This window comes from Lampris incognitus, chromosome 1 (assembly GCF_029633865.1).
Source record: "Lampris incognitus isolate fLamInc1 chromosome 1, fLamInc1.hap2, whole genome shotgun sequence".
In the NCBI taxonomy this organism is placed as follows: Eukaryota; Metazoa; Chordata; class Actinopteri; order Lampriformes; family Lampridae; genus Lampris; species Lampris incognitus.
The window spans coordinates 122,390,926-122,531,578 of record NC_079211.1 but is presented as its reverse complement, the minus strand read 5'-3'; the positions used below and the strand labels follow the sequence as shown (position 1 = coordinate 122,531,578).

Here is a 140,653-nt window from a genome sequence, read left to right as displayed (position 1 = left end):
ACTGACATATGGCTTTTTTAGTTTTTCCTTGTCAGATTGAAATTTGAGATCCTCAAAAACTCCTCTTAAACACACCAAAACAAAACGTTTGTACTTGTAGACATTTTAATTTTAGGATCTATCTACAATTGAATCATCTTCATACTTGTAAAACTGGATTGTCGTGTTGGCAGTACCGTGAGCCACAACCCTGACAATCTGTTCCAAGGTATGCTGGTTGAGAAGACAGGAGGGCTGGTGGGACAACAGGAGAACAGAACAAAGAGATGTGGTGGCCCCGCAGGCCAAACTGGCTCATTCACATTCCTCTCCACTGCCTGGCAAACCCCGGCCATGCATTCTCAACACATTTTTTTGAACGTGCATGGCCCAGTTTACATCCATGGATAACTGAAAAGGGATGACAGCTACAATATGCCACGGTCAAAACGCAAAAGAGACGGGATGAAAGGACACTGTGGCAAATGGGTCACATGAAAGAAGTCCCTGTGGACATGTACAAAGATCATCCACTGTATCTACTGTAAGATGGCAGCAGAGACGGAGCATAGTTGAAAGTTTCTCAACAAAGAAAAAAGCAAGCTCTGTTTAGGGTCCTGGGAGAAGCAATAGGGATTTTCACAATTTCACTTTCTCATCCCCTGTCCATCCTCCTATTTACAAGTGTAGTGGTTATGGGGCTACATAATTCCCCTTATTGAGCTAGTAGGAACGTTAGTTTACAGCAGCTGTTTCCTCGGTTCGGGTTTACAGTGACACCCTTCCGCTGCGCGGGTTTTTTGTTGTTGTAATGGTGGAAGGAATAAATGGTGCACGTTGTGTAGCCGAAAGAGAAAGTTGTCACGACTCCTGCTTGAGCTCCTCTACACTGGTGACCCCGACGTTTGTCTTTTGGTAGTTATCAGAGACAATCTTTCGAACGAACATGGTTGACGAAATCAACGCGGTTTCTCTCAAATTGCCAGAGTTCTGGGAGTCATCGGCAACGACATGGTTTGCCCAGGCGGAAGCGCAGTTTGCGATCCGCAAGATAACGGATGATGCTACTAAATACTACTACGTGGTATTTGCGCTCGGATGTTCGACTGCAACTAGAGTGGTGAGTCTCCTTACAAATCCTCCGGCGGCAGACAAATACAAGGGTCTCAAAGATCACCTCTTGAAGATTTTTGAACTTTCCGACGCCGAGAGGGCCCACCGTCTCTTTTCTCTGCAAGGCTTGGGTGACAGCAGGTCACCCGAGCTCATGGACAAAATGCTGAATCTGCTGGGACCGGCGCACACACCTGATTTCTTCTTTGTACAACTATTTCTGCGACAACTGCCTGCTCAGCTGACAAGTTCTTCCTGGCCAGCCAACAGCAGCACTGCGCGTCCGCGCTCACCCCTGCCCACCCCCACACGCCACCACCTGGTGACTCCATGGTGGTCGCCGCGGCAACCCCCGGTCGGCGACAGGAGCCCGGCCTGTGCTTTTACCATGCAAAGTTAGGGGCCAAGGCGAAAAAGTGCACCTCCCCATGCAATTTCAGAAACGCCAAGGCCGGCGCTCACTAGTGGCCATGGGCGTCGGCGTGGAGGACAACAGGCTACTTTTCCTGCGAGACTCCATCTCGGGGCGGCGTTTCCTATGCGACACTGGGGCGCAGAGGAGTGTCGTACCTGCATCGAGTGTGGACGCCCTGTCGGGCGCTCACGGCCCTCCCATGGAAGCTGCTAACGGCAGCTCTATCCGTACGTACGGCACGAGGCACATTGACATGTGTTTTAACGGACAGCGGTTCAGCTGGGATTTTGTCACCGCCGACGTGGCATTTCCCCTCCTCGGTGCAGATTTTCTTTGTGCTCATGGGCTGCTGGTGGACGTCAGGAATCGACGCCTGATTGACGCCATCACCTTCGCTTCACACGCGTGTGCACTCAGCGATACAGGCTCCGTCAGGCTGTCCAGCATGCTCTCCAATGAAGACGTGTTTCTCCATCTTCTCTCCGAGTTCCCTGACCTCACTCAGCCCACATTCTCGTCATCTACGACCAAACATGGGGTTGAGCACCATATCGTCACCACCGGCCCGCCGGTGCACGCCCGAGCTCGGCGCCTCGACCCGACCAAGCTCTCTGTCGCCAAGGCGGAGTTTGAGAACATGGAGCGCCTCGGCATCATCCGTCGCTCCAGCAGCCCGTGGGCTTCACCCCTCCACATAGTGCCTAAGCCTGGCGGTGGGTGGCGTCCATGTGGTGACTACCGTCGGCTCAATGACGCAACAACACCGGACCGCTACCCGGTCCCTCACATCCAAGATTTCTCCGCCCACCTGGCTGGGAAAGTGATCTTTTCCAAGGTGGACCTCGTCCGTGGATACCACCAGGTGCCCGTCCATCCCGCTGATGTCCCCAAAACGGCTGTGACAACTCCGTTCGGACTGTTCGAGTTCCTGCGCATGCCATTTGGGCTTAAGAACGCCGCACAGTCCTTCCAACGCCTCATGGACTCAGTGTTGCGGGACCTGCCTTTCCTCTTTGTGTACCTGGATGACATCCTGGTCGCTACCACCTCCGTGTCCGAACACTTGTCCCACCTCAGAGCCCTTTTCGAGAGACTCAGCCTGCACGGGTTGATAGTTAACCCGGCCAAATGCCAGTTTGGTCTGAGCACCATCGACTTCCTGGGCCACCGGGTCACCAAGGACGGGGCAGCCCCCCTTCCATCTAAGGTGGAGGCCGTCGCAGACTTTCCACACGGCCCAGTCCCTCCGGGAGTTCATTGGCATGGTGTCCTTCTACCACCGGTTTATCCCCCGGGCTGCCGATCTCCTCCGCCCCCTATATGAGGCTCTGAAGGGCACAGCCCCCAAACACGCTGTGGACTGGTCTGCAGAGAGGGACACGGCTTTTAAGGATGTGAAGGCTGCCCTGGCTGACGCGGCGATGCTGGCACACCCTGTGTCTGGAGCGCCCATTGCCATCACGACAGATGCTTCGGACTACGCTGTCGGTGCGGTTTACGAGCAGTGGGTGAGCGGTGCGTGGCAGCCGCTTGCCTTCTTCAGCCGGCAGTTGAACCTGAGAGAGTGCAAATACAGCACCTTTGATCGTGAGCTGCTTGGCCTTTTCCTCGCTGTTAGGCACTTTCGTTTCCTACTGGAGGGCTGTCAGTTCACGGCTTTCGTCGATCACAAACCGCTGGTGTTCGCGATGGCCAAGGTGGCAGAGCCATGGTCAGCCCGCCAGCAGCGACAGTTGGCCTACATCTCAGAGTTTACCACCAACGTGAGGCATGTCGCTGGGAAGTGCAACCCGGTCACTGACTGTCTCTCCCGGGCCATCGCTGGTGCCACCCATTTGGGACTCGACTACAGCCAGATGGTGGCTGACCAGGCCGCCGACCCAGGAGTGCAGGCATGCAGGACCGCCGACACAGGGCTGCAGTTGGAGGATGTGGCTTTCGACGACGCCGGCGCCACGCTCCTGTGCGACGTCTCTACGGGTCAGCCCCGACCAGTCGTTCCGACTGCTTGGAGGCGACGTGTCTTCGACGCAGTCCATGGGCTGTCTCACCCTGGCAGAAAGCCTTCACAGAGGTTGGTGGCGGCAAAGTTTGTCTGGGATGGACTCAAAAAGGATGTGAGGGACTGGGCTGACACCTGTGTAGAGTGCCAACGCTCCAAAGTGCTCCGGCACGTCAAAGCGCCCCTGATACCTTTCACGGTACCTGAGAGGAGGTTCGACCACGTGAATGTGGACCTGGTAGGCCCCCTACCCCCCTCCCGTGGTTTCACATACCTGCTCACCATGGTCGACAGGACCACGCGATGGCCAGAGGCCGTCCCGCTTTCGTCCACGACAGCGCCCGAGGTTGCCCGAGCGTTCATCGGAACCTGGGTCGCCCGCTTTGGCACCCCATCTGACCTCTCCTTGGACAGAGGGCCGCAATTCACGTCAGTGCTCTAGGAGGAGATCGCCGCGGGTTTAGGGGTGAGGCTCCATCGCACCACAGCATATCACCCTCAGGCGAATGGATTGGTCGAGAGGTTCCATCGCTCGATGAAGGCCGCATTGCGGGCTACCCTCAAGGACGACCGCTGGGTCGACAAACTGCCTTGGGTCATGCTTGGGCTCAGGACGGCTCCCAAGGAGGACCTCCAGTCCTCATCCGCCGAACTGGTCTACGGACAGCCACTTCAGGTCCCGGGGGATTTCCTTCCCACCGCCACAGCTCCCTGGTCCGCCAGATGCCAACGGACTGGGCTGCAGGAGGAAGCCAGAGCTTTTGCACCGGTCCCCACTTCTCAGCCTGGCGGCTCTCAGTCCTATGTCCCCACGGAGCTGTGGTCGGCGGAGTATGTTTTCATCCGTCACGACGCGCACCGCGGTCCCCTGCAGCCACCCTACAACGGCCCATTTCGGGTACGGGACACTGGAGATGAGCACTTTGTGGTGGAGGTTGGCAGCAGGCTGGAGCGGGTTTCTGTGGACCGCCTCAAGCCTGCTCACCTGGACTTAGACCGCCCTGTTGGTCGTATGGGCGTCCGGGTAGCGTAGCGGTCCGTTCCGTTGCCTACCAACACGGGGCCAGCCGTCTATACCGGTAATGCGCTGAATAGCCAATCAGATGAGCCTGGGGGCGTGCCAGTACGTTTGGAGGGGGAAAAAATGAAGAAGCCCATGAAGTTGTCGTGTCGAATCCCGGTCTTAACCTTGGTCACTCACGACTATATCAACGATGTTTGAGTTATCATTTCGATAATAATATTTTTATATGTGCGACTTTGTTTAAAATTATTTTATTTGTTCAGATTATTCCATTTTAAAAATGGAAGTGACTCAGTTATGCATGTCACATAGTCAAGTAAAGCAAGACATTAAAGGAACAGTTCACTTATAAAATTAACTTTATGGTGTGGTGACCCACATCTATATAACAAGAGACATTCACCTAAGAGGACGGTGTACCTTTAAGGGAAGAGGCGAGGGGTCAGATAATGCACTTTCGCTTCCGGTTCTAGGTAGAGTGTCGTTGTCTAATGTATGACATGCTAAGTTGGAGCTAGTAAACTACCTCGACTACGTCTACTCTCACGTCTCCTGCCTCGTTGTTTTCTAACTCCACATTGGTGACCCCGACGTGATCGAACTACTAATACGAGTATGTCTGACAACGAAGACGCCGGGAATAATGCTGCCGCGGTACCCGCTCCCGACGCCGGTGTTAACAACATGGCTATTGCTAACGCTAGCATTTGCGCCGCTACTGTGAAGCTGCCCGACTTTTGGCAGCATAATCCACGGCCGTGGTTTCAACATGTGGAAGCCCAGTTCCAGCTGAGAGGGATAACGCAGGATGCAACGCAGTACTTCCACGTAGTGGCGGCGTTAGACGCATCGACAACGGCGCGAGCAATGACACTGTTGGAAGCTCCGCCAGCTGCTGGCAAGTACGATGCCATAAAGACATTCCTCCTGAAACTATTTGAACTGTCGGAGCTGGAGAAGGCAGACTGTTTACTGTCCCTGAATGGCCTCGGCGACGGCAAACCGTCTGAGTTAATGGAAAAAATGCTGTCTGTGCTGGGATCGGCTGATCCGGCCTTTCTTTTCACACACATTTTTCTGAGGCAGCTCCCCGCACCTGTACGCACAGCACTGGCCAGTTCTCCTCTCGCCGCCTCCAAGGACTACCGTTCTCTGGCTGCTGAAGCAGACAGGGTTTTCCTGGCCAACCGGCAACAGTTTGTGCATGCCCTGCTACCCCACAAGACCGCCCCACCACCACCTGTGTACGACTATATGGACACCGCGGCTGCGGTGACAGCCCGCCGCCAACCTGACGACGGGCTCTGTTATTACCATGCCAGGTTTTGGGCAAAAGCAAAACATTGTCGCAAACCCTGCAGTTACAGGGTTCAGGGAAACGCCAAGGCCGGCGCTCGTTAACGGTTATGGGCGCCGGCCGTGACTACAAGCTGCTGTTCATCAGAGACTCCTTGTCGGGCCGGCGGCTGCTGGTTGACTCTGGCGCTCAGCGCAGCATACTACCAGCACAAGCTGTGGACACGATGACCGACAGTCACGGCCCCCAGATGGACGCCGCCAACGGCGCGTCCATTCGGACGTATGGTATCAGACATGTGGACGTGTGTTTTGGCGGCCGACGTTTCGGCTGGGACTTTGTGATGGCTGCTGTATCCACCCCGCTCCTAGGTGCGGATTTCCTCTGTGCTTTCAACCTGCTGGTGGATGTTAAAAACTGTCGCGTGATTGATGCCGTCTCTTTTGCGTCATACCCCTGCACGCTTGGGGGGGCTGGAGCGCTGTGCCTCGCTAACACACTCTCCACCGGGGATCCATACCAACGCCTGCTCGCAAATTTCCCCGAGCTCACCACACCCACCTTCTCCTCGGCGGTGGCCAAGCACGGCGTGGAACATCATATCACCACAGTGGGCCCCCCAGTTTACGCCCGGGCCCGACGCCTCGACTCGGCCGAGCTCGCAATAGCCAGGGAGGAGTTTTCGACTATGGAGCGCCTCGGCATTGTCCGCTGTTCTGACAGCCCGTGGGCTTCCCCTCTTCACATGGTTACTAAGGCCGACGGGGGTTGGCGCCCGTGCGGGGACTACCGTCGCCTAAACAATGCCACGACCCCCGACCGGTACCCCATACCGCACATACAAGATTTCTCTACCCACCTGGCGGGCACTGCCATCTATTCCAAAATCGACTTAGTGCGAGGGTATCACCAAGTGCCGGTCCACCCACTGGATGTCCCAAAAACGGCTGTCATCACACCCTTTGGGCTCTTTGAGTTCTTACGTATGCCTTTCGGCCTTAAAGGGGCGGCGCAGACGTTTCAACGCCTTATGGATTCTGTGCTCCGCGACATGCCATTTTTGTTTGTGTACTTAGATGACATCCTCGTGGCCAGCGCGTTGGCGGAGGAACACATGACGCACCTCAGACAGCTGTTCGACAGGCTCAGCGAACACGGCCTCATCATCAACCCAGCTAAGTGTCAGTTCGGGGAGTCGTCCATCACCTTCCTCGGGCACCACATCACTCCACAGGGGGCCGTTCCCCTCCCTGCCAGGGTTGAGGCTGTCACCATGTTCCCCCGCCCCCGCACTGTACAGTCGCTGCAGGAATTCCTGGGCATGGTGAACGTTTATAACCGTTTCCTGCCTAGTGCTGCCCACATCATGCGTCCCCTGTATGAGGCCCTGCGGGGTAAGAATTCTAAGGACGAGCTGGACTGGTCTTCGGGGATGGATGAGGCTTTTGTGGCCGCCAAGACCGCGCTGGCCAACGCTGCGCTGCTAGCTCACCCGTCGCCTGCCGCCCCCATAGCCCTTACAACGGATGCCTCCGACTACGCCGTGGGGGCCGTGTGTGAGCAGTGGGTGGGGGGGGGGGCTGGCAGCCGTTGGCGTTCTTCAGTAAACAACTCCGTGTGAGCGAGCGCAAATACAGCACCTTTGATAGGGAACTACTGGGTCTCTTCCTCGCAACCAGACACTTTAGGTTCCTATTGGAGGGCCGACAGTTCACCGCTTTCGTGGACCACAAACCGCTGACGTTCTGTATGGCCAAAACCTCAGAACCGTGGTCTGGGCGTCAGCAGCGCCATCTCGCGGCGGTTTCCGAGTTTACCACGGACATACAACACGTGTCGGGCAAGGATAACTTCGTCGCCGACTGCCTTTCACGGGCGGTTGTTAACGCCGTTCACTTGGGACTCGACTACGCCGCTATGGCAGCGGACCAAGCCAAGGACGCGACCGTTCAAGCTACCGGTCGACCCCTACGGCGCTACGGCTGGAGGACGTGACGTTCGACGCGGCCAACACCACCCTCCTCTGTGACATCTCCACCGGTCAACCGCGCCCCCTGGTGCCTACTTCCTGGCGGCGCCGAGTTTTCGACACCGTCCACGGCCTTTCCCACCCGGGAGTGAAGGCCTCGACCAAGCTGGTGAGCGTCAAGTTCGTTTGGCCTGGGCTCCGTAAGGATGTTAGAGCCTGGGCCGGCTTGTGTGTGGCGTGCCAACGCGCCAAGGTGCACCGCCATATCAAGGCCCCTTTGGCGCCGTTTGTGGTTCCAGAGAGGCGGTTTCACCACGTCAATGTTGACCTGGTGGGTCCCCTGCCCCCCTCCCGTGGTTATACGTTCCTCCTCACTATTGTGGACAGGGCCACCAGGTGGCCAGAGGCTATTCCCTTGTCCTCCACGATGGCAGCAGAGGTAGCACGGGCGTTCATTGGCTGCTGGGTGGCCCGTTTCGGCACGCCTGGTGACATCACGAGCGACCGGGGCTCCCAGTTTACCTCGGAGCTCTGGACGGCGGTCGCTGAGCACCTGGGGATGAAGATCCACCGCACTACGGCGTACAACCCGCAGAGCAACGGACTTTGTGAGCGGTTCCATCAGGACATGAAAGCCGCTCTGCGGGCAAGCCTCACTGGCTGCGAATGGATGGACCGGCTCCCGTGGGTCATGCTCGGCCTGCATTCGGCCCCGAAGGAAGACCTCAAGACCTCCTCCGCTGAGCTGGTGTATGGCCAGCCCGTGCGGGTTCCGGGGGAGTTTCTTCCGGATGCTACGGCTCCCTGGTCGGCCGCCTCTCACCTCAGTGCGTCCCGGAGCGCTGCCGGTGCCTTCGCTCCCGTTCCAATGTGTCAACGCTGCCTCCCCCGGTCCTACGTCCCCAAGGATCTGCCATCGGCGAGGTACGTCTTCATTAGGCACGACAGCCATCGGTCCCCGCTGCAGCCCCCATACGACGGGCCCTTCCGCGTCTTGGAGGCAGGGGATAAGAACTTTGTGGTGGACATGGGGGGCAGGCCGGAGCGGGTCGCTATAGACCGTCTCAAGCCCGCTCAGAGCCAATGCAATTGGCCCTACCCCCGCGGCGGGGACGCCCTCCTAGGTCGGCCCCGGCACCTGCCTCTGTCTTGCTTCGGCCCCGCCTATGGCCCGGGTTTCGGCCCCATCTGTTTCCCCTCCTGTGAAGCGCAGCCGTTATGGCCACAGGGTCCGCCCCCCGACTCGTCACCTGTTTTCCCTGTGACTTTGCACTATGTCATTGACTGTTCTGTTGTAGAGTCTATTTTTATGTTCATGACTTGCACTTTTGCTGTTTTGCATTGTTTTGTGTAGGTGAATTCTGGGGGGGCCTGTGTGGTGACCCACATCTATATAACGAGAGACATTCACCTAAGAGGACGGTGTACCTTTAAGGGAAGAGGCGAGGGGTCAGATAATGCACTTCCGCTTCCGGTTCTAGGTAGAGTGTCGTTGTCGAATGTATGACATGCTAAGTTGGAGCTAGTAAACTACCTCGACTACGTCTACTCTCACGTCTCCTGTCTCGTTGTTTTCTAACTCCACAATGGCATTGTTTACTCTCTCCCCCCCATGTCAGTTGAACCCCAATTGAAGTTTTTTTTAATCCATATAATATTCTTATATTAGGCTATTGGGGTGCAACATTGAATCGGTAAAGACAAAATGTTTCTAACTCTGTGAATAATCTATGGATTTAAAAACTTAAATTGGAGTTTGACTGACATGGGGAGAGAAAGTAAACAATGCCATAAAGTGAGTTTTATAAGTGAACTGTTCCTTTAAAAGAACGCAAGAAGACAGATTGAATATTTAGGAGATTGTACTGCCTCTTTCATTTGTCCAAATGACAGTGAACAAGAAACAATGGGAAAAGTAAAATTGTGCCTTTACAATTTTAAAATTGTACTATTACCTTTAGTGTTCCTCCTTGTGATTGCTATTCTCCTGTGTTTATCCCCTGTGCCTCTTCTTACCCGTGCTCTCCTCTGTCCCAGGATCATCGCCTCACTGCCTGCTGTTTTCCACTACCCAGCATTCACCCACACCCACCACCGGACTGCAGCCAGGCCACAGCTCCCCACTACCCTTGGATTCACAATAACCATACCCATATTTGGGTTTAGCCCTTCATCTGTCTCTGCCTCCCTGAGTTCTGCATTTGGGTCCAAATTAACACCAGCCGAACATAATTGAGATTAACACACAATCTTTTTTTGGTTATTTATTGCCATAATTAATTAAGGCTTGTAGAAAAAACACACATTAAAAGGTAAATATTCGTAAAAGTTTTTTTAACAATAGTAATTAAGATAAAATAATATTTTACATACAAACACATAACCCTCTCAGCTCCCAGCTGTTTATTTACAGCTGAGCAGCTTTGAACATTGTCTATACACTATTTACAATGTTGTTCCTAACATTGTCTATTTGCAATATGATTGATTGATTTGATTTTTTTTTACATTTTTCATTCGATGTCATGCATCATGAAATTGCCCAGCCCATGTGGGCTTATAAGACGCCATTATTTTTTAAACAATATAAAATGAAAAGGTATAAACAATCCAGTATACTGACACTAATTACAAATAATAACTAGACATTCACTGACATTAATTACAAACAAGCTCCATGTGCCAAAATAGCCAAAAATTTCAACTTTTTCCCGCATAAAACGGGAAAATGTTAAGATATTTTTACAAATTTTGTCTGGCCCCAAGTACTAACCATATAAGTGTGCTAATAAAATTTAAAAGAAATCGGTAAAGAAATGTGACTGGTAGAGCGTTCACAAGCAAGTGTCTGTGGTGGCAGCGGACGCTGTTACACTAAAACTGCCCCTTCTCCTCAGCCCACTGCTTCTTTTCTGCCTTGTAGAAGGCTGACTGTCGAAATTTCCCCCAAGTCATTTCAGTGTTCAGTCCATCTGCCCTGTACAGGGACAGCACCTTGGCAGGACAGTAAATGTACTTGCCCACAACACCCCGGAACCAATGGTGGACATGTGGGCTTTTTGGCCCCTGCTTTAGGGGCTTGTGGCAGATGTGCAGAGCCGACCGGTGGGCTGCGGGTTTCTGCCTTCCATTTCACCCGCAGCTCAGCCAACCTCCGTGCCTCTGCTGACCTGAGCTTGGCTGCCTCAAGCTCTCTGGTAAAGAACGGCGTTTCGGCAAAGCCCACAAATGGCATTCTGGGGTCAGTGAGGCCTTCTGCTGCATACAGCTGGTGGACTCTTACCGAGCAGTAGAAGTACTTTACCTTCCCAGACTGGTCAAAAAAGTGGATGGAGGAACCGTCTCCCCGGAACCGTGACTTCGGCTGGCCACAAGCAAGACAGCTCCTCGTCTTCTTTTTTCCCCAGCTGCTGCTGCTGTTGTTGCAGTGCCATCTGTTTCTGGACGATGTCCCACACCACGTCCTCGATGGTTGGCTTTGTCAGAGGGGACTCCTGGGGATTGCTCGTAGGTGGATTTACCGCAGCAGGTGGCAGCATCACCACTGACACACTCTTGGTCTCACTCTCTGCTCTAAGGTGTTGCCACAGCTGCTACGTCTCCAGGAGTTTCTCGGGGCTGGTGTTCAGGGCTGTGCTGGTGTTGGTCTGCTTTGCCCAATGCTTCACATACCGTGAAATGTGCTGCTTTGTTGTGGGATGCAACAGGCTGTTGGGATCACAGGAAGCAGCCAGCACCTAGCCAGCATACTCCCTGTCCACCCGCTGCAGGAAGTCCTTCGACCCTTGGTGGATTGCTATGAGGCTGTCTATGACCTTCCTCATGGCATCTGTCCATTGGGTATGGTCCAAGACATACAGAAGCCCGCCTGCCTTAATGGACGTTGTGCGAGTGGCATGCGGAGAGGCTATGAAGGGCAGTGCAGGTGTCATTGGCAGATCTGAAAACAAGCAGAAATAAGAAATAATAAAGATTAAATATGGCTCTTTCCAGGATAAGTAACATTACAGAGTTTGGTTAATACCATATCCAATAAATATTTGACAATAAGTAAACATACAGCTATTAAATTGTAGATGGCCTTCTTGTACAGCACTTTTATCCGAATCATGATCTTGAGTATGCATCTCATTCACCTATTACTAGCAGATGTGTAAAATGAGTTATATTGACTTGATTGCTGGATTGGCAGGAGTGTGGCCTGGGGCAAGGCTGGAGAAGTCTCACCAAAGATGTCATCCTGCAACTGAGGAAGCACATGCATTTCAATTAAACTTATTGCTCAAACTGCAGGTGTAAACTGTGTAAGTTTGAAAGCGAGAATTACTGAGTGCTATCAATGCAACTTACGTTCTCTTTGGGTGTAATGAAGAGCTGGTCAGCGACCTGCTGTACAGCCTCCTCTTCATCAGCCCTCTGGGACCTGTTCTTGAACCAGTTCAGAGGCGCAGGGCGACAGCCTGGCTCTACATATTGCAGGCCAAATCTCTCCCCTGTGTCTCTGTGGCTCAACTGCAGTGCAGGGTATTTGGCATGGCCCATCACCCTCTCCGACGCCACGTTCAACTACATGATGAGCAACTCGTCCTCCTCCATTACTGTGAAATGAAACAAAGATGTCATTACATATACATTACATACATACTTTTTATCTATATATTTATTTATCTATCTATTTATTTATATTATTTTATTTTTATGTTATTCTTATTGTCTTTATCCCATGTTCTGTGCTGAAATGTGAAAGCACTTAGAGTTGCATTCTCTGTATGAAAGGTGTTATATAAATAAAGCTTTATTATTATTATTATTATTATTATTATTATTACAAATACCATGGTTAAAGAAAGCAAACCAATAATTGTTCATATTTTGTTTATGTTATTAACTTACCTGGAAGATCAGAGGCAGGAGTCAAGGTGGCTGTTGGGGTTGGGGCTGCCATGACAGGTGCCAGTGGAGCTGGGGAAGTCTTTTCAGATGGCTATGCTGCTTTAACAGGTACTGCTGTAGCTAATGCATTTTGCTGTTTAGCACACACTGTTTTTGCATGATAAATGCAGCACAGCCATCGGCCCTGCTTTCCAAAACTTCCAACCAGGTGTTCTTGGCTCGGGCTCCAAAGCCCACAAGTCTCTCATCCTCTGAGGACACAACAGGTGCAGGTGTTTGTTTGCTTAGGTAGTCCAGGAGGTCATTGATGTCCTGAAAGCCCCTGGAGTACTGGATAAAGGACACTAAGCTGTCCTTACTGTTGCCCTCTGCATGGAAGTGCCCTGATTGTATCTCCTGGTCTACCTTGTTGATGAGGTACAAGACCTAGCCTACGTCATTTTCCAGCAGCCAGCGGAAGAACTTCCCCTTGTATTTTCCAAACTGGAGGATGTATTCTCCCATTACCTCCTGCCAGTCTGAAACATCCCCCCTCCTGTAAGACCACAGTGTGGGCGTTGGCCTTCACCACATCTTTCCTCTGAGGTGCAGACTTGTCCTGCAGGGACGGGTTGCTCTTCAGGCATTTGGCTGCATCAGAGGGGTCCTGCCGTAAATGGCCTGATGGGCCTCTTCTGAAGGCCACCTTGACCTTACCCGGGAAGAAGGCTATCTTCTTCATGGTGCTGACTCTGTACAACATAAGACAAATAATGCCATGTAATAATCCCAAAGCAGGAGACACACATTTGCTCTAATTTATAGATAGATAGTAGCTATACTCTTTTGATGGTCACTACCTCACACCTGTTGCTGCCCTCCTACTTCACAGACAGTAGATTTGACTTTGATGTGTGGGAGATGCAAGGTGGAATAACCCCAAGATTATTAAAAGTAATTAGACCTATGTCTGACTTTCTGTCTATATGGAGGGATCCGACGACGACTTTATAGTTCAGTGTCTTTATTTCAACGGTGACGGTTACAATCATACAGTAGCTAGCTCCGCAGTAGTGACTCGTCTGAGTGCTAAACATAGACTGACGATTATGTGGTTCCCCTGCGTCCTCATGCGTCGGATGGACTAATCAGCTTGCAGCTAACTTAACAGCCAATAGGAGTGCTTGTATCACATCAACCCTATAGCCAAACGGTCTATTATATTCTAGAGAATATTACATCCCCCTTCTTAAGAAACTGAAATCAAACATTAGACTCCCAACATTAGTAGCACATGTCCTATATCCAAAATATGAACAATCAGGACGAAAGAAAACACATTTTATAGTAATCACTGATAGAGTCAATACTCTTAATAAAACAGGTAATATCATTCATTCAATATTACTGTATGCATATTAAACTACAGTAAGTAATCAAACACTTAAGAGGTAATACAAATCACAAGAACATTTTACAATATTTTTTTTTTTTTTTAGATAAGGGCAGCGATCCGCCTACACCCTTGTACATTACATGTCCAGAACCTCTCTGGGCTTCACTGCTCGTCCATACCTTGTCTGGTAGGGGACAGTCTCTGAGGCTGTCTCAGCCGCTGCATGTAAGACGTGTGGTGTGAATTGTGAGTTGACCGTAGTTCTCATCAGTGCCTGTGTTGGTGTGAGTGTCAGTGTGTGTTTCTTTTGTGTCCAGGAGGTGATGTCTGTTTCGTCTGTACTCCTGTACTTCAGCTGTGCGGACGTGGTAGGATCTGTTGGTATCCGCTGGCTGGATGACAACTGCTGGTTTCCAACAGCCGTGCTCCTGGAGTCTGATGTGTTGTCCTTTGTGCAGCTGTGACATCGGCTTCGCTGACCTGTCATAGTACCTTTTCTGCTGCAGCTGACGTTGGACTCTCCTGGCGTGCGTGTCTCTGTGACTGACGACCTTGGGCTGAAGCTGCTGGTGTGTGTTGGGTAGAATTGAGCGTAGACGACGACTCATGAGCAGCTGGGCTGGTGATCTGAAGTTGTCGACAGGTGTGTTCCGATACTCAAGCAGACTCAGGTAGGGGTCTCTCTGGTCAGCCTTGGCCTTTTCCATCAGCAACTTGGTGATCTGTACTGCTTTTTCAGCGAGGCCGTTGCTTTGGGGATAATGCGGACTGGTAGTCGTGTGGGTGAACTCCCAATTCTTCGCGAAGGTCTCAAACTCCATACTTGAGTACTGAGGTCCATTATCCGAAATAACAGTCTCAGGTACGCCGTGTCTGACGAAGGTTGCCTTCAGCTTGTGTATCACAGCTGAGGATGTTGTGCTGTGTAGCTTGTCGAGTTCGAAGTATCTGCTGTAATAGTCCACTGTGACGATGTAATTGTCATGATTCCAGGTGAACAAAGTCAGTAGCGACTACTTGCCATGGCCTGTCCGGGATCTTGTGGCTGATCATGGGCTCTTTAGTGTTTGACGGTCTGTAGGTGAGACAGGTGGGGCATTGTCCAACCATCTCCTCGATCTGCTTGTTCATACCAGGCCAGAACACTATGTCACGGGCTCTCTGCTTGCATTTCTCCATGCCCCTGTGTCCTGTGTGTATCCAGGATAACATCTCTGCACGGAGCGAGGTAGGTATGATGATTTTCTCGCCTTTAAACAAAATGTTATTCATCTCTGACAATTCATCTCGGTGGTTCCAGTATTCTGCAACTCTCTGAGGGCATCTTCTCCTCTCCTCAGGCCATCCTTCTCTGATTGTCTCTCTCAGCATTGTGAGCTGTGTGTCTGCGGCAGTCGCAGCTCTGATCTCTGTCAGTTTCGTGTCACTGACCGGCAGGCCACTGTACACTGTATGTACCTGCATGTCCATGCCTTCTCTGAGGCTGTCATCTTGGTCTGTGAGTGACTTGCGGGACAGCGTGTCTGCCACGGGGATCTCCTTGCCTGGTCTGTGCACGACGGTGGTCATATCGCTGTAGCTGGAGGATCATCCGCTGTAGTCTCGGAGGTGCTGCTGCTAGTGGTTTTCTCATAATGGACTCAAGCGGTTTGTGGTCACTCTCCACGATGACATGACGACTATAGATGTATTGGGGAAAACGCTTGCTTCTGAACAGAATAGCATATAGCTCTTTCTCTATTTGTGCGTAATTGACTTCACTGTCATTTAGCGATTTGGATGCATATCCGATGGGCTTTTCTTCCTGTAGCAGGACTGCACCTAGTCCGTACTTTGATGCGTCGACTTGTAGTCTGAGCTCTTTACCAGGGTCATAGTAGGCTAAGACTGGTCCTGGTTCGCGTGTGATCACTTCTTTCATCTTCCTGAAAGCTTCGTCATGTTGCGCATCCCATCTGAATTCACTTGACTCCTTCAGCAGGTGACGCATGGGTGCGTTGATGTCTGAGAGCATCGGGGCAAACTTGGACAGATAGTTAACCATACCGAGGATTGTCTCCAACTCACCCTTGTCCTTGGGTGGCCCCATGTCTCTCACAGCTGCAATCTTGGCTGGGTCAGGCTTGACTCCATCCTTTGTGATGCGATGCCCAAAATAGCTGACCCCGGTGGCGCAGATCATGCTCTTCTCCGGGTTGAGTTTCACTCCTCGCTCTCTGGAGCGCTGCAACATGGCTCGGAGGTTGCTGTCGTGCTCCTCCTTGCTCTTTCCATATACGAGGACATCATCCGTTAAGGCTGTGACTCCTTGTAGACCTTCGTGGGTCTCATCAACCTTCCGTTGAAACTCGTCCTGGGCGGAGATCAACCCAAAGGGTAGACGAAGGAAACGGTATCTTCCGAACACCGTGTTGAATGTTGTCAACTTGGACGACTCTTCTGTGAGTTTTATTGCCCAGTACCCTGAGCGAGCATCCATGACACTAAAATAGCAGGCCCCTGCCAGTTTGGAGGTGATGTCGTCGAGGGTAGGTAGAGGATAATGTGGTCGTTTCACAGCCTCGTTCAGGTCCTTCGGGTCGAGGCACACTCTGAGCTTTCCTGTGCGTGGCTTTTCTGCTGCCACCATTGAGTTGACCCATTCAGTCGGTTCGGTGACTTTCACAATAATCTGTTGCTTCTCCATGTTCTGTAGCTCCTGTTTGAGACGGTCGCGTAAGGCTACTGGAACGCGCCTCGGTGGGTGGACCACAGCTGTTACATTTGGGTCAACGTGGATTATGCATTCACCAGGAAATAGTCCTATTCCTTTGAAAACATCTGAGTACTCCTCAATGAGTGACACCTCGGGTGTGTTGGATACAGACAGTATGAGCTTGATTAGTCCAAAGTCTAGGCATGCTTTTAATCCTAGCACAGGTGGTGCCTGTTTGTCAACAACGTAGAACTTCAACATTGACTGGGTGCCTTTGTACTGGCAATTCAGGTCACATTTACCTTGAATGACGAGCCGCTCACCACCATAGCCATATAGTGGGCGAGTGGAGGGCTGCAATGCACTCTGTATTCCCAGTCTTCTGAAAGCTTGTGTGGGAATATAAGCTGAGGACCCAGTGTCTACTTTAAAACTGACTGTGTTTTTGTTTGGAACTACTTGCATATCAGCGAAAACTTGACCCATATTTTTACTGTCTTTACCTTGTGTCAATGCGTCGATGAACAGTTCTTCATTGTCTGAGCATCTGTCAGGCTCATTTTCCTCCACAGTGTGTTATGCCTTTTCCTGGTCTGGAGAGACACACTTTAGCGAAATCGTTCCATTTGTTGCAGCTTTTGCATTGCTTGCCTTTTGCTGGGCAGGTTTCGTTTCCACTGTGAGTCTTGTTCCCACAGTATTTGCATCCTTTACTGCGGTTGCTGTCTCCCTCTCTCCATGAGGCATTGTCTGACGCTGCGCGCCCTTTTGTGTCATCCTCGCGCCTTTTCCAGTGCTTTGTGGAGTTAGAAAACAACGACAGGAGACGTGAGAGTAGACGTAGTCGAGGTAGTTTACTAGCTCCAACTTTGCATGTCATACATTCGACAACGACACTGAACTGTGAACCAGAAGCGGAAGTGCATTATCTGACCCCTCGCCTCTTCCCTTAAAGGTACACCGTCCTCTTAGGTGAATGTCTCTAGTTATATAGATGTGGGTCACCACACAGGCCCCCCCCCAGAATTCACCTACACAAAACAATGCAAAACAGCAAAAGCGCAAGTCATGAACATAAAAATAGACTCTACAACAGAACAGTCAATGACATAGTGCAAAGTCACGGGGAAAACAGGTGACGAGTCGGGGGGCGGACCCTGCGGCCATAACGGCTGCGCTTCACAGGAGGGGAAACAGCAGCCATCACAAAGTCCCAGCCGAAACGTCGGCCGCCAAAACACACGTCCACATGTCTGATACCATACGTCCGAATGGACGTGCCGTTGGCGGCGTCCATCTGGGGGCCGTGACTGTCGGTCATCGTGTCCACAGCTTGTGCTGGTAGTATGCTGCGCTGAGCGCCAGAGTCAACCAGCAGCCGCCGGCCCGACAAGGAGTCTCTGATGAACAACAGCTTGCAGTCACGGCCGGCGCCCATAGCCGTTAACGAGCGCCGGCCTTGGCGTTTCCCTGAACCCTGTAACTGCAGGGTTTGCGGCAATGTTTTGCTTTTGCCCCAAACCTGGCATGGTAATAACAGAGCCCATCGTCAGGTTGGCGGCGGGCTGTCACCGCAGCCGCGGTGTCCATATAGTCGTACACAGGTGGTGGTGGGGCGGTCTGGTGGGGTAGCAGGGCATGCACAAACTATTGCCGGTTGGCCAGGAAAACCCTGTCTGCTTCAGCAGCCAGAGAACGGTAGTCCTTGGAGGCGGCGAGAGGAGAACTGGCCAGTGCTGTGCGTACAGGTGCGGGGAGCTGCCTCAGAAAAATGTGTGTGAAAAGAAAGGCCGGATCAGCCGATCCCAGCACAGACAGCATTTTTTCCATTAACTCAGACGGTTTGCCGTCGCCGAGGCCATTCGGGGACAGTAAACGGTCTGCCTTCTCCAGCTCCGACAGTTCAAATAGTTTCAGGAGGAATGTCTTTATGGCATCGTACTTGCCAGCAGCTGGCGGAGCTTCCAACAGTGTCATTGCTCGCGCCGTTGTCGATGCGTCTAACGCCGCCACTACGTGGAAGTACTGCGTTGCATCCTGCGTTATCCCTCTCAGCTGGAACTGAGCTTCCACATGTTGAAACCACGGCCGTGGATTATGCTGCCAAAAGTCGGGTAGCTTCACAGTAGCGGTGTAAATGCTAGCGTTAGCAATAGCCATGTTGTTAGCACCGGCGTCGTCGTTGTCAGATATACTCGTATTAGTAGTTTTATCACGTCGGGGTCACCAATGTGGAGTTAGAAAACAACGAGACAGGAGACGTGAGAGTAGACGTAGTCGAGGTAGTTTACTAGCTCCAACTTTGCATGTCATACATTCGACAACGACACTGAACTGTGAACCGGAAGCGGAAGTGCATTATCTGACCCCTCGCCTCTTCCCTTAAAGGTACACCGTCCTCTTAGGTGAATGTCTCTAGTTATATAGATGTGGGTCACCACAGCTTCTTCTTTGTTGCATTCCGACCGATTGCATGCACAGCCTGTTCGCGCGTGCCCGTGCTGGTGCTAGCAATGGTTTTGAGCTGTGCTTGTCATCGTTCATGAGACCTAGCAACGTCTATTGCTTTTTCCAATGTTAGCTCGGAACGGTCTCTGATCTCCTCTTCACTCTCTCTATAATTACAGTCCTTCACAAGCAGTCTCAAATCTGTCACAAACTGTTCGAAAGGCTCGCTAGCTGCCTGTGCCATTCCATGGAACTTATAGCGCGCGAAGATCACGTTTGCTTTGGGTTTTACATACCGTTCAAAACGACCGTAGTATGTTTCCAACAACTTTCCTTCCACTTCTGAGAGCGTCCATGTATTGTAAATGTCCCGTCCATTTTCTCCTACCCAAATCAGTAGGTAACTGCATTTTTCTTCCTTCGATTTCCTCTTTAAAGGTCCAGAAAACATCAACTCGACGTGCAGTTTAAACTTGCGCCATGCTTCGGGCAGACTGCCAGCTTCCCAGTCCATGCGGGGTGCAGGAACTCCAGCGACGTCCATTCTGACTTTTCTGTTTCTTCTTTCTTCTCCTTTTCACGCTTTTACTCTGACACCATGTCTGACTTTCTGTCTATATGGAGGGATCCGACGATGACTTTATAGTTCAGTGTCTTTATTTCAACGGTGACGGTTACAATCATACAGTAGCTAGCTCCGCAGTAATGACTCGTCTGAGTGCTAAACATAGACTGACGATTATGTGGTTCCCCTGCGTCCTCATGCGTCAGATGGACCAATCAGCTTGCAGCTAACTTAACAGCCAATAGGAGTGCTGTATCACATCAACCTTATAGCCAAACGGGCTATCTAGAGAATATTACAACCTACACTAAGATAAAACTAACGACAAAAAGCCGACACGATTTCAAGTTACGTTATGTTGGACTGCAACTCACTCTACCAACTCATCTTCATCTATGTGAGAGCGTAGTCCTGCGTGTTTGTTGATAAAGCAATAGGAGAAGATGTTCGGTCTCAAAACCATCCGTTTTATTGAGCAGCAAATGGATAAAGCATACAGAGCTCTGGGTCTAGATCTTCCTATCCCTGACAAACAACAGATTGTGTCAGTTCACGAAGTCTGACTCTCCTTTCCCTGACCCAGTCTTTATACAATACAAAGTGTTGACTGAACATGAATGTGTGGTCTTCTTTGTGATTGGTCCGTTCATCTGACTCCATTTCCACCTCACTGATATCCGGACTCCAGGTAATCTTCTACATCTGCTGTGACCTCCTTTGTTGCAGCTGCCGTCGTAAAATCCTGTTCCTATTTCTGAAACCACAAATCACAGCACATCTTGTCTCTACTCCCCCTTGGCCACAACACCCTTATTGTTCCCTTTCCTATTCAAAGCCGCTAACCTTATCTAAGGTCAGCGACCCTCACTCCTTTACCTTCCATGGAGATAGACACACTCTCCTTCTTGGGACATCTTATCCTTTTATTGCCCCCCACTTATTTTCCTATAATTTACTCTGCATTCCTCTGTCTGCTAACATACTCAATACTTTTCCACTGCCACTATAGCCCCTTATGTCCTTGTAACAAGCCCTGTTCCTCATGCATATGATTTCCCAATGATTAATATATCCTTATATCCCTTATTCCAATTAATACGTTGTAATCATCATTATTAAACATCACACCATTACATTTATCTACAAGTCCCCCTTTTGGTCTCATGAAAATGAGACCAACCAACCAATCGGATTCAAACATCACATTCAGTCTCTGTGTTACTGCCCAGTTCTTCACACACTCCGTCCTCCATCAGAGCCACCGTCTCCGTCTCGACTTGAGCCCTCTGATAGGTCGATGGGGGACTCTTCTTTTCGATGGCAGTGACAATCAACCTTTCAAACAGAGATCTGATACAGGGGATACAACAGCATCCACACAACACAAGTGCAGTCATCATGCCTACCAGGGACAGAAACACAGACACTATCACACCTTTCCACTTCCCAAACCACTGTTCAAAAATTCCTCCCAGTGGGTTGTTTAACCTGCTCTGGCCTTCCCTCTTTGTTCTGTTGTGGTGTTGGTTTTGATCTGTGTGTCTATCTCTGATGGCTGATTCCCACATCAATATTGGAGTAACTATTACTATAGAAATGATCCCGCACGCTCCCAACCACCACCATTTGGCTTGGTGGGGTTTTTTCGTTCCCTCAAACATCTTAATCAACATATATCAAAAATTCTTAGCAAGCAAAACCTTCTTGGGTTCTGGTTATCAGTTCCTTGTATCCTAGAAAAACCTTTTCTGGGAGAGTTTTTGACCTTCTATAGTAACATCAGAACATTCTTTCCGCACCTTGCAAAATTCTTCATTCCAATCTTGAGTATATTGTGGCTTGCCTGAGTATATGCAAAGCCGGTTACTATAAATCTTATCCAAAAGTGATAGCTATAATAACTGTCGCCACAGATAGTGGCTCATGTCTTTACACTTATTCAGAGTCAACTGTTGTGTTTCTTATCTGTTCCAGTGTCCTAGCGGGTATATCCGCTGCTGCACACTGGCTCCAGTGGTACCAGCTGTCTCCTTTGCCCTGTAGTCAGACCACGTGTGATGTCCTCTCAACCACCTTGTAGGGCCCTATCCACCTTGGCTCTGACCACTTCCTCTTGATCACCTTCAGCAGAACCCAGTCTGTGGTGGGCGGTGTCTGTCCCTCTAGGTTCCCCTCTGCTGCTGCAACCTGTTTTGAGAAAGCTGACACTAAAGCTGTTAGTTGGTCATATTAAGGTTTGTACTTCAGCGGATCTCTTTCCTTTTTTGTGGTTGGGATTCCAGCTCCTGGTCCCGGGAACTGCTGCCCTGTTGTCAACTCATATGGAGTGAAACCTGTGATGGAGTTTACTGAGCTCCTAATTGACATTAGAGCTAGGGGTAGGGCATCCACCCAACTCATTTTTGTTTGAGCACACACTTTTCCTATTTTTCCTTTAATGGACTGATTCATTCTCTCCACCTTTCCCTGTGATTGGGGGTGATACACTGTTCCAAACGCATGTTTCAGTCCTAGGGCCACTTCTACTGCCTGCAGGTCTTTGTTCTTAAAATGTGTGCCATTATCTGACCTGATTCTTTTTGGAAACCCATGCGTTGGTATGTATTGGTTGATGAGGAATTTGATTACTGTTTTGGCATCTTCCTTTTTAGCAGGTACTGCTTCTGGCCAGCCGGTGTATGCATCCATGGCGACCAAGAGGTACCTATACCCATTTACCCTTTCCAACATGTCAGTGTAATCAATTAGGATTTCTTGACCTGCATTTTTGGCAAAGGAAATTTTCCCTCGTGTGGCTTTACTGTAGCCCTGATATTGTATTCTGCACATATTTTACATTCCCTGATATGGTTCACAATCATTGCGGGCAAAAATGGATGCCACCAATGGGTCAGATGTCTCTGCATCTGTGCCTTTCCACAATGTGTTAGCCCGTGTGCCTCCTGTAACACGGAAGCCGTCCACCCTGGGGGTAACACAGGTCGGCCGTCCGGCGACCTCCACACTCCTTCGGATTCCGTTGCCCCTCTCTCTTTCCAAACTGTGAACTCTTGAGGAGAGGCTTTCTGTTGTTCCTTTATTAACATATTTACATCGCAGGCAGGTAGTAAATCATACACCGTTTTTCCCACCTGCATCATCATGTATTGGGCTGTGTAACCTGCTGCCCTTTTAGCTGCAGAGTCTGCCTCCTGATTTCCTTTGCTATCATTGTTTCAGTTTTGTCGTGACCTCTGCACTTTATCACTGCTACCTCTGTTGGTTTCATTAGGGCTTCTACAAGTCTCTTGATGTCTTTCTCATGTTTGATTGGGGTTTTTGCTGCTGTCAAAAATCCTGCTCTGATCCACTGACTGAGCTCTACCTGTATTGCTCCTACCACGTATGCCGAGTCTGTGTAGATATTTACTTTTTTCCCTTCTGCCCATTCTAATGCGGCTATCATTCCCTGTAATTCAGCTAGCTGCGCTGATTCTTTTCCTATTACTCCCCCTGTCACTATCTCCTCAAACCCTTCATCTGTTTGTCTTACCACTGCATATGCTGCCTTCAGTCCCTCCGTGGGATGTTTGTAGCAACAGCCATCTGTGAACAACACTTCTTCTGGGTCAGCTAAGGGTTTTGCCCGTAAATCTGCTCTGACCTTAACATCTTTCTGTACTCTTTCTTCACACACATGTGGCTCACCTTCCCCCATGTTAACTGCCATGTTGAGTCCATCGTGTGTGAACGTTATGTGTGGTGCATTGAGGATTTTCCCAACCTTGTCTGTCTTAATGATGTCATGGTGAATGCTGCTGAGTTCACATAGGCCACTATGCTGTGTGTTGTCAGGACTGTTAGAGCATGTCCCATGACTATGTGTGCTACTTGTTGCAGAATTTTTGCTACCCCTGCTGCATGTCTTGTGCATGGTGGATGTCTATTTTCTGTTGGATCGAGTGTCACACTTGCATACATCATCACCTGCCTACCTCCCCCTTTTTTCTGAAAAAGAACACCATTTACTGTATGTGATTTTTCTGAAACATCCAGATAGAATGGCTCTTTGTAGTCAGGCACTGCTAAATCAGCAGCGTTTGTGAGAGCCTGTTTGAGGGAAATGAAGTTATTCTCTGCTTCAGTGGTCCATTGTAAGCATGCGGGCAAATTTCTCATCCCCTGCTCATTGACCATGGCCCTTAAGGGGTGCGTGAGTTCCCCATATGATGCTATGTACTGTCTGCTATAACCCGTCAACCCCAGGAATGAGAGCATGTCTTTCACTGTGACTGGTTTAGGATGGTGTAGAATTGAGGATCTATGGGCTGGGGACACACCTGTTCCTCTACTAGAGATAATTCTCCCCAGGAACAAGACCATCTGTCTGCAGCACTGGAGCTTGGTTTTTGAAACTTTGAACCCAATATGATACAGCTGAGTTAATAGGGATTTGGTGGCTGCTAGGCAGGAGACATGATCTGGAGCTGCCAGAAGGATGTCATCCACATACTGAATAAACACCACCCCATTTGGGAGGGTGAGATCAGTGAGCTGCTGTTTCAGAACCTGATTGAACACCCCAGGAGACAAGATGAAACCCTGGGGAACCCTCGTATACCTTAGCTGTTGGCCTTTATAGGTAAACGAGAAGATGTCTCTCACATGGTCAGCTAGTGGTAGGCAGAAAAATGCATTGGCCAGATCAATACAGGAAAACCATTTGTGTTCTGGGGACAGTGCAGACATAGCAGTATATGGATTTGGTACTGGGACTGTAGGAGTTGACACAATACTATTGACCCGTCTAAGGTCATGAGCCATTCTATATTTCCCTGTATTTTGCTTCTCCACTGGTAAAATAGGTGTGTTCCAGCCAGATTCTGAGGGCTCCAACACCCCCACTGCCAACAGTCCCTCAATAGTATCTGTGATCCCTGCTTCTGCCTCAGGTTTGTGGGAGTACTGTTTCTGCCAGATCGGAGTGTGATCTGTCAATTCAAAAGAGATTGAATCAACATTCTTGCAGTGGCCTACATAAGTTGGGCCTGCTGACCATAACGCCTCAGGGAGAGTGTCTATCATGCTTGCGGCATCAGAGTGATCAGCCTTCTCTCTGCCATGAAATCTCTCTATTTGTCTATGTTCTAACAGCACTTTGTCAGCCGTCTTGTGCATGATCCTGTAAGCCTTTTCGGATGGGGAGTACTGTAATTCAGGGAGTTGGGTCCAAACCCAGTCTGTCAGTGCCATCAGACGCTTGCACATCGGCCCAAGATCTCTAGCCTGGTGTTTAACATGCACTGCTAAGGTGATATGGGGCACCGCCTCTTCAGACATCTCATACCACTCAATTTGTTCTGGTGTCAATTCAACAGCAGCTGCCACACCTTCATTCCCCACTAAAATACAACTAGACAATACTTCCCACTGTGTCCCTTCAATGTCATTGTAAAAAGTTTGCTGATAAATTTCATCCCCGTCCCTATCATAGTACAGAGTAACATGGAGGGGGTCGGTTGGAGGGGAGTAGGGATGTAACATTTGGACCCACGGCCGCCACTGATAATACAGAGTCTGTACGCCTTTGCTTTGCTTGCTTCCCGGTTCTAGGAGTCCCCAGTATATATCTGCCCAGAGTCCTTCAGCCGCGGGTGAAACATCAGCTGACAACAACATTTGAGAGCTGGACTGGATCATTGACAGAGAACAGTTCACAGAATACCCATTGGGAAAAGTCACTACCAGTCCCTCTGGCCCACACATGACTGATGCCCCGCACCTCACCAACATATCCCGTCCCATCAAATTGACTGGGCACGCTGGTGATGAAATGTATCGATGTAAAAAAGTCTGTCCTGCCACCGTGGTAGTCAGAGGTGTCGTCAACGGCAGATTGTCCGGTTTACCCGAGAACCCTACTAGCTGGACGCTGGAGGATGAAAGGTTGGACCGAGACATGGCGCACGTGATAGTGGAAAACCTTGCACCTGTGTCAACTAGGAAATGCAGATCCATGTCCATTATCCTTATTTGCAGGTAGGGTTCTGCCAGCCCCACCTGCCCTTGAGTTCCCGGGCCCCTTCAATACTCATCCCCCTGACCACCCTGCATGGTCTGGGGACATTGTCCCTGTGGTGGAGCTGCTGCTGCATGAGGGGCTTGATGAAGTGGAACCATAACTGGAGACTGACCTTGGACCGGGGGCTGCACATAACCATCCCTGTTGTTGACTGGACCTTGACCTCCCCTGGGTCCCCACAGCATGGGACACTCCCTGCTCCAGTGTCCAAGCTGGCCACATCCAAAGCATGTAAGTGGCATACCTCTGGGTCCTCTGCGACCCCTCCCTCTACCTCTCATACCTCCTGTTACTCTGACAGGCCTGCCCCCATAAGGGGAACTAGACACCCATTCAGGCACTGGGTACAAATTTGGGTTGTAGTTTTGTGGTGGCGGCTGTTGAACCATCTGATTGGCTACCTTTTGGTTTGTCTTTTTAGCATCATTTACCTTTTTCCTTTCCTCATCCAATTGGAGCTTTAGGAGCTGCACCTGGACTGACTCTGTGCTCTGTCTATCCTCATCCTGTGTAGCCTTGTGTCTTTTCATATGATGAATCAGATGTTTTTCCCATTGCTCAGTAGAGCAGCCTGGGATGTCTGGATTGCCCTCCATGGCATCTTGTACTGTTTTGGGCATTCCAGCCATAACAACTTTTCTAAACAGTGTGGTCTGTAACTGTCCTGAACCTGGATGGCTTCCTGCGGTGTCTGTCCATATGCCTTTGCATCTGCCTAAAAATGCTGACATGTCTTCTCCGTCTTTCATGGAAAAGGTCAGTGAATGCATTGCTTCGGGAGGAATGGGGAATTTATCCCTCATTGCCCTTCCCACAGCTGTGGCTTCACTGGTGAATGGTTCTGAATCTGGTATATGACTAGTGCCTGCCGCAGCCTCAATCTGCTGTATTTCCCACATAGCTAATTGTTTTCCCAATAATGCTGTCCAATCTCCCATAGCTAATTTATATCCCAATGTGTGTTGGCAAAATTTCTCCATACAGGGCCCTCCTCCCTCAGTGGGAGGGGGCATTTTATCCAGGATGCAATTCATGTCTGTGAATGAGAATGGTTGATACACATTCCCCGTTTGGGGTCCTTTATATATCAGTGGCAGTTGATGATATCTAGCGGGTGGTCATATCTGTTCTCTGTCCCTAAGCCGGTGTCTATGCCTGTGGTCAGCATGGGGTGCTATATGAGTCTGGTTGTGCCTGGTTAGTGCCCCTGTAATTGTGACCTGGTATGTGTCTTCGTCTTCCTCATTACTCTTCACACCCCCTGCCTCTGTACCTGCCTCCAATCTCTCCTCGGGACCTTATGCCCTAATTACTTCCTCTCTTATCTCTCTGAGCTGTCTCTCCTGGAACCCATCCATTGTTTCAACCCCCTGACTGTATCCTCCCCTGTCCTGCTTCTCCCCCGTTTGGGGTGGAGGATGTTTCTGACAATGTCGTGGGTGAGCTTCTTGCCTGATTTATCTCTTCCTGTCCGCTCATCTGCTCATGTATTTTCCTATTCACTTCTCTGGCTTCCTGCACCCTGCGCTCTGCCTCCCTCACCAGGTCCTCCACCTCTAATATTCTCCTTGTTACTACTTCCTCTAATGTCTCCCTAATCTCTCTGTACTCCTCCTTTCCTATTGCTGTCATTTTCATTACTCCTTCTTCCACACGCACGAGTGGCATTTGTGGTGTGGGATAAGGAGGGGGTTGTATTCCGGGTATTTTGGGATATATTGGCGCCGATGCTTCTGTTTTTTCATTTCCTTTATCTTTTTCTTTGGTTATTTCTGAGTGTTTTTGATTCATTTCTGCTGCCATGCAAGCTAAGGTCATGTTGTGTAAGTGGGCTCTTCTCTGCTCATTTTCCTCTCTGTCTTTCTTCCATTTTCTTTTGACTACCATGGAAACTTTTTCCGCCTTCCAGGGTTCATCTGCTTTCTTTTTAGCTTGTTTTTCTGCCTTCCCTAGGTATAATTTCAATCTCTTCCTTTCCTCCTCTTTGGGGACCTTACCCTATGTTTGTAAGTCTTTCCATATACTGTCATACACCCCAATCTTGGTGTCTCGCTTGTTCTTAAGGAGCCCTGCAAAAATTTGACTCTTGGTTCTTTCCCATTGTTGCTTAACGATCAACATAACATTGGGAGGGCAACCTCCGTATTCTTCACACTCCCTGTCAGATTCCCCTTCCATTGTGTTTTATCTGTCCCCACTCAGTAGCCAGCTGGTTTGTATGACACTTGCGTTCCGAGCAACCAACCCAATCAGAGAAGAGTTCAGTAGCCAGTCAGTTTGTATGGCACATACGTCCCGAGCAACTGACCCAATCAGTGAGTTTTATCGGGCAGTTTACGTTGACACCAGTTAGGTTTCCACTGCTGATTCTTTCTCACGGAGACATTCCCTCCTTCCTCTCTGAGACACTACTGAGTTTCTACCACCCTTATGCACAGTTTTATCAGACAACACACTTTTTAATCATACAAAATATCAAACATCCACACTTGCCGTTAAAACACAGCACATATTATAAACCAGAGAGTGCTGCTTTTATGGGAACCTCCTTTTTTTTGCGTTTTTTTTTCTTCCCAAGGGTCTCTAAACCTACTCACTCAGGGCCTCTAACCCCTTATACGGACAATGCGCTGCTTTTATGAGGACTCTAACCTCATAGGTCTTTAAACCCGTCCGTATTTCCCACGTGCATGCGCTGCTTTTATGGGATTTCTTAACCCATGGGTCTTTAAACCCGCACGTCTTCTTTTCAGTACTGTTGTTGCTTTCAAGTGCCTCTAACCCCCGGGACTTTAAACCCGTGCACAATTTATTTCAATGCTTTATTCATCTACTTTAACTAGGACACTTGCCGTATAATGACAACACACAATTTGGTATAGCCAATAACAGAACTTCGATAAAACAGGCGTCTGTTAACCTTAGTTTTTTTCAGCGGCCGCTTGTTGTTGCCATCACACTGCAGTTATCCGTTGTCTTTTACTTCTGTGGTCAATCCGTCACTTCTCCGTCTTTATCGTCGGGGTCACCAAATTGTTTGACTGCAGCTCACTCTACCAACTCATCTTCATCTATGTGAGAGCGTAGTCCTGCGTGTTTGTTGATAAAGCAATAGGAGAAGATGTTCGGTCTCAAAACCATCCGTTTTATTGAGCAGTAAATGGATAAAGCATACAGAGCTCTGGGTCTAGATCTTCCTATCCCTGACAAACAACAGATTGTGTCAGTTCACGAAGTCTGACTCTCTCTCCTTTCCCTGACCCAGTCTTTATACAATACAAAGTGTTGACTGAACATGAATGTGTGGTCTTCTTTGTGATTGGTCCGTTCATCTGACTCCATTTCCACCTCACTGATATGTGGACTCCAGGTAATCTTCTTCTACATCTGCTGTGACCTCCTTGTTGCAGCTGCCGTCGTAAAATCCTGTTCCTATTTCTGAAACCACAAATCAAAGCACATCTTGTCTCTACTCCCCCTTGGCCACAACACCCTTATTGTTCCCTTTCCTATTCAGAGCCGCTAACCTTATCTAAGGTCAGCGACCCTCACTCATTTACCTTCCATGGAGATAGACACACTCTCCTTCTTGGGACATCGTATCCTTTTATTGCCCCCCACTTCTTTTCCTATAATTTACTCTGCATTCCTCTGTCTGCTAACATACTCAATACTTTTCCACTGCCACTATAGCCCCTTATGTCCTTGTAACAAGCCCTGTTCCTCATGCATATGATTTCCCAATGATTAATATATCCTTATATCCCTTATTCCAATTAATACGTTGTAATCATCATTATCAAACATCACACCATTACATTTATCTACAGTTACCTTGTGTTCTTTATTGTCACAATCAAACATCTAACCACGAATGAACATGTTTGTGTTGATTCCTTTGGGAAAACAGGTGCAAACTTTCCATTGGTATATTAGATACTAGCTAACGTTAGCGACTGTGTAACGTTAATTTAAATAGCCAGTTATGACACGAAACACATACTTTGGTCGACAGTAATACTGACAACAAACTTACATAACGTTAGTTAGCTAAATATCAATTAAGTTAAGGTTACAGGATAAAATAACGTCATTCGCTAACTTCAGAGTTAAAGTTAACTGTGCTAGCTAACGTTAGTCAGTCAGTTGACGTAACGTTATAACGTTACATTAACTATATATTAATAACTTTATTCCTCACCGTTGCTAATGCGGACAACAAAATAATAAATTAACGTGAACTTACCAAAAATGTCCAAAAGTACGGTAGCGAATTCAGGGGACAACGCAACCACAGGAACTGCCGGGGCCGGGAAGCGAACCCGTATCGCCCGCACCGCAGGAGACATCGCTAACCGTTCGACTATAGGGTCAGACCCGCGGCTCAGCGGCTAGCGTATCTACTTATCCATGCACGTTACAGTACGTTGGTCTTGTCGCTGTGTTCACTGTAGCTACTTCACTTGACTGATCGGAACAGCGCCCCCAAAATCTCCTTAGTGGTCAAAACTGAAACTGATCAGTAAGGTTAAGGTTTACCATAGAGAATGAATGAGAAAATTTAAGAGAGTTAAGCTTAACCATAGCAGGCTCGAATCCCCGTGTTACCTCCTGCTTGGTCGGGCGTCCCCGATCGCAGGTTCGAATCCCCGTGTTACCTCCTGCTTGGTCGGGCGTCCCCACAGACACAATTGGCTGTGTCATTGGGTGGGAAGCCAGATGTGGGTATGTGTCCTGGTCGCTGCACTAGTGCCTCCTCTGGTCGGTCGAGGCGCCTGTTCGGGGCGGGGGGGGGACTGGGGGGAATCGCGTGATTCTCCAACGCACTACTACGTCCCTGACAAAACTCCTCAGTGTCAGGTGAAAAGAAGCGACTGGCGACTCATCATGTATCGGAAGAGGCATGTGGTAGTCTGCAGCCCTCCCTGGCTCAGCAGAGGGGGTGGAGCAACGATCGGGAAGGCTCGGAAGAGTGGGGTAATTGGCCGGGTACAATTGACCTTTCTCAAAATCCCGCCCCCCTTAGTTACTGTTGCTATGCCCGTCAAGCATTTCAGAACTATCCAGGAAGTAGCCGGAAAACACCAAAACATGAAGGAAGAAATCAGCGCATTGTGTAGGTAAAAGTAACAGTAATACTACGTTAGCCGTATTAGCCATCAATAATAGCTAGTAGCAAGCTTAGCTTGGAGCAGACAGGTATTTTTGTTGATTTTGGATGGATTAAGCTGGCCATGGGGTCTGCTATACTGCGAAATCTATTGCCGACATTGCGCTTCTTGCGTTCTGGGTTTTGGGAAGGGAAAGAAAATTACACCCCCCCAAACTTTTCAGATATCTAGTATCTGATTTGCAGATCCCATAGACACACCGTTTCAGCATTTTGTTGTGTTTTTGAAAGCTTGACGGACCGTTGCTAAGGTAGGATTGGACAAGCACCGTTCTGGGGCGGTATTTTGCGAAAGGTAAATTGGGGAGAAAATGGGTGGGGGATTACATTTTATTGCAAATGAAATCAAGCATATTTGACAATTTCGCTCTTACTCACCTTTAAATACATAATGTCAGCTATAAAACGGCACTAAGGGTACATATGCTTCCATTGTGGTTTTTGAAATGTAGCTGAACTGCATTTTTCAAGGTCACTTGCCAGACTGCAGCAGAGGCCCATATAAACTTTTAACAGAAATTTGTCATCTCATTCTTTTTTTTTTTTGTCAAAATTGTTACAGTGTATATTTGCTGTAGTGTCCACTCGGCAGAGTTGTGGACTCGAGTCACATGACTTGGACTCGAGTGCGACTCGAGTCACAAATTTGATGACTTGCGACTTGACTTGCCAAAATGAAAATTACTTGAGACTTGACTTGAGACTTGACATCTATGACTTGGACTTGGACTTGAGCTGGATGAGATTGAGAGAGAATTGTTTGAGTGTTTTCTCAATGTTTATGCGGGATGCACCACTCTCGTATTTTATTTATTTTATTTTGTAATCGTTCTTCATTTCCAGCGCGCACACAATTACCTATGCACAGGCATCGCGTAGGGCCAATCAAACGTTTAGATGGGCGGGAAAACAAAAATACTCAAATCTAATTGGAGGTACCATCATGCTACTCAAAAACTAACGTCAGCTCTACTCAACATGAGCGCGGAGAGTTTGCAGTCGTGGCAAGTGCAGCTGCTGCTGGAACGATTCCAAAAATATTGATTTACGGCTATAAGACCTTCGAAGTTGTTGGGAAGAAAATGACTGCTGTTTGTAAAACATGTGCAGCGAAATTATCAGATGGGATTTCAACAACGTCAAACTTTGTGCGTCATCTGAAAAGCCACAAAGAGAAGTAAGTTTGTTTGCTAGCCTACAGGTACAGTAGCGTGTGAGTGGTCAGACACACACAGACACAATCTGCCCGTTAGGAATACGCCAGCCAGGCTATATCGCCCAAACATCGTCCCAATCTCGTCTCAAAAATACAATTGAACGTACTGTTCTGTTTCAGAACACCTAACAGCGAATATTCAATTATGTTGGCCCAGTAGGCAAACGATGTCTGGGCGATGTAGCAGTCACCGGAATGAATTAGCATACCCCCTGTTGCCCCCTGATAATTAGCCTATCAAACACTGTTTCAGTGCTTGGTTTCACGTATCATACTATAATATAGTATGATATAGTTTTAAATATGCGTAATATAATGCGGTTCTCGAGAAAATCAGCCCATTCCGAGCGGGCACTGAGCTAGTGGTATTCAATCGTGATTATGTTTACACTGTTTTTAATTGAGCATTTAGACTTGATGCTCCGAATTATGTGCTACCGACGACTCCTGCCGAGGGACTACAGATGCAAATTAGCTTATAGCTAATTCTGGTGCAATATAGTTATTGTGTATTGTCCCTGTCAAATAAACAAATAAATAAAAAATATTAAAGTATCTCCATGATTCAAATTAATCTAGTTATATACGGTCTTTGGAAAGATTTTTCTCCATTGAATTATAAACATTTATAAATACATTTACTTGTTTCATGAAACCAAAATTAATACCTGTAATTTCCTATATTACAGCACTTTTTGTATGGCACAATGACAATTGAAATAATGCTCAGAGCATGACACACAGTGCACTGCACCCAATATGAAACATAGCCTACTAAGCATAGGCTAAGATTAGAGCCATGGGGTAGTAGGTTATTTCACAAAGCTGGCTAACTAGGTAAGCCTCACTTCTGCGCAGAGTGAACCCCGGAACAGCTCTTTTTACTTCAATCCATGTTCCAGATCTGAAAGGTTTCCAGGGTTTACTTTGCGCAGATGTCAGGCATACTCAGTTAGCCTGCTTTGTGAAATACTCCCTTGTGTCTAGTCCAGTGGTTCTAAAACCTCCATGGCTGTGACCAAAAACGCACCCCTATATATTTTAATGTACACTTATTAAGTACACATCGTCACGTACATCGGTACTTAATAAGTGTACATAAGTAGGGTGCGCCTTTCGTCACACACAGCCCATGTATTTATTGAATTACACCAACAGCACCCCTGATTCCACTAATCTAGGGAGTCAAATAATTAAAGGTAGGGAAGGCTGTTAGATGACTAGACTAATACTTTATGTCTATCTCTGCGCAGATGAAGTGGATTATTAAACCGTTATAAAGAATCGTACTGAGTACCGAACTTCTGCTGGAGGGAAAAAATGCAGCCTTCGTTTATTCGGTCGTTTTGGGAGAAAAATAAAAATGAACAGCGTCTCAGTGACGTAATCAATCCGCGCATGCAAGCGCAACACCGCCCACTTGTGGACAAACAAAGTCGTAAACAAAATAATAGTACACAGTAACACATAGTCATACAAATACACTGGTGTCATATCTCAACACTCCCACTTATGAATCATGAGCTTACTGTATACCTTTTCATATTCATAGAACAAAATAAAAAAAAAACTTGGTATAACCCATACCACTCACATTTCACACACCAAACATTGCCTTAGCAAATGTCTTCAGTTTTACCTTGGATTCGGGCTTCGTCATTACATCCGCAACCATTTCGTCTGTAGGGCAATACACCAATGACATCCTTTCCTTTGACTCCTTGGAGTACACACAATGGTCTGATTGGTTTTGTGTAAAACCATCACCTGTCAAACACTCGTGTAACAGTAAGTTCCAATTGCAGCCAGACTGCTTGAGGCCGTAGATTGACTTCTCTAGTTTACACACTAGTTTTTCTCCCTTCTCAATATAACCCTCAGGTTGTTCCATGTATATGTCATAGTCTATGGGGGCATGAAGATAGGCCGTCTTTACATCCATCTGGTGTAAAATCAAGTCATATTGAGCCGCCTTCTGTAGAGGCACTCGAACACTTGTTAGGTTGGCTGTTGGCGAAAATGTCTCCCCATAATCCACCCCAGCTCTCTGGCTATATCCCTTTGCTACAAATCTAGCCTTGTACTTGTCGTGTCCGTCTATATCTGTCTTTATCGCATACACCCACCTTCCTCCCACTGTTTTCTTGCCCTCTGGCAATTTCGTAAGGGTGAATGTTTTGTTGTCTCTTAGAGACTCCATTTCCTCGTCCATTGCCCTGGACCACTTTTCTGATTCTTGCGATTCCATTGCCTCTTTAAAGGTCAGAGGGACACCGCACACTGCCCTGTAGGCATAATCTATAGTAGTGAGTGAGCTGTCATCACTGTCGCCCTGACTATAGTTAATCAGGTATCTCGGAGGGTTGCGTTCCCTTTGAGGGTACCTCCCACTGGCTGAGGCTTGTGACGTCACCCTTGGGTGCTCCTTGTCATCATCCTCGGGTGCTGACTGTGTACCGTCAGTCTGTACATTTTTCTGTACTCTAGGCTGAGTTGCAGCTGTCTCAACAGACTTTCTCTCTCTTACCCAGTCTTCTGGGTGCAGACCTGGTGTCTGAGTCTCATTTTCACTAGTTGCCTTGTAAACAAACTTAACTAGTCTGTGTTTCTGTACTTTCTCTTGGTCAGGGTAGTAGACTAGGTAGGCCGGGCTGTTCTTGTCGTGTCCTACAAAACGCCCCCTCTCACATCTAGAATCTAACTTTCCCTTGTCCTGCTGGTAAGCATAGCATTCTGTCCCGAACTTTTGCATTCTAGCCATGTTGCACTTTTTTTCCTGTCATTGCCGTGTATGGCGTAGTGCCTGTGTGCTTGTTGAAGCATCTGTTTCTGATTTGGGCTGCCTCCTGTACAGCATAATGCCAGAGGCTCTTTGGTAGACCACTATCTATTAGCATACACCTTGCCATCTCGAATAGTGTGCGTCCTTCTCTCTCTGCAACGCCATTTTGATGGGGAGAGTATGGGCAGGACGTCTCATGTCTTATTTTGTTCCGTCTCAACAGGGTTTGAAACTCCTTGCCTGTAAACTCAGTTCCATTATCCGACCTTATGCATTTCACTGTCCCATAGGGAGCTACATCTGCCAGAAATTTCTCAGTCGCTTGCACTGTGTCACTCTTTGTTTTTAAGAAATAAACACACACAGCCCCTGTGCACACATCTGTAAATGATTGCATGTACCTGAAACCATTAATGGACTCGTTTGCCACAGGACCGGCTAAATCAGTGTTTACCAACTCCAGTGGTGTCTTGGCTTTGTCTGTAGATTTCCTGTTCCTGTTTTGGGTAAACTTCCCTTCTATGCATACTGCACACTCTTTGTCAGGTTTGCACACTTTACCCTTTATATGCATACCATCAGTGATATCCTGTAGCTTTATGATATCGCCATAGTTGCAGTGGCCCATTATCTCATGCCAAGTTTCTATATCATGGCTCACATGGCACTTTTCAACAACACATTCAGTTTGCAAATAGTAAATTTTCCCCTGTACAAAAATGTCAAACCTGGTACCATCCGGTAACATCAGGGCATCTCTGCCCTCTTTGAAGAACACACTGGCTCCGTGTGCTGTCGCAGACTTCACAGAGAAGAGCTCTTGGGGATACGATGGAATATATAGTGCGTTCCGCAGTGTCACTCTACACCGTCGCCCCTCACTGTCGAGCAGACATACCGTAGCATCTCCCCTGCCCTGCACCACACCAAAGGTGTGCTTACCGTCCGCCAGCTCCATGCAGTGTTTCTCTGGCTCGAACGAGCTGTCAAAGCTCTTGAACTTCTTCTTATCATTGACTATGTGGGAAGAAGTCCCACAGTCCACAATCAATCCTGGTTTGAACTGTTGCCATCGTCCTGGTCCTGCTGAGCTGGTCTCTCCAGCCTGCACTCTGAAGATGTAGTTCTCTTCTTCCGCAGCATTCCCCGGTCCCTGACCTCGACCTGCTCCGTGACCACCACCGCCGCCGCCACCTTGCTCGCGTGCACACCTGGCTCCATCAGCGCGGTCCTTCTTCTTGCACACTTTGTCCGTGTGACCCTTGACCCGGCAGAAGCTGCACCACACGCTGCGTGAACAGTCCGATTTCCGAAGGCCTTTGTCACCGCATCGCCAGCACACCGTTTGTTCATCATCTCCCTCACAGCGTTTGACTGGCTTTTTCTTAGGCGCTGCGTGGGCCTCCATCACCCTCTCGGACGTCTCGTCCGATGCTGTAGCATTAGCTACATCTTCAGCCGCCTCAAAGTTTCTCAATTTGGCCTTAAATTGTCCCAATGTCAACTCACTGTCGCCATGTGTCACCATTAGAGCGAATGGCTTATATCTCTCGGATAACCCCCCCATCACCGTGGCCATCATTAGTCCCTCACTCGGTGCTTCTCCCGCCCCTTTGAGAGCCGTAATGATTTGTTCAGCTCGGATCATGTATTTGGTTATCGTCTCATTATCAGCTTTCTTTAGACCAGTCAATGTTACATACAGAGTGACAATCCGGGGTCTGCCCTTACCAATGTAATGTTCCCGCAACACCCGTAGACTCTCTCTACCTTTGTTCGTCGTTTCTCTGAAGATCAGTCCCAAGCTTGTGTTGTCCAATAAAGGCGCCAATGCGCAGTAGGCGTCCGCGTTCCGCTCCTCGTCTAGGGCCTGCTCTTCCGCTGTCAAAGGTCCCACGGGCTCGGTAAGGATGGTGGTTTTCAGCCCCACACCATGCATGCAACAGAGCATTCGCTCTTCCCACAGTTCATACTCATCGGCCTGTCCGTTGAATGTGGGCCACCTGCTCTTCTTCCGCTCCATCTCCCTAGGTAGCGTTAGCTTAGCGTTCCGTTAGCTTCCCGATAGCCTCTCTCGATGCTAACTAGCTTCACACTTGCTAACTTACTACTCCGTGCTAACCTGCGCGCATCCCGCCATCCGAGGTTATCACACTTCGTGTACTTCTTTTATCAAACTACTAAATAATCCAACGTTATCTGGGCCCATAACCTGTTAGAAGACTAGACTAATACTTTATGTCTATCTCTGCGCAGATGAAGTGGATTATTAAACCGTTATAAAGAATCGTACTGACTACCGAACTTCTGCTGGAGGGAAAAAATGCAGCCTTCGTTTATTCGGTCGTTTTGGGAGAAAAAGAAAAACGAACAGCGTTGTAATGATCTGTGCCCTCTGGCTATGTTAACTTATAACATTAATAAAGCAAGGACGACTTCTCTCGTGCTGGGTGTTTATTCACCGACCGGATTCCGACTGACGTTGTTACGTACATCACGTGACTTTGTTGTGGCGCTACGGAAAGCCGTAAGGGACATTAGCAAATCAAATATTACTAGCAAATATTAAATCTCCCTTTTTCTGAAAAGTGCTCCTTTCTCTGCAGAGATACAGACCACGTTGAGCACGTTTATAAGCGAATACAATCTTAATAAGAAAGAATATGAAAGTGGAACTCTTATATAACTGGACTGCAACAAAGTAGTGTAAAAAATTTCCTTCACTGTCTAAATGTGACACCGTCATAACATTTCATCTTTTTTTTTCTTCATTTCATTACTGGTAACTGCAAGCAGCAGGTAGGTACACAAGGTAAGTGAACGCTGTAAATATTTCTTTTCAAAACATAGCAGGTATAGTACAGGTTGGTGTAAAATTCTCTCTTTTTTTAACATTCATAAGTCAAGGATTTGTCTTGGTTTGATCGTGCGACCTGACCTCGTGGTGTAACCAGGCTGTGTGTCTGGTTGTCGCTGATTGTTCGTGTCTGGAGGTTCAGCATGCTCTTGCTGATGGGCTTGTGTGTTGTTGTTAGCGCTGGTAACAGTCTGCTGTGAAGTGTGTGTGTGTGTAGTGTGAGTGTTCACTCTGCTTTGTCGCAGGTGTTGACGGTTGCGTTGGTAGATCTGACCTTCTTTGGTTTGGATGTGGTAGCTCCTGTCTGTGTTCGCTGGTCTTTCCACAGTTGCAGGTCTCCAGGATCCATCCTCGTGCCGGAAGCGGATTGGTGTGCCTGCGGGCAGGTGGGGCAGAGGTTTGGCTGTTCGGTTGTAGTATGCCTGCTGGCGCTGTTGACATACCTCTCTCCTTTTGTGAACATCCTCCTGACTGGCGATCTGTGGCTGCAGGTGTTTTGCTGTTGATGGGAGAATGGACCGCAGCCTCCGACTCATCAGTAGCTGTGCCGGTGATTTCAGGTTGTCCACCGGTGTGTTGCGATACTCCAGTAAGCTCATGTAGGGGTCTTTGTTCTCGGCTTTGGCTTTGTCCAGGATGCGTTTGGCCGTCTGGACAGTCTTTTCGGAGAGGCCGTTGCTCTGTGGGTAGTGGGGGCTTGTGGTGGTGTCCTCCAGCGTGGGGAGGGGGTAGTGAGGTCGTTGTATCACTTTGTTAAGAGCTCTGGGGTCTAAACACACTCTAAGTTAGCCTGTCTTTGGCTTCTCAACAATGACGAGTGCGTTCACCCATTCTGTGGGTTCTGTTACCTTACAGATTATGCCGCCTTTCTCCATGCTGTCAAGCTCGTCCCTCAGTTTGCTGCGTAGGGCGATGGGGATTCTGCGTGGCGGGCAGACGACCGGCGTTGCATCTGGTGTGACGCGGAAGGTGCACTCGCCTGGGAACTCTCCTATTCCCTGGAAAACATCTGCATACTCATCCATTATGCTCTGTGATGTGACATTGTTTTCCTCGCTCACAGCCATCACTATTTTTACCAAGTTTAGGTCACGGCATGTTTTCATTGCCATGACTGGTGGGGCGTTTGTGTCAATGACGTAAAAGTCCAGCATCATTGCATTGTCTCTGTACTTAAATTTGAGTTTGCATGTGCCTTTCACGCTCAGCGCGCCTCCTCCATATTCAGTGAGTCTGTGTATTGCTGGTTTCAGTGTCACATTTTTGAACAGCGCCTGGAACAGGTTGGTGGGAATAGTATTGACCTGTGCCCCAGTGTCTAGTTTAAACTTTACCCTCTGTGGAGGTGTGCCAATTCCAACCTCTACGTAAGCCTGCTCGTTGCTTTTTCCGTTGTTCTCTATTGAGATGCAGTCTATGTACAGCTGTCTGTTCTCCCACAGCGGTGCTCTCCACTGTAATGTTGTCGAAGTACAGTTCTTCCTGCTCTCTGTCAGTGGTGTACTCTTCTGGGTTCTCTCCGACGGCATGTACTGTGCCGCGGTAGTACTTTGTCTGTCCCTGGGAGCTAGACTTGCATACTTTAGCAAAATGATTGAGCTTCTTGCATTTAATGCATTGTTTACCCTTAGCTGGGCAAGTGGCTTTAGCGCCGTGTAGCCCTCCACAATAGCTACACGCCCTAGCGGCGGTGCTAACGTTACCTTCCCTTTGTCTGAAGTTAGCGTTAGCTGCTTTGGGTGCGTTCGGTTTGTAAGTCTTTCTGCCTATTGCGTGCACCGTTTCATGTGTGCTGCCCTGGCCCATAGACTTTAGCTGTTGCTTTGTTAGATCGTGTGAGCGGGCTACATCTATGGCTTTTTCTAGCGTTAGCTCAGCTCCCTGGCTAAGTAGCTTTTCTCTCACTCTGGGTGAGTTGGTGGCAAACACGATGCGGTCCCTGACCATCTCGTCGGCATTTGGGTAGCCACAGTCTTTGACTAGGAGCTTTAGCTCAGTTACAAATCGTTCGAAGGATTCACTCTCTCCCTGCATCTTTTCATGAAATTTATATCTGGCATAAATCGGGTTTGCTTTGGGGGTGATGTACTCAGTGTACTTATCGTAGTACGTTTCTAGCTTCTTGGCTTGTTCTCCGCTGAGTGTCCAAGTGTTGTGCACATCGCGCCCTTTTTCCCCTATCCAGAGCAGGAGGTAGCTGCATTTCTCCTCTTCGTTCTTCCCGCGCAGGGGGCCCTTGAACATTAGCTCCGTTGTTTGTCGAAATCGTCTCCATGCTTCAGGTAAGTTCGCCGATTCCCAGTCCATCCGTGGAGCTGGAACGCCGTACGAATCCATATTGGGTATTTAAACTCCGCTACTCTGACACCATGTAATGATCTGTGCCCTCTGGCTATGTTAACTTATAACATTAATAAAGCAAGGACGACTTCTCTCGTGCTGGGTGTTTATTCACCGACCGGATTCCGACTGACGTTGTTACGTACATCACGTGACTTTGTTGTGGCGCTACGGAAAGCCGTAAGGGACATTAGCAAAACAAATATTACTAGCAAATATTACAAGCGTCTCAGTGACGTAATCAATCCGCGCATGCAAGCGCAACACCGCCCACTTGTGGACAAACAAAGTCGTAAACAAAATAATAGTACACAGTAACACATAGTCATACAAATACACTGGTGTCATATCTCAGCAAAGGCGATTTTTTTCAGAAGCACTTTTTGTTATATTTTTTGCAATTCTCTACATCCCGACAGCAATCAATAGATAAAATGCGCTGACACTAAATTAAAAAAATAAAAAGAGTAATCTGTGGAAGTCGCAGGGCCGTTATAAACCCATCCAATCATTTTAAGGTGTCCGGTTAAAATGATTGGATGGCCTACCTGCCTGTCAACCTATCTACCTCCAGCAGTAGGCTAGTCAGGCAGTGCGTGTTTGCGTGTTTTGGAGGAGTGGCTTTGGAGGGAGGCGATAAAGTCCTAGCCAACTTGATATTTTGCAAGTGCAATGAATTGTAGGTCGAACTAGACAAGCAGAGAGAGTGTTTGTTTATTGTGTATTGGAATGATCAATATGTTTTGTATTGTTATTAAGAGTTGTGTGCTCATTTGTGATTTAGAGTGTGCCTTTTATTATTTCTTAAATGGAAAACAAAATCCAAATTTGAACACAATAAAATAACAATTATTTCTAACATTATCTGTGGTTTATTTATGTACTATTGTAATGAAACAATTTAATATTACCTGAATTAAAAAAATGTGTTAAATTGGTATAAAACACCCTACATTTGAGACTTGATGACTTGACACCTGAAATTAGGGACTTGTGACTCGACTTGACCTGAGCTCGGTGACTTGGGACTTGACTTGAGACTTGCCCTTCATGACTTGGAACTTGACTTGAGACTCGAAGGTTAAGACTTGAGACTTACTTATGACTTGCATAACAGTGACTTGGTCACAACTCTGCCACTCGGTGCATGTTGAACAATGTGAAGAGTCATTAGTCTCTGCATCAGTGAATCTCTTTGTGTGCACTTCATATTAACGTTGCAATCAAAATAGCTCATTAATGCTTTGTTGGTAGGAAAAGGGCTCTTGTCCTATGGTTGTTTTTCAAAAATTTCTAAACAAAGAGATAAAGCTGTACTGAATATTCTGTAACAAGTTCAGTTCAAAATTTGACAGTCTCTATGGGGTTTATGAATGTTATAAAATTCAAAAAGGAGTACGATAGATTAAAAAAAAAGACGAAATGGTCTTGGTATTACAAAACAGGAACTCCTCCGTATGCAGTCTCCAAAATAAAAGTAAAGAGGTGAGAAGATCTTTGCTTCTCACCAGAAGTGATGGGATTTTCTTCTTTTAAGTGCCCTATGCAATTACAGTGAACCCAACAACGTCCTTGGACAATGTTATTACCACTCATCATTATGTGCAAAAGACTTCATAATTTAACAAACTGTTAATTTTCTGCTGCTGAGTCACAACATTTTGAAAATAGATGATTTTGGTTGCTAAACAAAAAGGATGAATTTGAGGTGGCATATTTATCTACAGAGTTGACAATTCTGCCTCAAAGCAAGAGAGTTTGGTCATGATGTGTGATTTAATTTTTTCCTTTTATCATTTAAGGGTGTAATGCATGAGTGGGGTTATTAACCCATTCCCCTGTTCGATTGAAAGGACACTGGCCACCGATACTGCGAATTTTTTCGCAAATATCGGTTCTTGTCCGCAGCAGCCAACGTATCGACATAGTTAGCCATTTAAACCATGTTCAAACTTGCCGGCTTCTATCCCCCTCTAGCTCCCCCCGCTCTAACGTTCGAACGCGGAAGTGCAGTGGTCTATTGTACCAATCCCTCTGTGTTTGTATGGGTTTCTGTCAAGTACCACTCTTTCCTCCCACGATCCAAAAACATGCATGTTAGCTGAACTGGCGACTTGAAAATCGTCTATAGGTACGAATGGTGTGAGGATATGAGCCCCCACGATGGACTGGTGATCTGTCCAGGGCGTCTCCCAGACTTTTACCCAATAACCAGACCCCAGAGACATTGAATTGGATAAGGCAGGTTTAACAAACACATAAATTGATATTTATTGTGTACAGTATCTCCCCAGGAACTGGGGGATCATCTTAGACCTGAATGTTTTGAATCACATGAATTTTGATATATTTGCAGAATCTGCAGAATCATCACTTGACAAGGTATAAGACCTATCACACCACGGTGCTTTCTGTACAAGCTTAGGTCTCGCCAAGTATAAAATACCTACATGTTAATTTACATGTTTTATTAACAAATAATGTGAATTCCCAAGCAACCCAATAAAAGAACACCAGCAGATCTACAGCACCTTGCCCGGAAAAGGGAAACCGGGGCCCCCTCCTGGAGCCAGACATCAGAAAGGAGCCCTCTGACAAGCGTCTGGTGGCCGAGCCTTGGCCCATGGGGCCTGGTCGGGCCCAGCCCGAAAAAACAACATGGAGCCACCACCCCGTGGATCCATCACATACGGGGATGAACATTGGGATCACAGACTGGTCCTCGGGACGTGGAATGTCACCTCTCTGACAGGGAAGGAGCCTAAGCTGGTGTGGGAGGTGGAGCGGTACCAACTAGATATAGTTGGGCTCACCTCCACATATACATAGCATGGGCTCTGGTACTAAATTCCTGGAGAAGGGCTGGACTCTTTACTTTTCCGGAGTTAGCCAAGGTGACAGGCGCCGGGCGGGTGTGGGGATACTCACAAGCCCCCGGTTGAGCGCCACCATGTTGGAGTTCTCCCCCGGGGAATGAGAGGGTCATCTCTATACGACTGTGAGTTGCTGGGGGGGAAGACTCTGACTGTTGTTTGTACTTATGCACCGAATCGCAGTTTGGAGTATCCGGCCTTCTTGGAGTCTCTGGGTGGCGCTGGATAGGGTTCCGCCTGGGGACTTTATAGTCCTGCTGGGGGACTTCAGCGCTCACGCGGGCAACGATGGAGAAACCCAGAGGGGCGTGATTGGGAGGAACGGCCTCCCTGATCAGAACCTGAGCAGTGACTTGTTATTGGACTTCTGTGCAAGTCATGGATTGGCCATAACAAACACCATGTTCGAACATAAGGCAGTTCATAAGTGTACTTGGTACCAGAACACCTTAGGCTGAAGAATCGATGAGACTTTATGGTTGTATCATCAGATCTGCAGCTGTACATTTTTGGACACTAGGGTGAAGAGAGGAGCAGAGCTGTCAACTGATCATCACCTGGTGGTGAGTTGGATCAGTTGGCGGGGAAGGTTACCGGACAGACCTGGCAAACCCAAATGTGTAGTGACGGTGAACTGGGAATGTCTGGCGGAGGCCCCTGTCTGTGAGGTCTTCAAATCCCACCTCTGGAAGAAGTTCTTGTGTATCCCGAGGGAGGCTGGGGACATGGAGTCTGAGTGGGCCATGTTCAAAGCCTCTATTGCAGATGTGGGAGGCAGGAGCTGTGGCCATAAGGTCATCAGTGCCTGTCGAGGTGGCAACCTAAGAAGCCGCTGATGGACACTGGTGGTGAGGGAAGCTGTCAGGCTAAAGAAGGAGGCCTTTCGGGTTTGGTTGGCCCAGGGGTCTCCTGAAGCAGCAGACAGGTACCGGGAGGTCATAAGGGTTGCGGCTCCGGTGGTCACGGAAGCAAAAACTCGGGTGTGTGAGTTTTGGTGTGGCTATGGAAGAGGACTTTCGGTTGGCCTCAAGGAACCTCTGGCAAACCATTCGACGACTCAGGAAGGGGACTTCTGGCTCACTTGGCTGACTTCTGCCTCAGTGTAGCTCTTCCATTCCACATGAGCTACTGTCTCTTGCAGGATCGAATGGAAGTTTGGACATGTATTCTGTAACATTTCCCTATTTATGCTAGCACTGAGCCGCAGTGGAAGTATCTTCTTTTTAATGGCTGTTGTCATGGACAGGTATATGCACGTGGGGCATCCACACCATCCAATAAACAATTTGAGTCTCTCTAAAGCCGTGTGTGGTGCTGGTGTTTTGTGGTTGGTCACAGTACCAATGATGGCTCTTCTCGCTAAACTATGACAGAACACAAACTACTGCGAAAGCTTCATGATCAACACTGAGCTGTATCGCAATGTGAACTGGCATAAATTCACGTTCGTCTTCTTCTATCTGTCTGGTATCTATAATTTTTTTACTGCACAATCCACATAATTGGCCAGCTGAGAAAGAGACAGTTGGCCCAACAGGCCGAGATCAATAAGGCTCTGTGCTTCATCACGGTGGTGGCGGTCCATCTCATTGTCTGTTTCCTCCCAAGTAACACGGTACAGCTACTGACCTAGGTCAAGACCTAAAAGTTGGCCTCCGTGGTTCCTTTTTTTTTAGTTTTCCCCCTTTTTCTCCCCAATTGTATCCGGCCAATTACCCCACTTTCCAGAGCTGTCCTGATCTCTGCTCCACCCACTCTGCTGATCCGGGGAGGGCTGCAGACTACCACATGCCTCCTCCGGTACATGTTGAGTCACCAGCTGCTTCTTTTCACTTGACAGTGAGGGAGAACATAGCACGTGGGAGGATCACGCTATTCCCCCCCCCCCGAACAGGCGCCCTGACTGACCAGAGGAAGCGCTAGTGCAGCGACCAGGACACATACCCACATCCGGTTTCCCACCCGCAGACACGGCCAATTGTGTTTGTAGGGACGCCCGACCAATCCGGAGGTAACACAGGAATTCGAACCGGTGATCCCCGTGTTGGTAGGCAATGGAATAGACCACCATGCCACACCTCTGTGGTTCCTGAGTCTCGGGTTTGTGATGCCCCGGAGGACCTGAATAGTGTTTTACATCACCATTAACCTGACCTATCTTAACAGCATGCTGGATCCTGTGGTGTACTACTTTTTCAGTCCTGTCTTCAAGAATGTCTGCAGGAAAGCTCTTCAGACGGAACAAATACAGGGTACCTGTGACACAGCTGAGAAGAAAACTTAAGAACTGGACTCTCCGTCCATCAGCCAACTGTGACAGTCAAGGCTGGGTCAACAAGAATGTCACACACTGAGATGAGAGCTACAATTGGAAGCGCCCACATTTCATAGCCAAGATATTATTCATTTTTATCAGCTTACTGTTTTTGGTTGTTGCAGTTGTTCCTGATACTGCCGCCCTCCCACTCCCCTTCTATCTTCCCTACTGTGCTCTGTCTATGGACACCTTGCATAAAACCTACACTACCCTGTAAATAACTTTTTCTGTAAATAACTTCTTAAAATTCTCATTTAACTTTTTGTAAATACAGCTCCTGCCACCCAATCCCGAGCATCAGGGCTGCCACATGGTCTCATGTTCAACTCTGAACCGGTGGTGATTGCACCTTACTTTTATTTTATTGTGTGTGTGTGTGCGCGTACGTGCGTGTATGTATATATATATACGTATATATATATACTTTTTTAACTGCTTTACATATTTACTGTTAATCTTTCCCTCTTGCACCGGCATACCAAGACAAATTCCTTGTACGCTTTAGTATGTGGCAATAAATACAAATTGATTTTGATTAAATGTTAAAAACCAGACTAGCAACAGACATTCACTGTTTTTATACTATTGCCCCAGATACATTACATTTTGATGTTCCTTGCATTTACAAAATGTTTACTGTCTTCGGAGTACATTGATATACTTTTGCTTAAAGTTGTCTTGATGGTATTACCTCAAAATACAAGTTTCCAGTGATATAAACAGAACTGTACTGACACCAGTGTGTTCTGCTGCAGAAAGATTTTATTTGGTGCACAACAAGAACAAAAGTTTTGCATCCCTGACATGGAGTCATGGTATATTTCTCATTTTATACTAAAATACTACCCTAAATACATGACAACCAGCTACATTGACATAGTAATACAATATATTAAACTGGGCATGATTGAAAGCTGTTCTTCCCATTGCTATACATTGGACCTAAAACAGCCACCAGCATGCATTAACAGAAACTCTCAGACAACTCTGAAATAACACCCTTATTTGTCCACATCCATGCTGATATAATCAAGTAAAGTCACACCCATTTACTCTGTACACAGAGGGAAATTGTGCATGACAGTGACAAAAGCCGCCTAATGCTGTCTTCTTCGTATTCTGCTCATTTTCAGACTGCTTCCTTCTATGGTGGCGAATAAAAAGGTGGTTTCTACGATACAAGTTTTTTTAAATTTTAATTTAAAACAAATAAGGTTGTCACAATGATGGACACCTGTGTTGTTGATGGAGACCTTTCAAAACTGCTGCCTCCAATACTGTTGACCGAGTTTATTCTGGGTGTTCTCGGTAATGGTCTTGCTCTCTGGACCATCTGTTTTCACCTGCAGCCCTGGAAGAGCAGCATGGTCTTTCTCTTCAACCTGGCCCTCGCCGACCTCCTGCTTAATGTGGCTTTGCCATTCCGTGCAAGTTACTACCTATCTGGGATTAACTGGAAGCTTGGGGATACTTTGTGTAACTTTTCACTCTTTTCCTTGGCTATGAATCGTGGGGGGAGTGTTTTCTTCCTGATGGCTATAGCGATGGACCGGTATATGCGTGTGGTGCACCCCTACCATCCCATGAACTACATGAGCCTTTCTAAGGCCACTTATTGTTCTGCTGGATTGTGGATGTTAACTATGTTTTTGAACATCCCCCTACTGACCCACTCTCACTGCTTCAAGTCTGGGAACTCAATCAAATGTGAAAGTTTCACTCATAAGGAAAGGCTGCACAGCACTGTGTTTTCCTGGAATTCCTCGTCTCTCTTGGAATAATCCTTTTTTGTACCAGGCAGATTTCCCGCCACCTGCAGGTGAGAGGACTGGTCAAGGAGGCCAAGATCCGTCGAGTGCAGAGGTTTCTTGGCATGGTTACCATTATGTTCATCATCTGTTTTCTCCCTAGCAACATCACTTGGCTAGCTATATTGCTGAGGGGTGTGGGGGAGATTACCATCACCAATCACAGAGAATGTGAGATCCAAAAGGCCCTGGAGACTGCCTTCCATGTTACCATCAGCCTGACCTACCTCAATAGCATGTTGGATCCTATAGTCCAGCGTTTCTCAAACCTCTCCTGGCGGACCACTTGTCTTGCATGTTTTAGATCTCTCCCTGCTCCAACACAGCTGATTCAAATGATCAACTGTTATGAGCGCTCGAAGCTGCCTAATAACAAAACTGATCATTTAAATCAGCTGTGTTGGAGCAGGGAGAGATCTAAAACATGCAGGACAAGTGGTCTGCCAGGAGAGGTTTGAGAAACGCTGCTATAGTCTATCATTTCTTCAGCCCTTCATTAAAGAGAATCCACAAGAATGTCTTCAAGCTTTGCCTGAGTAAAAAACGGTGCTGTGAAGAAATACTGTGGTCTATAAATACACCAACCCTTGTCAGTTGCATCCACAAACCATAAAAAAAGTGTAACCCACATGATTACATGTACCCTGTGACGTATGTAAGTTCCACGAGTAGCCTCTAGGAGGCACACGAGCTACAGAGTTTAAACCATGCAAACAACCGTCGACAATAGAGAAGAGAAATACGGATATTTAGAAATACGGACAACTTTGACTATGGATACCTGAATTATTGATATTTGAACTACGGATATTTGAGTTACAGGACATTTGAACTACGACAAAAAAGATCCCTCCCACGAAGCTTCCTTGACAGATGATCTCCCGTTGAAGGAAGAAGGAAGACTCTTTTCTCTTGTGTTTTGTACGCTGCTGGAATCCTGACTGGTTTTTTTAGTACCCCGAACAACCCCCCTTGCGACACCCTTTTGGAACCCTTGGATACCCACTTTGGATTGCCCCCATCATCGCCCTGGATTTGGATTCATCATCATCGCCTCTACATTAACTTGCCCCTGTGATTGTGGTAGGATCTGGACATTGCACCTTGCACAGATTGGAAGACTGAATCATTCCCCCTTTTCTTTTCTTTATTATTTTCTTTGAGTGCACTCATACTTTATTTTGGATTATTTTCTTTAATTTGTTAATGTAGAATATGGCTGCATAAGTAATATATTAGAAGGGTATAAAATAGAATATAGATAGATATAGACAATAAATAGAATATTAGGAAGAACTTTTAAAAAGTATAATAGAGTAAAATATATATATATATATAACAAATCTAATTTAGTATTGATATTGAAATAACTTTACTTTGAACTGTTGAAATAAATTGTTTTTTTTATTGTAAACTATACCCACGAGTGTGTGTGTTGTCTTTGGGGTGAGTACTAGAATCCGGTCTAGAAAAAAACCTACACCAATCTCCACTGAACTTAGACATTAGACTGTAAACTGTCCCTGCGCAAGCATAGGCCCATTCCCCTGTCGTGCAGGTTACAGAAAGTTGGCGAGCCAGCCAGGAGATTGGTTAATTAGCGTTTCAGGCCATATACTACCCCACTGACCACACCTCTTTATAAAATACTTGATTATATTTTTTTTATTTTGAAAATAACACAGTCAATATGGATCTTTGCAATCAGTATAAAGTCCATGGACAAAACTGCTTATTAGTTGAAGGTGTCAATGAAATGAGCTCTGCCGAAACGATAATAAGCTTCTTCGAACAACATGGGAAGATCTCATCCTGCATCAGAGTTGTGGATGAGCCCAACCAACCTAATGGTAGGGTAATAATAGAATTTGAGTGTGAAAAGTCAATCACCAGGATAACCCCAGATACCCTTGGCCTTATACCTAGCCCTGTTGATCCAACTACTCTATGGAATGTCAGAACAATTAGACAAATATGTCAAGAGGAAATAGGCAAAGACTTAGCCCAGCAATATCTCGAAGAACTCAGCGCTATTGGTGGTAGTGCCATGTCAGGCTATGCCTCCATCTTAGAAAATGAACTGAGGCGCATTCGGTCTACAGCATCACAGAAAACTGACAACACGTCTTTACCGGAACACAGCCCTATGCAAGACACTAAGCCTAGCATTGATGTTGAGCACACGCCTAGCATGACCCAAGAATGTAACAGACGGCCATCTATATCTGACATTCACCGTGCTCCAACCACACACTCATCCATGCGTAATTCAATGAGCCTTGAAGAAGACATCATTAATCCCCCGAGCATCCAGAACGTAGTAGTAGAACATGTTATTAAGAATGAGTCAACACAACCATACAGTAGCCCAAGTAAAATTCGAACCTTCTCAGGTAGGCTTCCAAAGCCAAATGGGGAAGCAGATTATGAAGCTTGGAGAACTCAAGTTGAGCTGCTTCTAAGTGACACCTATGTCACCGATTCACAAAAAATCAGAAAGGTTCTAGAGAGTTTGGTTGGTCCAGCTTCTGACATGGTGAAACCACTTGGTGTCAATGCAAACCCTGTTGCATACGTAAACCACATCGAATCAGCCTTTGGAGTCATAGAAGATGGAGAAGAGCTTTTTGCTGCATTCTTGAGTGCAAACCAGAATTCTGGAGAGAAGCCATCTGATTATTTATTCAGACTTCAGACCCTCCTCACTAAAGTCATCTCTAGAGGGGGAGCTTCACTTGTAGATTCAGAAAAACACTTAATAAGACAGTTCTGCAGAGGATGCTGGGACCACTCGTTGATTTTAGGTCTTCAGCTTGAACAGAAAAAAAATAGCCCACCCTCATTTCCTGAATTGCTTCATCAGCTTAGGACAGAAGAAGGCCGTCGTTCAGCTAAACTAGATAGGATGAAGAAACATCTAGGGAGCTCAAAAGCTTCAGTGCATGCCCACACTGTTTATGGAATCGAAGCCCCAGCCTAAAACAAAAAAGAAGACACACAGAAACTCCGCGATGAGGTAGCTGAGTTAAAGAAACAAATTGCAACCCTGTCCATCAAGGAAGAACCACAGCCAAACAGAACTCAGATTGAAACCAGCTGCATGGTCATGAATGCCTCCACACCTCGAAATTACACGCCTCGTTTTCCCAAGCCATGGTTCTGCTTTAAATGTGGTGGAGATGGTCACATTGCTGCCCACTGTGTGAGTGCCCCCAACCCCGCTCTTGTCCATCAAAAGAACACCAAGCTGAGACAAAAACGTGAAGCTCACAGGAATACGCATACCCTCACCTCCATGCCTTTAAACTAGTAGCAGCTCCTGTTTCGGGACGTTCAGGAGCTAAGTACCAGCATAAGAGTCCCAAACCCATTAATGATATTATGAATAGAACCCAGACAAGAAAAAATAGATACAGACAAAGATACCAAAATAGCCAATCCCTTCCCTGTGAACTTGTAGGGCCACGGTGCACTGCATCTGTCTCCATTGAAGGAATAGAATGTGAATCAATCCTTGACACCGGTTCCCAAGTAACAACCATTTCAGAGACATTCTACTTGAACCACTTATCGTTCCTCCCCATCCAGCCCATTCAGACTCTTTTCCAGATAGAAGGTGCAGGTGGCCAACATGTTCCTTACCAGGGTTATATCCAAGCCCTCATCTCCTTCCCCAGCAGCATCACTGGCGTAGCTGAACAGGTCTCTTCATTAGTTCTCATTGTGCCAAATTGCCATTTTATCACTCAGATTCCCCTATTGATTGGAACCAATGTCCTTGACAGATTATATGAAGGTGGCATAGAAAAGCATGGAAGAGAATTCTTACAAAGGCCCAATATCAATAGTGACTGTATCTTGCTGTTCCAGCATGTTGCCCTAAGTCATCAGGAAGAGATTTCAGCCAATCATGTTAAGTTGCATGGACGCCATCCTGTCACCATTCCACCAGGAAGAAAAGTGTCTGTCTTTGGAGATCTCAGAGTGAAGAAACATTTCCCACGTTCCCCTTTCTTGGTCGAATCCCCTGAAACCGTTTCCTTACCTGGTGGAGTGTTCGTTGAAAATTCCTTGATAGAAACTCCACTTCGATCTTTAAACAAGATTCCTGTCATTCTCAGAAATGTGACTGATCGTAGTGTCACACTGCATCCAAGGCAGGTGATAGCTGAAATGATGGTAGCACAGTATGTGATGCCGTCTGAATCCCCAAATATGACTGTGCCTGACATCCCTCAGTCTCAGAGTAACACCACCAACTTTGATTTGGAAGATTCCCCCATTCCAGAAGAGTGGAAAAAACGGATCACACACCAGCTGAACAGCATGCCAGAGGTGTTTGCTGTTGATGACTTGTCTCATGGTCATACAACTGCAGTAAAACATCGCATCCGACTCCAGGATGAGGCCCCTTTTAGAGAGCGACCGAGACCCATTCATCCCTCTGACAGAGAAGCTGTCAAACAACACCTAAGAGAGCTGCTAGACACTGGAATTATTCGCGAGTCAGAGTCTCCATTTGCTTCCCCCATTGTAGTTGTCAAGAAGAAGAATGGTGCAATAAGACTCTGCATAGATTTCAGGAAGCTGAACATGAGAACGATCAAAGATGCCTATGCTCTCCCCAACATCGAAGACACCTTCTCTGCTCTTAGTGGAGCCAAATGGTTTTCTGTCATGGATCTGAAGTCAGGCTACTATCAAGTAGAAGTTGCAGAGGAAGATAAGCACAAGACCGCTTTTGTCTGCCCTCTAGGCTTCTATGAGTTTAATCGTATGCCCCAAGGTGTGACAAATGCACCAAGCATCTTTCAGAGACTGATGGAGAAATGTGTTGGAGACCTGCATCTCAATGAAGTACTAGTATTTCTGGATGACCTGATTGTCTTCTCTGACACACTAGAAGAGCACGAGGCCAGATTGATGAAAGTGTTGAACCGGCTCAAAGACTATGGCCTAAAGTTGTCCCCTGAAAAATGCCATTTTTTCCAGACTTCTGTTAAATACCTTGGCCATGTTGTAGATGCCAATGGAGTCCACACAGATCCAAGCAAAGTCTCTGCTTTGAGAGAATGGCCTCAACCCACCAACAGAAAAGAGCTCAAATGCTTCCTAGGGTTTGCTGGATATTACCGACGTTTTGTGGAAGGGTACTCTAAAATAGCAAAGCCATTGAATGCTCTAACTGCTGGCTATGTTGCTCCAAGGAAAAGAGGGAAGATTTACAAGAAGGACAGGGTCAAGACTTCCATCAATCCCACATTACCTTTTGGAAATGAGTGGACTGAAGAGTGTGACGTTGCTTTTAGAACTCTCATAGATAAACTGACTTCGGCCCCTGTTCTTGCCTTCGCCAATCCCAATCTTCCTTACGTCCTGCATACTGATGCCAGCCGCGATGGTCTCGGTGCTGCGCTCTATCAGGAACACGATGGGAAGCTGAGGGTTGTAGCTTATGCCAGCAGAGGACTATCCAGAAGTGAACAAAACTATCCTGCCCACAAGCAAGAGTACCTCGCCTTGAAATGGGCCATCTGTGAGAAATTCCATGATTACCTCTATGGAACAGAATTTCAGGTTTTAACAGACAATAACCCCCTAACTTATGTGTTGACCACAGCAAAGCTTGATGCAGCAGGACATCGCTGGTTAGCCGCTCTGTCAACCTACAGATTCACCATAAAGTATAGGGCTGGGATCAGCAATCAAGATGCCGATGGGTTGTCCAGAAGACCCCAGAGTCCGTCAGAAGAAGATGAGGAGTTCAAGCAGGAGAAAGCGAGGATAGAAGAGCTGAAGCAAAGGGTTTTGGATGGAGAAAGCAAAACTGTTTCTGGTGACATGCTGTCTGCTTTATGTCAACGCCACTCTGTGACCACTTTGGCTGACTATTTGCAGCCAGAACTCCCCATTCTTGCTGAATCCTTAGCTTTAGATGCTTCTGCCATCCCTGATGACTTTGTGTTCTCTGGACAAGGCACCCTCCCTGGAATGACTCACAATGACTGGTATCAGTCTCAAAGACAGGATCCATCTATCAGACGTGTGACTAGTTTCATTCAAGGAAACCGAAAACCCACTTTTCAAGAGATGTCCTCTGAACTGTCAGAAGTCAAGCTGCTCCTTAGAGAATGGAATAGACTAGAGCTTATAGATGGAGTACTGTTCAGGAAATGTCTTGATCGTGGGAATCAGATCTATCAGCTGGTGCTGCCTAGTAGCCACAGAGAAAGAGCATTGCAAGGCCTTCATGATGAAGTCGGTCATCTTGGTGCTCAGCGTGTCCTTCATCTTGTTCGTTCCAGATTTTTCTGGCCAAAGATGTTTCAGTCTGTTGAACAGAAGTGTAGGACTTGTGAAAGATGCGTGAGGCGGAAAGCCAATTCCCAGCATGCTGCTCATATGGAGAATATACAGACCAGTTATCCCCTTGAACTGGTGTGTATGGATTACCTCTGTATTGAGCCTGATAGTAAGGACACTAGAAACATCCTCGTCATCACGGATCACTTCACCAAGTTTGCCGTTGCCATCCCCACGAAAGACCAAAAGGCGAATACGGTTGCCAAAACACTGTGGGAAAACTTCATTGTACAGTATGGTTTTCCAAGTCGCCTTCTCAGTGACCAGGGGAGAGATTTTGAATCCCACACCATCAAGGAGTTGTGCTGTCTGATTGGAACCGAAAAGATCAGAACCACGCCATACCATCCACGTGGAAACCCTGTCGAGAGATTTAACAGGACCCTTCTCAGCATGCTCGGGACGCTAGAAGACAAGGATAAATATCATTGGAGGGACTTTGTCAAACCGCTAGTCCATGCATACAATTGCACGAAAAATGACACCACAGGCTACTCTCCATATGAATTGTTGTTTGGTAGACAGCCAAGACTACCCATTGATCTGGTTCTAGGCCTTACACCAGACCAAATTGGATTCAAGTCGCATTCAGAGTATGTTAAACATCTTCGACAGCGCCTCCAAGACAGCTATGCACTTGCTTCTGAAAGCTCTAAGAAGATGGGAGAGAAGAATAAAGCCAGGTTTGATAAAAAGATCAGAGCCGCAGAACTTGTTACCGGAGATAGAGTCCTGGTGAAGAATGTCAATTTAAGAGGAAAACATAAACTTGCGGACAGATGGGAAAAGGAAGTCCATACTGTGGTGAAGAGGATGGGAGATGGCCCAGTGTATGCCGTCAAGCAAGAACAGGGTGAAGGTCCACACCGTACCCTTCACAGAGACCTTCTTCTGCCCTGCGGCTTTCTACCTGTTACAGATAAAGTCTCAGAACCTGACACAAACTTACCAACAAGGAGGCTGAGACGCAGGGAAACAGTCTCGCAGCAGACCAGGCACGACAATATTGTTGACCCAGATATGCCCAGCAGTGACGAGGATGAGGATTGCTATCCACAGATCTCCACAAGGTTTCCCCAAAGCATTAGGACAACCACACAGGCCACCCCTCTAGCACGTGCCAAGGAACTGTTGAACCCAGTCGGGTTGAATCCAAGTCCGTCGGAGTTCTCCCAATCTGATAGTCCACTCCTTAGTGAAGTACCCCATACCCCTGAGTCTGTTCACAATCAGTTACTTGAAAAGAAACCAATTGGGCGTGAGACAGAAGTAGTCACAGATGAATTCTCTCAACCTGTTCGAAGACAGTTACCTGAGGGAGACCCCGCATCATCTACTACTGTTGTACCTCAATTTGGACCTATTGAAGGACGTTCACCTGAAAACAACCCACTTGAACCCGAGAGTGCACCGCCCACTGGTGTGACAGGCCAGGCTGACCTGTCTGACGGAAACCCGTCTGAGAGCGAACCGATCAGAAGATCTATCAGAGAAAGACATCCCCCTGAGAGAATCTGTTATGGTGAACTAGGAAGACCTTTAGTCCTAGCCATGGCCTCATTTTTCGAAAGTTTGGGCAGAAATGTCCCTGATTCTTCTAGAGTGCCCTCTGCAAGACCATACAGTGTTTAGACGCATGCAGAGACTGATGCGGTTTAGAGGGGGAGAATGTAACCCACATGATTACATGTACCCTGTGACGTATGTAAGTTCCACGAGTAGCCTCTAGGAGGCACACGAGCTACAGAGTTTAAACCATGCAAACAACCGTCGACAATAGAGAAGAGAAATACGGATATTTAGAAATACGGACAACTTTGACTATGGATACCTGAATTATTGATATTTGAACTACGGATATTTGAGTTACAGGACATTTGAACTACGACAAAAAAGATCCCTCCCACGAAGCTTCCTTGACAGATGATCTCCCGTTGAAGGAAGACTCTTTTCTCTTGTGTTTTGTACGCTGCTGGGATCCTGACTGGTTTTTTTTAGTACCCCGAACAACCCCCCTTGCGACACCCTTTTGGAACCCTTGGATACCCCCTTTGGATTGCCCCCATCATCGCCCTGGATTTGGATTCATCATCATCGCCTCTACATTAACTTGCCCCTGTGATTGTGGTAGGATCTGGACATTGCACCTTGCACAGATTGGAAGACTGAATCATTCCCCCTTTTCTTTTCTTTATTATTTTCTTTGAGTGCACTCATACTTTATTTTGGATTATTTTCTTTAATTTGTTAGTGTAGAATATGGCTGCATAAGTAATATATTAGAAGGGTATAAAATAGAATATAGATAGATATAGACAATAAATAGAATATTAGGAAGAACTTTTAAAAAGTATAATAGAGTAATATATATATATATATAACACATCTAATTTAGTATTGATATTGAAATAACTTTACTTTGAACTGTTGAAATAAATTGGTTTTTTTATTGTAAACTATACCCACGAGTGTGTGTGTTGTCTTTGGGGTGAGTACTAGAATCCGGTCTAGAAAAAAACCTACACCAATCTCCACTGAACTTAGACATTAGACTGTAAACTGTCCCTGCGCAAGCATAGGCCCATTCCCCTGTTGTGCAGGTTACAAAAGCATTGCGTTTCTGTCAAAAATAAATAAATAAAAAAACTACACTTTATGTTAAGAAAAAAGGGATTTAACAAATTCACATTACTTTTTTTTTGCTGTAAATCTCATTTTATCATGTTGATAGGACTAATGTTGATCGATACGGTATCAAATGTAATAATTTCGACCAACTGCACAAATAAAATACTCACATCTGCATTATATAATAAAAGGCTATACTTTTGACTTGAGATATTTCGATAATTTTTTTATCAAAATACATAATTTTAATATTGGAACAATTATAGGTAAATCTGCAGAAGAAGCAAACTAAGGTTCAAGACAGTTTGAAGTCACAGCAAATAAAGTAACAATACAGTAATGCATTCATGGCCTTTGTTTCGCATTGGCACTCATTACCGCTCTTCCTTAAAGAATTTCTCGGCATCAGTATGTATTGTTTAAAACCATTTATCCACATATTACATATACAACAGGAGCATAAATGTTTAATGCAAATATAGCATGTCTAATTTAACACAGATTTTAAATGAAATAATACAGCTGAAGGAAACATGCTCATTCAAAAACTCCATTCTCTATGTTGAGAAACACAATGGAAAAACTACACATTTATCTTTTTTAGTACAACAAAAAAATCATATTGGACAGTGATGTGGTTGTGAAATAAACGCTTAACTGAACTTTGACAAAGCAAATTCCCTGAAAAACACTTTTTTCCAAGACAAAAAGTTATGTCTGCTTATAATACATGTACTGTACATTTATATCTTACAGATTTTTGTTGGCATAAAAAGGTGGGTAAAATATTTTATATACCAAAATGTAGGCTACATCTCCTCCTATACATGCTGCTGTATACAGTTTACAGGATGTTATTTACAGTTACCTTTAAAGCTGTGGGTACAGGAGATCAGATGGATAGTGTGTTTCCTCTTTGATGCTTCTTGCATTTCATGTACTCGCGAGCAAGGGAATCAGCATCATCCCTGCTACAAGGTATAAAACACACTGACGTTAAGAACTAAAATAATTCATCTGTAGTCATATACAGTAATGGATTGACTGAAAAATTAATGCCTGCTTTGATACATAACTTACCAAATCTATCTACCAAATATTCTCAGCCACTAAGCAGACGACACCATTTAGAATGACCTTGAAGGTCTAAAAGATCATTTTCTATTAAGAGCATAGAATTTCAAGACCTAAATATTGCCCCCAAAAGAAGAAAACAATTCAAACATGGTGGTACCAGTGTTCCCTCGGCAATCATTCAGCACAAGAACCTTAGAGCAGATGCCCAAGAAAATATGATGTTAATGTTATATAATGTAAACTTTAACAAAATTAATTGTAGTTGCTATTTAGAATTTGTATTTTTATCATGACTAAGTATGTAAAGAAATAGCTTTTAGCACAGTCACCTACACTTCAATCACATTTGAGCTCAAAACAGAGACAAATGTCAAACTAAGACTATATATTTAGCAAAGAACCCCTAAAATATTCAGTCATAGATGGAAATGCTAAACAAAACTTAAAACATCAGTCTTTATTGCTTTTGAAATCCAATCATCTTCTAATGTACTTCTATATTTGTATGACCTCTAAATATTGTTTAAACCCTGTTCTGTATATACTGCTAACCCTAACCCTGTTCTGTACATGCAGATTACCAACAGTTTGTGATATTTACCAATTCTGGTTGATCAGGTAATCCACCAAATCTTTGACTTGGTTAGGCTGTCCATTCAACAGTATGAACTGCTTCAGATCCCTGAAGTACTTGGTCTTCAGTACTTTCTGGTACTGCCCATTTTGGATGATGTGTGTTAACACAGTCTCCTTAATCTGAGGAAGAAGATGGGCATTAAAGTTTACTTTTGAACAGCACAAGCTGCAACAACACAAGTACTACTCCCCCCCTTTTTTTTCTCTCCCCTTCTCCTATCCACATACACGGCCAATTGTGCCTGTAGGGACGTCCGACTAAGCTGGAGGTAACACAGGGATTCGAACTGCCGATCCCTATGTTGGTAGGCAACGGAATAGACCACTACACTACCCAGACACCCAACAAATACTACTTTTGAATAAATAACAAGTTTAACCCTCTGCACCACCCAGACAGACGTTTTATAGTATATAAAATTTTCCCTCCCTAATTGTACTTGGCCAATTATCCCACTCTCCGAGCCGTCCCAGTCATTACTCCACCCCCTCTGCCAATCCGGGGAGGGCTGCAGACTACCACATGCCTCCTCCAACACATGTTGAGTTACCAGCTGCTTCTTTTCACCTGACAGTGAGGAGTTTCGTCAGGGGGATGTAGCGCGTGGGAGGATCACGCTATTCCTCCCAGGTACCCCTTCCCCTCGAACAGGCACCCCAACTGACCAGAGGAGGTGCTCGTGCAGCGACCAGGACATATACCCACATCTGGCTTCCCACCCGCAGACACGGCCAATTGTGTCTGTAGGGACACCCGACCAAGCTGGAGGTAACACAGGGATTCGAACTGGTGATCCCCATGTTGGTAGGCAATGGAATAGAGCGCCACACTACCGGGATGCCCCCAGACAGAAGTTTTGACTGGATTCTTATCATTTTGAGTTCTGCTGCAGAGCTGTAAATCTATTTCCAAGGGGCAACCGTTGTCTGAAACTACAATTTACTGTGAGGCAATACAAACATTTTTCAGATTTCAGTTAATATCTACAAATGTTTATTTGTTAAAGCAGATAATTTGTCTTCTTGTGTATAATGACCTCACACTTTGGCTCCATCAGACACAGTGAACTCTTTGCTAAATATCACGTGAATAACTGTTCTGTTGATGTGGTTAAATCTTAAACCATCAACCTATTTGCAGGTCGCTTCACATCAAAACACGTATCTACATGGTATGTAATATCTAAATAAATTATATGTTAATTTTTTAAGTCCTGGACAACTTTTAATCAGTGAGACAACAGAGAAAAAACATTGTGCAGAAATCTCTCATTTAGAACGGTTAAAATTGTTTTGTTTTGTGGTAAGTAGTATGTTCACGTAGGACTCTATTGCTTATAGTGAGAAGCTGGTTATGGAGGTAAGTTTTCAGGGCCTTTAAACATGTATAAGGACAGAAGTATTAAACCTGGGAGGGAACCCCGGCCAACTCCCCCGTGTTCATCAACACCTCCACCTGGTCCAGGATGGTAACTGGGATACAAACGGACAAGAAACCCTACAAACAACAAATACACACCCATGGTCAAGATACTGAATGGAGATTTTATAGGTAGATCAGATACAGACAAAGATACGTGATTTCCCCCCAAATCCCTGAAGGTACACACCTGGATCTGCTGTGCCTTTTTCTTATCACAAGGGATGAGAAGGAGAGTTCCCAATGCAAAGGCTGGCAGACTGATCTGAGCAAAGCGATTGGCAATTCCGATCAGGTCCAGGTTCAACAGGAAAGGGCACCTTTGAAAACAAATGTCAATGATGGGTTGGCAAAAACATTAAGGAAACATGACACATTAATAGGGATGGGTATCGTTAAGATTTTAACGGTACTTTTTCGGTTCTTTTTATTAATTTTTTTTCTGACCCCCCCCCCCCTTTTTTCCCTACCCAATTGTATCTGGCCAATTACCCCACTCTTCCGAGCTATCCCGGTCGCTGCTCCACCTCGTCTGCTGATCTGAGGAGGGCCGTAGACTATCTTGTGTCTCCTCCAATACATGTGGAGTTGCCAGCCGCTTCTTTTCACCTGACAGTGAGGAGTTTCGTCAGGGGGACGTAGCATGTGGGAGGATCATGCTATTCCCTCCAATTCTGCCTCCCTCCCCGAACAGGCGCCCTGACTGACCAGAGGAGGCGCTAGTGCAACGACCAGAACACATGCCCACATCCGCCTTCCCACCCACAGACATGGCCAATTGTGTCTGTAGGGATGCCCAACCAAGCTGGAGGTAACACGGGGATTAGAACCACCGACTGAAGAGGATTCATAATTTCTTTAATGTATTGCATGACACATATGTAAGATTTGAGAGCATTGAATTCCCAAGTGATTGCAGATTTCCCCATTGTTCCTCATCCATTTACCATTCTCACAAATATACCAGCTTCCACTAAATACTACTCTGTGATTGACTGGTGTTCTGTTTGCTTTAGTGTTCCCCTAGATGTCGCCAGTCAGCCATTATTTGCATTTACCAACAATATACTTAAGATTAGCTCAAGCTATCGAGAGTCACCTATGATATTCAACGCAGTAGTTAGGAGAGATCTTGCTGACGTACACCCGCCTGCTGGGAGCACTATCATTCAATACGCTGATGATTTGCTCTTGTGTTCAGACACTTTGGAAGCATGCCAGAAAGATACGGTGTAGTTGTTACAGCAATTGGCTGAAAAGGGACATCAAGTTAGCAACAAAAGATACAACTGTGGCAACCTGAAGTCATGTACTTGGTACATGTCCGAAAAGCCGGAGAGAAGACTCTGTCATCAGACAGATTAAAGATGACTCGAGACTGTCCGCAACCCAGAACAGTGAAAAATATGCAAAGTTTTCTTGGGTTAACGGGCTATTGTAGACAATATATTTGTGACTATGCTGAAATGGCTCAGCCATTGAGAGATACGTGTTTAAATGGCTCAGGAAACGATCAGTTGACATGGACTAAACGAACCAAAAGGCATTTATAGACTTGAAAAACGCTTTACAGAATGCCTCAGCCCTTGGCCTACCTGACTATTCAAAACATTTTTACCTGTTCTCGGCTGAGAAACAAGGTTTTGCAAATGCAGTATTGACACAGAAGTACAGTACTCAGTACAAGCCGGTGGCTTACTATAGTACACGTCTGGATGGAGTGGAGAAGAGTAATCCACAGTTGTGAAAGAGCATTAGCAGCAGCAGCGTTTCCTGTGGATAAATCATCACCAGTCACGCTTGGCCATACAACTACCCTGTTTGTGTCACATGCTATGGATACACTACTTAGTAGCAGAAAATCGGCCATAACTTAGAGAAGATTGAGTGGCTATGAAATTCTGCTATCGAGACCTGAACTGACAATTAAACGATGTCTGACGGTTAACCTTGCTGAACTGTTAACTACACCAGATGTTGATGGTTCTGCCTCTAGAGACTCAGACACAGGACAGAGAAGGCTAACATCAGGTCGATCTTGTCATCCTACAGAAGTACACACTGGGTCTCCTTGTCAAATCGCAGGAACCGCATGATCTCCTTGAAGCGGTTCCTGGACATGGTTTCCCTGAAAAACGGGATGCCCCATTTTTCAGACCACAGCTTGGCCAACTCCAGTGTGCACCGGATGAAAAGCATGGTGAGAAAAGCTTTTAGTTCATCCACTGTCAGGTCCCATGAGCTGTCACCAAGCTTCTGATGTGCCTCAGCTACAGTGCATGCCACGATGTGAGCCAGCATGTCACTGTCAACTGCTAGACATATGAAGGATGCAAGCGCACCATCAATGTTGTGCCTAGCGTGCGCCGTGGGGCCAGCAAGTTTGGTGAGCACATTGTGGATCTTTTTTTTGGGGGGGGGATTTTCCCCCCTTTTTCTCCCCAAATGTATCGGCCTAATTACCCCACTTTCCGAGCTGTCCTGGTCACTGCTCCACCCCCTCTGCCGATCCTGGGAGGGCTGCAGACTACCACATGCCTCCTCCTATACATGTGGAGTCGCCAGCCGCTTCTTTTCACCTGACAGTGAGGAGTTTCACCAGGAGGATGTAACGCGTGGGAGGATCACGCTATTCCCCCCAGTTCCCCCTCCCCCCCAAACAGTCGCCCCAACCAGCCAGAGTGCAGCAACCAGGACACATACCCACATCCGGCTTCCCACCTGCAGACAAGGTCAATAGTGTCTGTAGGGACGTCCAACCAAGCTGGGGGTAACATGGGGATTTGACCCACTGATCCCTGTGATGGTAGGCAACAGAATAGACTGCTAGGCTACCCGGACGCCCACATTGTGGGTCTTTCTTTCCCCAGGACAATCAGTTGGCAGGAGGACCTTCCACACCGTCCCGTCTCTTCCCTTTTCCACACCCGGATTGGGAAGACCAGCTCTGTCAGCCGTGGGCAGGACATCTGTGTCTGTACTCTCCGGTGAAAGCACAGACCTCTTTTTCCTTGGTGGAGACTCACATTCACCCTCGGATGAGGATGGGGACGACCTGTTTTCATCCACCCAGGAATGGTCGCCATCACTCTCAACCTCCGACAGCTTGCCTGCATCGGAATCGCTGCTGACCAACGCCTGTAAATACTGCAACGCCTCAGTGGCATTCATGGAGCGTCTGAAACTGCGGCTGTACTCAGACATGTTGGAAATATTCAAATATTCTTATCAAACTATTACTCTGCACAGGAGAACACTAGTGTGTTTCTAGGACAGAGCAATGAACATCGCAAAGGAAATGACGTGACCAACACATGTCATAAATAGTGGATAACCAGACATGACATGCGCCATGATGTGCAAATTATGAGCTGTCTTTTTGACGGCTCATAACTTTTCTTTTTGTGCAACTGATCTAAAACTAATTTTAATGCAAATATATGCAATTTTAGGAGCATTCAGGGAACGGCAGGTCTGTATATTTTTTTCCACAAAATTATTAAACTTTGAAAATCCAAAACCATCAAAATGACGACCTCGATTGTTCTAATGTTAAAAATATATTAAGCAGCTAATCATGAAATGGAGGCCTGTTTTTATTTTAGGATGAACTCTGGTTTTTCCTTTTAGGCGAGGACAAGGCTCGTTTCTGCAACCTTTAAACCTGTCTTAGATTACGGCGACCTTTTGTGTTCATATGTATCTGCCAAATGTCTTCAGACAGTCTACCATGGTGTGCTGAGGTTTATCACAAATTCAAAGGCTCTGACTCATCACTGCACACTTTATTCCAGGGTTGGCTGGCCTGCAGTAGACATGTGTAGGCTTTGCAACTGGCATCTTTTTATCTATACAGCAATTCTTTGCATTTTGCCTACTTATTTATGTAGTTATATATGTCTAGGAGCAATGCCGGAGTGCGTTCTCTGTGCCCCCAGGACATTGTCCTACTGTCCATTCCTAATGTGCGTCCTGAAATTAGATTGCTATTTTGCCCCTTTTTCTTGTAATGGTCTCCAAAGGGAGCTAAAATTGGTCAAACTAGTGTCCCTAAATGACTTCAAGTTAACCTTGACAAACAGAGAGACTGTCTGTCCTTGTCCTGCCTTTGTTTTAACACTGTAATAAATGCATATATTGATACCCTGTTTTTCATGTTATTGTAGATTGTTTTTGTTGTAACATTGTGTTTATCTGCTGCTGGCTACCTTGGCCAGGACACTCTTGTAAAAGAGATATTTAATCGCAATGATTTTTGTCCCTGGTTAAATAAAGGCTGAAAAACTAAAAATAAACCACTTTGTTGAATCTTCCTTCAACACAGTCCAATGGGTTAATTCTCCAAAAGGCTTTAAAACAGGGATATATCTCATTTTTGAAGCCTTCAGCGCATTCAGACATCTCTTACTTTGTCCCATTAAAAAGTCACAATCCACGCTTGTTGGCTCATTAAAATTATTTTTTGGACTTCCTTAAATATATTTACTTGCGGTAGTATGAGGCACATAGGGATGTATGAGGCTGTAGCTTATGGTGTCGGACTGCCAAATTACTGGACTTCATGCTCTCACAAGTGCAGAAGTTTACAGATTGTTGGGATGTACTGCTTCAACTGAAAAAAATTATTCCAAATCAAATCAGATTTTCCTCCAATTCAAGACATATTCTGAACAGACATGAAATGAATAAAAGTATATATAACTGTACTGCGAGTATCCCATTTTCAAAAAGCAGTCAGACATGTCATGGTTTTTGAAGGCTAAAACAATTGCCCCATTGGACTGTGTTGAAGCTCAACAAGAGGATTAAACAAAGTGGTAAGTTCATCAGTATCAAAGCCATCAGTGAAGCTTTTGTCTGTACGATGCCTGACGTCTTTTATGAGGTTTACCATAGCTAACCTATCCCCTTTGATACATTTCAGCAAGTCATATCTGTCTACCTAATTTTCTCGCTATTTAATTCTTGACATTGCAAATATTGAGAGACCATTCTAAGCTTAGGCAGCGCTTACTTGAGAAGGAGAACAAAGGTCTTGTAGATTGTTGCTTGTTGACTGGTACTTAGGGGAACAGACGCTAGGACAAATGAAGTGGAGAATAGTCAGTAACATCTAAGAGACACATAGACTGTTGCAAATGATAAATTATCAAAAATAGGATGAAATAAAAGCAGTTAGTGAATTTGACAATTATCATGCGATACCTGAGACAAAGGGAGCTAGTATCATACTCCTCCAGGTCCTGGGAAAACTAGAGATCTGGAAAAAATGAGAAATGAAAAATCCATCACAAGTTAATCTCCATCGGTCACCTCTGTGGAGTAATGTGGCAGTGAGGCATTGGGGCGTTTCAGCTCCATATCCATCTGATCTACCCGGTGCTGGTTTTTTATTCACACAGTTTGTGCAGAATCTAAGACCTATCTGACTAGATGGCTAAATAACCTCAGAGGAGAGAATCTGCAGCACTAGGAGTCCAAAGGAACAGAGTTGAGAACCACTGGTCTCAATGATGGTTCAGATGTAGGCTGGAGTTTTCTTTGGATACCTCATCATAATAAACACAAACACTAAACAAAGACTAATTTAGGAAAATTTCACTTTTATCTTAATGTAATATTTTCTCAGGTAGTGGTGATATTTTTGCCATTTACAAGGAAGTCAAAGAATGTTGAATTAGTTCATCTGGATATGTTTACTGACAGTTACGTTTCATCACTCAAATAAGTGACAGTTTCAGAAGATGTCACTTAGTTGAGTGATGAAACATATTGATTCGACCTTCTTTGATGTTCTTACCTGGATTATTGAGCATGCATCAAGACACTTACAAGGAAGGTTTGAGGAAACAAGTGTTACTGTTCCTTGGAGCAAATCTGGTTACCTCTTTTTTTAAAATTACCTGCCACAGAGAGGGAACAGCTCCTACTGCCTCCAGCACCTTCTGAAGGTGGCTGATCTGAGGATGAGGGAAAGAATTCAGTTATACTGTATCAGCAAGAGTGGGCAGCCAACTACCCACTCTAGATTGTGACTGTAGGAAAACTGAGGGACATACATATTTTGAGGGAGACAGAGGAGAGAAGAGACAGTTCTTATGTTACTTGAATCCACTAGTTATGTTATTTGAATCTACTAGTTGAGGTTGTATTCTGGCACAACATCCACTTGCCCAGGTACAATGTGCATGAAATGAGAATCAGGGGATTCCAAACACATTTAGGTCCCACCTCAGTGTCTGCACTCAAGGCCACATGAACTGTGAGGTGCATTCCCATTTAGTCTGTAAAGGTTTAGTGCTGTCTCAGAGAAAAAAATAAAACATATATGAGTGCTTTGATGTGGAATTCTCAGTGCCTTTATGCAGCCTTTTTGCAAGTCTGCATGTTTGCAGTCTTTCCTGAGGGACTTGTCCACAATTAATAGAGATTGGTGACATTTAACAAAATGCCCGTCTTGTCTCCACAAAAATGTAAGCAAATCAAGCATGGCTGGTACAGGGAAGAAGTGCAGAAGACTTAGAGAGATAGTATCATAAATTATCATAAATTAATTTTGGTAAAAACAAAAAGAAAAAAGTTTACCCCTGATTGACTCTGCAAAGCAAGAGCCTGAATGCTGTTTAAATCAGGTAGTCTGTCTTAAAAGCACCTTGGCCATGTTGACATTAATAAATGCAGACTAAAATGTCCGGAAGCACCAATTGTTCGTTATATGCTGGAGAAGTGAATTTCTGCGTTGTATCCAAGGCAATGTGTGATGTCACGAAAGGCTGCCCCATTCTTCCTTGTTATACCATTTTGAGCCCTCGCGATCTCTTGCACTCAAGTACTACAGCCAAGCACACAAGTGACGACAATTAAATCTGTGAGGGATCAGTCCATTGTCCAGAAGGTGGACATTGCGATGGAGCCTTGTGGTGCTGGAACTTAACAACTTCTAATTCAAAATAACAGCTTCTAATGGAGAACTAGCAACTTCTGAAAGTGTGGCAGGAATCCCTTGTTTCTCATAATTTGGTTCTTGGCCACCTTAAATATATGTGCTTTCAGAAGTTGGCATCTTAACCACAAAATTTTTAGGCACATGATTGTACGATTTTCATTGCATTCTTAATTCATGCAAAATTCTAAATTGATGATATCCTATTTACATGAACTTTTATATCAGATAGGTTCACGTACTAAAATGAAATGTGAATTAGTTGACTGAATTAAAATCAGGTGGTTGTCTATTTTCATGCTCACCATGTTGAAGCCTAGCAGTTTCTGAAGTAATCCGTTCCACAGCTGAGGGTCATACACCTGGTACTCAAGGCAAAGGTCTGCCACCAAGCGCACAGCCTACACAACACACAATATGGTATTATATCACCTTGCATGGGGACTTGTAGACGTTTATATAAACTGGCAGAATTAAGGTGACTCAAATGAACCCGGAAGAATGAAACCCGATTTACAGGAAAACCCTTATGTGTTCTTTAGGATAGCACCTGTGGTTCATGACTGTGGTTCTTCCACAGCCCCTTGACCATGCCCTCTTTGGGACTATTGAGGAAAGACTCAATGGTATATGGGATGTTTAGGCCCTCCAGTTGAGAGACATAGATGTAGCACTTCAGGTAGTACCTACAATTGAATATCAAACACAGAAGCAGCAAATCAGGCACAACTACGCGATGAAAAGAGAATGTATTTATGTAATTATCACAGTAGATTTCTTAGCTTGCCAGATGATTCCCTTACTTTATTTTGGACCTGGGGATCTGTGTCTGGGCCTCTACAGTAGCAGCATCAGCAAGGCGAATGAGACAAAACAGGGCTCGACTTCGGTGGCAGAAGGTCAAACGTGGCCCAGTACTGCTGAGGGGCTACACAGAGATTTAAGCATTTGCTTTCAAAAGGTGAATATCTATGTTTACACACATACATGCTCCTTTAGTTTAAGGCACAAGTGATTCTGCCCTGTTTTCTTATTCATCTTCTTTACTTCAATCAGCAGATTTATAAATGATGATGACTGAAGGGTGGAGGCTGACTATGTCTTATTTGATCTCATCACACTACTCACCCATGTTTCCGCAGACAGGATAGGGCTCAGCAGGTGGGCAGCGACATCCATGGAGTAAGTATGCAGTAGATACACCACCCTGAGGGAGGGTCAAGTCAATGACATGCTGTAAAGCACCAACACATTTCTCACAGCTCTCATTATATTGGAGGTGGATATGCAGTTAAAGACTTCATATACAATCAGTGGTTAGGAAGAAAAACGAGGACATTTTTCATACTATGTGAAACATTTTATTCAAAATTATCTTTATTGGGGCAGTCCGGTGGTGCACAAACTACTACATAGCGTAATAGTGAGGGTAACAATTAGAATCCCTCTGGCTCAGCCAGGCATTTTGCAAGAAGTGCAATTGGCAGTGCTCTTGGGTGGAGAGCCATCGAGTGTAACGTGTCCCACCATTGCAACTAGTGACTCCTACAGGTGGTGGGGCACCTGTACAGCTGCTGGAGGATCTGGGGGAAATACCGAGGGCCTCTGCACATGTTATATTCCCCCCAAGGAACCTGCAGCTGGCAGGTGAAAAGATGCAGTCGGCGACTTCATGCGTACTAAGAGGACACATGAAGTTTACGCTCTCCCCCAACCACCACAGAGGTCATGCAATGACAGGACACAGGGTAACAAGGGAACTGGGCATGTCAAATTGGGATCAAAAAGGGAGAAAATAAAAAATACATATAGATTTTCACTGTACATAGAGAGAAATTTGCTAGACTTCCAATTAACAGTTTTGGCTCATGATGAGGTTTACAAATTTAAAGACAGACTCATTAACAGTAGGAGGATATATTGCAGTGCCTACCTCATTAGGTCTGGATCCTCCTCAATGTTGTGAACAAACTCCAGATTGTTGATGTCCTTCATAAAAAAACAATAATAAGCTTTTGTCCGTTTAATAAATACTGACTGAGTGTTCAATTCTTTATGAAGCCATGCAATGTGAACAGAATAAAAAGCAACAGAAAAGTCATTGTGGTGGACCATTCAAGCAGAAAATAAATGAATGAAATTAAATTTTAAAAAAGGGACAAACACAAGTGACACTGACAGGTTGTATGCAGACTGTCAAACCTTGGCTACAGCCGGGCCTGTTTTGCAGATCCATTTTTCCAAAAGCATGTTACGGATCTTGAGAAGATCCACAGAGTTGATTGTGGCTATTTCTTTACATACAGCATGAATGTCTGTTCAGAGAAAAAACATCTAATTTAAAAATATAGTAAAAACTCTGTGGAAAAAAATATTCATCAATCATAGCTTCCTCCCATTTCAACCACTCTTGGTTTTTATGTTAATTTGAAGCAGAGAAGTTCTTTGACAGAGTGAGCATATCAAGCCTACTGACACTGACCTCGAAACATGACTTGACCTTGAGGCCTCATGTTCGAAACCTGACTTATTCTATCATATGGCCAAGAGCTGTGTTTCATCTTTTTTTATGATGGTGTTGTACTCACCAGGATAGGATTGAGCCGCTGAGTCTTTGTAGCGCTGCTCCACACTCCTGTGTTCATACAGGGCCACTATCAGCCTGGCTGGCACTCCAGTCAGTTTCAGATGATCTGGGCTGTTCAGCTGGTTTACCATCAAGGCGCTCTCTGTGGCAGAGCGCTGGTACTGCAGCTTAATCTTGGACAGGTAGGTCTCCCCTTTGGACCGTGCCACCTCCTGCACAGGATTAGCAGGGAACATATCAGTACCAGTAAAAATATTTTAAAAATCAATGAGAAAGACATTGGACAGATTTTCAATCAATATGTTATACAGTAAGATCAATGTTGACACTGACCTCAAGGTTTGGGTCATTTAGCCATTTGTCCCCAAGGGCTAAGCAGATCCTAAGTGACTGAGTCTTCTCAATGCCTTCCAGAGGGAAAATAAATTCAATAAAATGTTACACAAATAAAAACACATCACGTGGTGCCATGGCAGTCTCTGATTTAAGTCTACAGGCCAAACCTGGGGGCAGCTCCTGAGCAATTTTATGAGCAGTGGCAGCAGCCCACTCTTGACTCTGGATGCAGCTGATGTGATCCATCAAGGTCCTGGCTACCTTGAGGGTCTCCTTATTTGGTAAATGCCTTTGATCCTTCTTGCTCTGCTCCACAAGTAGAGGCTTCATACTTTTCTCAAATATGTGGTTCACTGCAGACATGTACAATTTGTCCAGGCTCACCTGAAAAAGACGAAGAGACTCAATACAGATTCAATAACCCAACTGACCCATATATATAGAAAATAAAAGGGAATTTGACTATCAGATGGCAGCTAATCTATGTCAATACACTGTACCTTCATCAGCTTGCTGATTAGAAGAAGAGTAGGGAAAGTCTCCTCACTGAGCTCAGGGGCTGAAAACAGGAAGCAATTTAAGTCCAGAGACAGTAAAATACAGTGAATGATGCGCAAATTTGGACAATATAAAAGCTACATCATGCAATTTTCAAAAGGTTAATACTTTACAAAAGGATAGAATAAGATATGATAGTATTGCTAATAAAAAATGCAAGACATGAATTAAAATAAGGTTACATAAAAAAGGAAGAAAAAAACATAGTACATATATTTCTTCACGTTACAACCCATATGAACCAACAAAATGAAAGCCTGCTCCTAAAAACCAGAAAACAAAAACATTGAAACTAAATTGACACAGTTCAAGCTACTCAGTCAGAGTGTTCGTAGGTCAAAGCTACAAAACAGCAAAGACCCCGTCACCTCTGATCTTTTACTGAAGCTGCATTTCCAGCTTTTAGAGGGCTAAAAGCACTGACATGTAGTTATGCAGTTATTTTGAGCCTTATACACAAACAAAAAAGGTAACTATAATACTGATAATCAACCAGTACAGAGAAGCTAAACAATACTAAAATGTTCGTGTCAAATGGGTTTTTTTCCCCCAGGAATTAATGAATTATTAAAATATGCAACTAGCCAACTCACAGATGATCTTCCAGTAACTATTGGTCTGCATAAGCAGGTGAAAGGGCAGTCTGCTTTTAGACAGGAGGGTAAGTTGTAGGCCATTGTCCATAAGGTAGGTGTGCTCTAGGTCTGATGGAGGTGAGATTCGCTTGTAGGACTTCAGGTGCTGAAGTAGGCCCATTGCCTGTGGAAAGAGGATGCAGAAAGCTTTTGGGGACTGAAATATTTGCAAGATAGAAAATGATGGAACCTTTAAGAAAAATCCATACCTGGCCAACTGAGAAGCTGGTCACATTCTCATCTGCTGTCTGGATGATCTTGAGGACTACTTCAATCCTCTCATAGTTATAAGGGCTAAGCTGCACGTGGTGAGGACATTTTCACATTAAATTTAGTTGATCATCTAAAGCAAATCTCAAAACTAAATGAAATGTTCTATGCAACATAACTTTAGACATTTCAAAAGGCTATCAAAAGGATTTGACTAGATTTTTATTTATATTATATATATATATATATATATTCATATTTATTTGATAGACATTTCGATTTTTCAATGCTACTATATAATCAATTCTAAACTGTCAAGTTTGACCAGATTATTTCTTTACTTGAATATGTTTTTCTTGTAAATGTAGATAGATTGTCAATAAATGAAAACAACTGACTGGGCAACAGGCAATAAGCATGCAGGTTGCTGTCAGCTGAGAGTTAAGAGTATAAATGTCAACATTGCTGTGTGTTGTAATGACATTACACGACTCAAATACAAATGCAAACAGATATACTGAATCAAATCACTTGTTTCCATACATCAGGTTTTTAGTAAGGATGAAACTTTGCTTTCACAACTTAAATTCTCATAGGAAACTTGCCACATATTTTTCTTGCCTTACTTCTGGGACACAGCCTTAGCATTTAAACACTTAAAAAACTGACCATTTGCAAAATGACAGACACAGCGATCCACACCAATCACGCTGTTGCCTTGTCTTCCACAGACATCCCACTAAGTGCAATATAGAGCAGCTTTGATGCAACATACAATAGGTAATGCGCAATTTGTTAAAAGGCATAGCTATAGGAAAAGGAAGTAGTGAAAAGGTGCTTTTTGGGAAATTGTAAGACAGATTCATATTATCTTGAATGACTGGAAGGCAATGCATTATTTCTTGCCCCAAATCCAAAAGACAACAATGCATCGAAAGAAAAAAAAACATCAACAAGGACATTTACATCTGCTAAATGTTAGTTAAACAGGCTTTGTCTGTTTACCGTGTTGATGTGACATTGAAGCTCACACTAACCCATACATTTTGGGAGGACTAAATTTTGCAAACGGTCAGTTAAAAGTAAAATCTGAATGGATCAGGTCAGAATAAACTGTACCCACTTATTAGTTTATCATGCTCAGACCTTAAAAATGGCAGCACAAAGGCTATCTGTTAGGTTGGTGGTGCTGTGCAACATGGGAATGATCTGCAGGACTCGCTCAAGGGCATCTGCATGGCTCAGAGGTTGCACCTCTTCCTGGCCTATCACAGGATCACCAACTTGACCTGAATATTCTTCCTCCTCCTCATGCAGTAACAGCAGGGTGGTGATGTACTGATTGATTACATGATCTCTGTCCAGACCAAAGGTGCTGTTGGCAGAAGCAACAACGGGTCTATGTGAACATGGTCAACCAGTGAAAAACCTCATAAAGGACTAGTTCAAAAAGCGTTTGACATCATCCTGCATGATATTTAATTTCCACAAAAATATTAGATGTAGATAAATGAGCATCTGTTTCATTTGCGGAGAGAAAATGCATTGTTCAGTGTACTCATCTCTCTTCTGCACCAACCTGCAGTACTGTAGAATGATGTCAGGGGTGATGTTGCTGTTCTTCACCAAAATAGGAATCAGAAGGCTCTTCATCTCCGACCGTTGACGGAACACAGACTGGATGGATATCTAGGAGCAGAGTTGTAGCAATAAAAAGACAGCGAGTAATAAAAGATAAACAATGTGTGAACAGTTGCTCAATATTAAATTTATTCAGAGTAAAATGCCACTGGCTATCTGAGATGAGGAATATATTTTATATATCTGAAGATCGTTGTGTTGTAGTGTTGTTATTCTGTTAAGTACACTGAGAAAGCCACAAAACCGGAGACAAGTTCCATGTAGTGCAAACCTACATGGCCAGTAAACATGATTCTGATTTGCATAATTTGCTTCTAGTGTCAACCACTAACCCCTAATTTCCCCAGCTTATTGCCCCATTCGGCATCAATGATAACTGAGCGAAACTTTGCTTGTTCCTCTTCTTCGTCATACAAACAGCAGAGATGGGCTCCAATCATGGCCACAGCCTGAAAATATCAAGACAAACGGAGGATGATTAGATTTTTCAAAAAGACTGTGCACTTATACCCATATCGCTCCTTTGTTTTATGTTTTTTTGTTATAGACATGAATGTTTAGGATGGCTCCATGGTGGGCTTCCACAATTACTGAGGCTTGATTTACAAGCCGGTTCCCAAAGGCCTGCAAAAAAAAATCACATGCAAATACATCTAAGGGACTAAAATTGGGATCTCTTTGATCAGTTTATCACACTGCGGCAAATAATGAGATGGTTGGCAAAAATCCTTGAATTTTCATAGACTGATGACATTGTAACATTAAAACTCCTTTGACTGCATCTTTTGAGAATTCCCAGCCAGCTCTTCAAAATCTTCCCAAAAGATTTTTTTGCAGATCTTTATGCATGCTGAATAATCCAGGTAAGAAAATCACAGAAAGTTGAATCAGTTCATCTGGATACAATGTTTATTGACAGAAACGTTTCATCACTCATCTAAGTGACCTCTTCAGTCTCAACTGACTGCATATAGCATATATATCATAAAGATGGTGATACCTGCAGTCAGTTGAGGCTGAAAAGGTCAGTTAGATGAGTGATGAAATGTTTCTCTCAATAAACATTGCGCCCAGATGAACTGATTCAACTTTCTGCGATTTTTGCAGATTGTTCCTACCAAAGTATTAAACTTATGGAAGGCAACTGTTCTGTTAAACTAATAGAAGACTGACAGAAGTGCAAAGCAAGTGATAGCGATCACAGCACTTACCAGGATTTTGTCATAGTTTTGCCAAGTGTTGTCAATGACCTTCCACAGTAATTTGATGACTTCAGCTTTAGAGAGGAGAGTGCAGAGTCCAATAGCTAAGTCGCAATCCACCACTCTCCAGTTAAAGACCTTTAGTAGTCCATAGAATAAAGGGAGAATAATTATATAAAAATGTTAATGGTTGGTGATAATGGTGATCAATGATTTTCATAGTTACATCTGAAAAGACAGACTCACTTTGTTTAAAAGGCCCACAGCAACAGTATTGAGAGTGGATAGAGTTGACTTTCGGAGCTCATTCAAGCATCTGTTGTATTGCATGAGTCCTTGTTGATCATAAAGCTGAAAGGATAGTTGTTAAAAAAAAACACACAGACACACACACACACACACAAAACCAAGGTTATTATAGTTATTGAACACTAAACTAAAAACTAAAACTAGGTGTGAAAAAATATTTTAGTGAACTGAAATAAAAATAAAAACTAGACTGTAGAAAAAAACAAAAACTGAAATGATAGTGTACCTACAAAACTAGCCAAAATAAAAAATATACAGAAAATTTCTTTAGTTCAATCTTTGTCAATTCGGTCAAATTTGTCAACACAAGCACGAGGAGGCATTGGTGCATATGTTTATTGAGACTGGGATGTCTACATGATGTCAATTGATGTCAATTGTCTTCACAAAGTGCTGTGGTTGAATTGAAATACCTATTCTGAACACCTCAAATTCTGCCCCGACAAATACCTCCCATATTATAATAAAAAAAATAAAAGTAATACTGAAACTAATAAAAACTAAACTAAAACTAAACATTTTTAAACAATAAAAGCTAAAATGAAATGAGCAAACCCACTCTGGAAACAAACTGAATTGAAAACAAATGTTAAAAACAAAATAAGAATAAAAACTAATGAAAAATACAAAACTATAATATCTCTGCACACAACAGAAACATGATTTCAATATCCACTGTTGACAACCACAGATAATTTCATCTGGCCTAACATGCAACCAGTTGAAGCTGTAGTAATGATGAACTCTCCAGAGACTGTAGCCTGTTTGACAATAATAATGATAGGAATAGATATGTTGTAATGGCACCTGTATGCTGAGTTTAAGGTCCATAATGTTGGAGGTGACATGTTGCAGGCAGCTGCCATAGGAGTTGACCAGCACCCTAAGGGCCAGCTCCAACTGACTGCACTCTTGCAGTATCTGCACCATATTGGACAAGGGACCCATGAGGGGCTGCAGGTAGTTTGAACCTGGAGGTAGGATAAATGAGATACAGGATTAAATCCTAAAATTGAAAACATTTTTTCTTCCATTTGACAATAAACTATCAGGTGGAAACTGATAATAGATATATCAACTTATCTAGTTACCATCTTTGAAAGAGCAGTGCGAGAGACAGGAACAGTCCAGAGGGTATAGCTTGGCATCTACAAAAATCAGGGAACCAAATCGCATGGCATAAAAAAAGCAAAACAACTGAGAACTAGGGTGGTGCAGTTCTAATTAGATGGTAATCACTGAGTTTGGAGAAGTTTGGTTACCTAGTGATATAGGCAGCAAACTGTTGGTTATCTCATATTGGACTGGCAGCACTGATACTGAGTCCAGAACAATGCAATCCTCATTGAAGATATCCTGGTAACTCCATTGAGAGTAGGGATCCTTTTCTGCATCCAAGGTCAAATGCTGCAGACATTTCAGAATTTCAAGGTTTGTAAAATGGAGACCTCTTTTTTTTTAAATTATCATCTCCTTGGTTATTTTCCATCCACATAGACACACAAATATATGTAGGTATTAAAAATGTATGTTGAATACGTGATATGTGTGACAAAAAAGGTCAAGTGGTGAGTAACAACTGAAAAGGAGGCAGCATCCAGGCTTTTGTGTTAGGATCATGAATAAAATGGGATGCTTTGGAAAATGGGCATGAAGACTGACCTTGGTTATGAAACCATAGTTGTCTGAGAACTGACACTGATGATAGACATCCATGGCTGTCCGTGTACTTTTGCACAGCTCCAAACAGTCCAGAAGTAGGTCTGAAACATTGTTTAAGTCATCATTTCATTTCTATGTCTTTTTCAGGATTGGTGGAAGGTATAGATTTTTCACCAGATTAGCCTGGATTACATTTAGAATGTTTCTAATTTCTAATGTAGTCCATGTACATAATCCATGCTGTTTTTCAAATCACATGTACTGCTGTGTAGATTGTTAATGTGTTCATGTGTGATTTACCCGAGTGGCAGACAGTGATGGCCTGGCAAGCCAGGCTGTGGATAACTGCAGGTAAATCCACATCATCAGGTAGCACCATGGGCACATCAGCCTCCAACATCTGACACAACTTCTGTGCAGCAGTAAAAAGTACCTTCCCTGTGCTGGGATTGCAGTGGTGCTCATACAGTTCACTGTACATATGGGGGTGAGGGGTTAGGAACAAAGACAAAATATGACACTCTTGTCCACATTTGTGCTTGACAAATAGGCTAATTGAGGATTCACAAATTTTGCAACATTTACACTTGTGCCTTGCTTGAATTGCTCCATGATGGTTAGAAATGCTGGCTGACTTACTTAACACATACAATTGCATGAACTTCGATAAGCTTAAGGGACCATATGCAGTCTCTGAAGCAGCGTGGTGCACTTGCTCTCTAGTAACGCCACATTATCAAGAATGATGGGATGTTCTTGTGGCTCAACCAGGTAAACGCATACCATGTAGAGCTCAACCCTGATCTCAGCACCCTGAGTTCAAATCTGGCTCTGAACATTTGCTGTAGGTCTTCCCCTGCACCTTTCACCCTCTGTTTCCTGTATGTCTTTACTGTCCTGTTGAATAAAATCTAACAATGGCAAAATAGAAATCTTAAAAAAAAAAAAAAAGAAGAAGAAGAATGGTAACGTTAAGATTAGAGTTCATTGGCTGGGCATCTCACCACCCACAATGAAGTGAAAAGACCTTAGTTTTGTTATTGATGGAACTAACATCCAATTCAGTTATATACTTAAAATGGAAACTGATATACTTATGATGCATGTAAAAACACTGGTTACTGAATATACTCATGACAACAAAATTTAGAGGCAATATATTTGCGGATATCTGTACACTGACAAATTTAACAGGTTTTGACAGTAAATGTCAGCACCAATGAGTATGAACAATTACAAAATGGAAACAAAGAAAAATCAAACATCTTGTAACATTCATCTATGAATCACCAATGATTCATTTGAGTTAAAAAAAAGGGACCCAGGAAATGCAACCTTTCGTTTAACATTACCCTAACAAGCCTTGTCCACAACCTAGTTTCATATATTTTCCTTAAAAAAAAAAAAAGCATTCACTCTTGCTAACCTGAGGATCTTGAGAGCTTTGTCAATCTTTCCCACCCCTAGGGCTCGTAAAGCCAGCTCAGACCACAATTCCTGCTCAGTTCGTTGTAGCTGCCTCCCGAGACGGCACAGACCAGCTTCAGTGGAGATAGTCTTGGTTTTGCCATCTGGATCATTGGCCACCATTGGAGAGGTAATGACCTTCCCCTTAGATGGCAGACGACCACGCGTGTTCTCAAAGGCTGTGATATGATGATCCTGGATCTGCTTTCGGACTTTCGGATCCTCATAGTTGGTCGGGGTAAAGAAAATGTCAAAGTCCTCCTGAGAATGCAAAAATATGGGATTTCATTCCAAAAAATATCAAAAGATGAAAACAGACTAAAACACATTGGCAACTTTTAATAAATGGAGCTCACCTGGAGGTGGGCAATTGTTTTGAACATAATGAGATTGTTTTCACACTCCACACTTTTCAGCATATTTTCTGTGGAGGGCACAGGACTTAACATTAGCATTGGATACACAGTAGCATATTTACATTGAAAGTAGATGTCAGCACTGAAATTAATCATTTAATTGCTTAAGTTTTCACTTGAAACACAAAAAAATTACAGCTAAAGAGCACAGATAATGACAGTCTCTTACTTGCACAAAAAATGTTAGCAATTTCAACAGATTTCAAGTGCTTCCATTTGTGTAATATTTAATTGACCACCAAGAGGGGAATCATTTTCACTTGCACTCTCTACTGGTAAGTCAGAGCCATCTACAGGTCAGTCTTGCTGCTCTCATTTCCACCAGTATTTGAAAGAGACCGCTTACCTTTTTGGCTTATGCATAGGAATTTCAATGCCTCAACCGTAACTTGGGCAATGACCATCTGGTTCTTCTTGTGCTGTTGAACACAGGCCATGAGGTAAGTACCATGTCTGAATGAATAAGCACCTTATACCACAATTTGTCATCTTTAGTCTATTATTTTCATTGTTACTTTGTTCTAATACAATTTTTAGTTTTCAGATTACTGATGTTTTGGGCCACATGGCTACTTTTACAAGATGAGGTCAAACTATTTAATTTTCTATGCATGTTTTATGTGATGGAAAAACTAATTTGGCTTCTGAAAGTGCTGATTAGAAATAAAAAAATATCTGAACATACATAAATATACCAATGTGACAAGTTGTCATTAAAGGTACTATCAGTAAAATTATGACTTTTTCATAGCAAAAAAAAATTATCATTATGTATTGGGGGAGTAGGAAATTATTGCTAATCTATACTAATTATCTAACAACAGCTTTGCCATGTAATGAGATTTCTGGTTTTCAAAAACTGCGTCCAACCTCAGAATCTCTATTTTGGTGAACAATTCAGTAGAGGGGTTCCCCCACCTATTAGAAATCTAATGTTCCAGACCTGCCAACCTTGAAGAAATTTTATGAGTACTACCCCCCAACACCCCCCCCCTGCGCGCACGCACCTGACAGCCCGCCACCAATGTACGCTCCTCCACCCTACCCACGCGCGCACGCACCTGATAGCCCACCACCAATGTACGCTCCACCGTTGCTCACCCACCACCACTGAGATACCTAACACCATGATACATAATATACGCATAATATACTTTCACCAATCGAGATTTATTGTCAGAACAGCTGTACAAGTGTTGTACAGGAGGCATAGCCCATGGAAACTTCTAAAAGTAAACTGAGGACATTCTTTGTAAACAAATAAATCAAAACATTAAATAAATGTGCAAAACCAGCTTATCAATATCCTTGCCAGAAATAAAAGTAAACTGAGGACATTCTTTGTAAATAAATAAATCAAAACATTAAGTGAATGTGCAAAACCAGCAGTAATCAATATCAAAATCAGTTTGCTAAAAACAAACAACGAAAAAGATTCAAATTTTCCATGCATAGTGAAACTAGTGCAACTTGTTGAAGGTTGCAGATTTGGCTTTTTTAAGTACTGCGTCACTGAAAGTCTCTTTGTAATACGTGCTGCCTTTTGAGGCAATCATGACTTTTTGTGTCACCAGAGAACTGAGCATCTCTGTGCTCAGGCTAGCACGACATTGTGTTTTATTTTTAGTGACCAAGCTGAAGATCCTTTCACAGTCTGTGTTAAAGTGAAAAATCGAACACACACCAAGAATTACAGTGGAGAAGTTTTCAAAAAGTTTCCTCCCTCCTGACTCCATCAAACCTAGTTCCGTCCAAGCGTCATCAGCCCTTTTGGTCAGAATACCATCGTTCAAGGTGGTGGACTGGAAGAGCCGAAACTCCTCCTCCACTTCATCGACTGTCACACCATTTCCCAACAAGCAGGGGAACCTGTCTATAAAGTATGTCAGTGAGGAGAATTTGGCTGTTTGCCATCTGCTTATATCAGCTACGGCAGCATGACGCAGCAATTCGTCCCCATAGGGGTATTTGGCTGTCCAGAAATCTTTGTTGTTTCCGAACCTTTTTTTGAGGCGATTCAGCCATGGCACGCAAGCCTACAGTTTTTGTCTGTGGGCTAATGGATTCGGGGAAACGTGACGGTTAGCCTAATATTTGCAACACACACATGACATCGTATAGATGAATGTTAACTTATTATCTTTTCAATGCTGTCTGCATTGGTGAGAACCACTGACCTAGAATGGTGAGAAACAGGGATGCAGGCGAATAGCAGTGATGAGCAAGCAGCCGAAGAGGGATCTTGCTTGAGGCAGAGGCACTGAATTGAATTGAACGCGCAAAGCATTTGCTAGGAGGGACAGGTGGGCGAGTGGGTTCAAATACTGCGCTCTGATTGGCCAAAAGCTTTTCACTCCACTTATATAGATTGCTGTGGCTCTGCGACAGAATCAACTTCATAGAATGTATAGAAACTGAAACCGGCATAATGCGAGATGCAACAAAATGCGTACCTGGAGAGCAGTGAATCGTACAAGCGTACTTAAGGGTCAAAATGCGTGCCGAGTACGAGAAATGCGTACATGTTGGCAGGTCTGAAAAACTACAGGTCCCCACATATTTATCTTGCTACACTTTTTTTTTTTTTGGATCCCCCCCAATTTTTCTCCCCAATTGTACTTGACCAATTACCCCACTCTTCTGAGCCACCCCGGTTGCTGCTCCACCCCCTCTGCCAATCCAGGGAGGGCCGCAGACTACCACATGCCTCCTCCGATACATGTGGAGTCGCCAGCCGCTTCTTATCACCTGACAGTGAGGAGTTTTGCCAGAGGGACGTAGCGCGTAGGAGGATCATGCTATTCCTCCCAGTTACCCCTCAACCCCGAACAGGCGCTAGTCCAATGACCAGGACATATAACCACATCCGGCTTCCCACCCGTAGACACAGCCAATTGTCAAGTCAAGTCAATTTTATTTGCATAGCCCAATATCACAAATTACAAATTTGTGTCTGTAGGGACGCCTGACCAAGCTGGAGGTAACACGACAGGGATTCAAACTGGCGATCCCCGTGTTGGTAGGCAACGGAATAGACCACTACGCCACCCGGACACCCCCTAGCTGTGCCTTTTAACATTTCAATATAAAGGATGTAGCTTTGCAACACAACCCTAAAGACTCTGAAAAGCCTTGTCATCTAGCAAAAAAAATTTTACATTTTGAATGCCACTCCAAAAAGTGGAATAAATATAGGCATCACTTTGGAGATGGGGCAAAAAAAACTCGTGACTATAAAGGCATAAAAACTGATACCAAGCTGGCCATGCTGCTGTTGGACAGGTAAGCAGCATTGTCATTAAATATACTATAGCTATGCGTTATAAGATATATTTTTGTTTTACAACTTAATTAACTCTTCACTCGCCATTTCTGTGCAATCTGCGCTAGGAGGTTGTGAAATTGTAAGATGTTATTTGCATTAGTTGTGTCACTTGTGGGCCACCATCACATAAGTGAACAGGACATAATTTTGCCAACATTGGTGCAATTTGTACTGGTCACTGATAGTGGCCATTAGAGAAAATGTTTCACTGATTTAAAGGTCAACAATTACATCGAAAGCTGAAGAGTTTTTACAAGTGTCTAAAATTTGATGAATGTACTTAACAATGAAATCAATTCCCATCTGCCCACCTCATCAGACAGGTGGTCTTTGTCCTCCAACTCCAGTCTAGCCCAAGTTGTGAGATGCTCAATCACACACTCTGCATCTGCAGAGGACAGCTTCCTTAGGAGTGTCATACATTCTTCAGCCTACAAGCAAATTGAAATATTTTTAACATGCCATAAATTCAACAAAAATTTATATCATAACTGAAATTCAGTGATTGCACGTAAATGATCTTACCTTTCCTTGACCTATCAGATGGATGAGATACAAGTAATTTATCTGAGAGGTTGCAAGTTTGTATGCTTCAGCTAACTTCAGAGAGTCCTCTAAAGAAGATGGTAGGTCTTGCTTCAGGATGTATCTTATCAGTGTCTAGGGAAAATATATATGACTCTTTAGGAGGGCACAGTCATCACAACTGTCAAAATCTTAGTATATCTTTGAAGGAGAGCAGACTTATATTCAGCACCTCCCTTTAATGAAACAGAGGGAAAGCAGAGCAGAAAGAGTAGGGGAGACGCAGGATAGGAATACCCATTGAACCTGAATTCACACTGCCAGGGGCACAACTGTGACTCCAGAGGCAGCAGACACAATAATCCAGTCGTCTCCAAATACAAACTCTTACCATGATTTCCCTGTTGTTGGAAAGGTTGAAGTTGCGGATCCCGTAGCCCCTGAGCAGTTTCCTAATCTCCATCAGATGGTAGCTCTCCTTCAATAGCTCTTGTCTTGAGATAATTTACAGACGATATAAGGGCAGGGAATGGGTCATCATAATGAGAAAACCTCCAACATCCATCTAATTCTTATAATGGGTGAAATACACAATCTCAGGTTGTAGATAGCATGATGGGTGACATACTTGGGTCCCTGCATCTCCAAGTACTGTTGAACCAGCTTCTCCACCATCTCACTCCAGGGCACCACAGCCTTCTGCATGATCTCCAACACAGCATCCACCATCAACTGGTCCAAATACACATTTTACAACATTCAGTTCAATGCTTTTTGATCAGTGATTGCTTTTTGGTCAATCAATCAAGTTGCATTTTATATAGCGCTCAGTGATGAAACTTTTTGTCAGTTGTTTTGATTTACATGGCTAAGGGTATAAGCACACTTTTAAAGTAAAGATTTAATACTTCTAATACCTTTTTAATACCTTTAAATGGAAAAAATATTTCCATGGCAAAAAATTTTTTGTTGACAAACTAGACAGTATACAACTTTAGGTGAGTTTTATTGAATATGAATACAAAGGCAATTTTCTGTGCAAATTAGATGACCACAGCCTTGCTAATTAATGAAAATAAAACTATGGAGGTGGACCTATTTAAATGGAAAACAATAGTACCAAATACACATCAAAGAGCACTATAGAGACAGGTCAAAAGTTGACAGTCTAAACCAAACATAAGTGTATTTCCTTTTCAGACCCTCTCTGGCACAAACTATATGAAGTTTCTTTGACCTTGTTTCCCCCCTCCCCCTTTTTCTCCCCAATTGTACTTGACCAATCACCCCACTCTCTGAGCCGTCCCAGTCACTGCTCCACTCCTTCTGCCTCCTCTGATACATGTGGCGTCGCCAGCCGCTTCCTTTCACCTGACAGTGAGGAGTTTGCCAGGGGGACGTAGCGTGTGGGAGGATCACGCTATTCCCCAGTTCCCCCTCCCCCCTGAACAGATGCCTCGACCGACCAAAGGAGGCGCTAGTGCAGCAACCAGGACACATACCCACGTACGTCTTCCCACCCGCAGACACAGCCTGTAGTGTCTGTAGGGATGGCCGACCAAACCGGAGGTAACATGGGAAGTCGAACCGGCGATCCCCATGTTGGTAGGCAATGGAATAGACCACTATGCTACCCAGACGCCCTCTCGACCCTGTTTGTCATGGACACATATGTCTCTCATGACATGTATCGCAGCTCATCAGCCATCTTATCAATTTCACAATCTAGCACTTACAACTGCTCTCATTTCCTTTGCTTGTCTCCTAAGTGTGTTGGATTTTGTTATCAGCGTTGTCATTTTCATCGCTGCAGTATTCTCTGCTAGTTCTGTGAAGTTGTCTGCTTTCTTTTGGAGATTCAATACCCACAGTATTTTTGCCTTCAACGCAGCTGTTGGAGAAAAACTGGTGAATGCTGTCTGTTGACTGCTTAGCCGAGCAGTAGTAGTTATAGAGCCTGTAGCTCAGGCAGACACATTAGCAGCAGACAAACTAGCTATAACGGTACCACAAGCAGCCAAGCTAACAACGGGCTCAACATATGACCCAATGGCCACAATGTTTTCTTGAGTGCTAGCATAGCATAGCTCTTGTACTTTTCGGATTTCATATGAGAATCTAGTGCTTTACAACCCATTGTCACCAGTTTGAATGTTTTGCGACAAAGTTCACATCATGCCTTGTAAGAATTGCTGGATTGTTTAAGTTACCCACGACATTTGTTGTCTGTCAACCATTTCAGGTTGAATTTACATTTACCCATTTTCTTTTTGTTTGCTGCCTATCTGTCACCCGCTGGCTACTGCCTCCAAGTCCCACTGCCCCTGGTGGTCTAGCATATGCTATTTAGTCCAAATGCATTGTACACTGCTTCCAAAAATTGTCGGGCAGTTGTGGAATATAAAATAAAACATAAAAACTGAACAAAAAATATATATACACTCATTCATCTGCCCAGAATAAATTTTTGCTTCCCTTCCTAAAATTCCAGGCAGTTTAAAACATTTTTAGACCTTTAATGAAAAGAAATTCAAGACATTTTAAGACTTTTTGAGGATCCGTGGGGACCTTGTGGCCAGTTTACATTTACAGATCTCTGTCATTTAACTCTACTCATAAACCTCTGATGTCTCTGACGTTAAGAAGTGTGTATGCATGCAGGGACGCTCACATAAATATTTAAATATGAGAAACTTACATCGGTGTCAGTCATGCAACCGAGTACAGCCACTGCTTTAGCCTCCCATTCTGTGAAGAGGGTAGTGGTCTGAGAACTGCAGCGTTGCAGGAGATCCTAGCAAAGTTCAGGTTGAGGGAGGGACATTGACAGGAGAACACTTATGATCATGCATAGTTCAAGCCCAAGAGGTGATGCAAGTTAAAATTGGTTCGTTTGAATATTTATATTATCGTATGTGGACAGGTGAGGTGCAACTGTTAATGTAGATTTTTTTTCCCCCCAGCTGTAAGGGGTCACTGCAACTAAATAAAAGTAAAGGAAACAGTAATTGTTTTTTGATGAGCAGTTATCATACAAAAGAGCAAATTGTTAAGTGCGAAAGGCATTTCCTTGTGGCTCTTGCAAATCCTTACCTTGATATACTGAAGGAGAAGCTTGTCCAAAGGAATCTGGTGTTCTAAGGAATATGGCCGGATACTGTTCTCAACTGTGGTAGATATTAGCTCTGGAGCTGGAACCTTATCCAGCATATGGAATGCAACACTCCGAACACTTCCCTAAATGACCAAAGAAATTATTAAAATAGGCACAACAATACAACATTCATTGAAAATGTATCATATATATATATATTCGTAATAAATTGGAAGATATTCATTCGGATAAATGCAAAAACCTTTTACATGATATACACTTAACACCAACAATATTGACTAGTTGTTATTGTGGAACATATGTTGTGACGAATAAGTCATCTGATTTTCCACGAAATAGTTTAAAAATAAAGATGTTTAGGTTATAACCTGAAAGCCACCAGAAAAGCAGCAAAAAGATTTGATTAATTTAAACTTGAAGAATTTCTGTATATGTAACAGCTCTTACGATGGAGAACATCTGATATGATGTTAAACAAAAAGGAAATGTTTTAAAATACCCAAATTCTTTTACTACCATAACGTACAGAATTAATTTTTTTCTAAATTTCTGAATGTTATCTCAGTTCTTGAAGGTTACTTGTGCTCTGCAACTATCTAGATTGAGCATGTTGATTTACAGTATTAAATACTTTCGAGAGGAAATTTGTTTTCTGGAGGGGATATTTTAGGTTGGCTGGAAGATTCAAATTTTCCAGAGGCGTAATTAAAAGACATCAGCAGTCTGACACACACCTTTTCAAAGACTGACAGTGAGAGACGGTAGTTGTATTTCCTGTGGAGGTCTCGCAGCTGACGGAGGTTTGAGACCAGGCTCTTGAGGTTCTCTACTTCCTCTGTACCCTGATTATTATCCTGTACCAAACACACATCCATAGGACCACATTATGTCATAATAATGATACGATACCTTTTTGATCTCTGTTGGCAAATTCCTTTAGTTTCCCTGAAGCTGGTCAATGCCTTACTCAAAAAACAAAACAAAATAAAAAAACAAAACCCATCACCAGGGTGGGTGTTGGTTGATACAGGATTTAAAAAAAAAAGTCTCTAGTTATTAAGCCATCACACCAGCCACATGCTATTTTCTGCACATATTATGTGTGGATGTCAGTCAATGTCATAGTAATCAAATTACAAAATGGAGTTCCAAGCTCATATTGTATTCAGAATATAATAAAGGGTATGGTCAACTTACAGACTGCATCCACATCCATAAGGATGGAAGCCCAATTTCTGCCAAATCCAGTCCATTTTGGGGCCAGCCACTCTGGAAGACAATATGTTAATTATTATTAAATTGGAGTGAATCAAAAAAAATTCAGAGATCACCATATTTTTTTAAACAACGAATTGACACTTGTTAAGGTTGGAAGTATTGTTCATTTTTTGAGGATAACATAAATCATAAAAGATCTGAAAAAGAGTGACTGGCAAAGACATTCAAATGTCTAACAAGCCAAAGACACTCAAGTATGCATCTCAAAAGTTGGCAGACCAAACCTAAAATGTGTGCGTGAAATATCAGACTTGCATTTTTTGCAGTTCAATCACTGTAGGTGGGCATAACTCCCTGGGAGAAATGGGAGAGACGGGAAGTGAGGGGTGGCCAGCTGTGAGTAACTGTTTTGGAATGTACCCATTAGCACGGGAAAGGGGGGGCTACAGCTTCTCTAATGGTGGGTGTAGCCCCCCCAGTAGTGGCAGGTGGCTGTGTAACATCTTAGACCCAACAGTATGCTTAACTTTTCCTAATATACAAATGCAAAAAAAAAAACCCATACCTTTATTTTAACAGTGGGCTAGGGCTGTGTGGAATGTTCATTTTTAATAATAAAGCGAGTAAACACTTCATTCACAATTTTCTACACATGCACCTTACAAACAAAACAATGACGTCCTTTAAATCCAAACTTAAAACTCATCTTTTTGCCTTAGCTTACAATTAGTTGCCTTTAAGTTGAGTGCTTCACAACCTGTGCTGCATGGCGGGTCGGTTTTCTGTCTCAATGAATTTACCAACCACTGTTCTGCCAACGAGACTATAGCATATACACTCACCGGCCACTTTATTAGGCACACCTGTCCAACTGCTCGTTAACGCAAATTTCTAATCAGCCAATCACATGGCAGCAACTCAATGCATTTAGGCATGTAGACATGGTCAAGACGATCTGCTGCAGTTCAAACCGAGCATCAGAATGGGGAAGAAAGGTGATTTAAGTGACTTTGAACGTGGCATGGTTGTTGGTGCCAGACGGGCTGGTCTGAGTATTTCAGAAACTGCTGATCTACTGGGATTTTCACGCACAACCATCTCTAGGGCTTACAGAGAATGGTCCGAAAAAGAGAAAATATCCAGTGAGCAGCAGTTCTGTGGGCGAAAATGCCTTGTTGATGCCAGAGGTCAGAGGAGAATGGCCGGACTGGTTCGAGCTGATAGAAAGGCAACAGTAACTCAAATAACCACTCATTACAACCGAGGTATACAGAAGAGCATCGCTGAACGCACAACACGTCGAAACTTGAGGCAGATGGGCTACAGCAGCAGAAGACCACACCGGGTGCCACTCCTGTCAGCTAAGAACAGGAAACTGAGGCTACAATTCGCACAGGCTGACCAAAATTGGACAATAGAAGATTGGAAAAACGTTGCCTGGTCTGATGAGTCTTGATTTCTGCTGTGACATTCGGATGGTAGGGTCAGAATTTGGCGTCAACAACATGAAAGCATGGATCCATCCTGCCTTGTATCAACGGTTCAGGCTGGTGGTGGTGGTGTAATGGTGGGGGGGATATTTTCTTGGCACACTTTGGGCCCCTTAGTACCAATTGAGCATCGTGTCAACGCCACAGCCTACCTGAGTATTGTTGCTGACCATGTCCATCCCTTTATGACCACAGTGTTCCCATCTTCTTATGGCTACTTCCAGCAGGATAACGCGCCATGTCATAAAGCTCGAATCATCTCAGACTGGTTTCTTGAACATGACAATGAGTTCACTGTACTCAAATGGCCTCCACAGTCACCAGATCTCAATCCAATAGAGCACCTTTGGGATGTGGTGGACCGGGAGATTCACATCAAGGATGTGCAGCCGACAAATCTGCAGCAACTGCGTGATGCTATCATGTCAATATGGACCAAACTCTCTGAGGAATGTTTCCAGTACCTTGTTGAATCTATGCCACGAAGGATTAAGGCAGTTCTGAAGGCAAAAGGGGGTCCAACTCGGTACTAGCAAGGTGTACCTAATAAAGTGGCCAGTGAGTGTAGATTATGACTAGTTGATGACTTAATTGATTATGACTAACGACTATTGCAAACTGTTCTCTTCTTTCACATGTCTTTTCTCTCTCTCTGAATGATGTCTTCTCCTTTCTCTTTTTCTGTGTGTGAATGGTGTCATGCGAGTCTCCCTTGTGTGCACGTGCAGTCGGTTCTCCTCCCAGGTCTTCGTGGTGATGGTGGCTGCCACTTGGACACTGCCTGGCATTTCCCTCATCACATTTTTGTTTTATATATCTTATAAATCCATATAATTTTTTTTTACATGATGATGCTGGTCACGTGGCTTGGGTCTTGGACTGTTCCGGTGGCGTCTGGACACTGCTTGGCATCCTGCGCATCATATTCTTCATAAATTTCATAAGTCCATTATAATTCTGTTTATCGTCTTTCAATGTTGTATTGTGTAAATTGTGTAAACGCAACATCCATTGCACGTTGTCCATCTGTCCTGGGAGAGAGATCCCTCCTATGTTGCTCTCCCTGAGGTTTCTTCCTATTTTTCTCCCTGTTAAAGGGTTGTTTTTTTTTAGGGAGTTGTTCCTTATCCGATGAGAGAGGGTCTAAGGACAGGATGTTGTGTTGCTGGTAAGCCCACTGAGGCAAATTTGTCATTTGTGATATTGGGCTATACAAATAAAATTGACTTGACGTCATACTGTAGCGACCGGGGAAGGCGGTTGCTCTGACTGTTGCTGGTTCTGTGCTGAGGGAGCACAATGGCTGATGGGACTGTTAATGATTTAAAATTGTGTTTTAATGATGTAGTGCTCATGTTGTGGTTATTCTAATGTTGTTTTGGGGGTTCGACTAAAACTAAATATGAAACTGTTTACTGACTAACTTACTATAGGACCATAACTGGGACTGATGTCGCCACTTGGGACATGGGGGGGTGGAGTTCTGGTCCGTTCTGGCCGGTGTGAATAAAAGAGCACTCCCGGGGTCGTGTGGTGTATGGGGCACGGGAGTTGCGATTAAAAAGAGATCTCTGCCTCTCGACTCATTCTTCCATGCTGGCTCACCACAATACTTTTCGTTTTAGTTGGCAGCTCCCCTACTTAAAACATCTTACCGCAAGCCTGAATGTATCTGTATCATCTGCCCTCTAATGGTCAGAAATCATTTAATGTAGCTTTAAGGAAATTAGTTTTCAGGGCCTTCAAACAAAGATGAATTATCACTGAAAGATGAAGTCAGTCCAAAATGTGAAAAAAAGTCAGTATATGCTTGGCAAAATCTATTTCAAGGGAGAAGTCTTTAGGTTACTTCCGTAACCCTGGTTCTCTGAGTAGCATGCGTGAGATGTCTCACTATGGGATATGCCCCCTCGCGTATTCACAGAAGCACTTACGCCAGCCCTGATTGGCTGGCAGTCATGACGTCTGCATCAGGGCCCTGCGCCTTATATGTGACTGATGCAGAGTCACTCGTCATTCAAAACAAGCACACCTCTTCTCACTTCATCCCAGCAGCAAGAAGGGCGGTCTGGTGAGACATCTCACTCATGCTACTCAGAGAACTGGGGTTATGGAAGTAACTTAAAGTTCTCTTTCATAGCATTCGTTTCAATGTCTCACTATGGGACATGGAGACTCCTGTATTGCCAGGCAAGCTTATCTCAATGACTGACCACCAGCCCCCCCACCCCACCCCACCCCACCCCCCCACACACACACACACACAAAGAAGTGTGTGGATGAGGCACGTCCATTGAGGAACCCACACTCAGGACAGCATGAGCAAGGCTTGAAGATGTAACATCCAACTTATAAAACCTTGCAAATGTGAGGGGCAATGACCAGCTAGCTGCTGCAGATATCCTGGATAGAGTGTGCCCGCAACAAAGCTGGAACCTGAAGGCCTGAGCTGGAGTAAGCCAGCATGATAGCATCCACTATCCAGTGAGAAAGTCTGGACAAGTGGACTGCACCCAAATTCTGAATCCCGGGGACGTGCATCGCTCTCACCGAGGGGAGATGCGTGGTGCCCCAAAGTATCAATTTGCTTGCCAATAGGTGCAGCTGTTGGGAGTGAAGACCTTCCTGGCGGTTAGGCCACCGTGGTTGTATTGTCCGTCCTCACCAGCACATGATGCCCCCAGAGAAACGGCAGAAAATGCTTTAGCGTTAGAAACACTGCTAGAGCTCCAAGTAGTTTATATGGGCGTTATGGAGATGTGTGCATTTGGCTTGTCACTGAGCCTGAAGGTGTTTGTGAAATGTGTCGAAGTAGCTATAGCTCCCCTGAGGGAGTGAGGCATCCGCTTAGCCGCCTATCTGGACGACTGGCTGCTGCTGGCACGCTTGGAGCAGGAGGCTGTTATGCACACGGGTATTGTGTTGGCACACCTGGCTGAACTGGGATTTGTGGTGAACAGGGAAAAGAGTGTGTTAACACCCAGACGGGACATAGCTTTTCTGGGTCTCACATTGAATTCGCTCACCCACACGGCCTGCCTGTTAGCCGAGAGAGTGGACACATTCAGGTCCACTCTGGCGCATTTTGTCATAACGAAACGGGTCACACACGGTCTGAGTCTTAGGTTATTGGGACTGATGGCATCAGCGCTCTTGGTTAGGCTGGGCAGGCTGTACATGAGAGATTTCCAGTGTTGGGTGGCTTCTCAGACTGGACCCCATGCACCACAGACCACACAGGGTTACGGTGTCTGCGTCATGCGCTCTTGTGCTTTGCCCTTGGAAACAGCTGTCTCTCCTGGTGGGTAGTGTGCATATGGGCACGATATCGGCCAGGAAAGTAGTGACAACAGATGCCAGCCCATTGGGCTGGGACGGTGTTTTCAAAGGCAGGGCAGTAAATGGGGTCTGGACACGCAGAGCAGAGCTGTTGTGCATCTTTTCTTGAAATGTTGTTTCCGCAGGTGGGTGGAATCACCTTGCTCCAAGGTGGGAAGAAGCTTAGCAGCTGTATCCATTTAGCTGGCGTGCTAAATTTAAAATAATTATCTGGAGTGATAATCTCGCTAGCTAGCTCCAATGGTGGACAAGCGGTGAGGTGACCGCAAGTTCCCAGTATCATTAGCTTGCTCAGAGTAGCAAAGTTAACGTGCTAGCTAGCTTGTAGAAGCAGAAATACTCCACTGTTTAGTGAAAGGCCAGAGTAAAAAACTACCTATGGTGAAGGCAATCCACCGGGATCTCAGCGGTTAGCATCCGGCGATGGAGGTGTTCGCTTCGGTCTGAGGACAGTTTAGCTAGTCAGCTTAGATATGGGTGAGAGCAGCTTGCTTCTGAAGCGACAAGAAGTGACCGAATGACGAGTGACGCTGCATCAGTCACTTTTTTTTTTAATAAGAATACAAATGATACAGGAACATTGTACATATAGTATATCATCAGACCAATCAACTATAAACAACCTTACACCTTTACATTCGATGGTCATAACAAAAATAAATAAAGAAAATGAATGTAGTATTAACATTAATAATGATGATAACGTTGAACAAAAACAAGCACTTTTGCCAGGGGATGGTCATAACAAAAGTAAATAAAGAAAATGAATGAACTGTAGTATTAACAACAATAACGATGATGTTTAACAAAAACAAAGCAGTTTGGCCAGAGGGTAAATTTACAGTGTACATTAAGTGAAAATTTTATAATGTAAGCAAGCATTATATGTTTCGACTGCTTTTCTGTTTGTGCTTCTGGAAATGGTATTTCTCAATTTCTATAATTAAAGCGGGAAAGAATGGCTTATTATTTAAAAATGTACTTTTATGGATGTGAAATTCTGCAAAAAAATAACGAGATTTATTAAGTAAAACTAACTGTTACTTTCACTATTTGTGTCATGGAACCCAAACAATACATATTCCCATTTAAGGGAAAAATTATTACAGACTTTATAGATAATAAAAGCATTTAGTTCCTTCCAAAGTTTTCTGGAAAAGGTACAGTCCAAAAATAAATGTGTGATTGTCTCAATTTGAGTTTTGCACAAAGAACAACAACAAATCTTCTCAGGTACTGACTCGTTGGGTAAAACCTGTGTAATAATTTAAAGGAAACCTCTTTTATTTTGTTATTTATCAAAAATGTATGTGGTAACATCCAAACCTTTTTCCAACAGATATTATTAATAAATTTACTCCAATGAAAAATGACATATGGTACAGAGACTATATCTTGTTGGAACAAAGCATGAAAAGCTCTATTATTATTTTTATGAGATACAACAAAACAGATTTTGCCAGCTGGAGTGTAAGCTGTGTTCAACAATGGAGAGTCATCTAAATCCACAGAGGAAGAATTTCTAAAGAGCATACAAACTTCAGCAGAAACAGCATCAAAAACAGTGTATTCTTTAGGTGAGACAGCGAGGTTAAATTTAAAGTTGAACTCTCCATATTTCAGTAAAAGACCCTCCTTGTTGAAGAGCTGACCCACCAACATTATTTTTGTTGTCATACCAGTTCTGCAAAAACAAAGATTTGTTTTTATAAAGTATATATTTGTTGTTCCAAATGAAAAGTTTGTGGGGTGAAAAATTGTGTTTGTAGATTAATGCCCATGAGAGAAGTATCTGTTTATGGAATGCCAAAAGTTTCACAGGGATTTTATCAACATTATAATTACAAAGAAGAATAAAATTAAGATCATCAAGTTTTGAAAATATATAATGTGAAAAGATATTCCAAATAGAGGTAGGATTCTTTAAATAGGACTTGATCCAATTTATTTTGAAAGTGTGATTTAGGGTTGTAAAATCTAAGAAATTTAAGCCTGCCTTTTCTTAAGAATTCATCACTACCGATTTCCTTAGGTAGTGTGTTCAATTCCTCCAAACAAAGTTAAATAATTGGTCAATGGATTTGAGCGTCCAACTGTCTAAATACAAAGATAGGGCAGAATATGTTAGTCAAGATATTCTTTGTGCCTTTGATCGCAAAACTCTACCCTTCAAGCTCAGGTCCCTTTGCAGACACTGATTGAGACGTTTTTCAGTTTTGTAAATTATGAGGTCGAAGTTCAGTGGACATCTTGCTATTTGATCTTTTGCAATAATTATGCCGAAATATGTCACACTGTTTTTGACCGGAATGTCACAGATAGAAACGACTGAACAATCTTTGACAGGTAGGAGCTCACATTTATTAATATTAAGGTAAAGTCCTGAAGCTTTGGATAAGGACTGAATTAGGTGAAGGACATAAGATATTTGACTGCTGTCTTTCTGAAGAATAGTAGTGTCATCTGCTAGCTGGCTAATTACGATCTCTCTTCCTGCAGCAGAGATTCCTTTTAAATTATTCATAGTGATGTGATCAGCAAGGATTTGAGTAGCTAAAAGGAACAAATAAGGCGAGATTGGACAACCTTGTTTAAGACCTCTCTTGAGGTCAAATTTTGGAGAAGTACCATTTCTGAGTTTAATAGAACAATTAGAGTTACTTTATAAAGTTTTGATGGCACAACAAAAGAAAGTGCCAAAACCAAATTTCTCAAGGCAGCTGAAGATAAAATTATGATTTTATGGAGTCGAAGACTTTACAAAAGTCTAGAAAAAGGATAAAGCTGTTATCAGATATTAAATCTGAGTAATCCAGGACATCTAAGATTAATTGTATATTGTTTGAGATATGTCTGTTTTGCATGAATCCGGATTGTGTCTCTCCAATTACAGAGTCCGATACACATTTAATTCTCTTGGCAAATACTGAGGCAAGGACTTTATGATCGTTGTTAGGGAGGCATATTTGGCACCAATTTTTAATGAGGAGTAGATCCTTTTTGGGTTTAGATATTAGGGTAAGTATGCGTTGACTCAGACTGGGAGGGAGAGTGCCTTGATTAATACTTTCTGTGAAGAGTTTAAGTAAAAACGGGGCACTTTCATTGGAGAACAGTTTATAGAATTCCCCAGTTGGACCGCCTGTCCCTGGGAACTTAATTGTTTTTCAAGTGATTTATGGAAAAAGTTACCTCATTAATGGTAAGGGGAGTATCACATATTTTACCATCTGCAGGAGATAGGCGATGAGTGTTAATTGGACTTAAAAACTGCTCTGTGATTTGTGCAGAATAATTACATGTATAGGGTTTACTATAGAAAGAACAGCAGTGGTTAGAAATAGTTTTTGAATCAGTCAGTATAATATCATATATTTTTAGTTGCTGAATAGAATTTAACTTAGCACGTTTTTCAAATTTGAAGAAGAGGAATTGTTTTCACCCTCCTCAAGCCATTTCAGCCTGGATCTCACAAAGGCTCTCTCTGCCCTATTTTTGTAAATTTCATCTAGCTTACGTTGTAGATTTGCCATAGTTACTCCGCCTTCTATTGTGTTGTTAGCTGGATTCTTTTTTGAAAGTATCATAATATCATTAATAACTGCATTTTCTTCTGCTTTTTTAACTTTAGCCAAATTAGAGCTGTAGTTTCTCGAAAAATGTGCAGCCTCAAATTTAAATAATTCCCAATTTTCCCCATAACAGTTTTAATTTTTGGCTTTGTTAAAAAAAGTAATTAATTAATTTTGTAATTCTGTGCTTTACAGTGTTTATTCTAAGCAAGGAGTTGTTCAAAATCCAATAAGTTTTCCCAATGAAAAATTTATTATTTTCACCAGACAACTTAACTGTAATGTAAATAGCCTTATGGTCTGTATAAGGGGTGGGAAAAATATCTACAAAAATATCATTTGTATTTATATTATCAGACACTAGTCAAAAATCAATACGAGACTGTTTAGAACAATCGTTATTTCTCCAGGTATAGAGTTTATCATTACGAAATTTATCTCTCCAAACATCAATCAAATTATATCTTTGCATGAGTAGCTCTAGGTCATTTTTTGAGGAAAGAGTTCGTGGTGGCCATCTACAACCATACTGAAATCACCTCCATTTATAATAACTGCATTAGGAAACTTAGTTAGCCCTTGATTAATATTATTCTGCAAACAAGATAGCAGTTGGGAGTTTTCAGTTTTTGTGTGGTAACCATAAATGTTAACATGAAAAGCATCATATTGGAACAAGAAATAATCATGAAAGTAAAATGCTCCCCTGGGTCACATTTGATTAAAAGGATGTCACCTTCAAATCTGTTCTTCAGAGTAAGTGTACCAGCTGAGTGTTGAGTACCATGTGAAAACCATACATCATCTCCCCATTTCCAGAAATTGGTATCATTAAGAGTAGAATGGGATTCTTGAAAGAAAAAAAAATCTGTATTTAACTGTTTCGAAAAGAAAAATAACACTTTACATTTAGTAATGTTTTTTAGCCCCCTGGCATTAAGTGAACCTAAAGATAACGACAAAGTGTTTAGATAGAATGAATTAACTTCAGGTGTGGGTGTGTGTGTGTGTGTGTGTGTGTGTGTACTGTATTTTTCCCAAGCTATGCACCAAGTTTGCAATACTAAATGAAGGAAAAGAAATCGTCAGATATGTAAATTATCTCGGGAAGCTACTTATTTGGAACATGTGTAGTAAAAAAAACATATCACATAGGCCTATACATAACAACTGACTAGCTCCGTCATATTTTACAAAGAAAACAGTCCCTGAACAAGAAAACAATATTCTCCCCTACCAAACAGACCAAAATAGCGGTGTTCACAGCCTTAGGGTCAGTCTTTCGGGATGTTTATTTCTTTGCTGTTCACAAAGGCTCGAGAACCAACATAGTAAGCAATCCTTCCCTCTCTCCTCACCTTTTGGATAACCGGTCAGAGAGCAGCTCGGGTCTCCCTGTCAGTTTGACACAGGTCCTCTGCGAAGCGGAGATGACGATCTTTAAGGTAGGGGTGATTCTTCGCTGCTTTCCATACAGCATCTCTGTAGGATCTTGAAATGAAATGAAGAATAATGCCTCTCGGTTTCTGATCATTTTCTCGCATCTTCCCTAAACGGTGCACAATATCAGTGTTCTCTAGGAACTTGTGTTTCTCCTCTGGAAGGATCGTTTGACATATTTTGATGGTTTCTTTCTTTACATCTTCCTTGGACACAGACTGGTACTCCATAAAGTTTCAAGTTCCATCTTCTTAAATATTGTTCAGATTCCACAATTCTTTCCTGCATCCTGGAAGAAAGCAAATCATCTTTGTTGGTTTTGTTTTCAATGATGTCGACCCTCTTCTTTATGTGTTGTATCTCTTGTAAGGCGAAATCGATGGTTTTCTTTAGGCCCTCAACTTTCAGCGAGTTATTTCCTATCATCTTTTCCATGGCGTCAAAGCGTGTGTTGATAAGTTGAGAGACAGCTCCAATAATATCTTGAGTTTGATCAGTATCGTTGTTCTTATTGTACTCAAATAGAGGTTTTTTGGAAGCTGGCCATTTACAGGGAGTCCCCTCAATAGATAGCGGCAAAGCCAGAAAATCTTCTTCAAATGGCACTGCTATCCCATCATCGGCATTAGCCATTTTAGCATAGTTGTTGCCTGCAAGTGGGTTGTCGAGCACTGCAGTGGTCTCTTTCGTCCATTTCGAGGATCTTTTTTTGGTCACGAGAGAAAATTGTTGTCTTTGCTAAGGTTTCTGAATCTTGTGTGAACTAAAGGTAAAATTTAAGTAGCCTATAAACAGCTATTTTCCTATTATTTGTAAAGGTTTGGTGCGAGAGCTTGAAAAAGGACATCTGTTCAAGCCGCCATCTTGGAAGGCCCTCCCCTGTGTCGGTCACATATAAGGCGAGGGCCCTGACGCAGATGCCAGGACTGCTAGCCAATCAGGGCTGGCATAATGATACAAGTGCTTCTGTGAATACGTGAGGGGGTGTATCCCATAGTGAGACATTGAAACGAATGTTACGAAAGAGAACACTATTGATTAAAGCCTAATCTTATCCAAATTTAGTTTCTGATTAAGAGGGTTGTGTTACCTTTTCTGTCAACTCCAGGTTTCTTGCCCTCTGCTCAATCCATCTTGCCAAGATTCTCTATGGATACATGATAAAGGGGGATATGAAAGCGCTGACAAAAATGGTACCAAAATTGTATAGCTTATCTTGACCCATAACATTCATTGGACTCTGTGTGAGCATCTTTACCTGTCCGTTGGGTAGCATCTTCCTCACAAAAGGAACAATGACAGTCCTAAACCAAGAACAGAGATCTTGGGACTGCAAGTCCTCTGGGATTGCACCCAGAAAAGATTCAAGTCCTTCCTCATCAAATTTCCCTGCAATCTCTCCCTATAACGCCATAAAAATAATGCGGGAAAAAAAAGTCAACATCGCAAATCATACGTCACTTCTCACAGAACAAACTGTACATGCACTGGTCCTGTTGTCTTTGCCAGAATGTTCTGAGTTAATGTGTACATTTTTGATATAGCTCTGTGCCAGTGCTTCCATGACAAATTCTGTGGTTATCTTCCATTTGCTAAAAAAAAAGAAAGAAAAAAAATGTCACCTCATGTCTGAGCCAAAGGAGTTGTGCGCCCCTCAGGTCTCCTTCTCTCAAGTGGGTCAGAACATCTCCCATACTATCTGTGCTGTTCAGGAACTCAATCCAAGCGATTCCACTGAGGACAACCGAACAAAATAATAAATCATACAACAGTCTGTACTATGACCTAATTAGAAATAAATATTTAGCAAAATACAACTGACACATCACAGTAAATTTCACTGAACCATTAAATTTACTTGAACTTATCCATAGTGTAAAGGCTGGAGAAGGTTGCCAGCCTGGCCAAGGCCTCTTGTATATGCAAGGAGGAGTATCGTGAGGCAGCAAGGTTCAGCATTTTCTCCGCTGTCTCAAAGCTGGGCCATGGAGCCTTTAGGCAGTATTCCACCACATACTGCTTATCCTATGCAATAAAGGAAATACTCCTCATTCTGCTCAAGAGTAGAAATTTGATAATGATTTTAAATCGGTTTTGATTTTAGCCGGAACTTAAATAGTTATATTTTTCACCAAACATTTAAAACAGTAAGTATTATATTCTGTATAATGCAAAACCAAGATATAACCATTATTCCCATTTGAGAACTTTTTACCTAAAGTGTTTGAAAGTAGCCCCGCCATACCTGGGTACACCAAAATTATCAAAGCCTCCCTCCCTTGTTTTTTCAGGTAAGTGCTTCTTAAAAGCAGTTAATCAACACCCACCTTTATCTTCATCAGGTTTGTCTTGGCCTCCTCCACAACTTCTGACCACAAAGCTTGTCCATAGCCACCCACTGAAGCAGAAGCAAGCTTCTCTAGCACAAAGTTCAGCTTCACCTTGTGAACAAGCTGAAAAAGAAGTCAGATTATCATATGTGAATACCCCTTCTCAAAATAACCACCATCCACCAGTAAAGTGTTGGTAAAATGTTGACTGTCTGCTAAGGGTGTTTCCTTACCAGTCACTATGGAAGGCAGCAACCCATTTGTAAAAGGTCTTTCTCCATTCTAAGTGCAAGTAGATTTATTCTGAAATGTGTCCTTCAACAATGGCGTCCAGTGGACAAGACTAGGTAAAAAAACCTAGTATATGGCTGGACCACATATGATCAGTGTTTGAAATTGCGGCAAATTTGCTACAGGGATAGTTAGTGGTAGTGTCTATAGTGTAAATTCCTGTATATTAAATGTTAATCTGCAATTTTCTGTAGTGATCCCAATAATATTTGTTGTTAAAGTGTACTGAAGCAGCATATGACACGGTTAAGCTATATGTTTGAGTTAACAAGACTAGGTTAAAACCTAGTACATATTTGGGTGGACCACGACTACATTTATTAAATGGCTGTTTTTGTGTGACTACATTTAAAGAGCAGCTGTTTTGACATCGGTTCCATGAACAGCCAATGACGTAATAGTAAACTGTTCGCGTGGCCAATGGGGCAACAAACTGCCATCCGACCAATGGTGACGAAACTATCACTCACTCACTCACTCACTCACGGACAACCACATGTGTAGGGCTGCCCCGCTGTTGTGGTCCAGCCAAAAAAAGGTTATAAACAAACAATACTTTCCCATCATATCTTTGGATGTTTGATTTCAAAGAGAACTAAATTTAATTGTAAGTATAACTATTCTAATTATGTTAACTCCCCCTCCTTTTTCATCTGTTTCTGTGTGGATGTTTCTCGTTTTTCTAAGACTCACTCTGTATTGACAGCCACTGGGAATGAAGAAGACAGTGCATTCTTAGTACCGGTCCCAAGCCCAGATAAATGGGGAGGGTTCTGTCAGGAAGGTTATCAAGCGTAAAACCTTTGCCAAACAAAATGTGCTGATCATAACTCAGATTTCCACACCAGATCAGTCCCGGGTTACCAACAACCGCCACTGGTACTGTTGGGCCAGTAGCTAGGAACGTACTTGGTACTTCATCTGAACAGAGGAAGGAAGACAGGGAGACTTGGTGGTGAAATGACGAAGTACAGAAAAGTATGCAGAGGAAGAGGTTGGCAAAGAAGAAGTGGAATACTCAGAGAGATGAAGAAAGTAGACAGGAGTACAAAGAGATATGGCATAAGGTGAAGAGAGAGGTGGCGAAGGCAAAGGAAAAGGCATACAGCGAGTTGTATAAGCGGTTGGGCACTAAGGAAGGTGAAAAGGACTTATACTGATTGGTTAGACAGAGGGAGCAAGCTGGGAAGGATGTGCAGCAGGCTAGGGTGATGAAGGATGGAGATGGAAATGTGCTGAGAAGTGAGGAGAGTGTGTTGAGAAGGTAGATGGAGTACTTCAAGGGGATGATGAATGAAGAAAATGAGAGGGAGAGAGAAGGTTGGATGATATGGGGATAGTGAATCAGGAAGTGCAGTGGATTAGCCAGGATTAAGTGTGGAAAAGTGGTTGGTCCAGATGACATACCTGTGGAGGCAAGGCGATGTTTAGGAGAGATGGTAGTGGAGTTCTTAACAAGATTGTTTTTAACACAATCTTGAAAAGTGAGTGGATGCCTGAGGAGTGGAAAAGATGTGTACTGGTACCGATTTTCAAGAATAAGGGTGTTGTGTAGAATTGTAGTAACTACAGAGGTATAAAGTTGATCATCCACAGCAAGAAGTTATGGGAAAGAATAGTGGAAGCTAGGTTAAGAGGAGAGGTGATGATTAGTGAGCAGCAGTATGGTTTCATGCCATGAAAGCGCACTACAGATGTGTTGTTTGCTTTGAGAGTGTTGATGGAGATGTATAGAGAATGTCAGAAGGAGTTACATTGTGTCTTTGAAGATTCAGAGAAAGCATATGACAGGGTGCTGAAAGAGGTGTGGTATTGCATGAGGAAGTCGGGAATGGCAGAGAAGTATGTAAGAGGATATGTATGAAGGCAGTGTGACAGTGGTGAGGTGTGTAATAGGAGTGACAGATGGGTTCAAGGTGGAGGTGGGATTACAAAGAGCCTTTCTGAGCCCTTTCTTATTTGCAATGGTAATAGACAGGTTGACGGATGAGATCAGTCAGGAGTCTCTACGGACTATGATGTTCGCGGATGACATTGTGATCTGTAGTGAGTAGGGAGCAGGTTGAGGAGTCTGGAGAGGTGGAGGTATGCACTGGAGAGAAGAGGAATGAAAGTCGTAGGAGGAAGATGGAATACATATGCATGAACGAGAGGGAGGAAAGTGGAATGGTGAAGGTGCAAGGAGTAGATGTGGCGAAGGTGGATGAGTTTAAATACTTGGGGTCAACTGTTCAAAGTAACGGGGAGTACAGAAGAGAGATGAAGAAGAAAAGTGCAGGTAGGGTGGAGTGGGTGGAGAAGAGTGTCAGGAGTGATTTGTAACAGAAGGGTACCAGCAAGAGTTAAAGGAATGGTTTACAAGATAGTAGTGAGACCAAGCTATGTTGTATGGTTTGGAGACCGTGGCACTGATGAAAAGACAGGAGGCAAAGCTGGAGGTGGCAGAGTTGAAGATGCTAAGATTTTCGTTCGGAGTGACAAAGATGACCATGTAATGTGCTTATAAACTCCACAGTGGACTATTTAAGTTTTACAGACTTGAAACTGCTTTAATCACCCTTAAGTACTAAGTTACAATGGATACAAGCGGCTGAAAGGAGTTTCCTCTGTAGGGTGTCTAGGCTCAGCCTTAGAGATAGGGTGAGGAGCTCGGACATCCGGAGGGAGCGCAAGAGTAGAGCCGCAGCTCCTTCGCGTTGAAGGAGCCGGTTGAGGTGGTTCGGGCATCTAATTAGGATGCCTTCTGGGTGCCTTCCTTTGGAGGTTTTCCGAGCACGGCCAACTGGGGGGAGACCCCGGGGTAGACCCACAACTCACTGGAGGGACTACATGTCCAATCTGGCCTGGGAACACCTTGGGATCCCTCAGGAGGAGCTGGAGGGGGTTGCTGGGGAGAGGGACATCTGGAGTGCCCTACTTAGCTTGCTGCCACCGCAACCCAACCCCGGAGAAGCGGCTGAAGATGAATGAATGTGACGAAGATGGGCAGGATTAGGAATGAGTATATTAGAGGGGCAGCTCAGGTTGGACGGTTTGCAGACAACACAAGACAGGCTAGATTGAGATGGTTTGGACATGTGCAGAGGAGAAGTGCTGGATATATTGAGAGGATGCTGAATATGGAGCTGCCAGGCAAGAAAGAGGAAAAGAGGAAAGCCAAAGAGTAATGGTGGTATAAGTATAAAGTATAAATGGTGGTTTTGATCCAAGAACACAGTAGGCAGGCTCAGTGTCATCCTTGATGTCATCAAGTATAGCAAGAATTGTTAAAACCTGGCAACCTGTATCTGCGAAAGATTTCGGTGTCAGTTAAATCGAAAAGTGAAACATCTGCTCACGAGGACGCCTGGCATGATGATACCTTCACCTGGCTAGTCACTGCTGCCATGATCACTGGAATGTCTGGGTGTCATTTACCACCAACTCTCTTAAGACACTAATAATTTTCCAATAACCACGTGTCGCTATTAGCACGGGTGTTTGTGAATTGGACTTTTTTTTTCTTTTCTTTTCTTTCTTTTTTTTTGCAGTGAGGCTCATATGCATAGAAAGGGGCAAATTTTGCACCAAATGTATGCATATTACCTAATTTAAATACGTGCAAACAGCACGGAACACCGGAGCACTGAGACGTTATTTGCTTGGCAACGCAGCTAGGGGTGCGTTTACTTTGTGGATGCTTTGAGAATTACACAATTTCTTTTTGTCTTATTTGTGCAGGTTTAGCAGCCGCAAAAGCTGTTCAATCCTTTTGTGAATTCGCCACTGAGAGTTTTGTCTGAGTGATTGTTATTTGGGGCGCTTTAACTGTGCACTCTCCCTCATGCTTCTAGGCGCTCAGTCGGCCATTCATATAACTTCAGTGACATTGTTGATCACCTAATCCAGCGGCCCAATCCTGTCAAATTGATCATTCAGTCAGTCACTCTAACCATAGTCTCGCAATACCAGACAGTCGGAAATCTCCACCTACGAGTTGAGTGAAGTGTTTAGAGACTACAAAGGCCCAATCCCAATGTCCCCCTAAGGCCTAAGCCCTGAACTCTCATGGACTTAATTGACGTCACCTGGTAAGTGCTTAAGTGTGAGAGGCTGCAAAGGCTCAAAATGTATATATGTGACAGGCTCCAGCATCCTGCGACCCTGGTTGGGATAGCGGCTTGGATATATATATATATATACATACACACACACACACACACACACACACACACAACCCCAATTCCAATGAAGTTGGGACGTCGTGTAAAACGTAAATAAAAACAGAATGCAATGATTTGCATTATGTTTTGGACAGAGTGTCCAAAACATACGGCAGAGTGTCCAAAACATACGGCCGCAGACCTGATGATATGACCACAAAGTCTATCATTGATCTTCAGCCTAAGGTGTTCTGGTACCAAGTACACTTATGAACTACCTTATGTTCGAACATGGTGTTTGTTATGGCCAATCCATGACTCGCACAGAAATCCAATAACAAGAACGTCTGCGAACGTCTGGCAGAGGCCCCCGTTTGTGAGGTCTTCAACTCCCACCTCCGGAAGAAGTTCTCGTGTATCCCAAGGGAGGCTGGGAACATGGAGTCTGAGTGGGCCATGTTCAAAGACTCTATTGCAGATGCGGCAGGCAGGAGCTGTGGTCATAAGGTCATCGGTGCCTGTCGAGGCAGAAACCTAAGAACCTGCTGGTGGACACCAGCGGTGAGGGAAGCCGTCAGGCTTAAGAAGGAGGGCTTTCAGACTTAGTTGGCCCAGGGGTCTCCTGAAGCAGCAGAAAGCTACCGGGAGGCCAGAAGGGCTGCCGCTTCGGCAGTCGTGAAAGCAAAAACTCGGGTGTGGGAGGAGTTCAGGAAGGCTATGGAGGAGGAGTTTCAGTTGGCCTCAAGGAAGTTCTGGCAAACCATCCGGCGACTCAAGAAGGGAAAGCAGGGCTCGACTCAGGCTGTGCTCAGCCGGGGAGGGGAACTGTTGACCCAGACTGGGGATGTTGTCGAGCGGTGGAAAGAACACTTTGAGGAGCTCCTGAACCCGGCTAACACGTCCTCAGTGGAGGAGGTAGAGTCTGAAGACTCGTGGGAAGCCCAACCCATATCCCTGGCAGAGGTCTCTGAGGTAGTTAAAAAGCTCCTCGGTGGCAAGGCGCCGGGTGTGGATGAGATTCGCCCTGAGATGCCGAAGGCTCTGGACATTGTTGGGCTGTCTTGGTTGACAGTGTCGTGTGGAGGTCAGGGACAGTTATCTGTGGAGTGGCAGACTGGGGTGGTGGTTCCCATATACAAAAAGGGGAACCAGAGGGTGTGCTCCAATTATCGGGGCATCACATTGCTCAGCCTCCCTGGTAAAGTCTACTCTAGGGTGCTCGAAAGGAAGCTCCAACCGACTGTCGAACCTCGGATCCAGGAGGAACAATGTGGATTCCGCCCTGGCCGTGGAACAACGGACCAACTCTTTACCCTTGCGGCAGTGCTGAGGGGGGCATGGGAGTTTGACCAGCCAGTCTACATGTGTTTTGTGTACTTGGAGAAGGCTTACGACGTGTACCCCGGGGCACTCTGTGGGGGGTACTGCGGGAGCATGGTGTACCAGGGCAGTTGCTACAAGCCATCCGGTCCTTGTATAACCAAAGTGAGAGCTGTGTCCACATTCTCGGCACAGAGTCAAACACGTTTTCAATGGGTGTCAGACTCAACCAAGGTTGTCCCTTGTCTCCGATTCTGTTTGTGATATTCACGGACAGGATCTCAAGGTGCAGCCAAGGTGAGGAGTGTGTCCGTTTTGGGAATCTCAGAATTGCATCTCTGCTCTTCGCAAATGATGTGGTTTTGTTGGCTTCACCAGAACGTGACCTGTAGCACGTACTGGGGCAGTTTGGAGCTGAGTGTGAAATGGCTGGGACGAGAGTCAGCACCTCCAAGTCTGAGGCCATGGTTCTCTACTGGAAAATGGTGGATTGCTCCCTCCGGGTTGGGAATGAGTTGTTGCCTCAAGTGAAGGAGTTCAAGTATCTCAGGGTCTTGTTCACGAGTGAGGGTAGGATGGAGCGAGAGATTGAAAGACGGATTGGTGCAGCATCAGCAGTAATGCGGACATTGTACCGGACCGTTGTGGTGAAGAGGGAGCTGAGCTGGAAGGCAAAGCTCTCAATTTACCAGTCAATCTTCGTTCCAATCCTCACCTATGGTCGTCAGCTTTGGGTAGTGACCAAAAAGGTAAGATTGCAGATACCAGCGGCTGAAATGAGTTTCCTCCGTAAGGTGTCTGGACTCAGCCTTAGAGATAGAGTGAGGGACTCGGACATCCGGAGGGAGCCGCTGCTCCTTTGCGTCAAAAGGAGCCAGTTGAGGTGGTTCGGGCATCTGATTAGGATGCCTGCTGGGCACCTTCCTTTGGAGGTTTACCGGGCACAGCCAACTGGGAGGAGACCCCAGGGTAGACCCAGAACTCGCTGGAGGGACTACATGTCCAATCTGGCCTGGGAACGCCTTGGGATCCCCCAGGAGGAGCTGGATGGTGTTGCTGGGGAGAGGGACGTCTGGCGTGCCCTACATAGCTTGCTGCCGCCACGACCTGACCCCGGAGAAGCAGCTGATGATGAATGAATGAATGAATGAATGATACATCTTGTTTTATTGTGGAATATGGTAGATTCTTCCCAGAAAAATTCTCAATGAAATGAAGCTAAATGGTCTTGTGTTGAGTGAGCAAGCCAAAAAGAAATGGGAGAACTGGGAGATACAGGCAACCCTCGGCCTCTGGTATCGTGTAAGGTGCACAACGATTACAGAGGCAAGTGATGCAGTGATCACCATGTACATGATTGTAGTTGTCGCTTGAATGTTTCCACAGCAATGAGTGAAACAGATTTGAGGTCTGTCTATCAGCAGCTTTTATAACCTTGCAGTCTCACGCCCTCGCAGACTTGACGTGATGATGGTGAACATGTCACAGTACTTACGACTGAAGTCCGCGAGGGCTCAGTCCGCAAGTCCAGAGGGTAGACATTTGGATTCAGCAACTGACTTATTAATCTACCATGATCACTCAAGTCAGTCATGCTAACGTGGTTGCTCAGTCGGTCAGTCAGTCAGTCAGTCACATTTGTAGGGTTGGCCTACTGGCCAGTCCAGCTAAAAGATAGCTTTCCACCCAGCACCCATTGGTTGCTTGAAATTCTATTACTCTTCCCAGACAGACACACTTACCTCTAAATCCAGCTCAAATGTTATGGCAAACTTTTCAGCCTCTTCGAACATGTGTTTGTGTAGAAGTCTACTGAGTCTGAGAATAGTAAATAGTGCAATTAGCCAGCTATTACTGAATAGTATTGACTGTTAAAATATATATTTGAATAAGTGCAAGTGTGCATCTTAAAAAAAGAAGAGTTACCTGTTCTCCGGTAAAGCCTCTGTGAAGCATCTCATGACAATGGAGGATGTAGGCTCCTGCAGGACACTTGAAGGGGAAAAACAAAAAGTCACCCACTTACAGTGCATCCAGAAAGTATTCACACCCCTTCACTTCCCCCACATTTTGTTATGTTACAGCCTTATTCCAAAATTGATTAAATTCCTTTTTTCTCATCAATCTACATACAATACCCCATAATGACAAAGCGAAAAAGGTTTTATAGAAATTTTTGCAAATTTATTAAAAATAAAAAACTGAAATATTGCATGTACATACACTACCGTTCAAAAGTTTGGGATCACCCAAACAATTTTGTGTTTTCCATGAAAAGTCACACTTATTCACCACCATATGTTGTGAAATGAATAGAAAATAGAGTCAAGACATTGACAAGGTTAGAAATAATGATTTGTATTTGAAATAAGATTTTTTTTACATCAAACTTTGCTTTCGTCAAAGAATCCTCCATTTGCAGCAATTACAGCATTGCAGACCTTTGGCATTCTAGCTGTTAATTTGTTGAGGTAATCTGGAGAAATTGCACCCCACGCTTCCAGAAGCAGCTCCCACAAGTTGGATTGGTTGGATGGGCACTTCTTTGAGCAGATTGAGTTTCTGGAGCATCACATTTGTGGGGTCAATTAAACGCTCAAAATGGCCAGAAAAAGAGAACTTTCATCTGAAACTCGACAGTCTATTCTTGTTCTTAGAAATGAAGGCTATTCCATGCGAGAAATTGCTAAGAAATTGAAGATTTCCTACACCGGTGTGTACTACTCCCTTCAGAGGACAGCACAAACAGGCTCTAACCAGAGTAGAAAAAGAAGTGGGAGGCCGCGTTGCACAACTGAGCAAGAAGATAAGTACATTAGAGTCTCTAGTTTGAGAAACAGACGCCTCACAGGTCCCCAACTGGCATCTTCATTAAATAGTACCTGTTAGAGCCTGTTTGTGCTGTCCTCTGAAGGGAGTAGTACACACCGGTGTAGGAAATCTTCAATTTCTTAGCAATTTCTCGCATGGAATAGCCTTCATTTCTAAGAACAAGAATAGACTGTCGAGTTTCAGATGAAAGTTCTCTTTTTCTGGCCATTTTGAGCGTTTAATTGACCCCACAAATGTGATGCTCCAGAAACTCAATCTGCTCAAAGAAGTGCCCATCCAACCAATCCAACTTGTGGGAGCTGCTTCGGGAAGCGTGGGGTGCAATTTCTCCAGATTACCTCAACAAATTAACAGCTAGAATGCCAAAGGTCTGCAATGCTGTAATTGCTGCAAATGGAGGATTCTTTGACGAAAGCAAAGTTTGATGTAAAAAAAATCTTATTTCAAATACAAATCATTATTTCTAACCTTGTCAATGTCTTGACTCTATTTTCTATTCATTTCACAACATATGGTGGTGAATAAGTGTGACTTTTCATGGAAAACACGAAATTGTTTGGGTGATCCCAAACTTTTGAACGGTAGTGTAAGTATTCACACCCTTTACTCAGTACTTGGTTGAGGCACCCTTGGCAGCGATTACAGCCTCAAGTCTTCTTGGGTATGAAGCTACAAGCTTGGCATACCTATATTTGGGGTATTTCTCCCATTCTTCTCTGCAGATCCTCTCAAGCTCTGTAAGGTTAGATGGGGAGCGTCGCTGCACAGCTATTTTCAGGTCTTTCCAGAGATGTTCAATGGGGTTCAAGTCTGGGCTCTGAATGGGCCACTCAAGGACATTCACAGACTTGTCCCAAAGCCACTTCTTCGTTGTCTTGGCTGTGTGCTTAGGGTCGTTGTCGTGCTGAAAGGTAAACCTTCGCCCCAGTCTGAGGTCCCGAGCGCTCTGCGGCAGGTTCACATCAAGGATCTCTTTGTACTTTGCTCCATTCATCTTTCCCTCGATCCTAACTAGTCTCCCAATTCCTGCCACTGAAAAACATCCCCACAGCATGATGCTGCCACCACCATGCTTCACTGTAGGGATGGTATTAGCAAGGTGATGAGAGGTGCCTGGTTTCCTGCAGACGTGACATTTGGCATTCAGGCCAAAGAGTTCAATCTTGGTTTCATCAGACCAGAGAATCTTGTTTCTCATGGTCTGAGAGTCCTTTAGGTGCTTTCTGGCAAACTCCAAGCAGGCTGTCATTTGCCTTTTACTGAGCAGAGGCTTCCGTCTGGCCACTCTACCATAAAGGCCTGATTGGTGGAGCGCTGCAGAGATGGTTGTCCTTTTGGAAGGTTCTCCCATCTCCACAGAGGAACGCTGGAGCTCTGTCAGAGTGACCATCGGGTTCTTGGTCACCTCCCTGACCAAGGCCCTTCTCCCCCGATTGCTCAGTTTGGCTTGGCGGCCAGCTCTAGGAAGAGTCCTGGTGGATCCAAACTTCTTCCATTTACGAATGATGGAGACCACTGTGCTCTTCGGGACCTTTAAAGCTGTAGAATTTTTTTTGTACTCTTCCCCAGATCTGTGCCTCGATACAATCCTGTCTCTGAGGTCCACAGACAATTCCTTTGACTTCATGGCTTGGTTTCTGCTGACATGCACTGTCAACTGCGGGACCTTATATAGACAGGTGTGTGGTTTTCCAAATCATGTCCAATCCATTGAATTTACTACAGGTGGACTCCAATCAAGATGTAGAAACATCTCAAGGATGATCAGTGGAAACAGGATGAACCTGAGCTCAAGTTTGAGTGTCATAGCAAAGGGTGTGAATACTTATGTACATGCAATATTTCAGTTTTTTATTTTTAATAAATTTGCAAAAATTTCTACAAAACCTTTTTCACTTTGTCATTGTGGAGTATTGTGTGTAGATTGATGAGAAAAAAAAAGAATTTAATCCATTTTGGAATAAGGCTGTAACATAACAAAATGTGGGGAAAGTGAAGAGGTGTGAATACTTTCCGGATGCACTGTATAACTTCAAAATATTTTGTGACAACTTAAATAACACATCCTACCTTTCTGGGTTCTCATAAATCCCCTCAACTAAATAAATAGTGTCCTGAAACCAGAGAAACAACAGCTGACTTGACAATACAGCAAAGTGTTTGATTATTGATAGCAGTAAAGAATTCATATTGTAATAGTGCAATGATAGTTGATTCTTCACCGTGCTTAATCTTGTCTGGACAAGGCAGGAGGTAGGGGAAACATCCAGAGAGTAAAGAACAGTCATGGAGGGCAGGGAGCATACTTGGAGTGTCCTTATCTGGACAAAAAAAAATTCAACACCATATCACGTTAAGAGTGGCAGCTCAAATGATCATGTATCACATTTGTTTAAAACAATATACCAAGGCTACCTTGCGCTCCTTCTGCTTGGTCAATGTGATTATTTTCAAGTTGCCCTCCTCTTGCCTGTAACAGAAAAATTTGAACTTGCATTTAAAAGATTAATTTAAAATGGGACACATTGATAGATACAGCTCTCTCACAATATTCTGATACATACGCTGCCATAGATGCAGATTCACATTCTGTGGTCAGCTGAAAGTCATTAATGGCAATATCAGGCCAGCCGCATATCATGATGAGGAAATGCAAGTCCCAAAGGCTCAGTACATCCTAAACCAAGAAAGAAAAAAAAAACAATTCACAATTAGTCTTCACATTTTTAATGATGGGAACAAATGTCTGATGCTAAAGGTGCTGATGATGACACTATGGAGCTCACCTCAGTGTCGAGAATATACATCAGATTTTCTACCACCTGGATCTTCCTTACACCTGTCAAGTAGAAATGAGGGAACCGTCATCATTTCAGCTACAAGAAATCATCCAGCTTAAGTTTTTTATGCAGGTGATAGCTTCTTTTCTTAAGAGTCCAAATACCTAACCTATCTTTAACACAGTTATCCTGATAACAATTATCTTACATTAAGGCAGTCTTTTCCACTTGCACTGAACATATACATTCTATTATACTTTAAAACTTGTCCTAGTCACTTATTTACTACTCCAATGTAATAACTGTGTTATATTTGTGTATGAGTGCTGTACTGCCTTCACACATGAAAAAAAAAACCAATTGACATACTTCAATGTAAAAAGAATATCAGAAATTGTGTACTGTGAGATGGCAGAGTTGAAGATGCTAAAATTTTCATTGGGAGTGACGAAGAAGGGCAGGATTAGGAATGAGTATATTAGAGGGACAGCTCAGGTTGGACGGTTTGGAGACAAAGCAAGAGAGGCAAGATTGAGATGGCTTGGACATGTGTAGAAGAGAGATGCTGAGTATATTGGGAAAAGGATGCTGAATATGGAACTGCCAGTAAAGAGGAAAAGAGGAAGGCCAAAGAAGAGGTTTATGGATGTGGTGAGGGAGGACATGCAGGTGGTTGGACAGAGGAAGATGCAGAGGACAGGAAGAGACGGAAATGGATGATCCACTGTGGCAGCCTCTAACGGGAGCAGCCGAAAGTAGTAGTAGTAGTGTACTGTGAAAGGATATTTTTTTAAACAACAAGAAAACAACAAATTGCTTTAAGACAATATGTTAAGAGCTCGTTACGTTATATATCGCATACATTTAGGGCTGTCACGGTCATGAAATTTTAGTTGAGGATTAATTGTCATACAAATAATTGCAATTAACAATTTAATTGTCTTTCTGATCATTTTATGCCACTATTATAGTATAAGCCGCATCATAGTTAATACACATATACCTTATGAAGAAAAAGCCATTTATTGGCACTGAATATCGGAACATATGTATAAAAATTTAATTTCTGTTTGCCTTTTAGACTTTATAAACAAAAATTGCACAGGGCAGATATGACATACAAACCCCAATTCCAATGAAGTTGGGACGTTGTGTAAAACGTGAATAAAAACAGAATACAATGATTTGCAAATCCTTTTCGACCTATATTCAATTGAATACACTACAAAGACAAGATATTTAATGTTCAAACTGATAAACTTTATTGTTTTTTGCAAATATTCACTCATTTTGAATTTGATGCCTGCAACACGTTCCAAAAAAGCTGGGACAGGGGCGTGTTTACCACTGTGTTACATCACCTTTCCTTTTAACAAAACTCAATAAGCGTTTGGGAACTAAGGACACTAATTGTTGAAGCTTTGTAGGTGGAATTCTTTCCCATTCTTGCTTGATGTACGACTTCAGTTGCTCAACAGTCTGGGGTCTCCGTTGTCGTATTTTGCGCTTCGTAATGTGCCACACATTTTCAATGGGAGACAGGTCTGGACTGCAGGCAGGCCAGTCTAGTACCCGCACTCTTTTACTACCAAGTGTGGCTTGGCATTGATCAGACAATGCTAGAACCATTATCTGTGGTCATGCAGGACATTTTCTGCTCATCTAATGCCCAATCTGCCAAAGCAGACTGAAAGCATTCTGCAGGTGTATCAGCTGTGTGGTTTCCTGGTGTATATCTTGTTTCAAAACACTTCGACTGTAGAGTCCAGTCAATGGTGAGGTAATGTATTGTTAAGCTCAGGTATGGGGTCATATTTGAGCTTGACCACATGTCTGTAGTGGCTGAGTAAAAGTCAATTTCTTTTAAATCCTTGAGAATGTCACCCCTCCCTTGGTTGTATAAATTGGGGATTGCAGTTTTGGAGATGTGTTTTTCCTGGTAATTTGTACTGCTTGTCAAACTTTTGCAACATTTCTTTAAATGCTGGGTTTTTCAACCATATTAAATGGCTGCATTTCTTTGGGTTTATACCGCGTTACAATGTCTGTTAATGTGCGCCATCTGGTACTGTCACATTTATATTTAGACACTCGTACGAAAGCCTCAGGAACAGCCAATTGCCGGGATGGAACTGCGGCGGTGGCTGTCTTTCCAAGTTCAGCGAACTGGGTGGGGTGGTGGATCCGTAGTTGGTTTTTTAAATTTGTGGTATTATTGCTTTTGACTGCCACCTTTTAGCTGCAAATGCGACAAATCGCCTCCTCCAAGTTATTGGGCTCTTCTTTTTCATTTGGCTTAAAACCAAAATGTGCCCACAGCGATGCTGTGGTGTTTGGCTTTGCAGCTATGTCCATGATGTTAATGTCAACAGATGCTCATCAAAATGCAGTCATCGAATATTAGAGAATAAGCGTCTCAAGATAAACTGTTTGTTGGTGGGCGTCCAGGTGGCGTAGCAATCTATTCAGTTGCCTACCAACATGGGGATCGCCGGTTTGAATTCCCGTGTTACCTCCGGCTTGGTTGGGCGTCCCTACAGACACAACTGGCCATGTCTGCGGGTAGGAAGCCAGATGTGGGTATGTGTCCTGGTCGCTGCACTAGCGCCTCCTCTGGTCAGTCGAGCGCCTGTTCAGGGGGGAGGTGAAATGGGGGGGAATAGCGTAATCCTCCCACATGCTACATCCCCCTGGTGAAACTCCTCACGATAGGGAAATAGTGATGGAAATATGACATTTCTGTTAGTTTCATCCAGCTGTTTCTATACAAATGAATGGAAAGGATTCTAACGATTATGCAAAATTATCACGGTCAGGTCAAATAATTGTGACCAGGCAATTATGTAATAACTGTGACAGCCCTAGATACATGGCGCAAGAACTCACCTGGGATCAAGCTTAAGTCTAGAGTATGTGTGAGGTGCATAGTAGCATTAGGGTCCATCGTCCAGTGGGTCAACACATTTTCTTTATTCCCCTGTAAAAAAACAAAACAAAAATGATGACGATAAAATGATTTGTGTATGACAAATTACCATTTATAGCTAAATTTAATTTCAACGACCTTAATTTTTTATGTACTTGTAGATGTGCTGACTGTTTAATAACTAAAGGAAGCCAGGTGTCCACTTTTCTTTGGGTGTTATTCGGTTTCAGTCTTGCACCACCTCTAGTGCATTGGATTTAAAAACACCCTTCACTCACAAAATAGCCAATGAATCTTGTGATACAATAGCTGACAGTGACATTTCAAAGTGGGGTTTGATCGTGATTTTGATTTTTAGTCTAGGTTACAGAACATTAGACTGTTGTGTTTTACTATCACATTTTGTAATGATATTCAGCGAAATGTGTGGCGAGATGCTGAGTATATTGGGGGAAGGATACTGAATATGGAGCTGCCAGGAAAGAGGAAAAGAGGAAGGCCAAAGGGGAGGTTTATGGATGTGGTGAGGGAAGACATGCAGGTGGCTGGTGTGATAGAGGAAGACACAGAAGACAGGAAGAAATGGAAACGGATGATCCGCTGTGGCGACCCCTAACGGGAGCAGCCGAAAGTAGTAGTAGTAGATTCAGTGAAATGATACAGGACAGTGGGGATGGGAGACAAGTAACAGGATATCCTAAACTAGGATTCATACAACATAATATATACAGTTAATAATCCACCATAGTGTCTTCAATTACTATAAACCATGCAATTTACCACCAACTACAGGTGGCAAGGGAAAAGTTTGTCTCCATCACACATACCCCGATCATTAGGTGAAGCTCTTTGTTAAGACTAAATATCACTGCTGTGCTGCATCCCTCCTCATGGAAATCCTTGGTGGAGGAGAAGTCTATCTTGATGAGAGACTGGAGCTGAAAGCAGACAATATGCGATCAGGTTTATGATTTCTATAAAATAAAGAACTGGTTTGTAAAAAAAAATAAAAAATTGATTACCTCTTTCAAAGCTTCCATGTTCATTTGGCCAATGGCTGGGTAAAAGAAAGATAAAAGTTTACCTTGGGTAAAAACGTAGCTTCTAACATGAATTGAAATTCTCTCTTTCCCTTATTACCTGTTTTGATTTTCTCCAGAGCAAGGTTTGTGATATGGTAAAATCCATCCTTAATGAGGAGGAACACATGATACATCCCTGTCAGCAATAGAAAAAAAAACAAAAACAAAAAACATTCAACCTTTTGTCACAACTTTGTGAGGACAGCACATTTCATTCCATTAGCCAAACCGCTTATCCTGCTCTCAGGGTCGCGAGAATGCTAGAGCCTATTCCAGCAGTCATTGGGCGGCAGGCAGGGAGACACCCTGGACAGGCCGCCAGGCCATCTCAGGGCAACACTCTGCAATAGCCTACATTCATTCGTAGGGTGTTCTTTTAACAGCACACCCTTCTGATATGCTCCTAAAGCTCTTACCAAAAGATGCCTTGTCTTCCTCTATGATGAGATGATGATACGTTTTCTTATATCCCTCTGAAGAGCTGACTAAAGCCTGAAAGACAGACTTTATAAGTGAATAAAATCTTCTGCAGAACTGAAAACAGCATACAAGGTTTTAAATACCATCAGAAAACCTCAATTATCCAGGTCACCATGGCCAAATCTTGGGCCAATGACTCAAGCTTAGCATGATATCAAACAGACAGTGTAAGGACTGAAGCAACTGTAATAATGGATGCAATAATTCTAATAAATGTAAAAACAATAACAGTAAAAAAATCGAATACTAATGAAAATAATAATATGTAATAAATAATGATAATAATGAACTCCAAGGCTGAAGGGTGTGAGATGCATAGATTGAATAAGTTATATACCCTGGTGAGGAGAATCCTCTTTTGCGGAACATGGATCAAATGGAGGTTTCCATTTCTCTCACAGACCATCAAAAACTCTCCCTCCAGACAAATATCCACGGCATCCACGCTAGTTTCTGAAAAATGAAATTCTTCTCTAGTACCAATTGTACTTGCTGTGACATGTCAAAGTGGAAGACACTAAATGGATATATTTTACTTGCATAATTTCATATAGATAGATAACAAATAGACAGATATTTAGTTGGATGTACAGTCTCGTGTTTTTTTGGTGAAACTATGCCTTTGGCAATATTGTACGTGAAGACCTACTCTAGTGGGTACACTGGCATGTGAAACCCTTTAAGTGGCTTGGAATGTCTTTGCATTGATATTAAGACAATTGTTTGCAGGGTACATTGATTGCAATTGATCTTGATGCATGCTCAATAATCCAGGTAAGAATATCAAAAGAAGGTTGCATCAGTTCATCTGGATATGTTAATTGACTGGTAAGTTTCATCACTCAACTAAGTGACATCTTCAGTCCAAACTGACTGAAGGTATCCCCACCCCTTATAAACAATACAGTACAATACAGTTGCATAATGACCGAAACCAACAACCAGTTTCATATGTAAATATGAGTGTGACCATTAACTAGCACTCCAAAGGCCATGTGCCCTATTCACAGAGAACTTACGAATGTTTGCAATCACAGCATTGTAAGATGGCGAGAGATGTACTCTTTGCCACCCCCCTCCTCCTCGGTTCAGGGATGGTCGTTCCCTCTTAACATAAATGGCCTCTTTGACTCCCCATTCAAACCATCGTTCCTACCTATACAGGATGTGCACATCCTCATCCCTGAAAGAGTGGCCAGACTGCGGAGTCCTAGTCTGATGTGTTAGCTCTACTGTGTTGTGCCATTCTTTTGGCCAGCATCTGTTTAGTTTCCCCAATGTATAAGTCATGGCAATCCTCCTGGCACTTAACCGGGTACACTGTATTGCTCTGCTTGTGCCGGGGGACCTGATTCTTGGGGTGGACCAACTTCTGGTGCAGCATGTTTTGAGGTTTGAAAGCAACTGAGACGCGGAATTTTGAAAATACGCGTCTCAGCTTTTCTGACGCTCCCACCACATACGGAATCACCACTGTGGTGATTCACAGTGGTGATTGCCAGAAGTTGGTCCACCCCAAGGATCGGGTCCCCCGGCACAAACAGAGCAATGTAGTGCACGTGATTAAGTGCCAGGAGGATTGCTGTGATTTATACACAGGGGAAACTAAACAGACGCTAGACAGAAGAAGTTGGCACAACACAGGAGAGCTAATGCATTAGGCCAGGACTCCGCAGTCTACATCCATCTACAGGCCACTCTTTCAGGGATGAGGATGTGCACACCCTTGATAGGGAGGAACGATGGTTTGAACGGGGAGTCAAAGAGGCCATTTATGTTAAGAGGGAACAACAATCCTTGAACCGAGGAGGGGGGGGGGCCTAAGAGTACATCTGTCGCCCTCTTACAATGCTGTGATTGCAAACATCCCCAAGTCCTCTGTGAATAGTGCACATGGCCTTTGAAGCTCTGGTTGGTGGTCACATCCATATTTGCATATGAAACTGGTCGTTGGATTCATCGTTATACATCTGTCATCATCCTACAATGCTGTGATTGCAACATTCCCCTGCCCTCTGAACAGTACACATGGCTTTTGAAGCTCTAGTTAATGGTCACACCCATATTTGCATATGAAACTGGTCGTTGGTTTCGGTCGTTATGCACTTGTATTGTACTGTATTGTTTATAACCTGCAGTCAGTTTGGACTGAAGATATCACTTAGTTGAGGGATGATAGGTATATGTCAGACTAGCTTGGTCTAGTCAGAAAGGCACGAACTGAGTAAGCCTCTTGGATGAGAGGCAAAACGTCTTCACGGATAGATACCAAGTCCAGTTGCAATTGATTCAACTCCTTGGGATAAAGGTATATGTCAATCAACGTTGTATCCAGATGAACTGACTCAGCCTTCTTTGACTTACAAATTATATTGACTAAGTTTTTCAACCAAGCCATATGAAGATATGAATTCACATCAAATAGATGCTGAATCACACAGAGCAGACAAAATTGAAGATATGTTTACCGAAGTTAAGGTGCAGCAAGACCGTCTGAATGCTCTGGTCAAACAGGATAACTGTTCTGTCAGCAGCAACGATGCTCCAATTTGATCCACAGGAAGAGTGGAGATGGGGTTCGGACTGCACCTGCGAAAAACAACAGAGACTCAAGATCTTTGAACACAGATCTTCCATAAAATCACATATTTTACAATGAATGCCATAGTAGATAAGTAATGTGCTTATATTATCAAATTCAAGCGTACGTGTTGTTTTGTCTTGTACTTAGAAAAGACATTGTGCATCTTGTGTGTTTCCGACCTGGCGGTTGGAAATTAAAAAAAAAACCCGCAGTGGTCAATAGTGTTTTACCTTGTCAGCAGTAGAAATTTTGACCAACGTATCCACTTGATACAAGCCACAACCATTTTCCTCCCTTGACGCGTCACAAAAAGGAACAAAGCTTGTGTCCTCGTTTGTTAAAAGTTCGATGTCACTCCACATCGTCGCTCCGTGCAGCTAGATAGAAATGTGAATGACATCAACATGCTTATGGTTAAAAGAATGAAATATTCGCCATCTTCGATGCGCTATGTGGTTAGCATTGGCATAGCGCGCTAACATCAATCGTGAAGTTGGGTGTGCTACCTTAAAAAGCCAACCCAAAAATCGCTAACTGAATACCGACAAGTTATGATCTTATATCTGGTCATCGATTACTCACCAATTAGTCGTATATAACTAGATATATATAAATCGTATAAAAAGAAAGACAAACATACCTCTTTAAATCTTCTTTTATCGTGGTTATGTATTAATTCCCAGTGACAAACAACTGACCTGTCTCTACCTTTCAGAATTTGGCGGGTCGTGATGATCTGTTGCGTTGGGTCCCGCAGGGCGGAGCTAGGCGGGACAATGCGGAAGTGTGATACAGTTTGAGGGTTGCCAGATCTAGTGTTTTCCACCTTCTCGTCGATGCCTTTGATGTGCAGTGGTTTAAAGACTGGTGTGCGATTTCCCGCAGACTTCACAGAAAAGCATAGATTTTTTTCTCTCAGTGCGGTCTTGTTACGCGTCTTGTATCTTTTAAATGTATCATGACAATCAATTCTGCCTTGCAAGGCTCAGACCATAACATGATCACAGCTCAAAAAAAATGTAAAGGAAAAAGGGTTACAAACACTTTTAGTTCTCTTTTTAAAAAGAGGACACTTTTTAGTAATGATTATGTATGAATGCAAAAACTGGGAAGCGATTAAGAGCCTGCTTTGTTGGAAGATGCAAATTCTTGGTCTAAAAAAATTGAATTGAGTTGGCTTATTTGATGGATGACAAATTTTAAACAATTAGATTCCATGTAAATTTGATCTTAAGCATAATATATGTTTAATAATAATAGTAATAATAATAGATCTTTAGCCAGTCTTATCAAGAAAAATTCTGATGTTGCCTTTGCCTCACTCATTGCCCGTAGACGCATTCTGTTACAGTGGAAAAGCCCAAATCCACCTTCCACTACCTCCTGGTTAAAGGATTGAATGTCATTTCTCCTGTTAGAGAAGTATTCCTTAAGAGGCTCAACTGCTAAATTCTACAAAAGATGGCAGCCTATTATCTCATATGTAAATTATCTTACCTCTATGATTATCAACTGACCCCAACTGATTATCAACGAATCCATTCCTTGGGTGAGCATCCCGGCATTTTATCATCTGTGTGTGTGTGTGTGTGTGTGTGTGTGTGTATGTGTGTCTTATTGACTTATTCAGTTGTTTATGTGCATTGTTTTTTTCTTTTCTTTTCTTTCTTCTTTCTTGCCTGTTTTCTTTGAGAATTTGGGATGGGTGGGGGTTGGAACTAGGTGTAGTTCTCTGTTCCAACGCATACACAAAAAAGGGAAAAAGTGCTGTGAAACACTGATCTGTTCTTTGTGTCTAACATAACACTGGTTTCCAATACCCCCCAAACCATCCAAAAAAAGGACAATATATGTGGTATGTCTATGGGAAACCGTTAATCTTCAGGAATATGCCAGAAAATGAATGTGGCAGAAAATGTACCGAAAAAATCAATTAAATAAATTTTCCACTTAAGAAAAACTATGTATCAATAAGCTTTAGGGTAGCAACTTGGAGGGGGGGTCATTTAGAATTGTAAAGCAATTAAATTACATTTTTATCATAAAAAGCACAGCTCTAAAACAGTTTATGAGAAAATGTAATTTAGAAGACACGACTGTGTAAGAATGTAATGCAGAGGAGCTGATTCGGTTTCAGCTCAATGAAAACTGTAGATAGGTTTTCCCATTGCAGGAACATTAGTAATAAAACATGGCAACCAACGCAGCTGAACTACACAACGGCTAGTTAGTTACCGTCCCGTGTTCGCACAGCAGTTAACAGCCGTTTCTTGAATTACAATCTGGACCCAGGTGATGTCGGTGAGTAACGGTATAAATAAAAATCTAAATATTCGCGTACAAAACATCAAATGAATGCCGGCAACGTAAGTCCATCATTTTATTTATGTTTCTTGTTTTTCAAAGATGGCGCCCAAGTAACCCATTTTATAGCGTGTTGCTAGCGTTAGCTTAGCCGCCGAGCTGACGTTCTTCGTGAGCAAAGACGCCCAGGATTTGAGTGGTGAGCATGTAAGCTAATAAAAGCTAGTTTATAGCGGATTCGTTCGATTGACGGTTAATTTCTCGTCCAGTCGTTATTTGATATAACAAATAACTTTGATATACTGGCTTTTGTTCGCCAGTTGGTGGATTCCACATTGAACTCGCGAGTAGAGTTTATGGTCCATGGGGAGGGAGAATTTGAGCAGATCATGCTCGACAAGCGCCCTAGGTAGCAGGCCATTAGCTATCTAGCAAACGTGTGTCCTAAGCGCAACCATTCATTGTGAGCAGTTGAGTTTTCCTTCTGTGTTAAATTGGTCTGAAAAGCAATTATACGTTGACTGAGCCCGTCTCAATAAGAATCTAGTGATAGCTAGGTCACAGTATGCTGGGACCCTGCTATGCATCATATTGTGGCAAGCCGGCGTGGAAGATTGAGTCGAGAGGCACAGATCTCTTTTTAATCGCAAATCCCGTTCCCCATTCACCGCACGACCCCGAGAGTGCTCTTTTATTTGTACACCGGCCCGAACAGACAACAACACAACGATGTCCCCCAGTCTAAGTCACGGTCCTAAGCTCAGTCAGTAACAGCCCTTCACCCAGTCCGAGTCAAATCCAAAACAAACAACACAATAACCAAAACATGAACACAACATCTAAACACATAAATTATAACAATTTCAACTAACACTAACAGTCCCATGAGCCCAGCGAGGAGCCACCGACAGTCGGAGCCACCTCCTCCCCCGGTCGCTACAATATTATTGTATTATTGCAGTAAATTACCTACATGCTATGTGGTGTTGATAGATCAACAATTAGATGTAGGTTGTAGTTTGCACAAGGTGTAGTGTCAGAGTAATTTTGATGGTAAATCTATTGAATGATGACTTTATTATCGGACCGATGTGAAAGCACGATTTGATTTCCCCAAAATTGGGCGTTTAAGCTATTTGCACGTTTCGTCCCTCATGTTTTCAAACCAGTTTCGCTCAACAATGGGGAGAAGAGCTGGCCCAATAATGGATGAATTATGATCTTGTAAAATGTATTGCCAAGTCAGAGAACTGTACTGAAAGTTGTAGTTGTTTCAAACGCACTATAGTGTATTATATAAACTGACTATAGTCTTCCACACTTGTGGCCCTTTGTAGCCACAGGGCTATATCATATTTTAATTTTCCAAAATTAATATTTGCTGTGGGAACTGCCAAAAAAAATTGATGTGTTTTTTCAAAAGGTGAAAAATCTCTTCAGCCTCAAACATTTGCTTGTGACGTGTAGCATACTTCCCTTCTACTGCGGCATGCAATACCATCATATAGTCAGTGATGTGCTAGATAGTTAGGTAGATCAACTCTGAACTGGAGGTCAGTCAGTAGTCATTATGAAAAACAAGCATTAATGTAATTCAAAATTAGTTATACTCTCAGACAAACATTGGTTACGTGTCCTGTGAAAGACGCTATCTGTATATTACATAATTATTGAAATACTCATTACTATGATATAGACTATGGCTTTATATGAGCTTAAGAAGTTAGAATAACTCTGTGTTCCACCAATGAAAACCTGGGTAAGTTTAGGTGGCTTTACTCTTGAATACATCACTGACTATACTGAGCTCTGTGCTATCACTATCATTGTGCTAGCCTTATCACCATCACAAACAGCATTGTGTATGTGCTTTGTTGCTGATTTTAATTCTAAGGTATCTTGCAATCTATGGAACAGTCTTGAGAAAATAGTCTTAAGAAGCTCTGACTGTGATAAATATGCACCTTTTAAAGAGTACGCCTTTGGGAAGCTATCCAAATAGGACACCAGTTTGGGAGCATGTTGACCTATGTATACAAATAGTTGATACTTTGTCTTGTTTTACTGCCATTTATTTCAGACAAGTGACGACGACTCTGTTGAATACAGCAGAACAGGCTCCCCTAGTCATCATAGAAGAAAACACAGCATGGAGTCGTCAAAATCTCCCAGAAGCTCCAAACACCACCATTCACGATCGAGGTCACGCTCACGCTCCAGGGACCGGAAACGTAATTATTTAATCACAGTGGTCAGACATTAAGAAATTTGTGTAAGAAACAAGAATGAAGTTTGTTAGTTTACACCTGGAAATTTTAGAAATGAGATCAATACAAAAGATAAGGACAGAGTGTCACTTCTTGACTCTGACAACTACTTTACAATTTGGAAGGGGGTTCTATGTTCCAACATACAGAGAAATGCACAAGATTAAAAAAGTTTTCCCATCTTGTAATATTTGCTGAAAAATGCAGATTTCTTCATTGCAACAGAAAATAGGGGGGGGGGCACAACTGTCTCAGAAGTTTTTTATTTGGCTGTGTACAGTGTGATATGTTAGATAATTGTTAAGTACCCTCACCACAAAGTTAGTCTGCTGAAAATTATCTTCATGTCTTTTGTCTCGTGTTAACAGGTGACAGAAAGCACAGACGGAGTCGCAGCAGGAGCAAAGAGGTAATTAACAATTGAGTTTCTATTATCTAGAGCATATTTAATGTCATCTTGAACGCCTATAGTTTAATTCTTTCTGTTAATTTGATCACGGTAAGTATTTATAGTGACTAAATGTGTAGTCAGTATTAAAGCTAAAGAAATATAGGTCTCCAGGTGGACATGGCTGTCACATGGAAAGGGACCCTTTTTATCATTCCTACATCTTTGAGGAATGTTTCTTCCATGGATGTGTCACTAGTTTTAGCCATATTATATGGTGAAGAGTAGATATTTTTTTATTTTTGTTAAATCCTGTGTGTAGCTCACATGATAACATTTCTACAATAAATCATACTCAGCGTGCTAATGCACGAAGAGACTCTGAACAGAAGACCCTGCTGACATAGCAAAAATATATGCCTACCACTGGGACAGGTAACTATCTGCCATTCAAACTCCTATTTGCCTTACAGAATTAAGTTAAAAGAAGTATGGGCTTAACTCTTGCATCTTTTACATCTAGGGATGGGCATAATGTTTTCTTATTCAATTAAGACAAATACGTAGCTCTTTATTAATTAATAATCTTTATTTCAGACACACAGCCGGTCCATAGCATAAAAGCAACAATACAATAGAAAAAAAAATTGTTGTCTTGGATTTTTCTTTTGTCTTTTATAGCCCAGGTTGTTAAATTCTGGCCCCTGTCAGATTTGTACCAAATTCTACCCTTTTACCCACCATGCTGCATTTGCTGCAAAGCTACTTAATTTTCCCGATTTAAAAGCAATTACCAACACTACTCCAATAACCTCTTTTAATATTGTGCCAGGTCATTGCAATATAGAGCAGTTACATAAAAGTTCTCTTCCAAAAAAACATGCTGCAGTTATGTTACGCAGAATTATAATGAACAACTGAAAATGTATGAGCAGGTAGAATAGATGTAGCATTTTGTTTCATATTATTTGCATGATTCTCCTGTTTTGTTTTTATTTAGTGTTCATACATGTAAGTGTTGCTTTTTTTTCTTTTTTTTTTTTGGTGCCCATAGCATTGATGGCAACACTATTGCTAATTATTTGCAGTAATTAATGTGATGTACTTTGGACCTTTGCCTCTCTTCAGTTCATATTGCTGTAGGTAGCATATTATCTTCCTTGAACAAATATACAGAGGCATACCGAGTGATTGTCAGTGTGTACTCGATAAAATAAACATTTTAAAATTAGGCTTACACTTCACCAATTAAATCTATTAATCATACTGTTTGTTAAATTTACATTACATGCCCATCCCTATTTGAAACTTGATCTTCATTCACTGTTTGAGGTTTGGAGTTCAGGTCAAATGAAATCACAGTTGGTTAATTTATCTTAATTTTTTACTTGAATCTTGAAATCTGCCTGCACATTTTAAAGTGGCCACTGTAGGGGGATTCTAAAGAGGCCTTTCACCTTAATGATTCAATTCTCAAATGTTTTAACTTGAGGCATATAAAAGTAATTTGATAAATGCATATGCCTGGATATTCCTTGTTTTAAGAAAGCACTTTAATAGACCTACGGCCAAAATTATTCACTAAGGTCAAGGAGTTGTCTGGTTGCCTGGACATGTAGACTTTTTTTTTCTCCTTCCCCTAAACTGGTTTAAGTTTCATCTGAATTGAGGATTTCTGCAGAGTCAACATGGTAGTTATATGATTGTATAATTTACCTTTTACAATTAGTCTCCGGAAGTTATACATATAATCTGCTGTTTTTATTTGATTACAATTTTTAGAACAATGCCAAAATTAATTGATTGATTTACGGACTCTATTTCTTTATTCTAGTACTGATTACTGCACTTGAGTGACACAGCAGGCCCAACATAGGATTGTCCGCTTAGTATTATGTTGTGCCAATGTCTTTCTCTGTTCATATTGTGGAAGTGAATTTTAAATGACAAGGGTTTGTTTTTCAACTTGTCAGTTTTATTACGAATCTTCCTTGTAAGCCATGGTACTAACTCTTTTTGTTGCACTATTTTCCTGAAAGAGACAACTTCTTCTTAAAACAGGCACGAAAGAGGGACTCTGAGAAGCTGTTGAAATCTCACAAAAAAACAGATGAGCAGCATGAGCAGACTGAGAGGGGGAAGGAGAGGCTCTCGGCAGAAAATGGAGATGAACGATCCCGACGCAAAGAGAAGAAGCCGTCCAGAGGACGGAGCCATTCTAGGTCACACTCTCGGGAAAGGTGGGTCTAGTCACCAGCCTGCATGAGGAAATGTGGTTGACAACCAAAAACAAACATTTCATATTAGGCATACTGTGGTTTCACAATTTTGTTAAAGCTGCTTAGGCTAATTGGGGCAACAGCACTCACCTTTATTTTTGTTGGAGCTATTTATTTGTATGTGTGTGTGGGTGTGTGTACGTGCATACGTGCACACATAGGTAACAAAGGAACAATGTGAATGCTTGACCTCTATAAGCTTTGGAGTTTAAATGTGGACTATACCTTCATGAAAATGTTTTATTGCTGTTTTATTGAATCCATCCTTAATTCTCTTTTCTCAGAAATATGTGGTAATTTAAATTCGTGTTATTCAAAAGTTAAAGTATGACTTTGCTTTTAAGGCACCATCACAGCAGAAGTAGAGACAGACGCCGATCACAATCACGCAGCAGAGATAGGAAGAAGAAAGCCAGGTCCCGCTCAGGTTCACGGGCCAAACATCGGCATCGTAGCAGAAGCCACAGTAAGAGCAGGTGGGATTGCTTAGTACTCTTTACCATGTCTTGTTTGAATTGGATTTATCTGACATGCATACATTTCAAACAGCCATTGAATTGATTTTCTGTGTGGACCCAGGGAGAGAAAGAAAAGGAGTGAGAAAGTGCGCAGAAAGAGTCGGAGTAGAACTGTTAGCCCACCTACCTTCCGGGGCAGAAACACAGCCATGGATGCACAAGAGGCCCTGGCCAGAAGGTAAAACAACTTTGGAACTCTTGAGGATGAAGGTTCAATTCCCAAGCATCTTTTAGGTATACCTCCATGAGAACATTCTGCTTTCAAAGATCACTGACTAATTTGAACCCCTAACTGTCTCATTCCAGGTTGGAAAGGGCCAAAAAACTGCAAGAGCAGAAGGAGAAGGAGATGTTGGAGAAACAGCAGCAACAGCATCAGGAGATAGCTGCAGGTGAATAAGAGCTATCGCCAATTGGGCTCAACTTAATTGCTGAGGCGCAAAAACTGACTAGTCATCTGTGCTTGTCCCTGTTTTCTATTTAGTGGCCACTCCTCTGTTGTGCGACACAGTCGCTGCAGCTGCTGCAGCTGCCGCCACCAACCCCGTACTCAATGTAGCGGCTCTGCTGGCATCTGGGACACAGGTCACCCCCCAAATCGCCATGGCAGCACAGATGGCAGCCCTTCAAGCCAAAACACTGGCAGAGACGGGTATTGCTGTGCCCAGCTACTACAATCCCTCAGCTGTAAACCCCATGAAGTTTGCAGAGCAAGAGAAAAAGAGGAAGAAGTTATGGCAGGGAAAGAAGGAAGGGGTAAGAACTGTGCCTTTCAGTCCTCTACATTCACCACAATAGGCTATGTATTTCCATCTTTTTTCAATTATGCATACTAGTCTGTCTACAAAGAAGCTTCCCACTATGGTTATGAGAAAAATGTAGGGATGTGCGTCTCACCCTTTCTTTGACTTCAATTTGTATCTCAATTTGGGATTAACGATCCAGTACATCTAGATAAAATTTAAGCGGCTCGAATGTTAATATGATTGGATTTCAGCCCGTTCTCTGTACAGTGCCATCCATTGTGACTCAATGAATCAACTTTCAACTCTCTCCTTCCATTTTTTTATTTTTACAATTCCATTTTATTTGTACTCATGCTATGATTTTTGATTGGTTGTAAGAAGAAATCTTGAAGGATGGTGTTAACACCCTATTTGGAATCTCAATTAGTTGGTAGTAAAACATGAAAATCAGTTAGTCCATACTTGGAATGTGTAAGTGTTTGATGTGTTGTACATTTCCTCACCATAGGTCAATGTCCATAAAATAGAGAGGACCTCATAAAAAGGAGGGTGGAAAGTTGATTTTGTTTTTTACCAAGGGCCAGGAGATCGTGTGATTTTTGTGCGTGAGCCCTCCCCGACAGGCAAAGAGAAAGAAGCAAGCATACCGAGGGAGAATATTTTGAAGAGAACATGAAACACAATGTGAAAAGAGCAGCAATGGAAATGATTAGTTCTTAGAAAATTAGAGCTACATATATCAGGCTTTACCAATACACTGAAGCTCACATCAAAATTTTTCCCCCCATAATTCCCTCCCACCTTTTGCCTGATACAATCTGTCTGAATTAATGTTGCTGTATCTTGAATTATGAGGCCAGCGCACTGGTTGACAGTGAATCATCAAACCCATAGTAAAAAGGTAATAAAAATATTGAGAGCAGGGATGTTGCTTTTCTGTGTACGTAGTCTATTATAGCATGATGTTTTCTGTTTTGTTTTTTACAAGGACAAGTCCCAGACAGCTGAGTTATGGGAGAAGCTTAACTTTGGAAACAAGGACCAAAATGTTAAATTTCGCAAACTCATGGGTATCAAAGTATGTAAGATCAAATCAGTTTACTTGAAACATTTATGGGTTTGCAAATTAGTACATGTTTGAACTTTCCAAAGTTCATAAGATTTCCTGTTTTTATAGGCTGATGAAGATGGCGAAGCCTCAAAACCACTCAATGATGAAGGCTTAAAGACTCTTCAACAGCAAGAAGAGATGTTTAGAAATCTTGATGTTCAGTATGAGATGGCCAGGTCTCAGACACACACCCAGAGGGGAATGGGCCTTGGCTTTTCATCCTCTTTCTCTCGTGGAATGGATACTATGTAGTGCCAAGCCTTATGTTGTCTTGGCCTCTTCCAACTAATCGTATAGGTCTGTCAGCTCACCACTAGCTTTGAAGCTTGCATGGATGTTGCTTTGGATCTATAATTTATTTAGAAAGGAAGATCTAACATCTTGAAGCATTCTAATGTAAATAGCTGGACACTGGGTTTGTTTCAGTGTTTATTAATCTGTACATCTTTACATGATGAAGCAACTGTTCAATGACTGATGCTGGTTAAACTTAGACATTTGTTTGGAAAATATGAGCTTTTTTTTAAACTAAAACATTGATGTGGTTGAAATATCATGTAGGTCAAGTGAAATTTTGTTTACATTCATTTACAGAAAGGCTTTACATTTTGATCAGACATCAATGTAGCGTAATTAAAATCGTTGAGTTCCATTTCTCCAGAAGGGGAAAAGTGAGACAGTGGATTGTAATACTGAGGTCTAAAGTATCCAAGGTTTAATCTTGACTTGAGAAAGGAACAATCCAACATTAAGATGTTCTTGAAATAAATAATTTTGTGTTGAATTAAGGTATTGTTTTTCTCCTCACTGCACTTGACCAAATCTCTTAAGGGAGAATGTAGGCAACTCATAACACATATTACACTAAATAAAGAACCTCACAAACATTGAGGGAAAACCTCTATTCTGGTGAGATTACAAATCTGTTGAAGCCTGCGTCCGGGTAGCATAGTGGTCTATTCCATTGCCTACCAACACGGGGCTCGACAGTTCGAATCCCCATGTTACCTTTGGCTTGGTCAGGCACAATTGGCCGTGTCTGTGGGTGGGAAGGCGGATGTGGGCATGTGTCCTGGTCGCTGCACTAGCACCTCTGGTCGGTCGGGGCACCTGTTCGGGGGGGGGGGGGTGGACTGGGGGGAATAGTGTTCTCCCACACGCTACGTCCCCTTGGCGAAACGCCTCGTCAGGTGAAAGGAAGCAGCTGGCGCCTCCACAGGTATCGGAGGAGGCATGTGGTAGTCTGCAGCCCTCCCCGGATCAGCAGAGGGGCTTGAGCAGCGACCGGGACAGCTCGGAAGAGTGGGGTAATTAGCCGGATACAATTGGTGAGAAAATGGATAAAAGAAAGCCAAATATATATATATATGTGTGTGTGTGTGTGTGTGTGTGTGTATATAAGCCATAAGGAAATCTCAGTCCTATCTGCATAACAGACTTGAGTACAGCACATGAGCCACACCGGTGATAAGGTTGTGGTTTGCAAACTCAAGGATAAGAAGCAGGATCGGGTACTCGCTGTGTCTTTTCTCCAAGGTGGACTCCTCACTTAGGCCCATCCAGTGCAGCAGCAGCATTTGCATGGCTTCTGGGAAGAGCTCTCTGACTAATTCCTCTGCAGGCGGTAGGTCAGTTATGTGCTCAATATGCTGAACCTTAAAACGCTCCACCTGCTGACTGATACTGCTGTTGGCTTCATGGAACTGCTGGCCGAGCCAACGTCCTACAGAGTTCAGCAGATGACTTGAATACACAGAGCCCCAACTCTTGGCCTCCAGAAGTGCTAATACAATTCCTGTGACATCCCTTTCCTCGAGTGTCCCATTCATATACTGGTCAATGTTCTCCAGAAGCAGCAAGGTGGTCTCCAACTGGCTTATGCCACTTTGGCTCACAGAAGAGAGTTTTTTCTCCAAGGCATGCAGTTTTTGTCTCAGGGTGGAAGAAACTATTTGAATGGCCTCTGTTTGCATACTCTCTTCAGAAAAAGAACAGTAATCATGATCTACAGAGGTATTGCCAGAGAAACCTGGGTCAGTCTGACATGGAATCACAAACTCCTGAACATCTGGGCAAGAGTATGTGTGTGAAACCAGTTTATTCCTAAGGTCTTTGTCATTCGCCTCAGTGATGCTCTTGGACGTTGAAGAATCAAGCTGCATGTTGAGGTTGTAATTCATTTTCAGAGGGCTGTCATTCATTTGGCTTTTCCATACATCCTAGGAAGAAAGAACGCAGGAAAATTTAAGAATTCTTGCAAATGTTTTGAATAAAGCAAACACCAAAGCTGCATGCAGACATGTCCATAAAGTGATGTGTACCTGGAAGTTCTCCAGCACAGCAAGTTGCTCTTGTCTGTTGTACATTTCAAAGGCTACTCGAAAAAGTCCTTGAACACTGTAGAACCAGAGGCTGTTGCTGACAGTAGGTACTTTCAACCCATGGAACCTAAATTCTGAAACAAACCATCAATAAAACAATATTTTCAACACCTAAATGAGTGTGTGCAGCTATATTAGTAAGTAAGCAAGCCTTTATTAATACAGCGTTTTTTGAAGCAAAAGTTACAAGGCACTATACACAGACACAACACAAACGCAACAAGAAAGTGGAATGACAAATGTATGGCATGAAACACACAAAAAAAAGGCAAAAATGATACATATTAAAGTACATGCTAAAATGTTAGGGACTTTAAAAGTTTTTGTAAACCTCAAAACAGACAGCAGATTTAATGTTGGAAGTGGGGGGGTGGGCTATCCCACAGAGCAGGAGCAACCACAGCAAAAACACAACTGAAAACAAACAAACAGTCTTCTTTGGATTTCAACCTCCTCTTCAGAATAACCAACAGGTCCTGGTCAGAAGACCTAAGGGACCTTGCTGGAGTATAAGGACACTCTAATTCAGGAATATAGGTTGGTACCAATCCATGCAGGGCCTAAGAGTTCTGAATATAATCTTAACACTCCAGTGGAAGCTGATGAAAAGCAACCAAAATTGGTGTCACATAAGCCTGCTGTGGAGAATTTGTCAAAAGCCTTGCAGCAGCATTTTGGATTATCTGAAGCTGAGACAAGAATGGCTGAGGCATGTAGCTATAAAGGGCAATGCAAAGAGACAAATGCATAATTACATTTTCTGCGGTCTCTGAGAGATACCAATCTCTTTATCAATGCTTTTTTATTACAAAACAAAAACAAGACAGACAGTTTCTTTATATGTTGGTGAAAAACGACACGTAGGTTTTTTTAGGGTAGGCTTGATATTTGCTCAAAGTAGACTGACACACCATTGAACTTCATCAGAAAGCTGATCTCAGCCTTCAGTTTTATTTGCATTTAATTGAAAAGTCCAAAGACATCCAATTCTTTATAGCTGCCAAACATTCAAATAGGGAGAACTTATAAGCAATATTTTATCTTAAAAGAGATGTACAAAATGTTTATGATCCACACAAGAGTGATAGGATATAAGACATAGCTTTTTTGTCATTAATATTTTTTTCCCAAAACACCAACATTACAGTACAAAAAAAAAAAACAGAAGCAAGCTTAACAAGACGGCATGATAGGCCACAGCACCCCCCCCCCCACACACACACACACACACACACACACACACACACACACAACACACAACAATTGAGTCAAAAGCTATCGCTTTGACTCTATTAGAGCAGTTTTCATTCTGGTCCATGGGGACCCACAGCACTGCTGGGTTGAGATTCCACAAGGACAATGTCCACCTGTCGTGCCAGGTCTGAAAACCTGTTTGGTTGATTAAGAATACCTGACTTATTATGAACTACCTGGCAGAATAGAAAACCAGCATAACTCTGGGTCTCTAAGCAAAGGCTTGAGAACCACTAGTCTGTTGGATTACATCGTGCCGTAAATCAAATTACCTGTGGAAAATTTTAATTTTGTGGCCAGTCCTTTCTTGGCAAACTTGGCGTGGTATCTGGGATGATTCTCTGTGCGAATGTCTGTATTTGAGAAGAGATCTGCTCCTAAAAACAGAGGAATAGATGGACTCTGAAAAGAAACAAAAGGGCAATAGATGTGATGTCAGATGTTTTGCACTGAATTTGAACTATACAGTACACTGGGAACTGAGTTTGAAATGTATAGTAGCTGAATTAACTTGACAGTAGGTGAGAAGGGGTAGGAAAAAATAAGTGTATACTTCCTCCTACTCCTTTTCGAACATGTAACAAATATGCATATACCGAGATTTGTTCGCTGAGTTTGATGTGTTGATTTGTTTATCACTTCAGATTATTACCAATGGTTTATCTGTGTGTTATATCCTGCTTATTTACATGTTCTAAATAAATCATCATTTATGTCGCTTTTCCCCTTCATCACCCCATTTAAGAGAGGAAAAGTAGAATAAACTGAAAAGCTGCAGTTTTCAATACTGGTCATGTCAAATCCAGAGTCTGCTCGTAGATTTTAACCATCACGACAAATGATATGTAACAGGTTTTTTTTTAATACAGCCAACACCAAATAAGACAACAAAACAATAGTTCGGCAGCGAGGGTAAGATTCACAGAAAGTTCTTAAATATACCCAAATTAGAAATTAATTACTCAAATACACGTTGTAGTTTCTTTCAACAGTTCTGTTAGTGGAGGGGAATGTAACATCATGGGCAAACGCTGTCTCTAGTGTACACAATCCCTGCAGTCACTTCGTTACAAAATAAAACAACTTGGGCGTTTGGAATAGTTATAACTTACTGTATTAGGGCATTCTGTCAGCCGGAAGGAAGTCGAGTTTGTCAAGTAAAGAAAGCGAAATTTCCGTGAACCTCCATCCCGATGAGGTAACTGGACAGTCGTGCAAGCAGACATTGGTGAAAAACAAAACCTCCCTCCAAGGCACAAATGCTTCCAATCCTGCAGATAAAACGGGACTTGAATGCTCAAACGAAAAAAGAATGCAAGATAGACAAACGGACAGATAACTCAGCCGGAGAAACAGTGAAGTCCCCTTCACTTCAGATACATCATAATACTGTAAAACATACCAGGGACGGTTTATTTCAGCCGAACATTACCCGGAAGTTGTTTTTTTTCCCGCGGCAGCCATGATCGCTCTTTTGTGACGGAATGGCGTGTCATTGTCATTACCTGATCCGTACCGGAAACCCGAATTTTTTTTTATCGACACGTTCGCATTTCATTATAACACTTTCTACATACAACAAACATATACAATAAAAGAAAGAGGAAGGAAATAAAAGTAAAGAAAATTAAATAAAATTAAATACATGAATGAAAGGGAGGGGAGTATTGTATTTAGAAATCACGTCAGGACACAGCGCTGTCGCTCGACACAACCTCTACGTTGCATTCTTTATTTAGATTAACGCAGCATCACAGGCAGACCCGATCAAACAACCCAGAGTCCGCAGGCATCACCAATCGATCCCAGCACAATAGAACAGCACCAAATCAAATGCAGCACTGTCGATGTGTACAGACATAACACCCCCCCCCCCCCGGCAGGATTTCAAACATGAAAGGTTGACACAAAGTCCTCCAGGTGGCCAGGGCGTAAACGTGTGCGAACAGGTCACGGGGCGGCCTGAGGCTGGGCAGGCCGAGGTGGGGAGGGAGAAGGCAGGGGAAGCTGAGGCCCAGGAATGTCTGGGGCCCGTGTAGGAGCTGCATGAAGCCCCGGGGCGTCTCGCCATGCTGAGGAAATGGCTAAGGTTGTGTCACCAGCTGTGTGTGGCAGAGCTGACACCTTCCGTAGACGACTGGAGTGCCACCGAGTGCCATCGCTGAGGAGGTAGGTGGCTGGGCCCAGCTGACGGGTGACTTGGAGAGGAGAGGACCAGTATGAAGCCATTTTATTGTCCCTGTGGGGCCTGCGGACCCTGACCCAGTCTGACACATTGATGTCTGGCACCCTGGTTCGTTTTGACTGGTCAAACCGTTGCTTCCTCCGCGTCTGCTGACGAGTGACTGAGGCTCTGACCCCAGAGGGAGGTGCCAGGGGTGTGAAGGGGCAGAGCCTGTCAAGGGGCATGCACAGTTCCCGGCCTAGCATGAGAGAGGCTGGGGAGACGCCTGTGGTCAAGCACTGTGTGGCCCAATAGTGCAGCAGAGTGTGACGCATGGCCTGGGTGAAAGAGCACCCTTGGGCCATGTATGCTCTGAGGCCGTTCTTCAGTGACTGGTGAAAACGTTCAACGCCGCCATTGGCCTGGGGGTGGTAGTACGCAGTGCGTATATGACGGATGCCCTTGCTGTCGAGATAAGCAGTGAACTCAGCAGAGACCAGCTGAGGGCCGTTGTCAGTGGTGATGGTCTTTGGGAGGCCCCAGCGAGAGAAGAGAGAGTCCAGGAAGTCGATGATGATCTGTGAGGTCACAGTGCCGGAAGAGGTGAGTTCAGGCCATTTTGAGTGTAGATCGTAGGCGACCACCATGAAGCGTTGGTGGTGGGGAACTCCATGGATCTCACCACAAATGTCCAACTGCAGGTGTTCCCAGGGCTGAGAGGGCCAGGCGAGAGGTTGCAGGGGTGGGGGACAGAGGTGGAAAAACCCGGTCCAGAAAGTAAAAACTCTAACCATGTCTTTACTCCATCCATGTATTAAACCAGCTAATTTGGGAAACTAGTCGGTGCAATCTGATGGTTTAGTACATGGGTGGAGTAAAGACACAGTTAGGGTTTTTACTTTCTGGACCGGGTTTTTCCACCTCTGGTGGGGGAGCCTGGTGGCCAGTCTTGCCACTCACAAGGCAAGCAGAACAGTCCTTCACCAGAGCCTCAATATCTCTGTCTATCCCCGGCCACCACACCAGGTCTCGGCAGCGCTGTTTCAGTTTCACAATGCCCAGGTGGCCTTCATGCGCCATATTCAAAACACGCGCACGGAGAGCAGCTGGGACCACTGTGCAAAACTCACGTGCCACGCAGGTGTCGTTCCAGCAGGAGAGCTCCTGTCTGACTCGGGCGAATGCAGCCAGCTCCTCTGGGACCTTGTGAGGCCAGCCGTTCTGGATGTAGGTGCGGAGCTGAGAGAGGACAGGGTCCTGTTCGGAGGCTGCCCTCAGCTTCTGCAGAGAGACAGTGGCCTGAAGGGGTGTGTGTAGCATTTGGACAATGTCCTTTTCCACACAGTCGGTGTCCGTCTGTGGAGCTGGGGTGGAGACAGAGCGAGAGAGCAGGTCGGCGACAACATTGTCTCTGCCTGGGGTGAACTGCAGGCTGAAGTTGTACTGGCGGAGGCAGTCAGACCAGCGGTGCAGCCTCAGGGGTTTGTGGCCTGTCCCAGATGTGGACAGCAGCGCTGTCAGGGCCTGGTGATCTGTCCTGAGGGTGAAGGAGCGGCCATAGAGGTAGAGGTGCCACATTTCACAAGCCCAGATACAGGCTAACGCCTCACGCTCACCCACGGAGTACCACTGCACGGTCAGGTTGAGGGCACGGGAGGCGAAGGCGATGGGCTTCTCCACACTGTTCTGGGTTTGAGACAGCACAGCCCCTATCGCTGTGGCTGACGCGTCACAGGTCACAAAGGTGGAGCTGGAGATGTCGAAGTGAGCCAACACTGGTGGTAAAGTCAGTTGAGTCTTGAGATCACGCACAGCATCACTGCATGCCTTTGACCACACCCATGGCTCGTCCTTATGCAGCAGCTGGCGCAGGGGGGCTGTGGTTGCAGAGTACTGGGGAAGAAACCTCAGGTAGTGACTTGTCATACCCAGGAAGGAGACAACCTGGGCGGCCGAGCTGGGCTCAGGGATGGCCTGAATGGCGTCCACGTTGGATTGTAGTGGAGTTACACCGCTCGCTGACAGCCGGAACCCCACGAACTCGATGGCTGGCACAGAGAGGACACATTTCTCAGCATTGAGAGTTAGCTTGTGCTTGGACAGGGCTGCGAAGACCATGTTGAGGCGCTTGTCGTGGATTTCACTGGTGGGCCCGTGTACCACTATATCGTCCAGATAAATGGCCATGCCCAGTATGCCAGCCAGCACGGAGACCATGATTTTCTGGAAGCAGCTAGGGGCGGAGCTGAGACCGAAAGGCATCCTGGTGTAGCGAAACACTCCTGCATGTGTCACAAAGGCTGTGAGGTTTCGGCTGCTGGGGTGGAGGGGCACTTGTAAGTACCCCTGTCTGAGGTCGAGCTTGGAGAACACCTCAGAGCCATAGAACTGAGCAGTGAGTTCTTCTGAGGTGGGCAGTGGATATTTATCAGGGACCACTGCCTTATTTAGTGCACGTAGATCGACGCAGACACGCAGGCCCCCCGACTTCTCCTTAGCCACCACGAGGTTTGAGACCCAAGGTGACGCGTCCACCGGTTCAATGATGCCAGCTTCCAGCAGTTGTTGCAGCTTGGCGGAGACCCCATCACGGAGAGCCAACGGGATGTGGCGCAGTGGTTGGATGACAGATTTCACAGCAGGGTTGAGGAGAGGTTGATGGGCGAAGGCAGAGAGGCAACCCAGCCCCATAAACAGTGATGGCCACTTCTGCTGTCAAGGCGTGACAACAGTCAGGATTGCTGCCCCCCTTGTGTCTAAGAGGGAGAACCCCAGAGGGGAGAACAGGTCCAGGCCCATCAGGTTGGCTCCACGGCGTGCCACATGAAAAACTGCATTGGGCACCAGCTTGGTTCCATAGCGGACAGTCACTTGGAGAGAGCCAACCAGATCGATTTTGGAGTCACCATACCCACAGAGGACAGCTGAGGGTGCGGACAGTGGCAGTGAACCGAAAAATTGACTGTAGGTATCAACATTCAGGAGAGACACACCTGCACCAGTGTCCAACAGCAGGAGGATGGACACATCATTAATGTTGACTGTGCATGATTTGAATGACACTGGCCCAGAGCTCACCTTGTGAATGATGGCGGTTGAAGACTGGGGGGTGTGGCCCTCTGACCCAGCCGGGGAAGATCGACAGACGTTGGCAAAGTGATTTTGCTTACCGCAGCTTCGGCATGTCTGGCCACGGGCAGGGCAGTTCTGAGCCCTTGAAACATGAGACCGAGATCCACAGTTACCACAGGACTGTTGAGGGCGGGGCCGAGAACGCTGTCACTGCAGTTGCAAGACGTCCTCAGTGGAGTCAGCGCCCGCCTCGCTCTGGCTGGGTTGCGTCCCAAGGGGCAGCCGTGAGTAGTAGTCCGGTGGCTTAGTGAAATGATCGTTACGGAGTGGATAAAAGCGCCATTTTTGGTAGGATGGTTCCTTAGGGTCAGTTATTGGATTTTAGGGTAGGAGCCCCTGGAAAATCTCAATTTAAAATATCAAATTGCAACACTGTCAATGTCAACGAAGTATCTGAAAATCCGCCTAGTATTTTTCAGACAATATGCATCATAAAATCATCAAATCATTTCCAAATGTGATAAAGTTGGCCAACTTTTACAGAAATAAAGTCCCCAAACATTAAGTATTATCAACAACACATTTAATGCAATGATGAATACAAATGAACATGCATCTTAATGTGAAAACATGGGGTAGAAGAAGTGAGTTACTGTTTATTGTGTCTATCTGTTACAGTTGCATTTGCAAAGAGGTGAGCAGTCCAAATTTCCAGTGCTGCATTTGCAAGAGCTACAATCCCCTTTACATGAGCATCTGATGAGCTCTCTGCAAGACATCCATCTTGAATAGTTCACATGGTCCAAGGCAAAGAATAGAGGGACCAGTGCTTCAAGCACTTCTATATACAGTAGGAAATTCCTCTCTCTGTGTGCCCTGATGAAGATGAGGATGAGGGTTTCATATTTCAGTATCAGATCCCAGACCATAAAAGTAGGACTCTTCTTCAGCATGTCGTTTCTCCAAGCCAGGAGAGACTCTTCATCTTTGGGGCCTGCACTAAGCCTGAAAGCCTCCTGCTGTAGATTGTGCAGTGTCAAGACAGTGACCTGGTGGGCATGCCTGGTTCGAGTTAGATGCGCTGCTTTGAGAAATGATGCTGCCATGCCACTTGATGCCACATCTGCTTCTGTTAGTGCTGTTGTCCAACCAGAGCCTTCCAGGAGATCACCCAGTGTATTCCAGAGGGCCATTTCTGTGTGAAGTCCACCTAGCATGACTACATGAACTCTTTCACCATGTGTGTCTGGCCATTTCCACTGTACTAACTTTGCCAGAGCAAACAGAGGCTGGTCAAATGCTGTGACAGGGATCTGTCACGGATTGAGATACTCAACAGCCTGTCTCTGAAAATCCATGCCATGCTTAATCATAGCTGGTGTGGCAGATTTCTCATAGAAAAGAGGGAGTAGTGCGGTTCTTGCTGGGGGGTCTTCCATTGAGGGTTGCAGAGAAGCATGATAGGCAGCCCATGCGATTGCATCATCACAAGTTAGATCTGTCTTCTCTAGAAGTGGCAGTGCTTGTTTGACCCACCTGTGTTCTTCAGCTTTTGCACTATCCAATAGGCCTGTAACTATACGTACCTTACACTCTGGCACAGAAACAGAGGTGTTCTTCAAAGCTACAGCTGGGACACAGGTGTAACTCTCAGGAAGGGTATGCTTTGTATTTTCTGAAGGTGGGATTTTAATTGGTGGCCTACACACACCTGGTTCACTCTTTGTTGGCAACTGAAACAGGCTGATTCCAGTTCCATGAAATGAAGTCACAGAAGTAGTCGAACTTGGGTTGTGGTCAAGGTTGTCAAGTGCATCAACTGTGAACAGTCCTTTCTTCAGACACGCAGGAGCCACAACACCCTCTGCTTCAAAGCCTTCACATGTCGAAGTTGCCAGCCAGTCTTCAATTTGCATAATCCTGTCATATGAAATACAGATTACCAAATTGTACAACTGCTGTACAAGTTTCTTGCTTCTCGTCTGGGCATGTACATTGATGCCTATGTAGATCGGGAGTGGTGGTTCACGTTCCAAAGTGTGTCTGGTCTTTACTCCCGTGGACGATGCCCGTTTTTTGGTATGGTACACGATGCATTGTCCAATCGTGAGGCAAGCTTGAGAGTCACATTTCTCATGATCTTTGATGTTGGAACCATTCAGCACCATAGAGACCAGATACTTCACACTTGAGGGTAGTGCATTTTCTTGACATTTTTCGGGGAAGGAGCCAGTGAAGTGGAAGCCAGAGTGGTTGAATATGTCATTTCTGATTATCTTTGCTGCTTTTGTTAGAATGAAAGCATCGTCATCAAAATTACGTTTGTTCAGGGCTTCCTTTAACATATTTCTCATTCCTCCATTGAAAATGAGAAGCGTATTCTTCCTATCATACTGTGCTTGTGTCTCTGGCAAGTGTTCAAGTAAATGATCCTTGAGCCTGGTTTTGTTGACTTGTTTCTTGATCCCCAGCTTCTCGAGGCAATTTACATACAGTGAGTGGAGCTCAGACAGCTTGAAGAGAAGAACTCCAGAGTCCACAGATTTCTCAATGTAGTTGATCAGTTCTACGAAAGCTTGAGATTCATCACTATTTTCGGGAGATTGGCCTGACTTTCGAGTCATACTTCGATGTTGATTCCTCAATTTGACTAGGCATGGTAAATGGTATTTTGCCTCCATTGCCATCAAATCTCCTCCAACTATCTTGGGCATACGCTTAGTGTCATTTAGTTCAGTAATCATAGTTCGGATTGTTTCATCAGCATTGAATGTTGATACTGCATGGAGAGCACCTTGATCTGTGCCACTCTCACAGAAGAAGCACTTTTGACTATCTAGTCTTTGTCTCTTCTCTAGCTTTTTCTCAGGATTCCGTTGTCCCTTCCGTTTTTTCTTTGCCAGCTTAAAATTGTTGAATTTCAGATGGCAAGATTTGTGCCAAGAAGCAGAATGGGATGCAAAATCACTTGCAGTTTGATCATCCCCAAACAAGAGTTTCACTGGAAGAGCATCAATGGCACGGAATTGCTCTACATTAGACAAAAAGGAACTGTAAGCATCTAAGTTATTTTCATCACTTCTCTCAGCACGTCTCAAGGGACATCTTAATGGTTCAGCAGTGTCCTTCTGGCAAATGATACAGCGATCCCAGTTCAGTTCCATGTTGAGACCTCACAAACTGTCACTGCCAAAATATTGGAACCAATTAATCTTGATAGTGCAACAAACTGAGCTTTTACTATGGTCTGTTTAATAATATACATTGTTTATGTAGTATTATATGATTTACCTGAGTTTTGTTCACTTTTGATTGCAGCTCTGCATTATAATCATGCTGAGATATGGCTCTCTGGTAGAGTCCAGTTTCATGTTGTGAACTCACAAACTGTCACACAAATAATGGAACAAATTGATCAAGGTAATGCAATTAAATTAGTGTTTGCTATTTTGCAACATACAGCTTATTGTTAATGAATTGCTATTGTATTTACCTGAATTAGAACTTGTTTTGTTTCAGCCCTGTGTGAGGCTCTAGGCTGCGTTATAAGCATGCTGAGTTATAGCTTTCTGGCAGAGTTCAGAATCATGTTGAGGTTTCACTGTCACAGAAACAATGGAACAAATTAAAATCCATTCTGGCAAAAGCCATGTACTTCAAATAAATATATCAAAACTAGATTTAAGTAAATAACCTTTAAGGTGGATACATAACAACTATTCCAGATTGCACCAGCTAACATTTTTGACAAGCCCTAGCTAGTTGCTGGCTGAAAAACAGACTTCTGTGCTAGCATTAGCTGTTTAATGGAGATAGCTTAGCTAATCATCTTTACTTCCATATGCTCATTTAGCAACTTACAGCACATTTTCATTGATTATTATGATTTTTACCTGAATTTCACTTGTTTGGTTGCAGCTCTGTGTGAGACTGTGTTACATTGAGACAATGCTGATATGTGATGAGTTATGGAGGGAAACTCATTTTGACAGTTGAGCTTATTTTGTGTAGCGCCATTTGGTTGTATGAATGTATAGTGACACAGTATTTGTATATTTGAACAACTTGATGCTAAAATCTAAAACAAAAATTAAAGAGATAACACTCTCCATGATGAACAGGGCATTTTTCTCACTTTTTTTTAATTTCCGCCTATTGTGTGCAGGGCTATATGGAAGATGTACAGGCACCAGGTGTCTTTGTACTCCATTTTACACATCATTAGGGGGGGTAATAATCAGGGGACAATTAAAAATCAGTTTCAACTTCTTTTGTGTGCAATAAATAACAATTTATCATCAATGTCCTCTTTATGACTCAGAAAATATATTTTTTTGAATACAAGAACAACCTTTGTGTTCTGAATGGGTATTTTCAAAATTTTTGTGGGGCTCCTACCCTAAAATCCTTTAGTTGGTCCTAGAGAAGCCTCATGCAAAATTTGGTGCTTTTATCCGCTCCGTAACGGTACGCCCTAATATGTGCGCTAACCCTCTGGATTATAGAGGGAGAAGTCGTTGGCAGCTTGACTGGAGGTGGCCACTTGCAGTGTATTTAGCATAGCAGCACACTCAGCTGCTCTCTCAATTTGTAGTGCGACGATAATTGCTCTGGACAGCAGCAGATCGTCTTTTTCCAGCAGGAGAGTCTCACGCACCTTTGCGTTGTTGGTGTGTTCGATAAGCTGGTCGCGAACCATCTCGTCCTGAAGCGCGCCAAACTTGCATGAGCTAGCTAGCCCTCGCAAATTAGCTACATACTGCTGCACAGACTCACCAGGCAGTTGGTGTCGCTGACGGAATATAAATCGCCGAAGGAGGGCACTCTGTGGAGCAGCGAAATGGGTGCTCATAAGTCCCACAGCTTCGTCAAAGTTTGTGACGTTCCCCAGAGTCCCGAGCACACGATGGCCCTCTGCTCCCAAGCAGTGTAGCAACAGAGCCGTCTTCCTAGCCTGGCTCACGTCGTCGAGCCCTGAGGCGATGATGTAATTTTCAAAACTATGTAGTACCGGAGGCTCGCCAGGTAATGCCACGGATGGGGCGGTTGGTGGGAGAGAGATATCAGCCATCCTAGTCGCCAATATTGTATTTAGAAATCACGTCAGGACACAGCGCTGTCGCTCGACACAACCTCTACGTTGCATTCTTTATTTAGATTAACGCAGCATCACAGGCAGACCCGATCAAACAACCCAGAGCCCGCAGGCATCACCAACCGATCCCAGCACAATAGAACAGCACCAAATCAAATGCAGCACTGTCGATGTGTGCAGACATAACAGGGAGTCCAAGTTTCAAGTTCTTCTATCAAGAGTTCCATAGCATTCTTCTTCTCCATTAATCTCAGTGATGTGAAATAATGACACAGTTCCCTATGAAATATGCAGAAGTTTGGCTGCGTTTTCAGGAATCCGTTCTTATGTAAAATGAACTTTCCAAGAATAATAATTACATTAACTGCCAAATCATGTTTTCCATCTTTCATGTTGCGGTTCAGCCACCTGCTCGGCCCTCTGGCTCTACCGTGAGGTCACGAGGCACATCACCATCATCTGTCTCTGAAATACCATGCACGTCTGTGTTACCAGCTCCAGACCTAGGAGATATCCGGAGCGGCAGCAAATGATACACAGGCTAAATAGCGCTGTGGCTCTGTGAATCAAAAAGAGAGGTACGATAAAAATACGTTGTCACTCAAGCTCGCGCCAATTTATTTCCGGTCTGGCTTAAGGAAGCTTTGCTCTCTTTCGTACTGATCCCCAGAAGCGCTGCAGCGCCGCCTACTGACTTGGTGGTGTAAACCCACATTGTATTCAATCTAAAAAAATAGGGGGGGGGTATTCTAAACTTTTACTGAAGGCAATTTCTCAATCCCTTACACTCTCCCCTGCTTTCAGAGATGTCTCCGGACATCTAGAACTAAACAAGTCAACTGTCTAGCTGTAACGTCACGGTCAGTGTTTGTCAGCGTCAGAGTCTCTCATGTTCTTTGTTCATTGAAGTCTTCCGCTTTGCATCTAGTATGTCCACACTGCTTGTGTAGGGTAGTAACAGGCCTCGGGATGTATTGGGTAGGTAGGATTGGGG

At 44.1% G+C, this 140,653-nt stretch overlaps 4 protein-coding genes and 1 pseudogene across 5 annotated transcripts; 3 read left to right on the top strand and 2 right to left on the bottom strand.

Moving 5' to 3' along the window:
- Positions 1 to 42,859: 42,859 nt before the first annotated feature.
- LOC130112066 (hydroxycarboxylic acid receptor 2-like) lies at positions 42,860 to 45,391 on the top strand (annotated as a pseudogene).
- A 1,223-nt stretch (positions 45,392 to 46,614) lies between these two features.
- LOC130112055 (hydroxycarboxylic acid receptor 3-like) lies at positions 46,615 to 47,474 on the top strand (the record flags this gene model as incomplete). Its single annotated transcript, XM_056279360.1, is given in 2 exon segments — positions 46,615 to 47,140; positions 47,143 to 47,474. Coding segments are annotated over 2 exon segments (858 nt in total), but the record flags the coding sequence as incomplete, so codon positions are not given.
- Positions 47,475 to 57,022: 9,548 nt separating this feature from the next.
- On the bottom strand, positions 57,023 to 116,442 carry kntc1 (kinetochore associated 1). The gene is made up of 61 exons (XM_056289229.1): positions 116,311 to 116,442; positions 115,965 to 116,085; positions 113,834 to 113,949; positions 113,433 to 113,508; positions 113,075 to 113,152; positions 112,957 to 112,991; positions 112,762 to 112,872; positions 111,895 to 111,985; positions 109,015 to 109,067; positions 108,793 to 108,905; positions 108,644 to 108,698; positions 108,451 to 108,549; positions 108,299 to 108,342; positions 105,447 to 105,453; positions 105,323 to 105,378; positions 105,139 to 105,214; positions 97,641 to 97,766; positions 97,172 to 97,338; positions 96,936 to 97,047; positions 96,572 to 96,715; positions 96,404 to 96,460; positions 85,452 to 85,523; positions 84,989 to 85,108; positions 84,233 to 84,376; positions 83,838 to 83,933; positions 81,768 to 81,871; positions 81,531 to 81,633; positions 81,140 to 81,274; positions 80,926 to 81,045; positions 77,636 to 77,708; positions 77,230 to 77,297; positions 76,833 to 77,134; positions 75,707 to 75,879; positions 75,407 to 75,507; positions 75,007 to 75,151; positions 74,836 to 74,892; positions 74,552 to 74,715; positions 73,682 to 73,786; positions 73,445 to 73,573; positions 72,566 to 72,682; positions 72,172 to 72,281; positions 71,739 to 71,967; positions 70,592 to 70,681; positions 70,341 to 70,506; positions 69,690 to 69,748; positions 69,357 to 69,573; positions 69,187 to 69,260; positions 68,855 to 69,065; positions 68,469 to 68,581; positions 68,200 to 68,255; positions 67,395 to 67,473; positions 67,070 to 67,194; positions 66,817 to 66,952; positions 66,572 to 66,667; positions 65,227 to 65,283; positions 64,529 to 64,583; positions 64,338 to 64,401; positions 59,514 to 59,643; positions 59,312 to 59,401; positions 57,869 to 58,023; positions 57,023 to 57,161 (listed from the first exon to the last, which is right to left on the bottom strand). The coding sequence occupies exons 1-61, from the start codon at positions 116,440 to 116,442 to the stop codon at positions 57,083 to 57,085; spliced, it is 6,588 nt and encodes a 2,195-aa protein (XP_056145204.1). The 3' UTR covers positions 57,023 to 57,082.
- A 1,834-nt stretch (positions 116,443 to 118,276) lies between these two features.
- Positions 118,277 to 126,216, top strand: rsrc2 (arginine/serine-rich coiled-coil 2). 2 transcript variants are annotated; one of them, XM_056285933.1, is made up of 10 exons: positions 118,277 to 118,381; positions 120,465 to 120,615; positions 121,020 to 121,060; positions 123,101 to 123,279; positions 123,663 to 123,794; positions 123,898 to 124,014; positions 124,143 to 124,228; positions 124,321 to 124,592; positions 125,571 to 125,660; positions 125,760 to 126,216. In XM_056285933.1, exons 1-10 carry the CDS (start codon positions 118,376 to 118,378, stop codon positions 125,943 to 125,945), a joined length of 1,260 nt encoding a protein of 419 aa, XP_056141908.1. In that variant the 5' UTR covers positions 118,277 to 118,375; the 3' UTR covers positions 125,946 to 126,216. The 2 variants fall into 2 exon arrangements, with proteins under 2 accessions (XP_056141908.1, XP_056141898.1); XM_056285923.1 differs by having other exon boundaries at positions 120,465 to 120,635; positions 123,079 to 123,279.
- Positions 126,217 to 127,114: 898 nt separating this feature from the next.
- Positions 127,115 to 135,757, bottom strand: si:ch211-110p13.9 (uncharacterized protein LOC562347 homolog). The gene is made up of 6 exons (XM_056279350.1): positions 135,362 to 135,757; positions 134,469 to 134,480; positions 130,441 to 130,530; positions 129,601 to 129,730; positions 128,015 to 128,148; positions 127,115 to 127,912 (listed from the first exon to the last, which is right to left on the bottom strand). Exons 1-6 carry the CDS (start codon positions 135,755 to 135,757, stop codon positions 127,115 to 127,117), a joined length of 1,560 nt encoding a protein of 519 aa, XP_056135325.1.
- Positions 135,758 to 140,653: the final 4,896 nt, after the last annotated feature.

Excerpts from the sequence above, each read along its gene's own strand:
- si:ch211-110p13.9 (XM_056279350.1), bottom strand. The coding sequence starts at position 135,757 with ATGGCCCTCTGGAATACACTGGGTGATCTCCTGGAAGGCTCTGGTTGG. Across the intron at positions 129,731-130,440 it reads TGACAGAATGCCCTAATACA|AGTCCATCTATTCCTCTGTT; the intron begins GTAAGTTATAAC and ends GTTTCTTTTCAG. Across the intron at positions 127,913-128,014 it reads CTGTGCTGGAGAACTTCCAG|GATGTATGGAAAAGCCAAAT; the intron begins GTACACATCACT and ends CTTTCTTCCTAG.
- kntc1 (XM_056289229.1), bottom strand. The coding sequence starts at position 116,442 with ATGTGGAGTGACATCGAACTTTTAACAAACGAGGACACAAGCTTTGTT. Across the intron at positions 97,048-97,171 it reads TACACTATGGATAAGTTCAA|TGGAATCGCTTGGATTGAGT; the intron begins GTAAATTTAATG and ends GGTTGTCCTCAG. Across the intron at positions 59,402-59,513 it reads AAAAGGCACAGCAGATCCAG|GGTTTCTTGTCCGTTTGTAT; the intron begins GTGTGTACCTTC and ends TGTTGTTTGTAG.
- rsrc2 (XM_056285923.1), top strand. Across the intron at positions 120,636-121,019 it reads GTAATTATTTAATCACAGTG|GTGACAGAAAGCACAGACGG; the intron begins GTCAGACATTAA and ends TCGTGTTAACAG. Across the intron at positions 123,280-123,662 it reads AGGTCACACTCTCGGGAAAG|GCACCATCACAGCAGAAGTA; the intron begins GTGGGTCTAGTC and ends TTTGCTTTTAAG.